The sequence below is a fragment of the Erpetoichthys calabaricus genome, chromosome 5, assembly GCF_900747795.2.
Source record: "Erpetoichthys calabaricus chromosome 5, fErpCal1.3, whole genome shotgun sequence".
NCBI classification, from domain to species: Eukaryota; Metazoa; Chordata; class Cladistia; order Polypteriformes; family Polypteridae; genus Erpetoichthys; species Erpetoichthys calabaricus.
The window spans coordinates 211,371,522-211,478,960 of NC_041398.2; the positions used below are offsets into that span (position 1 = coordinate 211,371,522).

The following is a 107,439-nucleotide window of genomic DNA, read 5'->3' on the forward strand; positions in this document are numbered from 1 at the left end:
GGAAGGAAGAGCCTGCTCAAAGAAGTTGTCGATGTCAGTGGTCATGAGAATTTATAATCCTCAATCACACCGCTTCACTTACTGTTGGGATTCCACATGGCAAGCTGTGTGCAGGACAATGAAGGACAACAGAAAGTTGCACCACTTTGGATGGACAATTGGTGAAACAGGGGAGGGACTGACTCAACCATCCACCCATGGTTGAGCCAGTCTTGGTCAGGACCTCACCTCTGACCCGACTGCCATGGGTGGCCCTACTCCCGATGGCATCACTCAAGGGCTCATTGATCACATAAACCATTCCACCATGTTAAGGCACCAACTCGGTGGAGGGTCATACAGCATATAATGTTTACAAATACAAATTGTGTATAATTTTATATACATTGTGGCGTGTAGGGGTCACACAGCTCCCCAAACCCAACACAGACACACGTTTTTTTATATTTTCTTCATGGGAAATGCTTTCAGCCATTTCTCACCTGCTCAGCACAGTATAGCAAGCAAAGTAAATAAATAGCAAATACAGCACTTTGCCTTCTCTCTCTCTCTCTCTCTCCCTTTCTCCTTCTGCCTCCACTCCTTCTGACGATGGCTTCTGGAGTAGTGGTGGTGGGCTCCTTTTATGCAGCACCCAGGAGCATTGCCGGTGGCCCATTAGTATGATCCGGAAATACTTCCGGGTAAGGCGGAAATCCAGCATAGTAGAGCTCTGCAGCCCCTGCAGCACCCATAGAACTCTGCCAAACTCCATCTTCCAAGGAGCCCTGGCAACCCCGGGGGGCTGTCATCTATTGCTCCAGGAGAGATAATGCCCTGAGCCCACTCTCACCACCGGTCCTTACACTATAGAGGCACTTTGTATGGGTAAGGGCGCCTGCCATCCCCACAACATACAACATATGTTACATGCTATGTATTTTTGTGTGTCTCTTTTGTTGGTATTGTTTTACTGCCAAGTGTTTTGGGGGAGAATTTCATTGTACTAAGTAAACATTACAATGAACTTGAATTTGTTGAAGAGGTTGATTAAGTATCACCAACAAACCTAACCTGCATATATTTCAGAATGTGGGAGAAAAACCAGACTACCCATAGTTAAACCCAATGGCAAAAAAGTAAAAAACTCCACATTGACAAGAGAGATTTGAACCCAGGATGCTGGAGCCATGAAGCAGCAGAGCTTTCCATCGAGTAAATCAAAATAGTCTCAACAGTGTTTGTCTTTTGCTATGTTTGACAGTGCCTTCTCAAATAACGACTACCATGGAAATTTATATTGTAAACAATGAAGTGCAAGGCATTCAATTCTTTTTATTTTAAAGGAGTAGTTAATTTTATATTTTTGATTTAAATTTTTACCATTCATCTTTTATCACACTCTTATTGTCATGAATTAGGCACTTTTTTAAACATCCTGAGACCCTTTACTTTAATTTCATTACTTTCTTTACAGAATTTACGAATGATTCTGTGGTCTCACCTATCATTATCACTTATGAATTTTAAGCAGGAAATCACAAGACTGGGGGCAAGGTAGCAGGACTTAACCCTGGACAGGGCATTGGGAATGTGTGCCAAGAAAACATTCAGTGCACCACCACTGAAAGTCTATGCTTTTGACAAAACAGAGGTGGGATCCATGAATCTGTGCTCTTTATGTCAAATTCACAACACATCACCTCACAGTAGATCTCAAGACAGATCACAGTCTTGGTGATTAGGAGCCACTGTGCTCTCCTCATTTACTTCTTACATAAAAGAAGTGCAACCCTGGAAGGTCTTGGATTCTCTCAAATGATTTATACTGTGAGGCTACCAGTACAGGGCGGCACGGTGGCGCAGTGGGTAGCGCTGCTGCCTCGCAGTTGGGAGATCTGGAGACCCGGGTTCGCTTCCCGGGTCCTCCCTGCGTGGAGTTTGCATGTTCTCCCCGTGTCTGCGTGGGTTTCCTCCGGGTGCTCCGGTTTCCTCCCACAGTCCAAAGACATGCAGGTTAGGTGGATTGGTGATTCTAAATTGGCCCTAGTGTGTGCTTGGTGTGTGGGTGTGTTTGTGTGTGCCCTGCGGTGGGTTGGCACCCTGCCCAGGATTGGTTCCCTGCCTTGTGCCCTGTGTTGGCTGGGATTGGCTCCAGCAGACCCCCGTGACCCTGTGTTCGGATTCAGCGGGTTGGAAAATGGATGGATGGATGGCTACCAGTACACCTGACAGCATTGTCATCTGTCAAAAGTGTTGCCCATATACTGCTGGTTGCACTTTCAACAGATGTGAAGACCTGGATTTCAGTGGTACAAAATAAACAGATCTCCTTTTAGTAGCCATTGAACCATTGAAGGGTTAGTTTCTTATGACAGCTCCACAGTTGTATAAAGCTTCTGAAATGGGCAGCACATTCCCGTTAGTCCCAGGTATGGACTGTGTGCTGCTCTACCAGGAACTCTGCTTCTGCCAGTACCCATTCCCCTGCTGTCAAAATTCAATCTGGTGGCTCTGTGGCTTCTTGCCAGATATTCACAGCCCTTGTCCGTCACTCACTCTTTTTCTTTCAATAGATGGTCAGGCACCCTTGGCTTCTAAAAAGTGGAGTTATCTCAAGCTGACCTGCTTTTCCCACCAAAACTGAACGTGAAGACTGCAACCTGCTTTCTGCCATCTGTACAGCCTCTGTCTTACACAACACTTTAATTACTAGCCAGGGATTACATCACAGCCCTTATTAATAAAGATTCCAGTAACAACTGGGAAGTTAACAGTATTATAAAATATAGTATAAAAATAACACAAACAGCTTTTAAAGAAAAATAAACTTTACTTTTTCAGAAATAACAAGAACAAACAGATCACATGCAATAAACTTTTTGAAATATAACATCAATATATACAGTATATATTTAAAAGTGTGGCAAACTTAATGATGTAAAGAGTTGAGCTACAAATAAAACACCTTAAGAAAACATTTTATATACTTCATATATATATATATATATATATATATATATATATATATATATATATATATAATGTTACTGCCATATCCACTGTCTATCACAGAGATTCCTTCCTTAGAAAAGTCCCACACAGGTAACATTCTAAAGCTGGGAGACAACAGTTTACTGTGTAAATGAAGTTTACAATATAAAGCAGTCTGGTTATGGCTCTTCTTCTGCCATTTCTTCATCTGGACAACAGTAATACTCGACAAAACAGATTTGTCCATCATCATTTCTAATCATGTACTGCAAAGAAAGAAATCCACGATTATCTGTTCTGACTGATACTTTACAGGAAAGAGCCAATGCTTTTGTAGAAGGCTTCAGCAGAGAAATTTTATATCTGCAATGATAGTCATATGAAAAATTAATCAAAAGAATAAACATATCATATTGTAAGTGACTAGAAATATATAATGAGTACTGGCCTGTTTGTCTGAGTCTGGGTGCACTGAAATATCTCCATCATATCAGAATCCTTAGGATAGTCACAATGAGTACTTCCAGAGTTCCCAAATGTTGACAATCTGTATTGTTAACCAAGATAAATAAACAAATAAATACACACAAATGTTATGATGGAATTAGCTATCTAATCATTACAAAATGAATGCACATATTTTCTAGATTAATGCCAATCCCACTTACTACATTTTAATGTTTAGAGTTAAAAGAGTATTCAGTATTGTATTTTATGTGTGGGTAATTATAATTGTGCAATTTCTAAGAGTGATCATTGAAGTTCACACCTGTCATAGCATTTTCAAAAGCTTACAAAAAATAAACCATTCATCCATCCATTTTCCAACCCGCTGAATCCAAACACAGGGTCACGGGGGTCTGCTGGAGCCAATCCCAGCCAACACAGGGCACAAGGCAGGAACCAATCCCGGGCAGGGTGCCAACCCACCGCAGGACACACACAAACACACCCACACACCAAGCACACACTAGGGCCAATTTAGAATCGCCAATCCACCTAACCTGCATGTCTTTGGCCTGTGGGAGGAAACCGGAGTGCCCGGAGGAAACCCACGCAGACATGGGGAGAACATGCAAACTCCACGCAGGGAGGACCCAGGAAGCAAACCCGGGTCCCCAGGTCTCCCAACTGCGAGGCAGCAGCGCTACCCACTGCGCCACCGTGCCGCCCAAAAAATAAACACTCATGATTAATCTCACAGCTCCAATTGGCTAAGGCTGCATCCAGTGGGGTTTCCAGCTTCCGTGTAAATTCTAACTACAGACAGCTTAGGCTGACTAGTGAGCTTAAATTGGTCCTGTGTATGTGAGTGTGGTGTTTAATGGACTAGCACCCCAGGCACTGTGAATATACTCATTAATTTTTGGCAATGTAGTTTGTTTGACACTGACAGGAGAATTGTGGTGTATACTGTGCATATATATATATATATATATATATATATATGTCTCATTATTAGGTTTTGCAGTTATGTTGCACATCTTTCTTAAGAATATTTGTAATTATTGTATAGCATTTTGAGCTCATAGGTAGTGGAGAGCTTGATAAGAAAACATAGATCATTTCGTCATGTTGGAAGTGTGCAATTGCAAATAGAAAATTTAAGTCTGAAAGTGAAAAAGTGTGATCTTAGTTGCTGATCATAAAAGAAATGACACTTAAGCCAGCTACTATGATATATGACTTATTATTTATATGATACTCTTCTACAGCACTGGATTGCTTTTATATTGCTAATGGCAACATGAAAATTAACCTTACTGAACTTCCTTACAAGCCAATACTATACATGGAATACTCACCTGAAAAAAGGTTTATCAGGAGACATTGTGATTTGCATAACTTCACTGGTCATGTCTAGCTCAGAGAAAGCCTCCCGAAGACTATCAGATTGCAGGATTACTTTGTTAACAACATTGGTGCTGCAAAAATCAAAGTCCAGTGTCTCTTCTGGTTCTTGGGTTTTTATTTTGCACACTGTTACCACTCCACCTTCTTCCAAAAATAACGTGAGAGGAAAACCATAACCACTGTAGCACATCCTCAGAGCTGTTGTCATTCCTATTGGTGAAACAGAAGTGAATACTGAGAATGCAGCTCTGCATCAAATATAACATAATAATGGACAATAGAAATGTGTATTTATTTTAAGTGCTTATTCATGTATCTATGGTAATGTGATGAAAATACAGAAGAATGTTCAAAATACCAATAATTTCAAAAATTGAGACAACAATACACAGGTTTTTATTCTGGACATTAATGGTGTTGTTCTTGCCTGAACAGACTGCAACAAACTGCAAGGACAACATGTATCCTTTAGTGAACTGAAGCACATGAAGAATTCAGGTGTCTAAAGAAAGGTGCTAACACCACTGTGGCAGCATCATTACAAATATAAAGACGGTTAACGATAATGTTGTTTAAAATAATAGAGGAACAGTTTATAAGCACGTTAAAAAATCATGCATGTATAGAAGCTCTAAAATATATATGCCTGAACAGCTATCACAGAATATATTAGAGTCTAAGTAAAATATGTTTCATAATTAAAAAAAATATTTTTTGTGAAATCAAATTGGATCCAAAGACTTACATTTTAAGGTGTCAAGTATTGGTAGATTAACAAAACAAAATGTTTTGATGTGAAACAGATATTTAGTTGGTTCATTCTAGTTAACCTGGAATCCAAGCAGTACTCAAAGCTGGTCCCAGTGAACTGTTGTGGAAGCAGTTTTTCATTTATTAATCACAAGCCAGTTACATCCTTGAATTCAAGTCACACTTAATTACATTACTTATTTCATCTGTCATTACAAACTGTGTAATTCATTTTTGCAAGAGGTATATCACCAGCAGCAGTTTTGTGTAACTATTCTTGAGTAGGATAAGTAAGTAGAGAACATCAATGGATCAATTGACATCTATTTAAGTGGAGAAGACTGGCGAGCTTTGTTGGGCTGAATGGACTGTTTTTGTCTAAAATTTTCAATTGTTCTAATACAAAAAGATAATGAAAAAAATTCATTAATTTTTCACTGTAAGAATTGAAAAGAACATAATTGTGGTTAAATATTTTAGAAAAATATACAGATTATTCTAAAAAACATCTAGAATTACAGATTAAGCGTAGAAGCAATAAATCCATTTGAGACACATGTCCAATCACAGACAGTAACTAGTCACCAGTTACAATACTGGTTGAAATAAAAACTAATAGAGACAGTGGTAATGTAAACCCAAGTTTGGAAAACTCTGATTTATAACATTTATTTTAGAATATTATGTGACCAATACCTTTCAAGAAGTGTTTAGTCCATTACAAGGATGTCAACAGCAAAATAAAATCATGTGTTTATTATACACACTTACCTGGGACAGCGCTGCTTCCAAAAATACTCAAGCAGTCTAAAAGAACAGTCATGTTAACACGAAACATAACAGAATCTTCCTTGATTATGAATTCCTGGAAAATATCTGCCTGAAAAATAAACACCCCATCCATAATTTATATCAGCAATCATATTACAAACAAGAAAGTTGACAAACTGGCATCAGGAACAGCAAACCAAGCACAGATTCATACTATAGAAAGTTTCATTTGGCTTTTACAGAAGTAGAACAGCTATTTTGTTTCAAAGATATTTTTTACTTATATTTACCCACTGCAAGAACAATTTCATTTTTCACACATACCCAAAGCCTGCCTCTGATAAAACAGTATAATATCTTACCATAACACCAATTTTAAATGCATTTAAAATTAAAATTCTATCAATACGATATATGTCTGCTAATAAACTGATACTGACTACTGCATCAAGATTCTGTAAGAAAAAGGCATAAAATGACACTAAAGAGTACATTCTACAGATACGCAGAACATACAAAAGTGTTTACAAGTGTTACATATAGAAATAATCATTTTGTCATTATATGGGCATATTTGTAAAGAAGTAAAATTGACCAGTTTAGTATACAGTATTTGCATATTAGTATACGTAATGTCCATAATTAAAAAATTGTGTAAAGAAAATGACCCCTTTTGTGTTAACGAATAATCTAAAATAATTATGGTTTTCATTTTTTTCAAATGAAAACTGGTATGCATGCAGCCAGTATAAATGGCCCTGATGTTGCCCTTTAAATACCACTCCTCTGGCTTCTGTGGTCTTGGCAACATTTCAGGATTTGACCATCAATTTTCATTTCATGTCTTTTGCTATCACTTCCATTCAAATTGTCTTCTCCACCTCTGTACAGACCAGCAGCAGTCACATCATACATCCTGAAGAGTTCTGAGAGAATGGTTTTGATATAACTGCCATTCCTGGTTACAGGCCACCTGCAGTTTACCTACCACGTACAAATAGAAAGTAAATGATGCTCTGATCTTCCACAGACCTTATACCCAATTGAATAAAACTGGCAGTATGGCTAGGATCTTGCTCTTTAATTTCTTCACTGTTTTATCACTGTGAAGCTCTTCCATATAAGAAACAAGCTCAAGAAAACACATGTTGATACCCCTGTGCGTCCTTCATCACGGACTTCTTGACTAAAAGAAGACAATCTATAAGGTTCCTTGATTGTGTATCAAAGAGAGTTTGTCATCAACAACAATCCCATGGAAGTGGCTTGCTTCACTTTTTTTCCCCACTATTAAATTTATGGTATCTAGATACATTCTCAAATTATTCTTGCATTGTTGGCTACATCAACATCAGAGATGGGGAAGAATAAAGAAAGGACTCTTGTCATATGATGCAGGGAGAACTACCTGGAAATGAAAATTACCAAGGCAAAGGAGTTGGTGGTGTGTTAGGATGCCCCTTAGACCAGTTTCCATAATACAGGTAACAGGTATGTGTAGGTGGTGCATCTGAACTGTGGCCTGGATTGGATGGATGATTTAGACATGCCACACAAAAATGGCAAAGGTAGGCTCTTCTTTTTGAGAATAATCAAGTCTTTTTCTTCTTTTTTTTAATTTACAGTATAACAGACTTGCTTGGGATGTTCTACTAATCCATAGTTGCCAGTGTACTGTTCTACATGACCGTCTACTTAGGGAGTAACAACAGCTCAAATAAACTAATCTGGAAGCCAGCTGCATTACAAGACTGATCCTGGACATAATGGAGGCAGTACTAAAAAGAAAGGATAATGGCAAACTCTGAGATCACTTTGTCTAATTCCTAGTGGATGAGAATACCCACTGTGTACTCTGGGCTATATGCAGCTCAAACATTATGTCATTCATCATCAGAGTACTGGAGGTAAAAGTTTAATGTCTTTTGTGACATAAGCCTCTCATTGGTACCTTTTGGATGAACAAAGAACTTGTGTTTAGATTACTTGTAAATCACATTCAAAAACTGCCCTTAAAAAAACATGTAATTTTTCTAAATTATTAAACCACTTACTTGAATAAAAGCATTGGCTTGTAAACACTTGGAATCTTCAACAGTAACCTTGATTCCATTTGAAGTGGCCAAAAAAGTGGCATGATCCTTAAACTGGATGGCCTTCAGGATGTTGGAGATGTTTCTAACATTGTCCAGACTGGCTATAAGGACATACTGTTCGTCCCCTGCTTCTGCTTGAGATGACAATGGCATAGCAATCTATTCCTGATTGGGAGAGCCCAACGACACCGCCAGAAAATCTGTTAAAAGAACGTTCAGGGATTACAACGCCACGAAAACTATAATATATAAAATATTTACAAAATATGAAGGATTAAACATGAAGGTGCTTATCTAAGTATATCTGAAACAATGCTGTACTGCGCCTTTATCGGATTTCAAACAAGAATTTTACAAGTTAGTTCATGTTTTTTTCCATAGTGGTTGCTAATGCGTGTAGCTTTTACTTTAAGAACAGCTTACACATAATACAGTTGACAGCAAGGCAGACCACCCGTCTTCGTTTAGTTAGTACTCAAATATCAAAGTCATTTGTACAGCATAATGTTTCAACAAGTCCTTTTGTTCGTTCAACTCTGAACATAATAAACAGACAAATACAATCAATTTCTGAGCTTCAGCATTAGTATGGCGCTGCTAAGGATAAGCAGATTTGAAAATGGATGGATGGAAAATGCAACTATTGGCTCGCGGGGCGTCAGTGTCCATCCCTGCAGCATCGGACGTAAGCGCAACATCCAGAACTAGAAAGTAAATATACTGCAACACATATTTGACAGTGGCGATTCATCAATGGCTCGTACATTTTTTAAAGGAACACTACCAAATGCTACCAAATAGCGACGAAGTCAAATATAATAACTGTATCCTATGAAAACATGTCTTGATTAGATTTTGAATTAAGGACTTCAAACGTCGCCGCCACTTACAATTTTTAACTTTCCCACGGACTTGTCACATGATAAGCACTTCCTGGGTCATCTCAGTGATGACGTACGAATTGTAACCGCTGCGCACACCACGCTTTTGGCGGTTTCTTTTAGCAGTCGTTTGACAATGTGTGATAAGCAGCAGAATTACAACACGGATGGTGAGAATCTATCTATCTATCTATCTATCTATCTATCTATCTATCTATCTATCTATCTATCTATCTTCCTGCAAGTTTTTACATTATGTGGTGCATTACTGCCATCTTCTGTAGTGGAGGTGGTAATCCTTCTATTCTGACCATATTGAAAATTAAAATACTCATATATTGTATTACTTCTCTTTTATAGTTCTTCGTAATATATTATCTATGTACTCTATGAAATTACTTCATTTTCCCCACTCTGGTGTAGACCCTTAAAATGTCATGTTAAGGCTATTGTATACCAAAATATGTAAAAATGTAGGTAATGTACACATTTTCTAAGGTGGATGGAATCCGTTTTAGGAACAAAGAAAACTGGGTGTTAGCAGATTTACAAATTTACAAACACTACTTTCTAACACGTTATGACTTAACAAGATAATTAACATTGTAAGTGTAAATGTGTGTGTGTGTGTGTGTATATATATATATGTGTGTGTGTGTGTGTGTGTGTGTGTACAGTATATGTATGTACATAGTGATGGAGAGCCGGGATTCTTACCTGGCTGGGATGCCTGCGTAATGGAAGGACCAGGGAATGGAATTTGCACTGGACACTATCTCCCCCAGGATGACAGAGGGCAGCCCCCTAACTGACGGTGGTGCCACCAGGTTGGAATATGGAACCTTAACACTCTCAGGGCCCATGGCTGAGCCTTCTTCTGCAGGGCTGCCGCCACACCCAGAAGCACAGGCAGAAAGAGATTGTGGAACACCTGGAGCAGTTCTGGGTGCTGTAGAAAAGGGGCCGTCTCACTCCATTTGAGGAGCTAGAGTCAGGAGGAAGAGGGACGAAGCATGCCAGTGGAGGACAGGAGCCAGAAAGGAGAAAGAGAAAAGAAAATGCTGTGTGCTGTTCATTGTACTGTGCTTTTGGGGTGGGGATGAGGAACGAAAGACAAGCATTTCCCCTTGAAAATAAAACCTGTGTGTTAAAAAGACATGTGCCTCTGTCTGTTGTGTTGGGTGTTTGGGCAGCTGTGCGCCCCCTGGTGGTTCACAATATAATAATATAATACTCCTTATTACAATGTTTTAGAAAGACAAAGCTTTGCCAGCACTTATTCATACTGAATCAGTTTAGAGTCAGCGTAACTTGTACGTAATTTTGTAAAGCTGAAAATCAGAATTACCTGAGCAATGTTTAGAGACCACTGGAAAAAATATGAAAACTCAACACAGACGGTAATTAGGCAATGATTGTAGTCCTATATTTGTAAAATGGCACACCTTACTACTGCTCTGCCATGAATAAATGCTATATTTTTGAACAATATCCAATTGTCCTGATAGACATTTTGCATTTATTTTTTCTTGGGTTTTATCTAATCGCTAAACATTTTTTTTTCTGGAGTTCTATTATCCAGACAATAAGATTCTAAAATGTATACTCTGTTTGGAGCTTTTATTTAAAAATTAATAATTTTAATATCAGTTTCAAATGCAATTTTGTTTTGGTCTTGAGGACCGTCATTTTGAGAAGTTTGCATCACCTGTTGCACAGTAATACTTTCCGTGATGTACCAGGACTGTACAATGGTAACATCATTGACACAGCTATAAAGGATACCTCCTAACTCCTCCAAGCTGAGATTTTGATAGCCATTACGTGCACTTCTTTTTGTGACTTCTGCCATCACAATTTAGCTTTGATTTTTTGACTTTGATTTTTGGTTTGAATGTCTTGTTTTGAAGCTATCCTCTTTTGACCTACTCTTGTTTCTGACCATGTTTTTTCTCCTGGTCCTCCCTTATAAAAACGCTTACTGACACTGCTTTTCTTTTACAGAAATTATTTGTAATACATAGATGATGTTTTATAATATGTTTGAACTAAAATGGTATTAAATAAATGAGTTGACCTTTTGTTTGTGCACACAGTAATGTTTATGAACTTTTTATTTCATCTAGTTGAATTACAGTAATCAGAAAATTGTGACATTTTTTAAAGACAGGAAGGTAGTGTAGCGGTAGTACTGGTGCCTTGTAACCAGGAGACTGGGATTCAAGTCTTGGATGTTTCCTCTTTGTTGTCTGCATGGCCATCTTGTGTCCACATGGGTTTCCTTGGGTTACTTGAGTTTTCTCCCACAGTTCACATACATGCAGTTTAGGTAGATTGGCAAGGCTAAAAATTGGCTTCTGATATGTTTTCACCTTGCAATTGGGTGGCACCTTCCAATTTTCCTGTAACCCTGCTCTGGATAATTTGGGTTGGAAGATGGATGGATGGAACCATTATATATGGAAATTACGGAATGAAAAAGGTCTATTTTTTAACTAATAATTTTACCAATAGTATTAGTGTGGTTTGTGGCTTTAACATTAACAGCACATTAGGTAAAGTTCACCATTAAATACGGCCAATATGTGTATCCAGTGTAGAACCGAGCTAACTACAGATCACATATCACTGGAGCCTATCCAGTCAGCATCAGGTACAAAGGTGGACCAAATCATGGAAAAAGATGCCATCCCATCCATAATATAAATTCTCATTCATATGTACCCTTTAAAAATGTTAACAAACTTGATTTTTTTCTAACAAAAGTTTTTATTTTGATCAATTAAAACATATTATATGCTGCCTTTGGCTGGTTAACAATTTATAAAACAAATATATTAATTTATGCAGTGATCCTAATTACCTGTTCAAGCATATAATAATTTATAAAACAGATGTATTAATCTATGCAATGATCCTAATTACCTGTTCAAATTATGTCTGTCCTAAGTGTACACCTGCTCAAGATTTAAAAATGTACATTATTCATTCTCAATTCCGCTCAATCCAACTCAAGGTTTTGCAGACCTAGCCTAATTAACTTAGATTAGTGCACCCATTCACCTCAAGGCCCATAACCACACACACAACCACTCTTACAGACTCAATATAGAACAGCCAATTCACCTAACATGAACATCCTTGAGATAACCAAAGTACCTAGAGAAAAATCCAGGCAGACTCTACACAGACCATGGACAGATGTGGGATTAGAACCCTTTAGGCTGGATCTGTGAGACCACTGTGCCATGCTACATAAATATTTTTCTTAATAGAAAGAAAATCAGATTATTAAAAATGACTTGTTACTGTAAGTTCTATAGCACATTCACAGTAAAAACTGTTAAGATGTGGTCAGATTTTAAAGGAATTCATAACCAGATGGGCTAAGCATGCTTTGAAGTATTTTCTTGAGTCTTCAAACACATTTTACGGTAAGGTCACTAAGGTTCCAGGTTATTTGATATTTTCTGATTCATTTTTCTGTTATTTGCAATAATAACTGGTGACCTATGGAAAAAGGAAACAAAAACAGTATGTAAGTAAATTTCCTTTGGAAAAAAAATCTAAGCAAAAATTAAAAACATCTGAGTAAAAGAATTTGATAATTATAATTTGAGAAAATACAAGACAACAATTTTAAATCTGCTTAATCCAATTCAGGGATGTAGAGCCCTGGCAGCACGGAATGTAAGACAATGACCAACCCTGGAGAAGGCACTAGTTCATCACGTTGGGCCCAACTCAGTCAGACCTACACAGACAGATCTTGAATTACCAATTAATGTAACCTGCATATCTTTGGAGATGTTGGAGGAAAGCTGCAGTACCATGGAAAAATGACACACAGACACGCAGAGAATAAGTAAACTCCAAACAGACAATGGCTGGGAGTGTGATGTGAGCACTGGATGCTGGATCCATAAGGCAGCCGCAATACACACTGTGCCTTCACAAAATACAATATAACCATAAAAAACAAAGCATCAGATAGGAAGTTAATTTTGATATAAATGAGGTATTTACTGTATTGTCTTACAGTGTTCAGTGCATTTATCTGTATTGCAAAACTAAAATATTAATATGCTCAGTATGTAATGTATAAAAGGAGGCATGAGCTAACACATAAAAAAACCCCACTTCATTCAAGCAGCTTGTGAGCAATTCATTATTGTATTACATTATTATTCTTTATTGTATTAAAACCTCATTTGTTCTGTAAACAGCATTTTGATGACACAGGTTTTGGAAAGTTTTATTGTAAAATAAAGATTAAATTAGTAATATGCAAAGGTAGGAATTTTTGAAAGTATACAGTATGTATATGTTCCTATACATATAAAATGTAATTCATTTCTTCATTAACAAACTCAATTATCCCAATACAGGGTTATAGATGGTGAGAGGATTGGGCATAAGGCAGAAACACAAGGTTCAATCACTCACACACATCAGGCCAGTCTAGAGTCACTAATTGATCTTGTTTGTATGTCTTTGTGATGCAACCAGAATACCTACAGAAAGCTCATACAGACACAAAGAAAATATGCAAACTCCACACAGATACCTATGTGATATGAACTAAAGAATCTGGACATTTGAGGCAGTAAAATTACTGTGCTACACTATTCCCCCCATTTGTAATTTATAATTTACATAATAATCTCAAACCTCTCTAATGCAGTTTGGGTTTGTGGGAGACTAGAACCTGACCTGGTGAGTAAATAGTGAATGATGTGGTTAAGACAATGGATTATAAACCTTAAGGCTGCCAATTCAGTATCTGACTATGACTCATTGTGTGTTCCTGAGTGTGTCATTTAACCAGCCCACATTCCAACTGTAAAACATTTACATTAATAATTATACTGAATCTTAAATTCATCAAAATGTTGGATAAAGGCAGGAACAGACCAAGAACAGAAAACCTTGTCCTTTGCAGTCTAAACTCATGCACCCACCCATATTCAAACTCATATGGAGCTAACTTAGAACCACCAGTTAACTTAATTTGCAAGTCTTTGGGATACAAGAGGAAAGTTGATTTACATCCATGTGTAAGCTATACGCCATTTAAAGTCTGCCAAAAGAGCAACTCCTAGTGAGCAATAAAATTGCCCATGGATTCAACAATTCCAAATAGCTGGTTTTATTTAAACAAAGCAAAAAGTAGAGATTAATGTAGGAAGAAAACATTGTTTTCAACCAAATAAACCAGAAAATATTATCTATCACTACCACAGTACCAATTTCATAATTATTTCTGGAGACAGGGGTATCTTATAATATTCTTGTGTTCCTAGTTCAGGGTATCCTTGGGTGGAAATACCGCATTCTGAGTTGCTTATTATTAATTTCTCCTATTAAAAGTACAGGAATCCATAGCATCTAGCCTGCCTTCCGGTGATGTCAGTAGGAAGCTACCAATTCTTTCTCAGTAGGCTTACAGAACTGTCTGGGGGATTCTTGTTGTCTTTGCCTACTTACTCTTTCTGTCTCCTACTCCTAAGGGCAAACTTTGCATAGAGAGAGTATATTTGCTTTAGAGAAGCTCTCCAGCTGCCAGTGTTGGTTTGTCTCTACCTCTCTCTTTAGAGAATCCCTGCAGGCCTATAACAAGCTAATGGTTCTTTGCCCATTGTACCTTTTTAACATATTATTTCTTTCTACTGTTAACATATTTATATTAAACTCAAACAATATACATGTAACATGTAGATGTTGTGAGGAAATGTGATTCATTAGGAAACGCTTAGATTCTCTACTCACTTTTGAAGCATATCTAACATTTCCTGTGTTTGTTTAGTTTTTCTGTGCTGACTCCCAAATAGTATTGTCTGAATTTCAAGGCACTGAAAGAAAAAACATGTATCAGTTATACAAATGACCAGAATACATAGGTACACAACAGGCATTAATGTCTTGCTGTCTGTTCACAAATAAATGTATAAATATGGAAGTAAAGGATTTTACAGATAAAGTTGCTCTGTTTCCCTTTGTGTCTTCACGGTTTTAAAGGTAAAAATCCTTATAATGGCAGTGACTTAGATTTGTGGTTTAAAATTTTCAGATAATCTTCAGATTCCTTGAACCAACAAATACAGTACATACAAAAGACATCTCTGACAGTGTCTTAGCAAGACAGGACCTAGAAGTCAGTGAAAGGAAAAACATGTTTGAAGTTGCAAATGTCTGGAAACTTTTACTAATCAGGAGTCTGCAATGTAAATAGTTAATCTTCTATTCACTATCAAATGTACTTAATGCAGTTCAGAAACCAAACCTTGATGGGATGAAAGTCCATTTACTGCTACAACTACACTCATTCATACAGGGGCAAATCATACTTCAGCTGATGAATGTAATATGTATATCTTTATAATGAAATCAGAAAGTGCAGACATATTTGAACTAGGCGGAGTGGTGGCTCTGAGGCTAAGGATCTGCGCTGGTATCCAGAAGGTTGCCGGTTCGAATCCCCGTCACTGCCAAAAAGAGATCCTTCTCTGCTGGGCCCTTGAGCAAGACCCTTAACCTGTAATTGCTCCAGGGGCGCTGTACAATGGCTGACCCTGCGCTCTAACCCCAAGGGGTATGCGAAAACTAACAAATTTCTAATACGAGAAATCGTATAAGATGAAATAAAAAACAAACAAATAAATGAACAAACTCAGTCTCATAATGCCAAACTATGCGACTCTTCAATTCCACCCGGGGGGTAAATGTTAACATATACAAAGTTATTGTGTTTTTTTTTTTTCACCTGCATTATTATCATTCTTTAATTTAATATTATTTATTGTATCAGTATGCTGCTGCTGGAAAATGTGAATTTCCCATTGGGATTAGTAAAGTATCTATCTATCTATCTATCTATCTATCTATCTATCTATCTATCTATCTATCTATCTATCTATCTATCTATCTATCTACAGTGGTGTGAAAAACTATTTGCCCCCTTCCTGATTTCTTATTCTTTTGCATGTTTGTCACACAAAATGTTTCTGATCATCAGACACATTTAACCATTAGTCAAATATAACACAAGTAAACACAAAATGCAGTTTTTAAATGATGGTTTTTATTATTTAGGGAGAAAAAAAATCCAAACTTACATGGCCCTGTGTGAAAAAGTAATTGCCCCCTTGTTAAAAAAAAAACCTAACTGTGGTGTATCACACCTGAGTTCAATTTCCGTAGCCACCCCCAGGCCTGATTACTGCCACACCTGTTTCAATCAAGAAATCACTTAAATAGGAGCTGCCTGACACAGAGAAGTAGACCAAAAGCACCTCAAAAGCTAGACATCATGCCAAGATCCAAAGAAATTCAGGAACAAATGAGAACAGAAGTAATTGAGATCTATCAGTCTGGTAAAGGTTATAAAGCTATTTCTAAAGCTTTGGGACTCCAGCGAACCACAGTGAGAGCCATTATCCACAAATGGCAAAAACATGGAACAGTGGTGAACCTTCCCAGGAGTGGCCGGCCGACCAAAATTACCCCAAGAGCGCAGAGACGACTCATCCGAGAGGTCACAAAAGACCCCAGGACAACGTCTAAAGAACTGCAGGCCTCACTTGCCTCAATTAAGGTCAGTGTTCACGACTCCACCATAAGAAAGAGACCGGGCAAAAATGGCCTGCATGGCAGATGTCCAAGACGCAAACCACTGTTAAGCGAAAAGAACATTAGGGCTCGTCTCAATTTTGCTAAGAAACATCTCAATGATTGCCAAGACTTTTGGGAAAATACCTTGTGGACTGATGAGACAAAAGTTGAACTTTTTGGAAGGCAAATGTCCCGTTACATCTGGCGTAAAAGGAACACAGCATTTCAGAAAAAGAACATCATACCAACAGTAAAATATGGTGGTGGTAGTGTGATGGTCTGGGGTTGTTTTGCTGCTTCAGGACCTGGAAGGCTTGCTGTGATAGATGGAACCATGAATTCTACTGTCTACCAAAAAATCCTGAAGGAGAATGTCCGGCCATCTGTTCGTCAACTCAAGCTGAAGCGATCTTGGGTGCTGCAACAGGACAATGACCCAAAACACACCAGCAAATCCACCTCTGAATGGCTGAAGAAAAACAAAATGAAGACTTTGGAGTGGCCTAGTCAAAGTCCTGACCTGAATCCAATTGAGATGCTATGGCATGACCTTAAAAAGGCGGTTCATGCTAGAAAACTCTCAAATAAAGCTGAATTACAACAATTTTGCAAAGATGAGTGGGCCAAAATTCCTCCAGAGCGCTGTAATAGACTCATTGCAAGTTATCGCAAAAGCTTGATTGCAGTTATTGCTGCTAAGGGTGGCCGAACCAGTTATTAGGTTCAGGGGGCAATTACTTTTTCACACAGGGCCATGTAGGTTTGGATTTTTTTTTCTCCCTAAATAATAAAAAACACCATTTACAAACTGCATTTTGTGTTTACTTGTGTTATATTTGACTAATGGTTAAATGTGTTTGATGATCAGAAACATTTTGTGTGACAAACATGCAAAAGAATAAGAAATCAGGAAGGGGGCAAATAGTTTTTCACACCACTGTATCTATCTATCTATCTATCTATCTATCTATCTATCTAATCATGACCATGCTGCCTGAATGCTATCCTTTTTCTATCAAATATTTTTTACTGTTACCACCCTTATATAATCACTACAATGTGACACATAGATAGGGTCTGTGATAAAATTAACACTCACCATTACAGGACTAAGTCCATTAATCAAACCTGTGGTATGTTTGGAATTGGGAGGAAACTGAAGCACCTGGATACAACTTGGTAAATATGGGAAAAACTTGTAAACTTCATACAGTCTGTGACCGACTCAGGAGTTGGAAAAATATTTCTAGATCTGTCTGTCAACAGTTATAACGAGAGCTCCACTGTGTTACACCTTTTGCTACTTGTCTCTATTTACCGGTAAAGAAATCAGAAAATACTCACATAAATGGAAGTGAGCATACTGGAATAAGAGGGATTGTAGCATCCCATTCTTACCTTTGAGAGCAGTTTATAAGCCTTCTTCATGTCCCCATCTGTAAGGACGATGCTAGCCATGACATTGTAGGTTTCAGCCACTGACTCACTGTAATCCCCAAATGCTTCTATTCTGAAACTCAAGGTACTATTGAGGAGGTCATATGACTCCTGTTTAACAACAAACAATTTAATTTAGATTTATAGATAGCATTAAAAACATACTAAACTTATTTTTCATCTTTAACTTAAATTTTGTCCTTACTATGTACTGTCCTGTTTATTCAATGTAAAGCATATTATGAAAGTGTTTACCACACTAAAATTGTTAAATTCATCCATCTGTCCATTTCCTGTACCTGTTCTGTCTCATTCAAAGTTCTTGGATGGGAACAGTATCAGGCACAATGAGGGCACAAACCAGCCACTGGGCAGTGTAATCACATGCATACCCACATTCACTTCTCTTTAGGCAACCTGGAGTCCCTCATTAGTGTAAAACACAAATATTTGGGTTGTGGAAAGAAAACCATGGCACAAGTAGAAAAATTTACACAAACATGGGGAGAATATACAAACTTCATATCAACAGTGATCCAAGCAAGAGTCGAAACCCAGTCTCCTAAACTATTAAGTATTATCTATAACCACTGTGCCATCATTATGCTGATTACTCAATTCAATTGAAGTAAATTGAACAAAACCTATACCAAAATATCACTTACGTAATATCACTTACTGTAAGTAAACAGTTTTAAAGTTTGCTTACTTATAATTAACCATAGGTGTAACACAATGGTGCAGTGAGCTACAATAGTGCCTCACATATCCAGCATCCTGGGGGTAAATCTCATGCCCAGTCATTGTACACGCGGAGTTTCCACCTTCTCCCCCATCAAGTTGTTTTTTTTTTTTCTGGGCACACCAGTTTTCCTCCCTCACTCCCACAGATGTGCATGCTAGGTTAAAATTGATTCCAAATTAGTCCAGAGTGGATGTGAAAGTGGTGATGAATCCCTGAAATGGATTGTTTTCTGTGTTGTGTCCAGTGCTGATGAGATAGACTGCAGGCTTCTGTAACTCTGAATTGATTAAATGGATTAGAAAATGTCATGTGATGTAATTAGCTACAATAAATTCTGCAGTTTTAATAATACTGAACTAGATTTACTTTCTTATTATTTCTATTTTATTTAGATGGGAGTGTTTTAGATCCTATCTTTATATTCTCTGTTGGAAAAAGCCAGAGACGATCAACTGTCATTAGATAATCTGCAGAACATACCAATAAGAACAACAGGATATTGAGCAGCAAGAACAGTATGATATTTGAATGATAACCAATTGTAAAAGCATATTCTGAACATTAACAAAGATTCCAACTGTCTGGTTTATTAAGTTTGTATACCACTCCTCACTGACTATAGACAGTGCTAACACATTTATAACTAATACAATGACAGGAGAATATAAATAACTAGTCATTTAGCCCGTTACAATAACGGGCACTAGAACAGTAGTGCATAAACATTAGTAGGAACAGTCTATATTAAATGGCAAGGGACTCTGACCTCATTCTTTTTGTTGGTAGTATTTTTCTTTCTTTCAGCCTTTCTTTTGTTGATGTTTACTTGCTGAGCTGACCGTTCTTCGTGGGCTGCCGCCGTGTATTGTGTGTCTTTAATTTTCTGTGACAGTAATACCGTCTTGTACGGCTCTATTCAATAAGGGCGCGCACAAAAAGGCGAGCTTCAAAAGGACGACCTCAATTGAGCGCGGCGAATAAAGGCGTTCGTAGATAATTTAGTTCAAATGGCTCTGGAATATGTGAAGAGCAACAAAGGTGCAGATCTTTATTTACGCGCGCCTTTAATCGCTGTGCCCAATTGAGGTCGCCCTTTTGAGGCTTGCCTTTTTGTGCGCGCCCATATTGAAGGATACCATCTTGTACGTCCGCTGGCTTGTACGTCCGTAATATACCTTTAATGTTCTCTGGTGGTAACACAGGCGTGCGCGTCAGTAATATGCCTTTAATCTCCTCTGACAGTAATACTGGCTTGTATGTGGCTGTAATATGCGTCACTGTATTGTGTACCTTTAATTTCCTCTCGCAGTAATACTGGTTTGTATTTCCGTAAAACGCCTGTAACGTTCTCCGACAGTAATATCGCACATCGCACCGTGCCCTGCGCATACGCACTTCACAAGAAGACACCCACATACGGACACCTGGACACACATAGAGATTTTATATATATATAGATTGAAACAGTCACGTAGAGACATAATCAGTTTAAATTGTTACAGATTTATGGTGGTCTTTCATACTTTCTCACACAGTTTTCATGAATATCTAAGAAGCTACATTGCACATAAAGTACAGAATGTGCAAACTATACACAGACTATATACACTAGGCTATATACTGGACCCAGGTCCTTAGGCAATTATATAATGCTGCCATCAGGAAATGTAAAATAGGTTGCTGAAATAAGTGTGTATATCATTACCTGTGACCTTCCAGTTTGAATCAACCAGTTGCTGAATTCATCCACTGGTTTAAATGCTTCTGGATTTTCCTCCCCAAATGCAGCCTGATATTTATTTATACTTTCATTAAAGTACTTTTCTGCAAATTCTAAAAAGAAAACAAATAATCCATGTAGGCCATATTACTTTTCTAATTAAAATGCTGTTCTACAATGAACAAAAAGCCTACATATAGGCTTTTAATTTGTTTCTTTCTTGGCTATACTCAGTTGCCACATCATTTGGTACTCCTATCTATTCATCTAGTATTGGGCAAAACAAACTCGCCCCCCCAAACCTTAACAACCTTAATTCTTTCAATCATAAAGTTAACAATTTGCTAGAGGCATTCCTTAGGACTTTTAATCTGTGTTGACTCAAACATCACATTTCCTGCAGATTTTTAGGCCACATATTTATGCTACGAACCTCATCTCAAAGGTGCTCTATTGGATTGAAATCTGAGGACTACGAAAAGGCTGGACAGATTTATGTTTCTTACACCAAATTCTGACCCTATCATGTACATGTCACATTAAAAGCTGAGATTCCTTACAGCAGGCAACAATTTTCCATATCTGTTTTTCAAGTCTGATGATCATGTACCCACTGAGTAGCTGTCCTCATTTTTTGGCTCATAACTGAGAACAGCTCTTTTGCTGCTATAGCCCAGTACTTTATAAAGTCATACATGTTGTGTATTTACAGATGCTCATCTGCATACAACTGTTGTAAAGTGATGTTATTTTTGTATATTGTGCTGCTCATTCTGCTATTTGATCTCTCATTAACAAGGCATTTTTACCTTCAGAACATTGAAACTTTTTTTTATCATTAAATTCTCTGTCTGTGGTGGGCTGGCCCCCTGCCCAGGGTTTGTTCCTGCCTTGCACCCTGTGTTGGCTGGGATTGGCTCCAGCAGACCCCCGTGACCCTGTGTTAGGATATAGTTGGGTTGGATAATGAATGGATGGATGGATGAATGGATAAATTCTCTGTAAACATCTAGAGAATGTTGTGTGTGAAATTCCACCTATAACAGCTGTTTCTGAGACACTAGATCCACCATTTCGAATAAACTCTCTTACCACAAGTAACATCCTTTAGAACACTGGTTCAACATGGTTACGGTATTTTCCAATATGTGTGTAATCTCAAGACACAGATCAACACTTGATAACTTTTTTAGTTTGAAAAATGGACATACTTAGTAAGTGTGTATCCTTTAACCCTATTTTAAGCTGCTATAACTGACAGTATTTTTAAAACTTTATAAAGAATGCTTCACTTTAGAATTCAATTTTATGTGGCAAATACCTATATGCCTTGATTGTTAAAAAATAAATTACTTTAAAAATGCCAAATTTACCTTTAAACATATCTCTAAATCATTTATATACTGTATAGTACATCTTAAAATATTTGCAGATATCTTTAGAGTTTTAGATATTTCAAAATTTTTTAGATGCATTCACATGTAATACAAAACAGCACCTACTGTTAATGGCATAGCAGTTATGCTGGGAGAGAGTGGATGGGCTTCAGACTCAAAGGGCCACATTACCAGACTTCCATAAAACCAGCCACAAAAATATATATTTTTTCTATTTTCAAAAATGAAGTATTTACTATAAATTTTTCATTTTTGAAAATAGAAAAAATATTTTTTTGTATTTTTAGGCTTAACAAAGTGGTGTGGCACATCAAGTGATGTTACAGACAGGTGAACGCAATAATAGTGAACCAATGTACAGTGATCCCTTGCTATATCGCGCTTCGCCTTTCGCAGCTTCACTCTATCGCGGATTTTATATCTAAGCATATTTAAATATATATTGCGGATTTTTTGCTGGTTCGCGGATTTCTGAGGACAATGGGTCTTTTAATTTCTGGTACATGCTTCCTCAGTTGGTTTGCCCAGTTGATTTCATACAAGGGACGCTATTGGCAGATGGCTGAGAAGCTACCCAACTTACTTTTCTTTCTCACTCTCTTGCGCTGACTATCTGTGATCCTGATGTAGGGGGTGTGAGCAGGGGGGCTGTTCGCACACCTAGACGATACGGACGCTCGTCTAAAAATGCTGAAAGGTTATCTTCACGTTGCTACCTTCTGTGTGCAGCTTTTAAGTATGCTGCACGGTGCTTCGCATACTTAAAAGCTCAAAGGGCACGTATTGATTTTTGACTTTGTTTTTCTGTCTCTCTCTCTCTCTCTCTCTCTCTGCTCCTGACGGAGGGGGTGTGAGCTGCCGCCTTCAACAGCTTTCTACCGGCGGTGCTTCGCATACTTAAAAACAAACAGCCCTATTGATTTGTTTGCATTCCTCTCTGTTTCCTTTGAAGAGGAAGATATGTTTGCATTCTTTTAATTGTGAGACAGAACTGTCATCTCTGTCTTGTCATGGAGCACAGTTTAAACTTTTGAAAAAGAGACAAATGTTTGTTTGCAGTGTTTAAATAACGTTCCTGTCTCTCTACAACCTCCTGTGTTTCTGCGCAAATCTGTGACCCAAGCATGACAATATAAAAATAACCATATAAACATATGGTTTCTACTTCGCGGATTTTCTTATTTCGCGGGTGGCTCTGGAACGCAACCCCCGCGATGGAGGAGGGATTACTGTACAGCAGATAAGTGTACATCAGGTGAAGGATCTAGCTGCAGCCCTCCATATGTCCGTGATTCAGATCTATTGAACAGCCAATCGAATTGCACATTTATGTCAAATCATTTACATGCTAGAAAATATGAGAAAGGTGTGGCTATGGCTCACAGCACTACACAACAGTGTTGGTACATGAGAGACAATTGTACTACATGACATACATACCACAAGAAACATCTATCTGACAACTGACATTATTCATAAATTAGATAAATCTTCCACAACACTAATCTTAATCATAGCGTAGGAATGTTTTATGAGAACAAAGCACAATATATGCCTTCAAAATATGTGGTTTAGGAAAGACACAAATGACTGTGTGTAACATCACAGACATATGAGGCAAAGTCGGCTAAACGTCATAGTATGAGTTGCATTTGATTGGCCATTCAATGGAGCAAAGCTCCAGAGGTCTGCAGCTAGATTCTATTGGTCCAGATCTGTTTACCTTTCTTGTAATTAATGACATTTTTTAATATACATTAAATTATACTTTTTCATATATTAATTGTATTTCATAATATTGTATACTTAGAAGTTGAAGAAATGAACAGAAAATATTACAGATTTAGTAACAGTTGGACTGCTTAGACTTTTGGCAGCTCTAAATTTGCCCTGCATGAGTAAGTGTGTCCTACAATGGGAACTGATGTTTGGAGGAAAGGCTTTAGCTCCCTGCAACACTGTAGTGGAAAAACAAATATCAGAAAATGGAAAAAATTAAACATGTACCCAATTTTCATTGGAAAAAGAGAATATGATTTTAATTAATGCTGTCAATGCAAGACTGTCAATAAATGATCTCAGAAGTCAGCACATTAAATTAGGAATAGATTACCATTGTATTTTAACTTTTTAGTGGCAGCATAGCTTTTTGCCAGAAGTAGTGCAGCATTGGCAGCCTCCTCACTATCATCTGTATTGTTGGCCACAGTTATTGAATAAGCCTTTAACAAAAAGAAAATGAAACAGCAAGTTGTCATAGAAATTAATAATCAGATATCCAGCCCTTATTTTCAACAAACCAATTTTCAAAGCACATGTGATCAAAAATGAAGTATCACATTATTGACAAAGCATCAGATATGCATACAAAAAGAGACAGACAATTACTATTCTTATTTTTCATGGAAAATAAAAAGAGGACTTACAGTGAACATAAAGAATGATAATCACAAATAGAAAAAAACAACAGTACAATTTTTTACCATTTCATACATTGCAATTCTAGATATTTGTATTAAAAAATCTGGCACTGCTAAATATGATCTTAGTAAAAAATGTGATTATGAAGAGTTATAATAATAACATAAGCAGAATAGACTAAACATACTTCTGGAATTCAAAATATAATCATGCTTTAGATGTAACTGTTCAGTTACTTTGCTCACAGCCATTAGAATATTACAGATTGTTTCCCTATACATACTCTGCAGGTGTATGTAGGGAAGGTATTGCAATGGAGTCTAAATTTCAACTTTCAGTTTTCAACAATTGTATACATTTTACATACATGCCTAAATATAATTTGATTATTTTTAGAATGATTAATAGAAAGAAATTATGATAATAAAATGTCTTTTAATCATATTACATGACCAAGACTTTAAAATCTTTTACTGCAAACTATTCTTTGAAACCTGATTACAAAGATCTTATTGTCAGATTAAAAAAATATTAGAGATTCTTACACAAGAAAACCAATCCTTAGTTCTCTCCTGCACAGTTTGAATTACCCAGTCTGTAAATGTCAATTTTCATTTTGGTATGCATACATCACTTTTAAAAACTACATAAATTGCACCTACCCTTCAGTTGATCAGTAAAGTTGATAATTATGCTCCTAGGTGATTAAAAATACCATGTTAACTGGAAGCTTGTGATACTTAAAATAATTAATAAGGGGCAGTAAGCACTTCAATATGCACATTCAAGGTAATTTTATTTTACAGAGCAATTATAAAATTGACTCTTGATATCACGAAACTGAAAGTGATAAATGGTGTTCTCTTATGAATTTTTCAAATAGGATTTCTTTGAACAGTTACTTATGACTTCTCGGTTTAGAGAATATTTTCCCTGCTTACTGTGGTTGAGCAATGCCCGGGTTGGCTAATTTTATGTCATTTTAAAATAAAGAAATTTACAATTTGCAGCCTGAATTAAGAATTAAGTGTAGAGTAAGAGAGAGAGAGAGAGAGAGAGAGAGAGGGTCTCCATGTAATTGGAATCTTCAGATGAATTTGTTATAGTGTACCCCAACTTGTATAGCTGTGACCTTTGACTGGCAGTATATATACAGAGGATGTAAATGTGATTTACTTCATCCTGTACAGGCTGCAGCAGGCTTTGCCAGTGTATAAGGTCCTGGTAGTAGCAGACAATGCAGGCTGGGGAAGAGCCTGTGATCACAATAGTGATTTTTATTGACATAAACCTCCCTATCAGTGTTCTGTTAGCTTGAACGAGGGAGGCAACAAGCAATGGCTAATTAGCAGGAATAAATGAATGCCTTGGGAGTAAAGTAAAACGAGACAGAGCAGGCAGTAACCTGGAGGAAGTGTGAATTCCCTTTTATTCAGTTAGCATAATCAGTCCCTGGACAAAGCATATCCTCACCCATTGCTTTTGTGTCCTTCCATGCTTGGGCAACTCTGTTCCTATATGAGTTTGTACAAATGTATCAGCAAAATTAACTACTGCAAGTCACAGAACATATGAGGACATCACCTTGGGATTTACATACTGTGCGATATTTTTCAGCTGCAGTACTGATAGTATATATATTTCTATTAATAACAGACAAACATTACTGAAAATGCATTTATGCTCTGTTGTGTTTAGTGACTCATTATCAAAGGTGATTCTAATAATTAGCTACAGTATATTATTTATTGATAAACAGGCAGGGCTTCATTATAAATTCTACACCAAATAATCTTTCAAATAAGGCAATAAAATTGTAATTACTTGTAGCAGATGCTCTACAGCCTCCTCATGACGTGCTCTCATCTGTTCAGCTTTTCCCATTTCCTGATATATGATGATTAGCTCTAGACTGTCTTCTCCTTTACAGGCTTTCACATATGTTGCAGCTTTTTCAAAGAATGTAATGGCAGAAGCTGGCTTGTTCTGCAGAATGGCGACTCTGTGGGTATATATAAAAGTAAGCTACAATGAGATTAAGAGAAAACAGAAGACTTGTACTTCTAAACAGAGGTCAGGAAGAATAGCAGGAAGAACAAACAAAAATACACCTTAAGTAAGATCCATGTTCATTTCATGATTTGTCAAGACCAATCCCCTATTAGACTGCTACAGATTTACAGTGTTATAGCAAGACTGACAGATAGATAGATTTGGGCCTAAATAAATAATTTGATCTAGCCAGCAGATGAGTAAAAGGAATACCATGCAATAAATATACATGTTATATTTCAGCCAGGGCTCAAATCCTTGTGTTATGTCTTCTTTGTCAATTGTCTATGCATGTATGCCTTGGTTGCAGGTGGTTCCCCAGGAGATGGGGCCATCAGCCCTATAATGGTGTAGTCAATCCACAGTTCCTTAGGGTTCATTTGAATGAGCTTGTGAGTTGGAGAATGCTGCTTTAGATTTTGCTGTGGTTTGTGATTTACTTGAATATTTTCACCATTTGACTCTGTTTTTTGGCATCACCTTAGATTTTATACTGGGACATGGTTTGTATTGGATTGCCTTTATTGTGTCAGGCAACACTTTTTGCCATTTTATGCCCCTAAAAGCTTACTTTTCTTCAAGAGTAGTTTTAGCTAAAATAAATCTTTTGTTTTAATAAAGATACTTTGTTTGCCTTGGAAGGTTTTTGTGACTTTGTGCTTGGGAACTCAACAAGAATCACAACAATAAGCATGAAAATGTGTTTCTACGGAATTAATATTCATGGAAATAGATGATAAAAAAGCAAAACAATTAACCTTCCCAGTGACAGATTGACATCTTTTTCTGTGATCATTATTGGCAGATGTTGCATTCCTCTAAGACTTTGCAGCTCATCTAAAATGTTTTCAGCTTTAAGCAGATTTTGATGAGCTTCTCTGACAGTGTTTTAGTCAAGGTTGAAACAAAATCAAACTAAACAGTATTAGTATCAAAGAAAATGTTTTCACACAAAAAGTTAACAATAATAATGAGTGTATTGTATCTAAATAGTTCAACTGATAGCACAGTTGAACTGTATCCTATTCATTGCTGTTGCAAAAAGTGAATTATATTAAGATCAAATGCCAAAACACAACAAATACCACAAAATATACTATTTCTTTACATGATGATATACTGTGCCATTTGAATGATTATTGAAAAAATATAGTAATTAAAATGGATTTATCTATGTTCAATGAAGACTATTAGCTAACACTGTTACAATAGAAGTTTTAATGGCTTGCTACAGAGTACCTGTTAATCATGTTTTGCTATGTAACACAAACAAAATCTTTGTTAAGTTCTTGTTACATAGTAGTATGTGGTTAACAGTTGCATTCTATTTTAAAGTATTATTATTGCTTGATGACCCTTAATAACACAAATCAATGCATTTGTTAAGGTCTTGTTACATAGTAGTGCCTTAATAAAGGAGCTTATCTGGTGCTTCACAATCAAGAGTATGGGGCATTGGAGGAAAAGCTTAAAAATGTACTAAATACATCAGTTTCTCAAGCAAAGACAGTATTGATCTATGCCTCCTGTGTTTTCGAAAACATATTTGTGACAACAAAACAGATCTGCAAACAATAATTTTCTGGCATACTCCTGGTACTATTTTTCTCGTGGTAAGGATATGTTTTCTATTCACTTTTGCAAATTCTCATGTAACTCTAAGTAAACCAAACAAAACCAACCACGTGGCTGAAAAAATTTACTATGATTTGGTGTGTTAGGATAAACCCCCCATAGTGGTCAAACGTTTTTGCAAAGGAAGTCTAAGTGCTTAGCTATCGCACAGGGTTGGTCTTCTTTTAAAATGACTCAATTTTATAGTACTGGTACTTTGTTCAAAAATAACATGTATAAACTTTTGCAATGTGTGTGTAACAGCAGCTTACAGATGAATACTAAACAACTGTCTTGGCTTGAAAAATTAACAGATTTGGCACATTTTTAAACTTTTCCTCTATGCCCTATAGATTACACTGTTAAGCGCCAGTGTGGGCAAGATATTTGATTTAATTTACAGAAAGTGGTTAACTTTAGAATGCAATTTTGCGTGGCACATTTGTATGTAGCATGTTTGTTAAGAAATAACTTTGACATGAAAAATACCAAACATTTATCCTTTAATATAGTCACCTAGGCCGCACTGTCCAAAATTTTTAAAGTATTTTTTCTAAGACTTTGCTCACAAGCATTTAATCAACTCAGGATGAAAAGTGAATCCATCACACAACATAATAAAATACTGTTGAATATAGTTACACTTATCCTTACTGAGTTTATTTAAAGTCCATGCATGTCTGTAGGATATGGGATAAACCCAGAGGATACTGTACTAAATCAAATGCTTTACAATAATGTATTAAAAAGGATATCTTTTCTGTAGTAAGTAAGCTGTACCAAGACTATAATAGGTAGTTAAGAGTGCTTCCAGTACTTTCCCTTTTTCTGTCTGAGATTCAGGCAGGTGAACTCCTGTCAGCATAATATTTCGGGCAGACTCTGCATGCTGCTTTGCCTGAAAGTGAAGTCCTACAAAACAAACATTAGCAAGGTCAATATGATTGCTTCACTTAACAAACGATACAGTACAACTACTGTATGTGTATAAATATACAGTATGAATATATGATATGCATACATACATATGTGTTAACATCACTGTGGCAGACTAACACATACCGTACTGCAGCCAGAAGTGAAATAGCACTCTTTTTTTATTAGGCCATTGTCACAGGTGGCTGGGGGGACCACAGGTACAGAGCTTTGAAGCTCAACCCTGTAGGGGCCCGTGGTCACCGCCAGGGGGCGCCCCAATGCCTTGGGAGCCCTGGACCTCAGCACTTCTGCCACACCCGGAAGTGCTGGGGGGGAAGAGGATTGGGGACACCCGGAGTGCTTCCAGGTATGCACCCGGCACTTCCGCCACACTGGGGAGTGCCGGTGGAAGATTGCCGGGAGGCACCTGGAGCACATCCGGGTGATTATAAAAGGGGCCACCTCCCTTCATTCAGGACTTGAGTCAGGTGGAAGACGGACAAGGTCTGGGAGGAGGCAAAGCGGCAGCCTGAAGAAAAGAAGGCATTGTGTGTTTTTGGCCAGGACTTTGGGGACTTGGGGACTGAGGAGCACTTATTTGTAAATATGCACTTTGTAAATAAACGTGTGTGGGGTGACTTTAATGTGTCTGCCTGTCTGTGTCCAGGGCATGTTCCACACCATATATATATTGTGGTAGTTTAGCCTTGGCACAGACAGACACGGACACAATGTTCCAAAAACACACACTTTTAATTACAATAAAAGTCCTGTACACAAGACAGATCCCCTTTCTTCCTGTCCTTTTCTCTCCCTTCCGGACTTCTCCTGCCACCTTTCCACCTCTCCTTCCAAGCGTTGCCTTCTTCCTCCCGACTCGGCTCTCTCACTTGAGGGAGGCGGCCTCTTTTATAATCACCCGGACATGCTCCAGGTGCTCTCCGATGAACCTCTGGCGGCACTTCCTGGTGTGGCGGAAGTGTCACATGAGCACCCAGAAGCACTCTGGGTGTCCCTGGAATTCCTTCCCCCGAGCACCTCCGGGTGTGGTGGAAGTGCTGGCCTCCAGGGCTCCACAACTGTCCGGGCTCCCCGGCAGGGGCCCTCCTGTGGTCCAGGGGAGGTATTGTCCCTCTCCCGGTCCTGGCCGTCCACCACAATATCTCTCTCTCTCTCTCTCTCTCTCTCTCTCTCTCTCTCTCTCTCTCTCTCTCTCTCTCTCTCTCTCTCTCTCTCTCTCTATATATATATATATATATATATACATATATATATATTATATATAATATATAAAATCCTAAGCCTGAAAGTGCAATGATTTTGTGCAATTATTTTATGTCACGTTTTTTGTCACACTTTAAATCAGGATTATTTTAAATCCTACATATACATGTTTGGTATCATTCTTTTCAAAATTTATCGAACTTTAATGTTATGTTGTTAGATTTTCAGATTCTTACTCCGTTTTTAAATTCTAAATTAAAATATCAAGAAAGTCATGGGGAGGCCTACTAGGCTGCAACTGGGGGTGGGGCGCTGAAGGCGCCAAGGGGGCTTGTAACATATCTTTAAATATTAATAGTTAATGTTCACTATACAGTAAACAGAAATTTGGTAACAACTGAAAAAACATAAAAAGGAAATATACTTCTGACTGTGAAACATTTTATAATTTAAGGCAAACAAAAAGAAATTTCACAAGAAACTAGCAACAGAATTTTCTTCAAAGAATGTTGTTAACATAAATTTATATTTCTGTAACTTTGTTTACATTTAAGCAATTTAATTCATTGCTACAATACAGTTTATTTTAATATGTGTGTTAATGTATAAATATATTGAGGAGCTCGGCCGTATCAAGTTCCATATGGTCACTGAAAGTAAGACTCACTCATGTGCTCTAAAATAGCACTACCATGACTCTGTAAAGAGACAATCCTGGCAATATTTATGAAGGTATACAGGCACTGTAGAAACACACTAGCACCGGTGATAAAATGGTGCCTTATCATATCACACCACACTTAGACAAATACCAAGAAGCTAAAATGTTAGCAAAATAAATAAATAAAGTAATTGTCACAGGGAGAAGTAAAGGTACAAATAAACAGTAAAAACAATTTTTCTGCCTCTCTGGGCTTGCCTAAGTGGTTGCTATACCACTGTTAATGTGGTGGGTTGTCCCATTTCATCACCTCAGTAACACACCAAAGCACTCTGCTTCTCACTCTGTTCTTGACTCTGCTCTTGATTCACCTCTACTAGTCAGGGAGCTTCAAACCACATCCAAATCACATCTTGTGTCAGGGTAGCTTTACATTTTTTTCTGCAGATACCTGGCTAAAACTCCCTCTAAATAAGATCCAGGGCTCCATGCAAATAACTGCTTCGTTACCTAGTGTCATGAAGGAATTTTATATCCTTCCACCCACCTCTCTCATTCTTGTTCTGGTTCTCCTATTACATTCCTGTGGCATGCAGCACATACAGAAGACATTTACTCTCTAGTCTCTCATGAACTCAAGCACTGGCATGAGCAGAACCTCTCCTACTCTAGAGTGTGGTTTCCTCTCTTGCCGTACAGTATATCTCTTTCTCACATGCCTTTGTTTTCCTAAGAAGCAATCTAGGCATATGATGATTTAGAGGTGCTTTCAGTGCCTGTCTAAAGATACAACAGATACAAAGATACAAGTTGGAGAGCTATGACCTGGACAATGCTGTGATAGCTCACAATTTCAGCTCTGTAAATTTTAGCGTAGTGGTAGTGCTACTGTATTGCAGTAAGGAGATCATGGCTTTGCGTTCTGGATCCTCCCTGTGTGGTAGTGCTTTGACTAGTGAGAAAAGTCCTATAGATATGTAATTAATTTTTATCATTATTGTAGCAAACAGCCTAAAACCAAGACCCACCTGGATAAGAGCAGTGATTGAGATAATTGTAGCTTGCAGGTTTATTTGGCCTCCCCTATGTTAACTTCACTAACTCATCTAACAGCAATAATATAACACAATGATAGAATTATTTTGGGATTGTCTAATAATTTTAGAGCGTGCTCAGAAACCAAGAATGGTGGAAGAAGAAGAGAATTGCAATGAGATAGCTAAAAAGATTGATGTTGCAGCCAGATTGGAGAGAATAATTCTACTGCAATGGAGACATATTACAGTCAGTTATACTGTGCAATATCAAAACTTTAAACTACTTCTTAGAAAGCAGCATTATGATGCCAACAAACAAAAATATCTAGTAGGTAAATGTGTAATAATTCAACTTCAGTTCTACATTTTATCACAAATCAGGCACTTCCCCCATGAAAATTCTTTCTCTGGGAGAGATGACTAGATAGGTGAGTACTAACTCTGTAAATGCACTTTTTCCATGGGTGAGACCTTAAAACATATTCTAATTAGAATACTGATGCAATGTCTTGGGCTCTCAACTTCACAGCATATTCCACTCCGTCTGTTAGGGTGAAGATTGGGAGTTGGTGCATTAAGGCAACAGGTAATGTCAGCATTGAACATCAGCCTTCTTAAGGTATCCCCTTTCTCTCCACAATGTGTGTCGTCATGATTTTGTATTCCAAAATTAGTTTTATTTATATAATGTAGTCATTAACAAAACTATTAATGCTTGACTTCTGGGGTGATCACTTTATTTGGAAGTGACAAACTATTCAGGCTGCCCTTTAACAAGTTAGCATACTACTTTTCTCAGATTTTCAGTTGTAGCCTTTATGTACATAATTCTTAAGAAAATCTTAGTGTGTGGCAGTTACTATGAGTTGTGTATTGTTAAGACTGTCACGGACTCTTGTCATGGCACTTTTAACAGCCCATACTACTCTCTGGAACACACTGTTACAAAATGAAGTGGGCTTGATTTTCTCATAGCAATTCACAAGTAATGTGAGAAGATTGCTGCATTTGTGAGAGTTAACAGCAAGTGAGCACTCAGCCAGAAGTACAATGCATACAATGCTCTTGAAGAGTGAAGAAAAATGGCAGTTGCAAGGAAAGAAGGAAACTGGTTGTTTTCTACTGTGCAAATGAAGGTGAGGCTCGCTAAACTTTGGAGTCAGCACAGATGTCTGTTCAGTGATTGCTGTTTGTTGTACCATAACAGAGTACAAAAGGGAAAAAAACTGCAGCATTTTCCACATGGATTGGTTTCCAAAGTATATGAACAATACAGGGTTACTGTAATGAAAAGTTATTAGGGAATTGTGTCATACTGACTAACACTAATTCTACTCTTACTATTACTACTACTACTAATAATTTTTCTCAAGTACAAAAAAAGGTACCAGAATATAAATCATATATTACCTTGCAGCAAATATCCAAAAGCAAGTTTTGCAATAGCCTCAGCAAATCGCCAGTGTCCATCGCCATAAACAAGTCTGGAGAGAGCTACACAGCGTATAAGTTCCCTCATGGCCTTTGAAATCTTAACAAATAGAAAATAAACTCCATTACATATTTGAAAAATAATAATAACCAAACAAGTATTAAATAATGGAAGCCTAAATATATGCAGTTTTTGTCTTTATGAAGAAGGATATACAGTATGTCACATAAATCTTTCATTCAAGTAAAATGAACTAGTAAAGGTATGTTCAAAACAGGTATAACTGCATTCGTACTGGGTGACATGGTGAACTTTGGTAAGCTCTACTGCCTTACAGATCAAGGGTGCTGGGTACAAATACCCAACCAGTAATTCTCTGTGTAGAGTTTGCAAATCCTCCTTATTTCCATTTGCTTGCAGTTGCCTGTCAGGCTGATTGGTGTTCCTTAATTGTCCCTGTGTCTGTGTTTGTATGAGTGAGCTTTGTCCAGTCCTGATTCATGCTTTGAAGCCATTGCCGCTGGGATAAACTCTCACCCCCATGACCCTGAAATCTATTAAGAAACTGAGTGAGTTACAATATGTAATGTTCCGTTAGGTATTTGTATGTTATGTTATCCAATTATCTGGTGGCAAATGACAAAATAAATACAAAAGAGACAGATATAGATTGACTTGATCAATAGACATAACATAACACCTTTTATTCCTATTGGGTAACCATTGTACCAACACAGTATAACCCTGCAAACTAGAAGAACATAACATTCTCAGACCCACTTAATCCAGTTCTCGGTCACAGGTAGCTAGAGTCTCCCCTGGCAGCATTGTGTACAAGGCTAGAACCACCTTTAAGCAGGGTGCTATTCTATTGTAGGGCCCACAAATACATACACCAACACTCTGACTCACATACAGTAGTTTAACTTCAAATTTCCCCAAATACACATTTTTTTATGGATGTCTGAGAAATATCAGAATACATGGTGGAAAATCCACAAAAACATGGAGATAATGTGCAAACTCCACATAGGCAAAGACCAGAGTCAGAATTTGAACCCAAGTCCCTGGATCAGTAGGGCAGGAGCACTAATCCTGTGCCACTATGCATTTCCCTCAAAAAACCTGGGATGAGACAAGACTTTTTAGCCTGGGAACAGACGAGACTTTTTCAGAGAGATACTTTCAAGTCCTGCAAGACAAGACTTTGTGCCAAGAGATTTAACCATGCCCAGGGCCGGAAATAAAAGACAAAGACTAGATGACAAAATAGAACGTCATAAAGAGGTTCCAAAACATTGGCGCAGTACACATGCAGAGCAGGTTAGAGATAATGAAAGCACTAAAATTCAAAAGTCTCAAAAAAGTAGTAAAGATCGCATTAGCGCAAAGAAATGGAAATTATTACTCTGTGAAATAACGGAACAGCAAAAAGAGATTGAATATATTGTTCAGATTTAAACTAAGTTGGAGACTTGTAGATTGTCTAATTCGTGTTGCCATCAGGGAAAAGTAGTGTTTCTTCCCAATGAAGAGGCGTATCAGCAAGAATTAAAAGATTTGTTGTTTGGTAAAAGTGAAATCCACATACATGAGCGGCAGAGACGTGAAATGGATGGCGTGTAGCGCAGGCCGGGGGGTTGGCGAGCAAAGCCCCCTAGTAATTATAAAAATAAAAATTACATATAGTAAACAACACACTGTAATGATTCTGCCTAGTGCGTTCAAAAATGCAAAATAACACATTGTATTTAAGTTCAATACTTATTCAGCAACCATTTTGGTGTTGTAATTATAACTGAGGAACAATTATAAAGGACAGCTTTGAAAAACACTCTACTGTATTTTGGGTACCTTGGTATAGTCAAAGAGGACAACAACACTAATTTAACAATTTACACATTGAATATATTTACAAACTAGGGAAACATTTAGGCGAGCAACAGGAAGAGGCTGAAAAAAAGTATAATCAGTTCCATCCAAGTCTGACTACAGTAAGCTCATCCTGGGTTACATCCTGAAATCTGACATTAAAGTGAGAATGTTGATGGCAGTATTATATCATTGATAAGCACTACTGATATGTAAAGAAGAAACAACATCAAGACATAAATACAATCCAACTTAAAAAAAATCTTGCAAGTTTAAATACCTTGTTATTTGCAATCAGATCCTCTGATTGTGCCTGAGCTGTGAGAAGTTTGTCTTCAGGGGTGGAAAGGATACCTCGCTGCTTTTTTGTCTCAGCTCCAACCAGTGATTCACTCCTTGCTGATCTGCTCTGTACAGTGGACCTATCTGTGTCTGTGATGTCTTCTAGTGTATGATTGTTGTTTTCCACAACCCTGGAATTTGTTTTAAAAATTATATTCTAAAGGAAATTCAGGAATCACTCCTTACATTACATGCACACTTTTTTTCACCATGCTTGCTAAATATAGTCATACAAAAAGAATACTGGGAAACATATACCATGTTTAAGCATGTTGCAGTGAAACTATTTGGGCAGCCCAAGAGAAACAATCCATCCTTAATTTAGGTTGGGCTTATTACAAATTACAATTCCAGTCTGTTTCTGCCTGCAATAAACTACATAGGAAATCCACCACCAACACACCTTCCCTCTTTGGTAATTTGTCTAGCATAACTTTAGTGGTGTAGCCTAGAAATCAACTGGTTGCATATTTAAATTTCTTTCCCATATTTATTTAGTGTGCAATTTGAAACAAGAAACTTAATTTGCCTGTGCTTGTGTATTTTTGTGGCCAGCATAGTGTATACAATGATTTATTTAATTTGTGGATGGGTAGATGCCTTCTGGGTTTTCTGTTTTCTGGATGTTACTTCACTTTCTCCCCCCCCCCCCCAAGTCTAAATGTTTGCTGTTATGTTGACTGTCAACACTAAATTGACAGCGCACAAATGCATGTCTGTACACTGCATTAAAAAAGGGGCTATCAAGGATTGTCCCCACCTTGTTTATTACAGCTAGACTGTGAGGATTAACAGCCAGCTGGGTTTTTTAGAATGCTTCTTACAATGAAGATGTAGGTATACAATATACAAAATCTGCTTGTATTACATTTCCATTTTTATGACAACTGAAAACGCTTCACCACATATACTGTACTTACTGATTTTCAAAACAGTCTTCAATGTCCATGAAGCTTGTGGGAATTGTGATGGGGGCTCTCTTCATGGCTATGGACAAGTTGTCAACCAACTGTAAATAGAATCTGCAGCACTTTCTGTTCAGACATAAATACATACACATCTAGAAATTAGATAGATAGAGAAAACTTCTCCCATGTCTCACTTCAGTGGGGGTAGTTGAAAGAAGAATAACCCTTATCCCATTACTTGCTTATTGTTTTCCCCTTGGTTAGACTACTTCCTATGGAAACCCAGAAATACACAATAGAAAAAAACTACATTGATTTCAGAATGTATTCAGACCCCTTCACCTTCTGCACACTTTATTGTGTTGTAGATTTAATTTCAGACAGATAAATTTGCCATTTGTGCCCATGAATCTAAACTCAATAAGCAGTAATGACAAAGTGAAAACATGTTTTCAGAAAGATTTGCAGATTTATTAAAAATCAAAAACTGAAATCTCTCATTCATTTAAGTATTCAGACCGTTAATTCGGGACCTAGTTGATGCCCTTTTGGCAGCAAATACAGCTTCAAGTCTTGTTGTGTAAGTCTCTAGAAGCTTTGCACATCTGGATTTGGGCAGCATATCCCATTCTTCCTCACTGCTCCTCTAAAGCTCTGTTAGATTTGATGGGAGGCATGTATAAAATGCCATCTTCAGATCACTCTATTGATGTTCTTTGGGGTTTAAGTTTAGGCTTTGGTTGGACCACTCAAGGACAGTCTAAGACGCTAGTCCAGCATTGTCTTGGCTCTATGCTACAGGTCATTCTAGTGCTGAAAGGTGAACCATCGCCTCAGTTGGAAGTGACATGAACTCTGATGCATGCATACTTCAAGAGCCTCTCTGTATTTGTCTGCTTTTATGCTTCCCTCAATTCTGACCAGTCTCCCTGTCCCTGCCACTGAGAAGAACCCCAATGACATGATGCTGTCACCACCATGCTTCATTATATGGATATTAGGCAGCTGACGGTCAATGCCTGATCTTCATCAGCCATAGTTTTTGGAGTTTTGCCAAAACAGTTGAATTTTTTGTCTAATCAGATGATAGAATCGTTTTCCTTATGCTCTCATATCATATGCCTTTCAATCAAAACTGTCTTCCATTTAGCCACTCTACTATAAATGCTTGATTGATGGGAGTGTGGCCGGGATAGTCATTCTTCCCTCCGGTTCTCCCATTTCAGCAGAGAACTTCTGAAGCTCTATTAGAGTGCCAGGTTCTTGCCTGGCTTCTCAGTTTGGCCAACTTCAGGAACAGTCCTGATGGTTCCAAACATTTTCCATTTCATAATTATCATTTCCTGTCTGTTCCTGAGAACACTCAAAGCTTTAGAAATGGTTGTATATGTATATACTCTGATACTTTTTATTATTATAAAAATACACATTATTTAAACAGTACAAAATACAAAGTACCAAGAAACTTTTTCTTCTTAAAATTTCCCACCACTTACATTATCACTCACAAAAGAATTATCACTGCTATTATAACATATCCTTTTCTATTACTAAGTATAACAAAAACATTTTTTTGAAAAACATACATTTTCCCATACTCTCTTGATATAACTCAAATAATTATTTTACCAAAATATATGACCAACATCCTGATCTATGACTGGACATAATTTTATTGCATGTTCGATTGAGCGTTCCTTGAACTTCATGGCTTGGTTTTTGTTCTGACATGCAGTGTGATCTGTGGGACCTTACGATGTAAAAAAACTGTCAGCATTTCACACAAATCAACTGTAATTTATCATAATAAAATATTGAAATGAAAAATGTTTTGTGTAATCATAGCAAGCTAAGACATTTTCTGTCTTACTGTAAAATTGTATTTGGACAGGTCCACATTGCATTGTGGGGCATTTTCAGCTTGTGCATTTTCATACTTTCTCTTATATGTCTGGTAAGATGACAGCTAAAAATGACACTGATGGAAACTTGTCTGATATTGCACAAACATTAGAAAGTTTTCAGTCACACAGAGAACCAGAGACACAAGGTGCAAGTGACCAAATAGTGGTTAGGTGAACAAGACAAAGACTTTAGGCACCTTCAAAAATCAACTTGATATAAATTTTGGGGAAAATAGATGAATACACTTTAAAAACAAAATCCTGAAAACATACACTACATTAACTGTATATTTTCACAGTCAAAAATGGCAATAAACTAAAGGCTCAAAACAATTAATTTAAATAGATAAATCCACATAAAGTTGCTTGAAGTAATGTTTCAGCTATCAATACCAATTAATTGTTTCAAAGTGCTAACACTATTTTTATGACTAATTGTTGTATTGCTGTAAAGTCACAATGGCACAGAAAAAAAAAATTGGATAAAGTTAATCTATTTGCATAAGGAGCGTCCCCTTTTCAGCAGCACTGTAAATTGTTCCTGATGACCCCCACACCTTTGCACTGTGAAAAAGAAAAACTTAAGAGATGGCTAGCAAACTAATTTTTCTGTGTTTGCTGAAGGTCTTTTTGTGGTTATGGAAGCTGATTTATGGTGTTTTTTTCCTTCGATAAACTGGCGAACACCCTACATCACAAACGCATTCTTTCCTTTTCCAACAGGCAACATGAAATAACTGTTAAACACTGGCAGTGTATCAATTGAAAACAATTCTAGTATTTTATGTTTGATGGCAAAATGATTAGTAGCTGAGTTGCTGGTAGTTTAACTGTTAGGATGCAGACATGTTTTTACATCTTTTAACTAAAATTGTTTTAGTACTGTACAATGAATAACTGGTTCTTGAATCGCAGTACTATAACAGTTAACATCTACAAATTCAGGAAATTACTGTAATTCAACAGCACTTTACTGTGAAATCACTCACTGTATATTATTGTACTTATGTTGCAATTAACTGTATTCTAATACAGCAAAATACTGTGAAAGTAATGTCAAGTAATTGCCAGTAATTTACTATAAATTTACAGTCAAATTTTTAATTGTGGGGTGTATGCCTTTCTAAAGGATGAGCAAACAATTCATTTTGTTTCAAGCAAACTCCATTCAAGTTCTATACACAGCTCAATTAGAATCAAAGAAAACAGAATGCACTTGACCACAATTTGGGATGCGACGGTTAAAGGTATAAAAACGTACACAAATGAGCGATTTGATTTTTTTGATTTAAAAAAATTTGCAAACACTTTTGAAAACATGTTTTCACTTTGTTATTATGGGTTATTGAGTGTAGATTAATTGGCAAAAGTGGCAAATTTATCAATTTAAAATTAAAACTACCACACAATAAATTGTGCAGAAAGTGAGGGGTCTGAATATTTTAACTGAATCCACTGTATGTCGCACTAAACCAATTACTTTACGTATGCCCTATATAAGAAGACATCACAAACGCAAAGGCATTTATTTCACTTTGATATCAAATAGTTTGGCTGCTAACTCTAGTCGATGGCGCTCCCTGGACTTTTGGCTCTTCAGCGAATATCTTCACGGAAAAAAGTACAGTGCAGTAAAACGTACGCTATTTTCGACTAACATACATGCGTTTCTGCCTATTCTTTGTTGTTATCAATACCTTTTTTGTTATCAGTTGTGTTTAACCTACCTATATATTATCAGACAGTAAAGGGTCGATGAGTAAACGAGTAAAAGAAAAAACACATACAAAACCAAGACTTTCTTTGGCTTACCTTATTAGTAAACAATGTCAGAGATGGAGCTCAACGTGAACGCCCGGGGACGGAAAACACAGGCAGTGTTTGAATCCCTGTGGGACAAGTTACTAAAGTCATGAGGGCGAGAGAGTCTGCAGTCGTTTCTGCCATGCACTCGAGTCGTTGGTTACCGTGAGACTGGCAATGACACCAAGTTGCCTTCCACTCCCAGCACTTGCGAAGCCAGCCTGCTCCGCAGTTCTTCCTGCAGACGCTGGACACGTCGCCATAGCAACGACTGCCTAGTCAGAGCGCCGACTCGAGACCAAGGCCAGAAATCTACGTTCATACACGTGCAATACAACATTAGGAAAACAAAATGAATATTACGCGGTAAACACATCGAATTTATTTGGAAGATTACTCTCTTTTTTCGAATCAATGAAACAGATAGACGTGTTATTTTTTTCCTTGAAGAGTTTCAAAGGAGAGCGGGATGCCTCAAAGTTAAGGTCTGTGATGAGAAATATGTAGCTGAGGCCAGAGCTGACAAGTGAGTTCAGTCAATACCTTATGGTTATTGTACTTAAGGCGTTTATTTTTTTGTTAATCAGTTTTTATTTTACAACATGAGACGATAAAGAAATGTTGGATAAAGGAGTGATAAATTCACTCACTTTCTGAGAAGGATGTTTTATAATGTCCCTGGAAGTGCTCAGTCCCTCAAACTCGATAGTGTTTGTATTTGGAATTTGGACACAATAGATGCATATGCATATTGCCTATTGTTTTGTATGTTTTAGAGTAATTAGTGTCAGTGAACTACCGGTATGTGGTTAATACTTTGCCTGTGGTGCCTTACTCTGCCATGCCAAGCAGGATTTAGCTAGCTCAATGATGGATTGATACTTTTTCTCTTGTAAGTATGTCAAAGTTTCTGTCCTTAGTATGTCCTTAATGACTGCTTGCTTTAGCCACACTAGTTAGTAGCAGACTTGGCCTTTGTATGGCCCCCATTTTAGCTGGCACTAAAACTGCTCTTTTGAGTGATGGAATGCCAGCTCATACTGCTGCTTACTCAGTAATGAAGTCATCCCTAGGTTGATGCAACGTGTCAGCACCATTGTAGTATTATAAACCATCCGTTTTAGTTTTTTGCTGTTTTATTCACTGTAAGCAGGTGTGCATCCTTAAATCACCACTCCGCCACTGGGTGTTTTATTTTTCTAGTTTCTGTTTTAATTAGTCATGCATTGTATGTTTTTGGGTAGTTTGTCCTCTTTATTTTTTATTTATTCTGCCTTTATTTGCATTATTCCACAATTTTTAAATAGTGATGTCTTATTTTGAATAGAAATGTAAATTGGAGGTGGCTGTGCATTCGATTTATAGTTTTTCATAAGATTTTTATTTGGACTATAAGCAGTTTACAGTTGCATTCTGTAAATATCACAGTATAAACAGCTATTTAAATAAAATCATACTAAATGCTTTTTAAACTAGTTACTAACTTATTGGCATTCAACGTACAGTTAGGTCCATAAATACAGTATATGGACAGAGACAACTTTTTTCTAATTTTAGTTCTGTACATTACCACAATGAATTTTAAATGAAGCAACTCAGATGCAGTTGAAGTGCAGACTTTCAGCTTTAATTCAGTGGGGTGAATGAAACGATTGCATAAAAATGTGAGGCAACTAAAGCATTCTTTTAACACAATGCCTTCATTTCAGGGGTTCAAAAGTAATTGGACAAATTAAATAACTGGAAATAAAATGTTCATTTCTAATACTTGGTTGAAAACCCTTTGCTGGCAATGACAGCCTGAAGTCTTGAACTCATGGACATCACCAGATGCTGGGTTTCCTCCTTTTTAAGGCTCTGCCAGGCCTGTACTGCAGTGGCTTTCAGTTGCTGTTTGTTTGTGGGCCTTTCTGTCTGAAGTTTAGTCTTCAACAAGTGAAATGCATGCTCAATTGGGTTAAGATCAGGTGTCTGACTTGGCCATTCAAGAATTTCCCACTTCTTTGCTTTAATAAACTCCTGGGTTGCTTTGGCTGTATGTTTTGGGTCATTGTCCATCTGTATCATGAAACGCCGCCCAATCAATTTGACTGCATTTAGCTGGATTTGAGCAGACAGTATGTCTCTGAACACCTCAGAATTCATTCGGCTGCTTCTGTCCTGTGTCACATCATCAATAAACACTAGTGTCCCAGTGCCACTGGCAGCCATACACGCCCAAGCCATCACACTGCCTCCACCGTGTTTTACAGATGATGTGGTATGCTTTGGATAATGAGCTGTTCCACGCCTCCTCCATACTTTTTCTTGCCATCATTCTGGTAGAGGATGATCTTGGTTTCATCTGTCCAAAGAATGTTTTTCCAGAACTGTGCTGGCTTTTTTAGATGTTCTTTAGCAAAGTCCAATCTAGCCTTTCTATTCTTGAGGCTTATGAGTGGCTTGCACCTTGCAGTGCACCCTCTGTATTTACTTTCATGCAGCTTTCTCTTTATGGTAGACTTGGATATTGATACGCCTACCCCTTGGAGAGTGTTGTTCACTTGGTTGGCTGTTGTGAAGGGGTTTCTCTTCACCATGGAAATGATTCTGCGATCATTCACCACTGTTGTCTTTCGTGGATGTCCAGGTCTTTTTGCGTTGCTGAGTTCACCAGTGCTTGCTTTCTTTCTCAGGATGTACCAAACTGTAGATTTTGGCACTCGTAATATTGTAGCAATTTCTCAGATGGGTTTTTTCTGTTTTCGCAGCTTAAGGATAGCTTTCACCTGCATGGAGAGCTCCTTTGACCGCATGTTGTCTGTTCACAGCAAAATCTTCCACATGCAAGCACCACACCTCAAATCAACTCCAGGCCTTTTATCTGCTTAATTGATAATGACATCACAACGGACTTGCCCACAACTGCCCATGATATAGCCTTTGAGTCAATTGTCCAATTACTTTTGAACCCCTGAAATGAAGAGATTGTGTTAAAAAAATGCTTTAGTTGCCTCACATTTTTATGCAATCGTTTTGTTCACCCCACTGAATTAAAGCTGAAAGTCTGCACTTCAACTGCATCGGAGTTGTTTCATTTCAAATTCATTGTGGAAATGTACAGAACCAAAATTAGAAAAAAGTTGTCTCTGTCCAAATATTTATGGACCTAACTGTATAAGAATCAGACATGATGTAAAGTATAATGGCATACGTATGCACTGTATATACAGTGCATCCAGAAAGTATTCACAGTGCATCACTGTTTACACATTTTGTTATGTTACAGCTTTATTCCAAAATGGATTAAATTCATTTTTTTCCTCAGAATTCTACACACAACACTCCATAATGATAATGTGAAAAAAGTTTAGTTGAGGTTTTTGCAAATTTATTAAAAATAAAAAAATTGAGAAAGCACATGTACATAAGTATTCACAGCCTTTGCCATGAAGCTCAAAATTGAGTTCAGGTGCATCATGTTTCCCCTGATCATCCTTGAGATGTTTCTGCAGCTTAATTGGAGTCCACCTTTGGTAAATTCAGTTGATTGGACATGATTTGGAAAGGCACACACCTGTCTATATAAGGTCCCACAGTTGGCAGTTCATGTCAGAGCACAAACCAAGCATGAATTCAAAGGAATTGTCTGTAGACTTCCGAGACAGGATTGTCTCGAAGCACAAATCTGGGGAAGGTTACAGAAAAATTTCTGCTGCTTTGAAGGTCCCAGTGAGCACAGTGGCCTCCATCATCCGTACGTGGAAGAAGTTCGAAACCACCAGGACTCTTCCTAGAGCTGGCCAGCCATCTAAACTGAGCGATCGGGGGAGAAGAGCCTTAGTCAGGGAGGTGACCAAGAACCCGATGGTCACTCTGTCAGAGCTCCACAGGTCCTCTGCGGAGAGAGGAGAGCCTTCCAGAAGGACAACCATCTCTGCAGCAATCCACCAATCAGGCCTGTATGGTAGAGTGGCCAGACGGAAGCCACTCCTTAGTAAAAGGCACCTGGCAGCCCACCTGGAGTTTGCCAAAAGGCACCTGAAGGACTCTCAGACCATGAGAGAAAATTCTCTGGTCTGATGAGACAAAGATTGAACTGTTTGGTGTGAATGACAGGCGTCACGTTTGGAGGAAACCAGGCACCGCTCATCACCAGGCCAATACCATCCCTACAGTGAAGCATGTTGGTGGCAGCATCATGCTGTGGGGATGTTTTTCAGTGGCAGGAACTGGGAGACTAGTCAGGATAAAGGGAAAGATGACTGCAGCAATGTACAGAGACATCCTGGATGAAAACCTGCTCCAGAGCGCTCTTGACCTCAGACTGGGGCGACGGTTCATCTTTCAGCAGGACAACGACCCTAAGCACACGGCCAAGATATCAAAGGAGTGGCTTCAGGACAACTCTGTGAATGTCCTTGGGTGCCCCAGCCAGAGCCCAGTCTTGAATCCGATTGAACATCTCTGGAGAGATCTTAAAATGGCTGTGCACCAACGCTTCCCATCCAACCTGATGGAGCTTGAGAGGTGCTGCAAAGAGGAATGGGCGAAACTGGCCAAGGATAGGTGTGCCAAGCTTGTGGCATCATATTCAAAAAGACTTGAGGCTGTAATTGCTGCCAAAGGTGCATCGACAAAGTATTGAGCAAAGGCTGTGAATACTTATGTACATGTGATTTCTCAGTTCTTTTATTTTTAATAAATATGCAAAAACTTCAAGTAAACTTTTTTCACATTGTCATTATGGGGTGTTGTGTCTAGAATTCTGAGGAAACAAATGAATTTAATCCATTTTGGAATAAGGCTGTAACATAACAAAATGTGGAAAAAGTGATGCGCTGTGAATACTTTCCGGATGCACTGTATGTGCTCATGAAATGCAGTGCAGTATTAACAACTCACCCACATGTTTCTGCCAGTTCTCTCTTTTACTGCGTTTTGTTTTTATTTGTTGGACTTCTGTGATGACTCTTCCCTACTCATTTTTGCCTGATGACATTACGTGGCTCTAGTGTAATTGGTAGATGTCATATTTTTTCTCTTTCCTTTCACTAACATGTTTTTTTTTGCCAGTGAGAATAATTATAACATACATTACATGTGATGAAGAATTATTCCTTATGTTTTTCCAGTGTTAAAACCACCAATACAGATTTAGCATGTTCTTCATGCATTTACATTTTGTATCTGCTTTATAGCTGTATGTATATTATATTATTTATAATTTGTTGATGGTTCAAATTTTTCTTCATTATACATTCAAGTTTATTTTAATATGTACACAGTACAATGAGATCCTAGATTGCTGTATGTTCTACATAATATGGAACAGTAATATAACACAGACAGACAATGAAAACAGTACCATAATTTAATTACAATATTACACAATATAATTAAGAAAAAACGCTTCTGGTACACTTAATGCGTTTTTAGTACAAAAAGCAGTGTAATAGCCTTATGGTATGGAGATAAAAACTGTCCCAAACTCTAGAAGTGGGAGTTAATTTTAATGTATTATTTTTCTGAATGGAGGAGGAAGAAAAATTACTATGTAAGATGGCTGATGATAATCCTACTTGCATCATGTGTTACATACATTTTGTGGAAAAGGGAACTGTGTCAGTAATATGTTGAGCTGACTTCATTGCCCTCTGTAGTGCTTTGTAGTCCTGAGCTGAGCAGGTGCTGCACCACAATGGCATACAGTAAATGAGTATGGATTCCTTTTTGCACAGGAAGAAGTTGGTGAGATGTTTCAGCTTTCTTCAGAACATCTGAGGAAGTAGAGGTGTTGGTGAAAAGGCCTGATGGTAACCAGAATGGGTTTTGCCAACTTTATCTGTTTTTTTTTGTCCCTTTATCTTTCTTATCTGTCATCATTGAGGGTGTCTCTAGGCGCACAGTTGGCGAACTCCGGTCCTCAAGGGCCGCAGTGGCTGCATGTTTTCATTCTAACCATCTTCTTCATTAGTGAGCCGTTTTTACTGCTAATTAACTTCTTTTGCTTTAGTTTTAATTAACTTGACTCAGGCCCCTTAGTTGTCTCTTTTTCCTTAATTAGTAGCCAAACAATAATGAGACATCAAACAAGCCACCATATGACAGAAAAAAACAGAAAAATCAACACATGTGCAAATGTCTGCTGTGGCAGAATGAGAACAGCAACAAGCCATTGAATTAAATAACAAGCTTAATTAACATTTCTGTTTGGCTACCATTTAATGAAGAAACAAATCAATTCAGAGGACTGAATCCTTAAAAAAAGGGCTATTGAAATGAAGGGAAAAGGAGTTAATTAGCAGTGAAAACTACTTACTGATTAGGAAAAGGGTTAGAATGAAAACTTGTAGCCACTGCGGCCTTCCAGGCCCGGAGTTTGACACCCCTGTTAGGGAAATGAATACTGCTGCCCATTTCTGCCTCATCTTTATCAAATTAGTTGTACAGTATATTATATGAGGCCATGTATATTATATGTATTTGATCTATGGCATTTTACAACTTATTTATTTAACTATTACCATGTACAGTATGTCGTGAATTATTTATAATCTTTGACAATAACGCTTCTACAGATATGAGCTAGCTGATTACCACATTTTCTGAGGTTTACACTATTTTTTAAATGTCCAGTTATGTATATTTCTAACACTTAACTACTGTTTACTGCTTTGGTCAGTCAAATTTCCTTAAAGGTATATTTTTGGCTTGGTGTTGCTGCACCAGTGTATAAAGTATGTCTCACTTAACCAGCATTCTTCTTGTAAGGTTTTTGAAATGAGGATAAAGAGCTTGAAGATGAAACTGCAAAATATGACTATGCATCTTTCACAGCTTATGATATATGAATAATCAATCTGCATATTTCTACTCCTCCCTTTTATTTCTGCAAAAAATGGATACCACCATCTCACCAATTGTTCCATATTAAAAAAAGTTAAATAATATTAGATCTTTCCTTGATTTAAAAATAAAATTTAAAGGGTAAACTTACAAATGTCAAAATATTTAAACTTTATACATTTTAACAAGCTTTTTTAAAACTGTCAAATTTATAGGCACAACAACTGATTTTGCAAACATTAAACATTTCCGAACTTGCTTATTTCATTATAGGTTCACTGGTAGCTAGAGCTTTAGTATTAGATATAAATCCATGTCATCTCTGGATGGAGCACTATTCCATTATTAGGGAACATTCATTCACACACTCACACTCATTTAGAGTCACATATTAACCTGAAATGCACATCTTTTGAATCTAGAAGGAGCAAGAATATATAAAGAAAATGTAGAGAAAAGGCAAACTCCACACTGACATAGACAGGGACGGCACCACATCATCATTCTGTGCACTTAATTATGAGCAGACAAAGGTGCAAATGTCTATGTGGTCTAAAGAGTAACATGCATTTGTAGAGCTTTCATCAGGAATTTTTTACATACCGTAACACAGCCAAACTACTGAGTTCCTAATTTTCTCTTTATTTTTCACATGAAATTAATTTTGTCTACTCTTTAGAGCAGCCCATTTATTCTTATTTATACCTATATGGTTCATCTTTAGGCAAGTAGTTTAATAGAAAATATATTTCAGAGCTGTAAAATGTTAATTCATATACCTTCTTTTTGGACCTACTTTTACCACTACTGGATGGTAAGTATCTAGAGCCTATACCGCTAACATTTTGCACAAATCAGGAATCAATTCAGGATGTGATAGAAGTCCATCTCTGGGTATAAAGTAAGATAACAAAGGCTAAACAAATAAGTTCAGGGTAAAAAAAAAATCCATACCCTTTTCATACAATAAAATACACAAGTATTTAATATTTTCCTGAAAAGCAAAACAATCCATGCTGAACAGTTTAAGATTAGCACAATATATGTAGAAAGAAGAAAATATTACCAAGCATGTTCAGTTAAGCTAGAAGTCCATTTAACTGATTTGTGCTAAACGTGTGGCAAAAAGTAATACAAGCCACTTCACTGGTACAAGTACTCCAGCATCAAGTTTGACAGCCATGTCATTTGATGTTATTTGTCTGAATTGTCATCACTGGAATGTTGGCTATAGTCATGCTCTTCATTTTCATCATATTCATGGTAGCTAACCAAATATTCCACCTCTGGGCAATGAATTCCTAATGAATCTTGCAGCTCTTGCTCTTTTCGTCTCTCTTGCAGGTTATCGATCACCTCAAAGATAATTGACATGGACCAGACAGGGGTTGGATACCAGGCAAGGACAGCTCCATCCTTTCCAACTGTCAACATGGTAAAGTACTCCTTGCTGATCTTAAAATGCTCTCTGATGCCTTTCACAGCTTCTGGAGTTAGAAATTCATACTCTGTTTGACTCTTACCTATTAAAAATCCATAATGAAAGTTAGAGTGATGAAATTAGATAATACAGCATTGTTTAGGAATACAATATTAAGTCCATCCATTCATCCATGCATTTACTTATGCTTCTTAATCTAGTCCAGCAGTACCAGAGCCTAGCAGGAGTCAAGCCAGAACAGAGGACCAGTCTATCGCATGGTAATCCATATCACATACACACACTTTCTTAACCAAACTATATCACATACTCTCTTGCCTAAAGTATATCATACATGCTGTCATACACTCAGATCAAGGCAATTGTATATAACAGATTCATCTTAGATGCATATTTTTGGGATTATTGGGGGATAGTAGTATCCAGAGAAAAATCCCAGACAGAGAGAAAACATGCAAAACTTCATATAAATAATGACTTGGCTGGGATCCAAACTTAGTCTCTTGTAGCTGTTAGGCAGCATTGTTAACCACTCTACCACCATGCTCCATGTAGTTCTTTAAGTAGTACCCAAGCAGAAATATATATTAGCAAATATGAGTAGTATTTTTCCTTGTAGATTTGATTATAAATTGATACAATTGTATTTTTGTGCTTTAATTTAATATAATAAATAGTCTTGCACAACTGTAATAGAAGCTTAGTGAAAAAAAACGATGCCTACCATTTAGTGGAAATAGTTCAAGAGTTCCTGAACTTTCCGCCCCAACTCCCACTAACTTCAGTAATGCAAAATGTCGAATTCCTGCAAAGTTATAATTCATAATTAAAAACTGGAAACAATTATCAAAAGTTAATTGATTATCTGCCAGAATATTTTCATGCAATATCCAAATGTATTGATATATAAAAAAATAACCTGAATTTGCTCATTGGTCACTTCTCTATTTAATCAGTAGCAGACTACACAGACTAACAAAACTATAGAAAATAAAAACAGTGAGCATCCACAGGGCAGTAAACTCACCAAGGTTACATGTCTGGCCATTCATTGCTGTTATTTGCTGTTGAAACGAGTAGTCTTCACCCATGGAAGATGAAATTATCAAAAGTCTTCTTTTTGAATTAAATCTAAAAATACATAAAAATATATAGATTTTTACTACAAACTACTAAAAGACTTTAAATACTGCTGCATGCCAAGCTCTTTTGGCCTAATTGTTTTTAATATTAATGTGCACCAAAGATAGTAAAACATTCTTAAACCTGCTTAATCCAATTCAGGATTGTAGTGGTGCATAATGTATTCCAGCAGCATAAGGCACAAAGTATACTGGCAAAAACACTCACACTCACATGGGACCAATTCTGAATTGCCGATTAACAGAATAAGGATGTCTTTGGAATGTGGGAAGTACACTGGAGTAGCTGAAGAAAAACATGTTGACATGGAGAGCTTGTGCAAAGTTTACACAGACAGAGACAGAGCACAGGATTCAAACCCATGACAGTGGATCTGTGAGACAGCACAGCTAATTTTTGTGCCACCTTGCTGTCCTGCTTCAGAAATATTTACAGCAATTTTAATAAAGGATTTTAGTTTTATAAGTCTTTTCCTTCTTTATGTTCCTACACCAAATCATGTAAAGACAAATTTGCTTAGGCTGAGTTAATGAAAGATGAGGTTCTACTGTACTGCATACCAGTACTTATCAAGGTGCATTGTTCTTTGTCAGTATTATTTGGACAAGGGGGTCACATTACAATAGTATTATTATAGCAAAATGGCAGACTACATTGGTATAATGACCCTATTACAATGTGATATCTTTCCCTAGTTCACAGCTGCTTCTGCATTTCGTTAAGGATTTAAATATAATTTTATTTTAACTAGTTAAACCAGGGTTTATCTGAAATATCACAGTAGTTACAATTTTACATAATAAGTTGTTTTTTTGTCATGGTTTTGTCACAGTCTTTGCGTGCACTTTAATTTTATGCATTTACAGTATGTATAGAAGCATTAGAGGATATTTTATGAACCAGAATCATAAATTAAACCTTTGTGTTTTTGTGGTTCCCAATTTAGAGCTGTAGCATACTTTTATTACTTTTTTCCTTGAAGCACTTTAATCCTATACAGAACACGTGGTATGCAAAAATGGTAAGAAATATATTAGGCAAGCTGATTTGTGTTTTCTATTAAGTAAAATTAATTTCTGTATTTTGATACATTCTTGTTTATTATGGTGTCAGAGGGTGGCTACATTTTATGTGTTGATTGAGCATGGAGATAAGAGTTTTACTGTACTCTGTACACATAATAGTACTACTACTACTACTACTACTACTATTAATGTGCTTTAATTTTTAATATACAGTTTTTAATTTTTTTTTGTATTGCTTATAAGGAGCTGCACAGTTCTTAGTAATTATACAGTACAAGAAGCCAAACAAATAAATGAAATTATCCAGAAAATGCTAGTATAAAACCAGTATAGATTTTAGTTAATTTCTAAAAAATATTACAGCCTTTATTCAATGAAGCCAATTAGTTTTTATATTGGCAACCAGTGGACTATACAATAAAGTGTTTCTCTTAATTATTTTTGGTATGTATGCAATACTTTATTGGTTTATATTGTCAGATATTTGTAGCATATGCTTTGAAGTTACATAATTACAATGGATGATCAGGTCTCTATAACTCCTGTAAATTAACAGTCACTAACAGTTGCATCCCAAGGCTTCAGGACAGATAGAGTACTGTTAGAAAATCTTAATTGTCTTGCATGTTTAATAAGCCACTGTGTAAGCAAGTTTGTGTCATGTTTATGTAAGTTTTCTTCAAGAGCAGTTTGATTTTTTTCACAATTGAAAGAATTACAGTTGCATATTATGTTTATGTTTGATATGTAATGGACCACACTACTTTGATCAGATTTTTGCATTGCACCTAATATATTCAGAACAGACCCCATGGCCGGATCTATAAAGGGACAGGGTTGGGCAATGCCCACCCACATTTAGGCTCTGATTGCCCAATTGGTTAACTATATTCTGCACCATTTGAAAATGCCAATCACATTTATTTCCTCTGTTCTTGTCACAGTTTCTTAATTTCTGATTTGCTGACTGAACAGAATAAATAACTGTGCTGCCTTGACCCTCCAACATAATTTTGCGGAGTATTTGTGAGTGCTTGTTATTTGGAGGAGAATATTTGTACATTCTTAAGGTTTTTTTTTTGTTAAAATTTCTGTTATTGTTGCTGTAGATTGTTTTAGTGTTGGGTTGAATAAGAATATTTACTTTAAGTTTTAATGTTATTGTTATCTTGGTAACTCAAGAGGACAATATTTAACATTTAAGTTTTAAAAATTACACATTTACAAAAGTTGATATTAGCGCTCAGTTTAAATAAAATTACCTGGTCCCCTTATAGAAGCCATAAACACCATGTAACGATTTTTGGTTCCCAAATCGGAGATTGTTACTAGCAATTCGGGCACCACCACTATTAGCTCTAACATCCAGGCTTTGGGACCAATGCCTTCAGATCAAGTGAGCAGTTGAAGCAGTAATGTTACACCTTCCTTGCCCATTTTGCACCAACACAGCGCAGGTAGTGGTGTAGTTCTTGCAGTTGAAAATTATCTAAGTGATCTGAATATTAGCAAATCATCCCAGGCAACACTAAAGTTTATCTTAAACGAATGTTTACTCAGATGTCTTGTGTGTTTTATCCGAGCTGGTACTAATCACAGCTTTGGTTGGAATACTCAAACGAGATGCATGCTTTTGTTTCCCCTGTCAGAACTTGTTTTCTGGCATGACTGACAGAAATGTGGTATTTGCCAAGACAGGATATACGGATTGGTAAGCTGTGCTGGAAAAGGAAAGGGGATACCAAAAGCATGCATCTAGTCAATGCCATTTAAATGCAGCAAAGAAATGATTAGAAATGAAATACAGAGAAAATACTGGTGAAACTATATCATGTTTTTTGGGAGATACACAGCTCAAAAAAATTCAATACTACATTAAAAGCATAGGGGAAGTAGTGTTTTTCCTCTGTATGAATGAGCTTTCTTTTCATGTGAGCACTGAATCCATCCAGTCTCTCACAAGTAATGATGAAGACATCTCTGCCAGTCTTTTTATTAATTAATTTGAATACACATTGTCTAAGGATTCCAAACTAGATGAAATAGCAAAAAGCATTCCCCAAAATGCAAAGTATGTATCAAAAAATATACTAAACGAGATTATTGACACTCTTGCTTGTTTAGTTTTACATGAAGTGAAAAAGAAATATGAAAAGGCAGATATTTCTGGATTCTGTATCAAAAGTGATAGGACTCAAGATAGATGTAACATAGAGAATCTATCAATAGCGATATAGTTTGTATGCAACTCTTTTCCAAAGGAACATTTAATTGGTTTGCTGGACTCAGCTGAGCTAGATAATGAATATATAACCACAGAAATAATCAGACACCTGTGCACTGAGGGTCACAATCCTGATAATGTATCCTGCCAATGTTATGGGGCATCAGTCGTGAGTGGGGATAAGGGTGGAGTGCGGGCATTGTTGCAACAGAAGCTTGGAAGACACATTTCATATGTGCACTGCTATAACTATCAACTGCACTTAGCAGTGGTTCATGCAGTTCATGGGGAGCCATGTGCAAAAAACATCTATGACCTCTCTGGGTCACTTCAATCTTGTTTTCATCATTATTATGTAGCCTGGAATTATACAGTGCATCCAGAAAGTATTCACAGCGCATCACTTTTTCCACATTTTGTTATGTTACAGCCTTATTCCAAAATGGATTAATTCATTTTTTTCCTCAGAATTCTATACACAACACCCCATAATGACAACGTGAAAAAAGTTTGAGATTTTTGCAAATTTAATAAAAATAAAAAAATTGAGAAAGCACATGTACATAAGTATTCACAGCCTTTGCCATGAAGCTCAAAATTGAGCTCAGGTGCATCCTGTTTCCCCTGATCATCCTTGAGATGTTTCTGCAGTTAATTGGAGTCCACCTGTGGTAAATTCAGTTGATTAAACATGATTTGGAAAGGCACACACCTGTCTATATAAGGTCCCACAGTTGACAGTTCATGTCAGAGCACAAACCAAGCATGAAGTCAAAGGAATTGTCTGTAGACCTCTGAGACAGGATTGTCTCGAGGCACAAATCTGGGGAAGGTTACAGAAAAATTTCTGCTAATTTGAAGGTCCCAATGAGCACAGTGGCCTCCATTATCCGTAAGTGGAAGAAGTTCGAAACCACCAGGACTCTTCCTAGAGCTGGCCGGCCATCTAAACTGAGCGATCGGGGGAGAAGGACCTTAGTCAGGGAGGTGACCAAGAACCTGATGGTCACTCTGTCAGAGCTCCAGAGGTCCTCTGTGGAGAGAGGAGAACCTTCTCTGCAGCAATCCACCAATCAGGCCTGTATGGTAGAGTGGCCAGACGGAAGCCACTCTTTAGTAAAAGGCACATGGCAGCCCACCTGGAGTTTGCCAAAAGGCACCTGAAGGACTCTCAGACCATGAGAAAGAAAATTCTCTGGTCTGATGAGACAAAGATTGAACTCTTTGGTGTGAATGCCAGGCGTCGCATTTGGAGGAAACCAGGCACCGCTCATCACCAGGCCAATACCATCCCTACAGTGACGCATGGTGGTGGCAGCATCATGCTGTGGGGATGTTCTTCAGCGGCAGGGACTGGGAGACTAGTCAGGATAAAGGGAAAGATGACTGCAGCAATGTACAGAGACATCCTGGATGAAAACCAGCTCCAGAGCGCTCTTGACCTCAGACTGGGGTGACGGTTCATCTTTCAGCAGGACAACGACCCTAAGCACACAGCCAAGATATCAAAGGAGTGGCTTCAGGACAATTCTGTGAATGTCCTTGAGTGGCCCAGCCAGAGCCCAGACTTGAATCCGATTGAACATCTCTGGAGAGATCTTAAAATGGCTGTGCACCGACGCAGCAGAAATGTTTCTGTAACCTTCCCCAGATTTGTGCCTCGAGACAATCCTGTCTCGGAGATCTACAGACAATTCCTTTGACTTCATGCTTGGTTTGTGATCTGACATGAACTGTCAACTGTGGGACCTTTATATAGACAGGTGTGTGCCTTTCCAAATCATGTCCAATCAACTGAATTTACCACAGGTGGACTCCAGTTAAGCTGCAGAAACATCTCAAGGATGATCAGGGGAAACAGGATGCACCTGAGCTCAATTTTGAGCTTCATGGCAAAGGCTGTGAATACTTATGTACATGTGCTTTCTCAATTTTTTTATTTTTAATAAATTTGTAAAAACCTCAAGTAAACTTTTTTCACGTTGTCATTATGGGGTGTTGTGTGTAGAATTTTGAGGAAAAAAAATGAATTTAATCCATTTTGGATTAAGGCTGTAACGTAACAAAATGTGGAAAAAGTGATGCGCTGTATCCTGTTTATGGTTGTAGTCTATGTGGAGTTTTCAGCTTCTTCCTGTATCTGTGTTTTCCTTTGCTGCCAAAATACACTTTGGCCCCACAAACCTGAACCAAATTCAGCATGTTTTTTACCATGTTATAGCATAGTGTAATGAAAAAAAGGTATTTCTCCTTTACCCAGGATTCTCTGTTTGACTCCTTCAAACAATTACTATTTCTATTTTTCTCCCTTTCATGAACTGTATATAAAATGCATCTTAACTATACAAGTACAGTTTGTGACTTAAATTAGTCTTATAAATTTTCTGCTTTAATTTTAGGCAGCCTTACTAATTGCATATTGGAAACAGATAGTGAGATGAGAAAAAATGTGTAAAGATAATACTAGGAAAATGTTAAAATTGCTTTAAACTTGTATAAGTTTTAAATAATGAATTCTTATGTTTAAATATGTCCTACTCCATGTGTCCACTTGCAGCGCGGTGGCACAGTGGTTATAACCTGGTTGCTGTCTATGTTGTTTGTATGGTCTCCCAATTTATGCATTAGTTTCTCTTGTACTCCGATTTTCCACCCACATTCCAAACATCTTTGTCAAATTAATTAGCGAATCTAAATTCACCTAGTGTCAGCAAGTGTAGTAATGATAAGTTGGCACACTATTCAGCGGTAATTCCTGGGTTGTGTCCAGTGGCGCTGTGATAAGCTTCAGCCTCTTGCTAACCTAAACTGGATTTAAATGGGTTTGACATCGTTCTGATATATATTTTTCACTTTGTTAAAATTACACTTCTCTGTCTTTTTGTTGTGGTATGTATTGTTTTGAAAAAGGGTCTAAGCAAATTTAATCAGTTCAGTATTCTAACTGTAGAAAACATGAAACAGACATTAGGATAATTGAAGTTGAACAGATTAATCTGGAAAAGATTATTTGCTTCAAGCATCAAAATAGGCAACACAAGAGAATATTCTTTGTTCAGATTAACTGAAGCTTGAAAGAATAATTGCAGTAATTTCCTTCTCTAAGGTGAAATGAACAGGGGAAGCTATTCTGGTATTTATTACAGAATGAACAAATCAATCAAACTATTTACATTTTAGTGAAGAAACCATTTTCAATTTTTGCAGATGATTGTAGGAGGTGAACAGGCGTCCCAGACGGGAAGGAAGACAGCTTCTTACCCGGACAGGAGGTCAAAACAGAAGCACAGATATGTTGCCCAGCTGGACTAATATGTGCCTTGGACCAGCAGAAGCCAGGAGTTGGGAGCAGTTCCATCCTGCATATGGCAGGTGGCAGTGGTTATTGTGTGGCAGCCCAGTTGGGACACCCACAGGGGTACTTAGGAGTTAGAGTCCAGAAGCACAACCCTGTTGGGGTCCCAGGATGCCAGTAGACGGTGCTGTCAGGGGAGGCCCTCTCTACTCCCTTCTGTCTGGCCCTGAAGTGATCCCAGGAAGACACAGTGTGGTACCGGAAGTATTTTTGGGTCCGGCTTAAAAAGAAACCCACCATCTCACATCATAGAGTCAGATTCTGGAGGCAGGAGGCAAACTCAAAGGAGGAGCAAAAGGAGAGGAGAGAGAGAGAGACATGTTTGATTAACTGTTGCTTATTTGGTGGCTTGTTCATAATAAATTACTTTATTTTTATACAGGAGTTTGTAGAGTACTGTTGTGTCTGTGGTTTGGCGCACAGGGGCGCCTGTGTGGTCATAATCCAATTTGTAACTCTAAACAAAGAAAGTCAATCAAATAAATTAAAAAAAACTATGGACAGTTATTTCATCCACCCATATACCCATTCTGCAAACCTACTTCTTTCATTACAGGGTTGTGGACCATTTGAGTTTATTGTGGTAACAGGCACAATCAGAAACCAGCCATGGACAGGATATCAGTCTGTTGCAGGGCATACTCACACATGGATAACAGAGTCACTAGTTAACATAACCTGCTTGCTTTTAGGACATGAAGGGGGGAATTAGAGTGCTCGAAGAAAACACACATGGATATGGAGAATGTGTGCCAGTGCCACACAAGTAGTGATTACACAAGGAATCCAACTTTTGACCCTGGAGGCAGTAGCACATACCACTGCACCACACTACAACAGCTTCATTGGACTGAAGAAAATATGTTCACTAAGATATCTTGGGAGGCTTCAAAAGTTACAGTGTACTATTGTGTCATTTTCAAGTAATGGAAATGATTTTCTGAATGTTTGAGTGTTGAATTAGTCCAAAATAAAATATTCCATACTAATTTGATCTATAATTTTTCTGTTCCATAAAAGTTTTAAACTTTAGTCTGCTCTTATACTGTATGACGGATAACCTGTACCATGATCCTGTTAATTTATGGGATGTTTTTAACTAACAAATAAGTAAAAGTACTATACGTACATTTTCAGTGCATTCTTAATTATTACTACCTTGGAACTGACTAATTAAACTTAACTTTGATTTAATTCTGACTGTAATCATATGGTCATGTGTGCACAATTTAGCAGAGTATTTATTTTTAAAATATTCTTTGTCATACCTGGCCAAACCTGCTCTGAATCGGGAGGTAGCCTGAAGCCAGGACTGCCTTAACAGCATCATAGGCACTCAGGCAAAGTAGAGTGCTGGAGCCCCTGCTTTGATAGCAAATCAGAAACACAGGCATCTGAAACATCATGGGCACCTATGCTCCTGGGGCCTAGTCCAGTGCCCATTGTGCTCATACGTTAAGAAGGCCATACGAGGCTACAGGAATTGGTACCAGGATAGAAAAGTTTATTCAAGCTCCATCATTAAAAGAAAATATTAAAAAAGAAAATGTTTTATTTTTCCCAGGTTTACTGCAGATATCTCCTCTTCCAACCAAACATTTCATGAACTTTTACCTTGAGAGAAAGCGGCTTGTAATGGCATTGCTGTCTGGCTTATTGCAAGATGTCTGCTCCTTTTTTTCAGTTGCGGTCTCAGTTGCTCTTGATGGGAAAGAATCGATTTGTTTCAATAATACCTTTAGTGCAACTGGTTCCTTAAAAGAATGCTGGAAAACAGTAAGGGAAAAACAGCATAAATGGCAGATCAAATAGAGAATTATCTTACTTTTGGCAGCATTGGCACTGTGGAGCAGTCTGAACTTATGTGGACTGAATTGGTTTATGCTAAATAAGTGAAATTGGCATTATGGTTTACATAATTCTGTTTGCTTTGTATATTATTGTTATGCTCCTTTGGCCCAAGTCCTAGATTTTCTGTCAAAAAAACATTTAAAGTAAAAGAAACACACAACAGGAAATATCTAATTTTAGTGGTTTTGATTTTTTATTTAAGCCTTACTCTAACCAGGTGATCCAGGTAACATCTCATTTTTAGGAGAGGCCTGGAAGTCTTGCCTCTGATTATTAAAATTGTGATGTCATTGAAAGCCCAATGTTGCTGTAAGATCATATATGATCCAAAAACTAAGGTAAGATTTTTTCTGTCTCTCTTTTCTATTGTATCATGGCACAAAAGTAAACTTGTTTTTGTCCTACAGGTGTAGAGCGTTTGAAGTAATGGAAAGAGGTATGCTAGTCATCTTCCCTCATGGAGAAGGACTCTAGTCATTTTTCCTAGATCTTCCTTCTGGTTTCTGTAAGGTTTAATTTCTATTTAAACCTGTAGGAAATACCAATCTAATTGGTTGAACGTTAGATGGAATGCTTGTCAATCAAAAGTATGTGCCATTCAGTTAAGCCCGATATCAATTCATCCATCCATTATCAAACACACTTAATCTAATTCAGGGCCACTAGACCCAATGCCTGTTCCCGTGGTATCAGGTGCAAGACAAAAAGAACCTACCTGAGAACACAGCAGATTGTGGGCTGTTTTAAAAAACAGTTAAAACAGTTACCTTTCTATTTAGGAAAGCATATTAACAAAATTGCCTCTAATTATTGTTTTATCTTTGTTTTTATCTTGTTGTTTTTTTGTTTAATTTTTTTATGTAGCACTTTGAGGTGTACTACAAATGTAAAGTGCCTTATAAATAAAATTAATTATTATTATTATTATTAAAAAGCAGATAGGGAGCCAGTCCATCACATGGCATGTTCATAAAAACTCACAACTGGTAAATTCAGAGCTTCTAGTTACCCTGCTACATAGAGATGGGTCTCATTCTGTCTGATTTGTGTAATGGAATTATTCCTTGTACTGTTTGCTGTTTAAGGTCTGAAAAGAAATGTGCCTAATGTGTACGTGTTCACCACATGGTCAGAATGCAGTCAATGTTTAATTTTTCAGAACTTAGAAGCCTTACTATTCTCATAAATCTAAATGCATAAAATGCTTCTTAAAAGCTTGCTGCAAAAGGTGCAAGACAATGATATAAATGAATAGTCATCCTGCAGAGGTGAACATAAATTTAATAATTGTCATGTGCTTCTTTAACTCTTTCTTATGATTCAAATAAAACTTCAATTAAATGTACAGGTTAGACAACATGGTGTTTGATTCATAGCTCAGTCACTGTTTGTGTAGACTACAGTTTACACATTTTGCCCTCGTCTGTCTGGGTACTCTACTTTTGTCCCATATCCCAATGCATGTATTTCAGAATCATTTTGGCAGCTTTAAACTAACCTTGGTTAAATGAGTATGAATTAGTGTTCCTCATAACAAACTGTTTTTGCGTTGTAGTAATGCTGCCTCAATATACTTCAGCCCCAAGAAACTGTGTGATGAAAGAACCAAATTTACAAAGATGAAGGATACATAGTTTTATCTATCAATATTTATGAAGGCCTTATTATTTAATACAATTCCAGTTCAAAAAGATTTTGATGAAAGACATCAGATGGTCACCATTAAGAAGCAGTCCAGATTATACGTTGTTATCTACAATGTGTTGTTTTTAAAGAGAGCAACATTGCCGTTTTAAAATCGTTTATTCAACCCTATATGCGTGAGCTGTATTGTGCCTGAAAAGCTACATCTAACAACACCTTAACTTTTTTGATAAAATAGGTGAAGCCCACATTTTGATGTCTACCATTTCTCAATATGAAATTAGATTTGGTCTTATTAACAAAATTTGAACAGTGCTTTTTATTAAACAATAATGATTTTAAGCTTTGTATTTTTCCCAACTTCAAATTAAAATTTAATTTGAAATACTTGCATTACACCCATCAATCCATTAAACCATTCTCTTATCCTGCTTTTGTCCTTAAAATATCCCAGGGAGCCAGAATGTACACTGGCAACTTTTAAGCACAAGACTAGAAAAGAGCTCTGGATGGTGTTGTATCGATTAGTACATAAAGAAATCTCCAAGTTGTAATTTCCAAATACCTTTGTTATTACAGCAAAATCTCCCATCTCACACTGTCCCTCTAGGAACTCTTCTCCCATCCCTCTCCCAGCTCTTTATATATCATTTTTGTACAGTGCCACCTACTGTCCAAAATTAATAACATTAATAACACAACATAACAGATGGGACACCAGTCCATCACAGGGCAAACACACTCTGTCTTAGTTTTACTAGTTAAGGTAAACTGTAAGACTTAATGAGGTAAGAAGAAACCAGAGTACCCAGGGAAAACTCACTAGGACATTGAATACGCCCATAACCTACAACTTTCACACTCAGGTCTCTGGACCTGTTAGACAACAGGGCTAACACTGCACCACTGTCAACCAACACAACACAACATCCAAAGTGTTTCTATATGTCTGGACCGCACTCTAAAAAAAGGCTTTGAATTATAAGTGGACATTGTATTGTGTGACTTGTTCATTCAATAAAGTGAGATATGGAAAATATAAAAGTTAGATGTGTAAATGGTAGCTTACTGGTGGGTTTCCCTATAGAAAAAACAAGCCAAGGTAATAAAAATGTCCACACCTTTAATGAGGTGTTAATATCCATCAATAGCATGAAAAATTTGTTAGGAATCATTCCATGTTCTCTGAGAAGCTGCATAGTCTGATACTTATCAATTGACTTGGAGAGGTCAGCGCCAATAGAGTCATCATCACCTAAAAAAAAAAAAAAAAAAAAGATTTGTACCAAAATCTTAATCTGTTGTTTTGTTATAATGAGAAGTCAAGCAAAATTACAGCTTTTATTGGCTTGTGTAAGCTTTCAAGGCAACTCAGGCCCCTTTTTCATGCAAGATGTATTTCAGCCTAAGATAAACTACAAAAGAAGCTATCTGCCAGATTAATGAAAAAGTATAAAGTTTAATAATATGTAAATGAAAGAAGAATGCCTATGGAACATAACACAGATGTGTTCACCAAAGAAACAAGAAAGTGTAATTCACAGGCCTGAATATGGTCTTCTAACAAAAGCTTGGGTTGCTGCTGGAAGAGGTGTTGTTGAGGCCAGCAGGGGGCATTTCCCCTATGATTTGAATGTGGATCCCAATGCCCCAGTGCAGTGACGTGGACACTGTTCTGTAAAAATGGTGCCCTCCTTCAGATGAGACGTAATGCTGAAGTCCTGACTCTCTGTGGTCATAAAGGATCCTTGGGAATCCTTTATAAAGAGCAGGGTGCATCCCAATGTCCAGGATAAATTGCCCTACATGGCCTAGTCATTCTGGCACCCTAACCATTCCTGCCGCTAATTGGCTCTCTCTCTCACAATTTCACTACCTAACACTTAATGTGTGGTGAGCGTACTGGTACCAAAATGTCTGCCGTTGCATCAACTAGGTGGATGCTACACATTAGTGGTGATTGAAGTGGCACTATGAAAAAGTGCTCCAAGTAGTGAGGAAAGTGCTATATAAATATAAAGAATTATTATTATTGTCATTCAGTAATAATTGTTTGATCTCCATTAATCTATATACTGTCTGTTTTGTGCTTTCTCTTTCGAGATTAATTCTCCTGGCCATTTGCCTTTCACATGCAGTAACGATAATAATCTTTTCAATTTGGCCATTTGTGCCGTTGACAACCAGTTCCTGTTGTGCAGAGAGGCTTTGAGATTGTGAGGAAGGCTTACACTAAATGGTAAAAAAATTAAAAAAGCATTTATGGGGAAGCAGCAATAACAGGTGTTGTGTCGTGTTGGAATTTTGAGCTTTTTGGCTTTCTATTGTAGTAATTACACTTGCTTTATTACAAAATCACAAACCCAATCACAGGGAATACACAATTCAGTGTATTTCTTAGTGCTGGTTCCAAGCCCAGATAAATTAGGGTTGGGGGGTCACATGAGAAACGGCATCTGGTGTAAAATTGTGCCAGATCAATATGCGGACCATACCGAATTGGTTGAGGTCTGGGTTAACAACGACCGCCACCAGTACTGTTAACCAACAGGGTGCTAGCGGAAATCGAGCTACTGTTGGCCAAAGAAGGAGAAGAAGAGGTGGGAGACATGTCTGGAGGCATGTCTATTCGACTGTTGAGTTTGGAGTTAGGAAGCAGCTGGGAAGGAATCACAGCTCTGCTTGACAATAGATACAACAGCAGCAAATTATTATCCTATGAAAAGGCTACATTGTGGGACAGGGAAAAAGTAATAGTTTGAGCTAACAGAAGACAGCAGTAAATGGCTACCATAGGCCATTACAGTGATCCATCAGAGGACCACATCTAGGGAGTTCAAAGAGAGGCAATTGTGTAGACAAAAGAGTATGTATTTTTTTACCATTAAAAAAGTCATGCATTGTTTTGTTTTTAAATCTGGGCCCTAAACAGTACATGAACATTTTAAAGAAATTAGATTTTATATAAGAGATGTCACAGGAGGTTGGGGGTGGTACCCAGCCGGGACACCCAGGAGGACCGGAGGAGGGCTTACGTCTCCCCCAGACCACGTGGGGGCGACCACACTGGTGGCTTTGGGGACCACGGGAACAGAGCTTTGAAGCTCAACCCTATAGGGGCCCGTGGTCACCGCCAGGGGGCACCCCAATGCCAATGGAGCCCTGGCCCTCAGCACTTCCGCCACACCCGGAAGTGCTGGGGGGAAGAAGACCAGGGACACCCGGTGTGCTTCTGGGTGCGCAGCTGGTACTTCCGCCACACTGGGAAGTGCCGGCTGAGGCTAATCAGGAGGCACCTGGAGCACATCCAGGTGTGTATAAAAGGGGCCGCCTCCCTCCATTCGATGGCTGGAGTCTTGTGGAAGAGGACAGAGCTCGGAAGAGAGGAGAGGAGAGGAGAGGAGGCAGACCAGAAGAGAGACACAGTGTAAGGGCCTGGACTTGTGGGTGATTGGTGCTGCGGCACTGGGTTGTGTGCTTCACTGTGTAAATATTGTGTAAATAAACGTGTGTGGGTTAAAATCAATCATGTCTACCTGTCTGTGTCCAGGCTGTATCCCACAGTGAATAAGGCCATCTGGCAATGAAAAAATATTTTCTTGTCTTTTTCTATGCTATCTTGTCCTTTCAAAAAATATAACATAAAAATAACATGGTGGTGCAGTGGTTGGTGCAACTGCCTTGATTTGGTGGCAAGCCAGCATTTATCCGTTCTCCTAATTTTCAGAGATGTGCATTATTAGTTGAATCAGTGTGCCTAGTATGAAAGACTTAGAATGCAAATGCACATGTGAACTACAATTGACAGGTGTCACGTTCAATGTTCATTTCCATCTTGGGTTATATGTTGCCACAATAAGATTCTGGTTCTGAGTAAACTTGTCATGAAAAAAGTAAGAGAAAAAAAATAAATGAAAGGAATGATGGTGAAAAGCATCACTTTACCAATATTTTTCAATTTTTGGTTATAGATTTCTAAACTTTCTTATTTTCACTTCAAACTATAGACTTGATCAGCAGAGTTCTCTTTGTCTTCTCTACCGTACACATTGTTGTTTTAATACATTTTAAAGGATTTCATTTACATGACATTTTTAGAATTAAGCTTTAGTGCCCTTAAAATACAAACATCTGAATCTTTCTGAAAGTTTGTTTCAGACACTGTTTTTTGAGAAGCACTAAAGCTAACTTTCATTACAGGATAATAGACAGATCAGCAATATTTCTAACAACTTTTGGGAAAAAATGAATTTATACAATGTAAAATGGATAGCATGGTAGCTCAGTGTTTAGTACTGCAGATTCAGAGCTTCACGGTCCTGGGTTTGATTCCTGGACTAGTAATATTCGGTCTGGAGTTTGTTACTATATTTGGGTTCTTTCATTTTCCTCACAGAACTGTAAAAACCTGGTGTTTATTGAACTGGTGTTATGAGAAGGAATTGGTAGATGGCTGAGATAGTGTTCCCTATGATGTACTGGCAACCTTTTAAGAGCTAGTTCCTGGTGCTGTCACATAATCCTAAAATTGTATGAAATGCCTTCATCAAAAAGATGGAAGGATGGACAACATTTATATATTCTTAAATGCCTTAACAACCTTTTAGGTTTTTCTGTAAGTAGAAACCCAGTAATTGAAAGCAGACAGAATTTCTATTTATAGGTAATGCATTAGGAAATATTTAAATTTTTGGGAATATTTCAAATCCCACAAATGTTTTTTATAAACTTGAGAACATATGGAGAACACACATACAGTCAAAAAATGGAAAACAAAACAACTCTTATAATAAACAAATGTTAATCAGCAGACTTTTCAAACTGCATTTGATTAACCCATTTATTTTGAGTAAAAAGTCATCCACATCTGATACAACTAGGTAGAATAAACTTGGAGTTACTGTCAGCTGCACTTTTGCATTTTCACAAAGTGAAATTCTCACTTATTAACTAATTCTTTATTGCTGTCTTCTTCTCCACACTGGCTCTCATGGTACAGGATACATTTTATTTTCTTTTTGTAGATATATTTTCATCCCTCCTTGTATTTGTATTATGATCAGCTTCATTTGAGGCATTTCTTTCATATCTGGCAGTTAAGGTTTTTAAATTATTAAAAATCACTGACCACTGTCACAACACACTGTTAGAAGAGCAGGGCTTATAGTGGTGTCTTTAAGAGCTGCTCATCTCTGCTACTTGAGTATTATGACTGCATAACAATACTGTTTTCAATTTTAATTTCACTCTGAGCACTTGTCTCCCCAGAAAAGCATTTACCACAGGTTTACTAGACTGTGCCATAGGACAACATTCAGAATCCACATGAATCTGTGGCGCAACACATAAGCAGTGGCATTGTTACCCAGGGGAGTGATAACAATCAGCGTCATTCTCGATTGATAAACTGCTCATTTACAGTGGTTTTAGAATACGTGCTAATGCCTAGTCATTCATTCTGTTTGCATGTTTTCATGTTAATTGGACCAATGATTCTGGTGCAACTGTTTTTTTTTGTTTTGTTTTTTTTATAACTGAGCAGTGTCTAGAATTGCTGTTTCATGGAGCCAGCATCTTGGATTTGAATACTACACACATTTGTTGTCTGTTGGAGTTTGTATATTCTCGCTGTGCCTGCACAGGTTTTCCTCCCATATCCTCACCTTTCCAAAGACATGCATGTTAGGATCATTGCTAATTCCAAATTGGTCCTGTGAGAGTGTGAACATGAGTGTGGGTGTAGTTGTGTGCAAGACTGTTCCCAGAAATTGACTGGTTTCCTACCCAGGCTTGGTTCCTGCTTTGCTTCTAGAACTGTCTGGATGGCATATTGCCTTCCACAAACCTAAACTGAATTAAAACATAGGGGATGAATAATTGGATCAATAGAGAGATTTGACCCCAAATGTTTGCAACCTTTTCTATTCTTCATCAAACCTAACGGGAAGGGACTACAGCTTAATAAGAGGTGAATGTGAAATGTCATTTTTGTTACTGTGGTACAGAAGAATAATCCATTTCCCAGCTCATGCATTGCTCTTAAAATAACTTACTGTGGTGATGTCTGTTTGAAGCAACAGGCTGTTATTAAGCATTGTTAGTCAAAGGGCATTATAAATTGTGGGTTCTGAGAACGGACATGTGTTACTCTGGCCAGCCAACGACAGCAGTCACTCCAGCATTGCTTAGATGTGTTGTCCAACTCGTCCAAGAAGACCGATAGATTATGAACATAAACCTTGAACCTACTGTCAGTATCCAAGAGTAGTGTAAGCAATGTCATTGCTGCCTTAGGACAATCGTTTTCAGTTTTCAGTCCTAGGGTACCCCGGTGGCTGCAGATTTTTGTCCCAACTCACTTCTTCTCTTAATAACAACACTTATTTCTATAGCATGTTTTCAAACAAAGAAGGTAGCTCAAAGTGCTTTACACAATGTCAGAGATAGTTGCAAGAAAACAAATACAAAAAATGGATAAAATAATGATAAAGAACAATAAATAAATAAATAGAACTGGTACCTTAATTAAGCAAGCTGTTTCTTTGTTTTTACAACCATCTGGAAATTACAATCTGGTTTTGCTATATTTTTACTGAATGAAGCAGGAATGCAGTATATAACCACACAATATGTGTTAGACGGGTTAGATGAGTTCATTCGTTTTCTGTTGAAATATTTTTAAAAATTTTAATGTTCTGGTTATTTAGACAATTATATACTAAAAAGCACAGAAGTAGGTAGCACTGAAGTATCTGATCCTTTTTAGAGTCATTTGTGCTGGTGTCTACCTTTCTCAGTATTAATTGTCTGTATACAAATAAAATTAAGAAAGAAAATTTCCAACAAAAAAGCAGGCATTTAATGGTACAGAAAAAAATGAGTTTGTCTCAGTTTCCTGTAAGTGTAAATTTGACACTACTGCAGTTTTCTAAATGCAAAATAAAAGGAAAAAACAGGTCAGCTAATTAAACAATTAAATCAATTAAACAATGACTGACTGAGAAACTTAGAACAAAAACCTGCAGCCACAGGGGGCCTTGGAGACTGCATGTTGAGAACCCCTAAAACTTAGGATATTCAAAAGTTTGTGGATATTGGGTTCCATAAAGCCTAACTGTCAATCACAAAACTGGGTGGAAACACATATGTTCAGATCTGCTCTCCTATTAAGAGACTGAGGGTGAAAGCTTTTCAGCATGAATCATCATGAGGGGTGAAACGTGGATCCATCACTTTCAACCAGAGACCAAAAGGCAATCAATGAACTGATACTATCCAAAGGTAATTGCTTAAGGTAACCCTTTTTGGATGAAAGGTTATGGCCACTGTTTTGTGATATTCAGTTATAGATAATTTTACTAAACTTTATACCACTTTTTGATCATTAACTCAAATCTGTACATTGAAACGTTTAAAAGGTTCCCGAAGTGTTTAAGGAGAGTTCAGATGAGATGTTGCTAAAGTCCTTATTCGGCACAACAATGAACATTCACACCTCCTCCTCCTCCTCCTCCTTTGGCTGCTCCTGTTAGGGGTTGCCACAGCAGATTATCAATTTGCATATCTTACGTTCCTCTGCATCTTGCTTTGTCACACCCACCACCTGCATGTCCCCTCTCAGCACAACCATAAACCTCCTCTTAGGCCTTCCTCTTTTCCTCTTGCCTGGCAGCTCCATTCCTAACATCTTTCTCCCAATAGACCCAGTATCTCTCCTCTGCACATATCCAAACCAATGCAATCTCACCTCTCTGGCTTTGTCTCCAGACCGTCAAACCTGAGCGGGTTCTCTAATGTACTTGTTCCTAATTCTTTCCATCCTTGTCACACCCAGTACAAATCTTAACATCTTTAAAACTCTGCCACCTCCAACTCCGTCTCCTGTCTTTTTGTCAGTGCCACCATCTCCAACCCAAATAGCATAGCTGGTCTCACTAGCACCTTGTAGACCTTCCATTTTGCTGGTACCTTTCTATGACAAATCAATTCTGACACTCTTCTCCACCCATTCCACCCTGTCGGCACTTTCATCTTCACTTCTCTTCCACACTTCCCGTGACAGTGTACAGTTGATCTGAAGTATTTAGTCTCATCCACCTTCATCAACTCTACTCCCTGCATCCTCACCATTCCTCTGACCTCCCTCACTCCTCTCCTCTCTAGAGCATATCTCCACCTCTCTGGGAGTCATTCACACCTCCTAATCCACTCTAAAGCCCATATTTGGTTTCCTCAGATTTCCTCTTCTTTCAAACCCTCACAAATACCATCCCTATAAAAACATTTGGAAGTTGTGACAAAGCTATTGAAGTAGTGGGTTTGAGTGCAGCATTCTGAAGATCTGAGTAGAGGATGTGTGTTCTTGTGTCCAGCTGGTGCAAGGCTATTGGTGTTGATGGAGATTATGTAGAAAAATGAAAATGAGAACCAAAGTTTAACTCCTACTCTTAAAAAAATTTTTTACTTATATCACACAAGCCTTGCTAAGTCAATGAAATACCTGGAGATTATTATGGGGTGTCACACATGTAGGGGGATGTTTTATGGACCAAGCAAAGGTAATTCCACACCAGGCCAGGGGGTGGTGGGTTGCACTAAACCTTCTCCTGTTATTTCTACAGACCAGCCGTGGGAAAACCTATCTGATTCAGAGTTGGTGATGTCGCTTCCGGCACTCAGCATGACGTCACTTCCAGTTCCGGCGCCCAGAAGAGTATCACTTGTGGTTCCAGCACCCAGAAGAATGTCACTTTCAGTGCACAGACTGATGTCAGAAGAACATCACTTCCGGTCTGATCCCTTAAAGCCGCCATCTTTGCAAACCCTCGGCAGTTCTGTTTTGGACTCAGTATTGTGAACATCTCTGTGCTATTCAAAAGCCTTTTGCAGCAAGGAATATTATACGGGTGGCTGCCCCAAACCTTTTTAAGTGTGTCGAGTCTGTTCATTATTACAGTGGCATAGCCGGAGTCGGGAGGAGAAAGACGAAGCTTGGCAGGAGAGGAGAGGAGTAGAGGCGGAACAAATACGAAGAGTGAAGGAAAGAAGGGACTGAGTTTGGGCGGATTGGAGCACTGTATTGTGTGCAGGACACTTTTGTAAATAAACTGTGTTTTTGGACATTCAGCATCTGTCTGTTTGTGCCTGGGGGCTGTCTTATCACAGGGGATTGAAAAATACAGGGAAATAATAATAATAAAAAAAAAGGTGTGGTCAGGCAAAGCAGAAGTTAGAATCATGAGATCCAAACAAAACCAGGACTGCCAAAAAAAGAAGGGACAAGATGACACTTGAGATTCTAAGATGAAGCAAATGTACAGTAGAAACCAAAAACAAAATCCTACCACTAGGGCCCACTTGGGAAATAAGCTAACTGATGATAAAGATTCTATTGAAGTTATTTTATCCATTGAGGCATAACATGTAGTGCAAATGCTGACATAGTCATATACTAATGTTATGTCACTGGTGTGATGAATTAGGTCATGTGATTTGAAAAACAGCATACAAACAAAAAAAAACGAAATGTTCACAAAAATCAACATTTAAAATACAAAGCAAAACATGAAAATAACACCAGAAATAGATTTCTGACATTTTAAAACTGAAGAATAAGCAGGAAAATGCATGTAAAACAAAAGAAACCCTAACAGCCCCCATCTGTACCTTGTCAAGTTAATGGCTAAATAGTTATAGGCATCCAAACCCTCAACTCTCCCTCTTCCAACAAATAAGAAGTCATGATAAACACAGTCAAATGCAAAGAAAGGACACTAAACAGACAGCCGTCAGAGATCATAAGTTAACGTGCAGCTGAATTGAGCGGTGTGCCTTTTATGCCAGTTCTTTCAGGTTTGCTGCTGGAAAAAACACACACATATATGGGTAGAACATATAAAGAGATTTGCCTTTGAATTGGAGTACAGTGTCTGGTGTTGTGAGTCAATGTCTTTAATGTCTTTCTCCAACATAGCACTACATGATAACATTATAACCTTTATGATTGTTGAATGCTAGTATGGAGTTATGGAAACTATGTATGAAAAAAATCATTTCAAATTCCTTACTTCCCAAATTGTGCATGATTCTATGGCTGTTTTCATTTATAAGGGAAACAAGAAATAAATATTTTAACAGGTAATTTCCAAATTAAGACAGTCCATGCGTATGTGTATTATTGACAATGCACAAAATGCTGTTGTGCCATTAATTAATAACTGTCTGTCACACTCACATTAACATGAAAAACCCTCAGTTCTGTTGGTACAAGAAGAGTTATAACACAAAGAATTAAAATGAGGGGAAATTCTAAATTTAATTTAGGTTATATACAAGAACTACAAAAAAATAAACAACTTATAGATTATTAGGTTTTCTCTGTTGCATATTTTTGACTCTATGGAACAGAAATAATGCATAAAATGAAATATGAATGTTTAATTGAAACACCAGCTAACAAGAAATCCAGCAGCTGCAGGTTTGAGAAAATAGTTTTCTAGGTTTTTACTTTCCCACATAGTTTTATCATGTACTATCTAGCTATCAAATGAAATGTTTACTTTAATAGTTAATAATTTTTATTCTTTCCTTGGCCTTTTTAACTGGATTTTTTTCTCATCCTATTATTTTTCTGATTCCATATATTCCTATTCAGGGAGCCAAAGCCAACTCTGAACAGTTGCACATCATGTAAACCAGACCAACTCGGAGTCACCAATAGACCTAAAATGTGCATTTTTGGCATGTAGGCAGAAAAATGGAGCACCTTGAGAAAAATACAAGCAAACTCAGGGAGAAAGTACCAGCTTCACACAGACAGGGACCAAGCCAGGACTTGATTCCAGAACTCTGGAGCCGTGAGCCACCCCTTTTAAATCTCAGTAATGTCAGTAAATTTTAAAATTATGCATTAGAATATATCAAGCATTGCTGGCACTATGTTATGTAAAATAGTACAAATGTAGATTTCCATGCCCGAGTCAAAATGAAAGTCATAAAACATTCACAATTACATTCCAAATAAATATGTATTGTGTACTTGACCACTCTCATATCAATATTAATTCATGAATTTAATACTTTTTTAGAATGAGCAGTGACTGTGTCTGATATATTTCTCTCTCGTATACATGCCATTGTCAGATCAGTATGAGATGACATGCATTTGTGAATTTGTAACATTTATGACCCTGATTATACTGGTAATATTTTTCTTGCTACATACCCTGCTGGTAGTGGTCTACTTTCAAAGTATTATTGCTGTCAGATCCAAGAAGGGTAAAAATTGTGATTTTCCTTTGGGCTAGTTCGCAGTTATCTTCCAAAATAGCATCTCTTTGTTGAATATAATAAGGGTTCTCAGGACTGGGAGACGTGATGACCTGCAGAAACAGTCAAAACAGTTTTATTAAGAGCCATGAGTTATAATAAAATATCTTTTCAATTAAGTTAGTTCAACATTTTAGTGTTCAACAACTATTAACATGTTAAAGTCAATACCCATTGCTGCTATCTGAGGCCTTGCACTTGTAGAACCTTCTTTATCACACACTGTAACTCCCCAAGTCAACCCTTCCATCCACCAAGCTTCCCTGACTTAACTGTTTCAACCATCTGCTTAAGGGTGAGCCCGATATCTGTGCTATGCACCTGTTAGGCTCTCAAAACAACCTAGTTGATGCTGGTTGCCTGTAATCCTGCATGACAGCTAAGATCATATGAAGCCAATCATTCTGTCTGATTGGAGGCCTCTATAGCTGGCAGCTATGTTGGATATTATTATACTCAACATTAAAAAGTAAACTGAACACAGAACCTTTCTCCTTGACTTTTGAGTATTCAACCAGCTTAATCTCTGTACTTGAGCTGCCACTGGCTACACATGGAGTCTTAATCAGAAGGCCTGAGCTCTCCCATTTCAGTCATTCATAAGATTAGCTAAAGACCAATAGGTAACATAAGGCAAAGTTAAAAAGAATGTTGAATTCCTGTCAGTTTTCCATGCCCACTTTTTCTATTACCATGAAAAGCAGGAATCAACCCCAGATGGGATACTAGAACACTAAAAGACACCTTCATTCATGCACTTATTTTAGAGTTGCTGTATCTTCAACAGGAGACACACATTGCCTAGGAATAAACATTCAAAGTATAAATAAATCCCTTACCAGAATACTCCATACAGAAATGGTATTTGTTTTATATGTTACTTACAGCCTTGAGACAAGAAGACATTTTTAATCTTTTGAATGTTTTGTTTTCATTCAGAGTGGAGAGAGCAAATTTTCTAATATAATAAAGGTTGATTGTGACCAATGCTGGACAACAGCAAAGAGAATTACGTCCATGAAAAAATCTCACATTACTCATGTTGTGTAATTCACATTTCATGTCATCCAGTCGTATGCTCACAACATCCCTAACACATACAAAATATTGTTAAATAACTCATTTCCACAAAATACTCCTTTTAATGAAAATTGAAGTGCCTAGATGTACATCTGAATTGAAGACCCACCCCTCCACCTCATTCACTGGTTAAGTGTCAAACCCGGCAGCAGTTTATTCATTGGCTTACTTTGAGCTTTATGTGATATCCACAAAAGGTGTGCACTGAGAAACATGTCAAACTAAAGATTTCAAATTAAAGAAAACCATTTAAAAACATGTATGAGAATGAGAATATGCCTCATACTCCGAGATGCTTTAATAAGCATGAGCTCTGTTTACCTATGCAGTTCAACAGACTGCCACTAAATAATCCCAAGGTACTCCAGTTGTGGATATTAATAAAAACTAGCGCTACGTGCTAGCCACTTTACGGATCGGCCGCTCACATATGGGGTGCGGTTGTACAATTTAAACAGATTGTTATTTTCATGGGAATTGTTACATATGCATAATAGAACTAACTATTTTACATTACAGTGAGTAATTAACCATAGTAAAAAATAGTAAAATATAAATTGAAAGAAAATGTTTCATGTTGCGGTAGAGGTATTCGTTATGTTATATGTTTTCATTCTGTTTGGCTTTGAAGTTAACAAGCAAATACTTTTTAAACTTACACTTTTACTGTAAAACTTGTGATTTACAGTAAAATGTGATGTTGTTAGATTTTCAGATACTTATTATGTTTTTAAATTATAAACTAAAAATATCAAGAACTCACATCCTGTGAGACAAGACTTAACCAAGAGTGCCAAGAGATTGAACCACGCCCAGGGCCACAAATAAAAGACAAAGAGTAGGACAGCTGCTGTACAGGCTTTTAAATGTTCAAAGTGATGCGCGAAATGCAGATCATGCGGCACGACAGCAGCAGCAAGCCAGCAGCTGATAAAGCAAAGAGGAGGTAAAAAAAAAAAAAAAAAAAATATTTGTTTCCCATTGTACCACCGTCTAAGAGGGGGTTTCAGAGGAGCGACCAAAACTCCTTGGGGTGCGTTCAACCCCCCTCTTCACAATGCGAGCAGCACACTGGACGCAACTGGGAGTTGGGTGCCAAAGGCGCCAATGGGGCTGGCCCCCCTAGCTCTTCAATAAGATTTGGACATAATAAGTCTTCTTTTATTGGGAACTTAAAGTGAGGAAAACATAAAAATTTATGAGAGCTGAGAGCGCAGGAACTGTATCTGACAAAAGCATTCACACGAATGAGAGGTGAGAGGACCATGGGCGTGGTTAAAAATGGTTGAGAGGAGGGCAGAACTTGAATAAATCTCTTGACAATAGTCTCGTGTCGCGGGACTTGAAAAAATCTCTTGGCAATAGTCTTGTCTCAAGATTTTCTTTTATAATTGAGAGATATGACGGGAGGTGTGACTACAATTGAAATGCTTGTTTGTTTAAAGGCAACTTCCATTTGTATTCATGAGAGCATTTTCTGGAGGTGGTTTATTTAACAATTTTTTTTTAAAAATGCGTAATAATAATAATAAATAACAATAATACATTTTATTTATATAGCACCTTTCCCATGTTCAAGGTGCTTTTTTAAACAGCAGGGTATATGTAAAATTGGTACATCAGTAATGCTGTAGCCAAAGTGCTTTACATTAAAACATACAATGAAACATAAATAAAATAAATAGAAAAGTACAATGAAATTAAATACAGCCAGCGGTGAGTTAAAGAAAAGAAAGAAGATGACTGAGAGTAGGGAACCGTCAGTATCAGTGAAGGTCACTGAAAGCTTGAGAATAGAAATGGGTCTAGTTTTAAACAGTTCAACTGAAACAAATAACATTATTTGTGACATAACACAAATTATCCTGAGAGGTGAACTGAAAGAAGGGTCGGAATGTTAGGTTAAGTTAAAAGCCTTCCTGAACATCCATCCATCCATCCATTTTCCAACCCGCTGAATCCAAACAAGGTCACGGGGGTCTGCTGGAGCCAATCCCAGCCAACACAGGGCACAAGGCAGGGAACCAATCCTGGGCAGGGTGCCAACCCACCGCAGGACACACACAAACACACCCACACACCAAGCACACACTAGGGCCAATTTAGAATCGCCAATCCACCTAACCTGCATGTCTTTGGATTGTGGGAGGAAACCAGAGCGCCCGGAGGAAACCCACGCAGACACGGGGAGAACATGCAAACTCCACGCAGGGAGGACCCGGGAATCGAACCCAGGTCCCCAGGTCTCCCAACTGCGAGGCAGCAGCGCTACCCACTGCGCCACCGTGCCGCCCCCTTCCTGAACAGATGAGGTTTAAGTTGTTTTTGAAAAGAAGGAATGGAATCATCTTATATGATTAATTTAGAGAAGTCAAAGTTTGGGTGCTATACAGCTGAAAGCTCTGTCACCCATAGAGTGAAGGTTAGTGTAGGGCACAACAAGATTCCCAGAATCAGAGGACCTTCAGTGGGGAAATAGTAATAATAATTCTTTACGTTTATATAGTGCTTTTCTCGCTACTCAAAGTGCTCTCCACACAGGGAGGACCCAGGAAGCCTACCCACAATCTCTTTACTGCAAAGCAGCAGTGCTAACACTGACATTAATCCAAAAAATATGTCAAAAAAGGAAAAATGCACTTAACTTACTTTTTCATTTTCAACTTAAACTCCTACATGAATATAGCAGTAAGGATGCCATTGAACAGGAATCTGCAATGAATTTCTTCCCTCTTAGGAGAGTAGGGAATGTTTGTCCCAGACATTGAAAGCACAAAGATGGCTGTTTGCCTGTCTGTTGAGAAGCATCATGTTTCCTAAGGCTATTGTGTTTGCTTTTAACTGGCAGGTACAAACAGACTTAAAAGGTTTTGATCAGCAGAAAGAGAATTTATTTGTTTTGGAATAATGAAAATGGATCATCAAAAACAGGCACTGGTCAAATACATATACAGTAAGACAGGGGGAAATGTTCATTAAAATGTAAATGTATTCCAAAAATGCAACTATTGCTAAGTGATCCAGTGTTTGTTTGGCAGTTTGTGGGCCTACCTTTTATAACAATGGCATGATGACACCATCATGCCAAGTGCCTAGAAACAGACATTTTTGCAATCAACAGTATGGTGGCACTTATGCAGATAATGCATACAATGACAGTACCAAAATGTCATGAAAATAACACTCAAAGTTAATAACAAAAGTAACAGTGATGACTCAAAAAATAAAATGAGCCAGAATATTACTTATTGATATTGTAACAAAGGCATGCCAGCTATTTTTATAACCTAATGATAGCTCTGTTATACTAGTGAACTAGCCAAAAGGTTGGAAATTGTAATTAGGAGAAGAGACGTAGTTAAAACCAAATAAAGGGGATTGTGAACCGAGAAATCAACTACACCATTATCAAGCCCAAAACGCAAGGTGAAAATCAAAGTCGAAAAGGACTGACAAGGATCAAAAAACTGAATGATTCAAAATGATTTCAAAAAAAGCACTAGGCAAAAAATTTAATTTGGAATCCATCAGCTTGGATAGGGACGTGACTTTTAACCTCAATGAGTAATTGGATGAGGTTTGAGACCTCCAAAGATATTCCCCAAGAGATGTAAGGGCAGCCCTTGGAACCAGAAAACAAAAAAGAACCAGACGCACTTTTACAATATGGCAGTGGCAAACGTAAAAAGAAACAATGAAACTAAATTAGGGCTTAATTACAAAATCTAACAGTAGATTCTTAATCTAGAGTCCTCCAAACACCCATAAAGAAGCCAATGGAAAAGTTTTTAATAAAAGGTCCAATATAACAAGTTCTTTATTTCAAAAGTAGACCGGTCAGGTGCAAGTACCTTAATTAAATAATACTTCATAAATTGACTGTAAATTAGATGAATAGGACTTACAAACTTGTTCAGCTGAATGGCCAGAACTCGTCAAAATCGTTCAAATGTTTGAAAATGCTAATATAACAAGAATGTCCAGGTGCTGAACAGCCATTTAAATTACATGTATATATAACAGGACTTCTAAAGTGGAAACTCCGAGAAAGTTTTGGCTGCAGGTCACAGCATTATACAACAGTGTCGCTACCCGAGAGGAAGTCCTTTTACATGACACACCCACTGCAAGACACACCCACTTGACAGTTGTCATTGCTCATGATTAAGATGACACTCTCACAACCCTAATTTAAACCACAGTGTACTGAGGTTTTACAAGAATTAAGCATGTGGTACTCTTTGAAATGGGCATGTTAAAAAATACATCACTGATGTATAATTCAGAGGCTGCTAAAAGTCATTACAGTTAAGTCCATAAATATTTGGACAGAGACAACTTTTTTCTAATTTTGGTTCTGTACATTACCACAATGAATTTTAAGTGAAACAACTCAGATGCAGTTGAAGTGCAGACTTTCAGCTTTAATTCAGTGGGGTGAACAAAACGATTGCATAAAAATGTGAGGCAACTAAAGCATTTTTTTTTTAACATAATCCCTTCATTTCAGGGGCTCAAATGTAATTGGACAATTGACTCAAAGGCTATTTCATGGGCAGATCATTGTCACATCATCAAATATTTATGGACCTAACTGTAGATGTGTGTAGTTTGATTGGTTTCTCCACGGAGCAGAGCTCTCAAGGTGCGCAGCTAGAGCCTATTGAATCTAACACTCGTTTACCATCTCTCTGCTGGGCATGAGCAGCGAAGTGACAATCTTATGTGGACAGCAGGGGGCGCTCCAGCTTCCCAAACACCTGACACAAAGGCTTGGCCACAAGTATTAAATGAATAAGAGGATTTTATTTCAGGGAATTCTTTCTCTGAAGTGTTTCCCACAGCACAGTCACAGTACAAAGCAGCACCAATAAAGTACAATACCGCAACTCTTTGTTTCCTTCCTCTCTCTCTCTCTCTGTCACTGGCTCCTCCACTTCTCCTTGCAAGCTTCGTCCACCTTCCTTCTGACTTTGACTCACCAGAACTGAGGCAGTCAGCTTCTTTTATAAGAACTCGGAAGTATTTCTGGTGTCCCCAACAACTGGCCTGGAACTGATGGGAATCCAACAAATTAGGGCTCTTCAGTTCCCGCAGTACCCCCTGGTGGCACCCACAGAACCCAATAGGGCTGAGCTAAAGAACTCCATGTCCCATGATGACCGCTGCAACTCAGGTGGGCTGCCATCTGGTGTAATGGTGGAGGCAGTGCCCTAAAGAAGCTGCCTTCCCCCATCCATCCATCTCATGGGCATCTTGGCCGGGTAAGGATGCCAGCCTTCCCTTACACCTACTTCCTCTTTGCAAATATAAGCAGCCGTAATGAACTTTAAAATACTCTTCTGCAATTCTCAAACTTAAAATTCTATAATTAAGTATAAAACCCCTCCTTCCTCTATTCTTTCTGTTTAACCTCTAGTTAACCATGTTCTGCTCACATACGTCATATAATATCGAATTCTTATGCAGTTAAAATACCATAATATTTGGTTTTGTTGCTATTATAAACTAAACAATTTCTGTATATGTGAGTACGCAGAGCAGAATTTACAACAGATTCATAAATGATTCAGACTCCTTCACTTTTTTCACATTTTGCCGTTTTGCAGTCTTTTGCTAAAAATCATTCATATTTATTTTTACCTAACATCAAGCAACACTCAATAGCACAGAATGAAAAAGTGAAAACACAATTTAAGAAAATTTGCAAAATTATTAAAAGTAAAAAACTGAAAAATCTCATTGACACAAGTAGTTAGACCCTCTGCTATGACACTTGAAATCTGACTCAGATGCAACCCATTCTATTGATCATCGAGATGTTTCTGCAACTTCTTTTGGGTCCACCTGTGGGCAGAAAGGTACACACCTGTCTATAGAAGACCCCAAAGTTTTTAATGCGAATCAGAGCAAAAGCCTAGCCCTGAGGTGGACGAAATTGCCTGCAGAGTTTAGAAATGGGATAATGCAAGTGGCGCTACTGCTTTGCAGTAAGGAGATTGTGGGTTCACTTTCTGGGTCCTCCCTGCGTGGAGAGTGCTTTGAGTAGTGAGAATTATAATTATTGTGTTGAGGAACAGATTTGGGGAAGGCTATGAAATTCCTGCAGCACTGAAGGTTCCCAACAGCACAGTGACTTCCAAACTTCTTAAATGAATGAAGAGAAGAATGTCTGAAAATCCACAAATCCTGGTGTGCAGAGCTTGTTGCATCATACCTAAAAAGATACCAGGCTGCAATGACTGACGAAGGAGCTTCAACTAAGTGCTGAGTAAAAGGTCTGAATACTTGTGTCAATGTGATAGTTTAGTTTGTTGTATTTTAATACTTTTGCAAAACTTTGTAAAATCCTGTCTTTGCTTTGGTGTATTGAGTTTTGTTTGATGTGGGTAAAAATTAATTTAAATGATTTTAGCAGAAGGCTGTAACAAAGAAAAATGTGAAAAAAAGTAAATGGGTTTGAATACTTTCTGAATCCACTGTATATGTTGTCACACACACGCACCTAGGGCTGGTGCGAGGTAAAGCGATGTCGCTGGGGGGCGAGAGATGGCACTGTAACTAACTTCCTTTTCTCCTCCATCCACAGCTCTGAAAGGGGGCACCAGGAAGATGGTTTACTGGGGGGGACGGGGTTGCCAACTGGGATCCTGAGCTGTTTCGTTGTGTGGTGGGTGCGGCAACGTGCTGCACCAGTGCATGCTCCCCAACTTGACTTGACTATGCTAAATCTAAAGAAAAGTGCTGTGCGCTTTGCTTAGGAAGCAAAGAATACCAGGCAGTACCTAGGACAGTGAGAAATGCCAGGTAACCTCAGGGATGATACATGAGGATGCACACTCATACTTAAACTAGACAACTTTAGAAAAGCCAATCAATGAAGGTTCAAACTCCCCACAAAAGTCACCCAAGTACTATTTGACTTGACTTGATAAAATTTAACTGAACCTGCTGTTTTATCATTCTATTCATCAATCAAACTATAAAGTTCAATTAAAAATTCTGAAGTTCTTTTATTATTATGATATATATTTGATGATATTGGACAGAAGTTAAAAATATTAAATCTGGTGAATCCCAATGAAGACTTTAGTTAGAGACTAAATGGTAATACGGGTTTGAACACATATGCAATAAAACATCCTTTTCAACTTGCTCACCGATACAGATTGTTTCCTATTAAGATAAAAAATGACTTCCTGCCATCATTCCATTTTTAGAATTAGTGATGCATGCCATGGTGGCTTAGTGGGTAATTCGGTTGCCTCACAGCTCCAAAGAGTCTGAACCCTGGCCTGCTATTAGTTTTGGTGCAGTTGGCACATTCTCCCCACGTGTTTTTCTGTGTGTACACTGATTTTGTTCACAGCTCCCAAAGATATGTCTGTTAGGTTAAATGAAAACCCAAAACTGGTCCCCTGTAAGTGATGGTGAGTGAGGGAGTGACTGTGCCCTGTGATGAACTGGCATCCTGTCAAAGCACAGATCCACAGATCCTGGGACTTTTCTCTGGCTCCTGTCGCTTTAGATAAAATGTTGCAGTTCAGTACTAAGGCATCTATAAAAACAACACTGGAGAAAAATTAAACACTATGCTATTACAGGCAAAAACGTAGTAATCTGTATTCTTACCAAGTAATTTGCATTACTAAGCATTCACTTAGGCTGTCAACTGACATTTTTAATGATAAATCCGACTTACCAAAATCCTCCGTTTACTGCAGCAGGGCTCAAGAAAGTCCAGCATGCCTTTGACTTCACTTGCTCGTTGAGACTTCTTTTTACCTTTTTTTCCTTTTTTCTTGCCTTTTCCTTTGTTTCGTTTTTCCGATTCTGATTTTCTGTTTTGATCCGACTTTGCCAGTTCTGCATCTTTGTCCATGCTAGATTTAGCTTTTGATATTTTATGGTCTCCATTTGGCTCATGTTTTTTTGGATTTTTGTCCTTCAGGGTGTTTGGTGCTTTGGTCACAGTCGTCAGGACGGTGGGAATTGCTTGGATAGCAGGCCTTGGCTGCTTCTGCTTTTTGTGGCTTCTTTCTGGGGTTCCATTTGCCTGTGATGAGCTGCTTTTCTCTGGTTGTTGAAGAGACCTTGTGTGGTGAACTTCAACTTCAGTTTCATTAGTAGAATTAAGCAGCAGCATTCCCGAGTTAATTCTCCAATTTGACGATTCAGCTGACGTGTTCTTTTCTCTGATGGAGATCTTGTTTTGTTGGCTTTCAGGGATGTCTACAAGGGTATTATTAGCCAGTGCAGACTGAGCTTGAGAGTTGTCTGTTTGAAGGTTAACAAAAGGATTCCCTCTTACCTGTGGCAGTTTACCTACTGGGCTTGCCATAGTTGGGCGTCGCTTAATAACAAACCTGGATTTCCCTCTTAAAATATCTTGAACTTTAGTTTTAAGTGCCTCTTTATTCTTCCGTTTCCTTTGGACTTTGTAACCAGACGATCTTTCTTCATCGGTTGGTGTCCCACCAACTTTAACTTTTCTCTTCGAGAGACGCTGGCCTTTATGAGAGGCAGCATTGGATGTCTTACATTTTACCACCGATCCTCGTCTTGTTAGTTTTTCCACTTTTCTTAGAGGTAATTGGTCAATGATTTCTAGCACTGCTTCAATTCTCACAGGGTAAGGGAATCGTTCACCTACTTGCAAATTTTTCTTTAAAATTAACATGCCAAAATTTCCTTCCTCGAAGGACAAATAATGCATCAGTTTAGTTACTGTATCCTGATCAATTATTTCTTCCTTCACATCCCCTTTGCTGCTTATGTTTCTAAGTTTACCTTCCATCATTGCATTGTGAATCAGAGTAACAAGAAGTGTGTCTCTTTCGGCAAGTTTGCAGTTAAATTCCTCACTCTGCATATCTTCAATATGTTTTTCCATCATTTTAAAATATTGATCAGTATAAGAAGGAGCTGTGATAACCCAGAGGCGGTATTTTCCGGCAGACTTTGACAAGAAATCAAAATCTTTTACAATGGAAGGCACCGTTACATTTAAAGATTTGCCAGGCTGTATCTGACTATCCATGGAATGTTTTTTATTCCCTGCTTTCAAAGGTGCCCGTAATTTGTCCATTGAAATCCTCTGTCTGCTGTATGATTTTTCTGATGAAGTATAGACGATATTGCAAATGGCAAGCAGAAGCAGGAAAAGACATTCCAGTAAACAATGCATCCTAAATTGTTTCAAATGTGATAAAAGGCTAAAAAACTATGAAACAAAGACTCCCAGACAGATCTGTATAATCGAGAAGCCAGCTAACATTCACAGTAGTTCCTCCTATGGTCTCAGCTTGAAACGTAAGATCTGGATCCTATTAAATTGTGCTTTTGTTTCAGGAAACTCCTGGATCCTTCTAGCTTCAAAGTGGATGTACTCATTTTAGAATCAATAACACTCCGCAAAGCTTGCAACATGTGGACATTCTTCAGGGCTCCGCTGCAGTGTCAGCTCTTAGCCAGGGAAAAAAAGAATGAAATACAAGAAACACACTGAAAGTGAAATATGAAACTTGTGTGTCCCTAGCCCTCCCAAGAATGTAGCAACATACAATTTCAGACAAAAAGGAGGTTAAACTACTTGGGCAGAAGGTAAGACTAATTTATCACAAATTGTTTCTTTACATTAAAAAATATTACATAGAATATATCCATATAAGACATGCTTTCAATTACACACACATTAGTAAAAAAAAAAAAAAATTAATACGACTTCAGAGCGGTTGACTGTCAGAGTGCCGTTTGAGTGACTGACAAGACATAATTATGGATTCCAGCTTTGCACCCAATATTGGAGACACTCTGAAATTGGATAAAATGGGTTTGAAAAAGAATGGATGGAAATTATTGTTTTGTACACTTGCTTCATAAGTTCCCCATACATTTGTATATAAAAACAAGCCACATTCACATGTAAAATATATGTGGAGCTGAAAGTTTAATTTAAACTGACACATATCATAAGTATATTTTATATTATATAGCATACAGGTGTATAAGAATAGTTTTAACAATAAAACAATGATTTAGGTGAGTCACAAGTGCCAGACATCTTGAACATAAATATTGAAATGACTTCCAGGAGGATTCCAAGACATGTCTGTAAAGTTAATAAATATATACTTTACTGTAATCTATACTATTTGTAAGGCAGAAAAAGATCAATCTTTGGCCTACTTAGCATAACAACATGGAAATTCACACAGAAACTTTAGAAGCTGGTTGGTGTTTAACGGATAACAAATGTCATGTATTACTGAAGAAGGAGGAGCTAAATGCGGTTTAAGTATTTCTTTGATGGCCATCTGTTTTTTATTACTTGTTTTAACCTGGCCTTGATCAGTGAAGCTTAAAAGGAACTCTCTGCTTGAAAGCCATTGACATCTGAAAGCAAAACAGTAAAAACCATCTTAAAAAGATAATACCTCAGAGCAAACTGTATTACAGTATGAAGGTACAGTAGCTACAAGAACTGCACATAAAATCAGTGCCCTCTTCAAAAATTAAGAAAGGCGAAAACACACAAGTGGTTTAAAGAACACATCCAGATTAAATAGTTTATCATTATTATTTTTGCTCTTGATACCAAAATTAGTTTCAGGTCCTTGTTGTAACTTTAAACAGATTTCTGTAACTCCGAGGACCTGGCTGCCAACAGTGCCTCGATATCCTGAACAGTCTTCGATATTTGTGTTAGAACTTCTTTTACGTCACTCCCTTCTGGTTGCTGTAATGAACCAGCATTTTTATGAATGTTTTCATTCGATTTAGAAGCAGGCTTATCTTTGAAAGAGGCCTTCCCTAAGAGTCCACTGTTTTCTGTAATATCTATGTTTATGTTAAAGGGAACAACTGAATAATGAATTTATTTATTAAGCATTTACAGACAACTTTATTATAAAAAATTTAAAAAAAAGGAGATATCTTATGATACACCACGATTGGACAGTATATTACCCTTATCGTTTTACTTGACCTTTTTTAAATTGTTACAGCAGCAAGCTCGTCTAAAAAAATTTTTTGTACATTATCATAGTGCAGTACCTTTTTCTTTTTTATTCATTTTGGAAGTAGTAAAAGGTCCAGTCTTAGCATCTTTGAAAAAAAAAAAAAAAAAAATAGTATTTTGAAAAAGTTATATTAAACAACACCCTTTGTGTACAACGGGCATTCAATAACTTATCTACCTCAGCAGGAAAGAGTGTTCAAAAAGTGTGTTTTATTTTTCAATATAGTCCCACTGATAGCTCCATACACTTCATCCACTTTTCCTGCAATGACTAAGTGGTGGCTCTGAGGCTAAGGATCTGTGCTGGTATTCAGAAGGTTGCCAGTTCGAATCCCCATCACTGCCAAAAAGAGATCCTACTCTGCTGGGCCCTTGAGCAAGACCCTTAACCTGTAATTGCTCCAGGGGTGCTGTACAATGGTGGACCCTGTGCTCTGACCCCAAGGGGTATGCAAAAACTAACAAATTCCTAATACAAGAAATTGTATAAGGCAAAATAAAGAACAAAAAAAAAAAAAATCTTCTGTTTGACCTTCAAACCAGGACGTCACAGCTGTCCACAGAGAGATTTCTTCAAAACTCGGAACAGGAAATAAATCTGAAGGAGCCAGGTCAGGTCTGTAGGGTGAATGGTTTAGCCCACATTCTCGGATGGCAGCTTGACATTGATGTGACATGTGAACTGGCGCATTGTCGTGAAGAAGCTTACTTGATTCACATGAGGACTCAACTGACATCCTGTCTCTTGGAATGTCAGACTTGCACTGAGCCACAACTGTGCGTGAATCACCTTGAGACTTGTCACAACATACCCAGACTTGTTTCAATATGTTTGCTACTTTCTTTCATACTCTGGTAGATAAATTATTGAACACTCCCCGTAGTTTACACAACTGTGATATCATACAAGTGTATAGTACTCTTTGTGAGCAAAATCTATACAATTTAACTATTGTTTCAAAGATAATTGGATATTGACTTTAATTCCTTTATCTCTAAAATAATCCTCAAAAAGGCAATTATGGTGGCTCCCCAGGCAAAGTTACAATATCTTTGCATATGTATCTATGCTTGTACATTGAGAATTGGTAACCTAAGAAAGAATAGCTAAAAAGTGAGAATAGCAGAAAACCCTGTGTGTCTGTATACAAATTTTTTATTTTTGCATGATTAGCTATTAAGTGGACAATTCCTTTGCACAGGGGTGTTGTAAAAGGCATCCTTCTGTGAATGGGAAATTGTGTTGTATTAGTAATCACATCAATGAAGAAATAAAAAGGATACAAATGAACCTCCTTAGTTTCTCCAGTTCTTGTAAAGCAGTCCTAAAAATGATATAAAAAAACTGATTAAAATATTTTTAAGGACAAAGTCAATTCTGTCATAAGATGGCTTAAAAAGATTATAAAATGTATTAAAATGTTCTTTTAGAAATGGAAAATGAAGCAAAGAACTCTATGTAATAAGCTGCTTTTATTATTTCATTGCTCCAGAGGTTGATCCCAGTAACAGGAATTCCTGGACACCGAAGGACACACATGCACTTTTGAATCAGTGAGTGCCCAGACTGAACCCAGACCTCTACAGTTATGATGCTACAGTACTAATCACTGTGCTACTCAAGTAACTAGCATCATTTACATGCTCCGAAATATTAAAAGGACCTTCAGTATTTTCTGCATTCTTTTTCAGTTCAGTTACATAGAAGAGTTTACTTTTGTGACTTTGCAAAAATCTAAAAATCAAAATATTGCTAATTTTAAAATGTAAAAAAATTAATTACTTTTATATGAAAAGATAATTACCAACTAATAACAGCATGTCAATTCACATTCTTACTATATATAAAAAGGTTACTTAATGTACTCCCCCCACAGAGAACCAGTATTGAATGCTGCATAGACAACAAAATGGCAAAAAAAAATTTTAAATGCAAGGAGAAATTCCAAGAAGCAAAACATTAAGCCAGGTTGAGAGGTTTACATTATTAATAAAAAGGTATCCACATGCATATACACTAGGAACTATACCATAAAAATATTTTTGGTATGGGAAAGTAAAAAAACAAGGCAGGAGTTTAATTTCAACAATGGAAATTTGAACATTTTATTTTGTTTGTTATTTTTTTCTACTTGCCTTCCTCTAAATGGTGTCAAAGCACAGCTCAAAACTTAAACAAAAACAGTGTACAGTTACTTTCCTATATAGGCTATTGAGTTCCATACTCTTCTTTGCATCTTTTTCATACTGGTCTAAACACCATTTCCCTGTTCATTCAGGAGGTTCAAATGGTCTCAGATAATGCATAGATTTAAAAAAAAAATTCTTTTTTAATATGTACAATTATACATTTTTCTGAAATTGTATCTATTAATTAAAACTGCAAAAAATCATTTAACCAATGGCTATTAAATTGCTGTTTAATACAGACATGAGCAAAAAGGCACCTAATTGAAGAGACAGAATAAATGAAGAAAACGTTTCTGTGAAGCTAGCTAGCCACATAAGGAACCACTGACAATTCTGAAAACATTTTTATTAACCATAAAGTAATGAAGACTATGTTTGGATATTTTTTTTCTACTTGAGGAATATATTACTATATTTAAAAGATAATTATATTCAATGGAACCTTTAGAGATATATTTAAACTGACTGCAAGAGTCACCATAGTACCTTCTAGTCAATACTGGAGAATCAAGCACTACCAGCTGTTGTTGGTCTTCACACAATTTCAAGTTACACCTTCCTTCCACAGGCTGGTGGTCCTCTAGGGAATGCTGAATTACTGTTTCAGTGTACTAAGAAATAATTACAAAGGTTAGAAGCACATCCAAGCCCACATGGGGTCTACATATGCAGTTTCAATTAACACAGTTTACTGCCAACTGCCAGAAGCTGATGGTTTGTTAACAAAAACGTATAAAATGGTTTTTGTTACTCTATTTTTTAATACATATATTAAATAATGGTTCACATGACTTTGAAAAGAGAAAAAGTGGGATAAAAAAATGAATGCTATAAAAACACTTGTCAAATTAAACAACAATTGTTTTGCACAAATATCTAGACAATTTATAATACCCATTTCCTTCATTTATAGATTACAAATTCTCATGATAAAAAAAAAAAATGAAACAAGATCACAAGGAAGAATACAGTGCTCTAGTTAAGAATAAAGGCTTGTAACACACCTAGTAGGAGCTGAAATTACTTTTAACCATGAATTAGACAATTTAATGGAATAGACTTTAGATTTTGCTATAGAAACAAAGTGTTTTTAATTTGTGGAAATATCAAATTACACCAGGGAATGCAAATATATTGAAATCTAGCAAACTAAACACAGGAAACTTCGCATATTATAAAGACATTTATGTATTGTTCTGCTGTTGTCTTCCATAACTTTAAATTAGCATAATACACACTTTTTCTCTTAATCTTTACTATTTTTATACACATATTCATACCATGTCAATAAAGTTGGAGTTCCGTAACTTTATTAATATTGTATGATCTAACGGCTTAATCTTTCAATTAATATCAACTACTTTATATAACTTTACTGAGACTTACTTATCCTAAAACAAATGGAAAGGGCCTAATGTACTTGGTTACTTCAGAGAAGCACTGAAGATAGTGTGCAATACAGTCCAGTATACAAAGCCTAATTATGGGGCAACAGATGTAAAACAACAAGATAGACCATTTAAAATGTTTCTCTCAAAGAGGCACCTACATTTTTGTTATTATTTATATACATAATTTGGGACAAGGAACCAAAACTAATCCTTTTACAAATAGCTGGATCACTGCATCCAGCAACAGAAATATCAGGTATGTGACTTATTTATTGTTATGAAATACAAGGTGTATTTTTGGAGAAATACTTATAAAAGTAAAGTGAACTTACCATATGAGATTTAATATTTGACTCACATTGGTCGATGGTTTCTAGCCAATAAAATGCAATACAAATGTATATTTTTTAACTCTTCAATTTTAAAATTAACAACCATTGACTCAAAAATCCACTGACGTCAACTTTCAGAGTCAGATTTGCAAAATATATGCAGCAACAACAGTTTCAATAAACATTAGAAATATTTGTCTGAATAGATTTAGATTTAAAAATAGTGCACCAGGAGCACTGGAAGAGAATTAAAAAGCACACAATTATTCTCTACACTTTTTTCTCAGTTGAATAAGTGCACTAGTTCTTGTTGCACCCTCACTTTTACAATATACTAAGTTCAAGGAATTAGGCAATATCGAAATCTCTCAAATTGTTCAGACTTAGAACATTAAAAAAATGGGACAGACAACAACTGAAAAGAATTTACAGCATTAGAAAAATGAAGGGGGGGAAGGGGGGCAGAAAAACATGTTGCTCTGTTTCACAAAATAATTGTGTAGCTGTTGTAGCCTACATAATGTGCTGTTTTTACCTGTATCAATGAAGTGAATTCAATTTTCTGTACTACAGTATAAAATACTAATTCAACAGGGTTACTAAAGTAAAATGATGTACAGTTAGGTCCATAAATATTTGGACAGAGACAACTTTTTTCTAATTTTGGTTCTGTACATTACCACAATGAATTTTAAATGAAACAACTCAGATGCAGTTGAAGTGCAGACTTTCAGCTTTAAATTCAGTGGGGTGAACAAAACGATTGCATAAAAATGTGAGGCAACTAAAGCATTTTTTTTTTTTTATGTATAAACACAATCCCTTCATTTCAGGGGCTCAAAAATAATTGAACAAATTAAATAACTGGAAATAAAATGTTCATTTCTAATACTTGGTTGAAAACCCTTTGCTGGCAATGACAGCCTGAAGTCTTGAACTCATGGACATCACCAGATGCAGGGTTTCCTCCTTTTTAATGCTCTGCCAGGCCTTTACTGCAGCGGCTTTCAGTTGCTGTTTGTTTGTGGGCCTCTGTCTGAAGTTTAGTCTTCAACAAGTGAAATGCATGCTCAATTGGGTTAAGATCAGGTGACTGACTTGGCCATTCAAGAATTTTCCACTTCTTTGCTTTAATAAACTCCTGGGTTGCTTTGGTTGTATGTTTTGGGTCATTGTCCATCTGTATCATGAAACGCCGCCCAATCAATTTGACTGCATTTACTGTAGCTGGATTTGAGCAGACAGTACGTCTCTGAACACCTCAAAATTCATTTGACTGCTTCTGTCCTGTGTCACATCATCAATAAACACTAGTGTCCCAGTGCCACTGGCAGCCATGCACGCCCAAGCCATCACACTGCCTCCTCCGTGTTTTACAGATAATGTTGTATGCTTTGGATAATGAGCTGTTCCACGCCTTCTCCATACTTTTTTCTTGCCGTCATTCTGGTAGAGGTTGATCTTGGTTTCATCTGTTCAAAGAATGTTTTTCCAGAACTGTGCTGGCTTTTTTAGATGTTCTTTAGCAAAGTCCAATCTAGCCTTTCTATTCTTGAGGCTTATGAGTGGCTTGCACCTTGCAGTACACCCTCTGTATTTACTTTCATGCAGTCTTCTCTTTATGGTAGACTTGGATATCGATACGCCTACCCCCCGGTGAGTGTTGTTCACTTGGTTGGCTGTTGTGAAGGGGTTTCTCTTCACCATGGAAATGATTCTGCGATCATCCACCACTGTTGTCTTCTGTGGATGTCCAGGTGCCTCAAGTATAACGCCGTGCGTAGAACTCACACTATAACATGGCGTAAGCACAAAAGCGGGAATGTGTGTACGCATAGAAAAATCCAGATGCAAGAATCTGTGCATACGCAAACTTTCACGTTCTTCCACTACATAAATCCTGATCAGCGTGAAAAGTAAAAGTAATGCACGTGCACGCGCCTTCTGTCCCGCCCCAACTCCTCCCAGAATTATGCCGCTTTGAATATGCAAATCGATATAAATAGCCTTCTGTGAAAAGACAATGGGAAAAGCACGGGGGGAAATATAAGAATTTCCGTGAATACCAAGTGGAGGCAAAGGAAAAATGTACTATTTGTTGGTTTAAACTGTGGTATAATCAACAAAAGAAAGTTGATCGAGTGACATAGTGTCGGAGAAACTCGAAAGCTCAAGTTCACAAAGTTGCACAGTGCCTGAAATAAAAAAGAAGTTGTCACATATCAAAGTCGGCGTGAAAAGGCGACTGGTAGCGGACCGTCTGAGTGTCATATGAAAGCTTATTAGGGTACAGAGAAAAAAAATTGGCACACAGTGGGAAAAAAGCACGAAATGTCAACTTTAATCTCGAAATTTCCACTTCAATCATGTAGTTTATTTTGTCATTAAAGTAGAACATCATAAACTTCATCTTAAAATCGTTTACTTTACTAGTTTCTCAAATCCCATCGTAACTAAAGTAGCACGTTAAAGTGCTTTGTTCTGTGTTTGATCTTCTATGTGCTCTGTGTGTGTGAATCACTACGTGCTTCCGTTCTTTCTCTTTCTCCGAAAGGACACAGAATCCATTACATTCGTGATATTACAGCTCTCTGAATAATTAAAATACTGAGATGTATACGTGATATCTTTTTCATGATGATAGGAATGAAAGCATGTTATTAAAACATGGGAACACGGTGGCGCAGTGATTGTTCATATCTCACGCAAGAGGCTTGCTGCGCCATGCGCGACCTTCTCTTTCAAATGTACTAACCTCCAATTCCTGTCTTTACTTTTCTTTCTCCAAATACCCAATCGCCACACAATCAGCTCTGTAATAGACGTTAAGCCATCTGTAAGCTTAGAACGCTGATTCTTCAACACTTTTAAGGAACATTGAAATATCTTCGTAGCACATGTTTAATTATTCTATCCGTCTATCCTTCCAGTGTCACGTCAGCACCAGCAATAATACAGCGCAAGGCAGGAGCTATCTGTGAACTAGCTAGCGCTGCGGCACTGTGTCCTCACATGTTTAATTATTAACAATACTGATTATTTAAATGAAGTTAAAGTTTTATCTGTATACTGTAAGCAATATATTTTGCTGCATTTCATCTTAAAAATGATATCGTCATCATACGCGCTTTATAAAGGTGCGCAGGTTGTGCAATATTAACTGTAGTGCAAGTTTACAGTGGGGTAATTGTACTTATAAGTACAAACAGTTCTACAAGGAGCACTTGATTGAGTGCGTTTATAGTTCTTGGGATGAAACGGTTTCTGAAACGTGAGGTCCGTACAGGAAAGACTGACGCGTTTTGCCGTGGCTGAGGTAGTATGTGCTTGAAACTGTATACCGATAATTCTCTTTCCGATCAGCTGCTGCTGTGATTCCCCATTCAGATACAGTGATATAAATACTCTGAGTGGTGCAGTGAGAGTAATATAGAAAAAGATGATCCGCTGTGGCAACCCTTAACGGGAGCAGCTGAAAGAAGAACAAGATGCAGTGAGAGTAACAACGCTAAAGCAGTTATGGTATTTGGAATACTATGGCTATTCCCTGGACCATTATATTGCTGCAGGTTAATTACAATCAGATGCATTACACTAATAAACAATATGCAGTTAATTTCAGTGTATTTATAAAGCCGCGTCAGGAATGTGGGTCTAAGAAAAAGGGTAACCACACAGGAACAGCAGCACTGCTTTGACGCTGGGTGCCGCCAGTCTGCAAAACCGAGCGGAGAAATTGCATACGCCAGGGTATGAGGTACCGTGGAAATGTGCGTGGCCTTATGCCAAGTTTAGGTTTTATACATTGCGATTTGAGCGTGGAAATGTTCATACGCAACATTTCTGTGCGTACGCACCGTTTATACATGAGGCCCCAGGTCTCTTTGCATTGCTGAGTTCACCAGTGCTTTCTTTCTTTCTCAGGATATACCAAACTGTAGATTTTGCCACTCATAATATTGTAGCAATTTCTCGGATGGGTTTTTTCTGTTTTCGTAGCTTAAGGATGGCTTCTTTCACCTGCATGGAGAGCTCCTTTGACTGCATGTTGTCTGTTCACAGCAAAATCTTCCACATGCAAGCACCACACCTCAAATCAACTCCAGGCCTTTTATCTGCTTAATTGATAATGACATAACGACGGACTTGCCCACACCTGCCCATGAAATAGCCTTTGAGTCAATTGCCAATTACTTTTGAACCCCTGAAATGAAGGGATTGTGTTAAAGAAATGCTTTAGTTGCCGCACATTTTTATGCAATCATTTTGTTCAACCCACTGAATTGAAGCTGAAAGTCTGCACTTCAATTGCATCTGAGTTGTTTCATTTAAAATTCATTGTGGTAATGTACAGAACCAAAATTAGAAAAAAGTTTCTCTGTCCAAATATTTATGAACCTAACTGTACTTACAGAAGAGTACAATATCCCCTTAGTTCTGCCTAAGGCTGCTTTAGAGATAAATTTCCCAAACCCATCAAAGATCTTCTTAATATTATTCTTTCATGATTGGACAGTGTATGAAAACATGCTTTATGTTAACAGGAACCACCATCCTCAGGAAAACAATTTGCACATTGCTATTATCTAAGTTTATATTACAAGATAAATATATCACTTAATAGACCATGTATTTTTTTCCTTAAATCAAAGAATTAGTCATCTCCTGTATTGATTGAGGAAATTATGTTTGAGCATAAGAAGGCTACTGTGACAGATTGGGGAAAAAAAACTGCTGAAATGTAACTTAAAGTCACATAGTAAAAATAAATATGTAGACTATGTATAAGAGTATGTATTAAAACCAGCAAAGGAAATATGTAATCTGGAGATAAAGTCATCCGTTTTCTTGAATACTAAGCTAGTACCTAAAATTTTGGAAACTGTAAAAATAAAAGTATTTTTACATATGTTATTGACTTACTCTATTCCAGCAACATAAGTGGTTTTGTAAGCTGTTAGAATACCTCATCTGATGAAAGCACTGTAGGATTCTGGTGAAATATTAAGGGAAAAAGTAAACACATTTTTTATACAAGATCATAAGAATGATCTAGAAATAAAAGCAAATTAACTACTGTATTTTAAATAGCAAATATAAATATTAAAATAAAAGTAATATTACTCCTGCTTTTATCCAGGCGATTTCAAATTTATGACAGTCTTTAAATAGTTAACAAGAGAGTTCATGTTACTATTGATAAACTGATAAAAGTCAAAATTTAAGACAACATGGTCAGAATGATTGTACAGTAAATCAAACCAATAATAGAGCATATAAGTTGTAGCATATACTTTGAGAGGGTTACTTAATTTATTTTTTGTCAAGAATGGGAACAAAATTCAAATAAGGTACATTTACAGGAAAATTCCACATATACTATTAATTAGCACACCTATGTAATTTCATTACAGTACTTACAACCATTATTAAAAGGTATTTTTGCAACATAATTGCTTCTTAGATTATTCAAAATGTGTTAATATGAATTTGTTACTTTATGTCCTTTGCTATTATTTAAAATCCTCAATCTGGTCACAAAACTATTTTCAATATTTTTATTGTTTAAATCAAACTGCTTCTTTAAGCAGCGGTCAACTCTGCCATCTTATGTATTCAGCATCCCATATTCAAACGGTGTGCCCAGATTCCCCTTGTGTTTGTGTCGGATTTCCTCCCAAACCGTCAAAGACATGCAGTTAAGTAATGTTGTAATTCATAATTAGTTAGTGTTGGTATGTGTAGGAGTGGACTCTGTGATGGACTAGTGCCCTATACAGTGCCGTCTCTTTGCCTTATGTAGTATGCTGCCAGGGTAGGCTTTATCCACCATGACCTTGTATTGGATTATGTGGGTTTAAGAATATAATGTTAAAATAAAACCTCTGTATTATTAGGTGTAATATCACATAGTCACTTTACCTTAAAAGTGACTTAAAATTATGTTTGTGGCCACTTTTCATTACAATACTATAGATGTTTCACATAAAACTGTGAGTGACATATGGATCTGGCATTATATAGAATAATTTCATGGTTACTTTTTTCAATATGGAGCAAAAAGTGACTTGTAAAGAATGACTCAGTGTATGGAAAATTGAAGAGAATTTTTATTTTTGGTTTTATTGGTCAGGGAAACTTGGAAGGTGTTCGTTTACCTGTTTATTGGATGCACATATGCAAGTTTTTTGTTGTTTTTAGTACTGTGTGTGTTCTATGTTGGCAGAGGACTGCAAATGAACAATTCCATGGATTGCATTTTCTGTATTTTATTTTAATTTGGGACATGTGGTGGCTTAAGTTTGAATGCAAGCTTAGTTTTTGTACTTGACACAATGTCACAGGCCAATAGCAACAACTACCCTAATGATTATTAAATTTTATTTACCCAATGTAGTTGGTTACCCACATATTCTCTTTGTTGCACTTCTAAATTTCTTGATATCGGAACTCTTTTGCATGAATTTATGCCTTTCTTGGCTTTCTTAGTGGTGTCATCCATCTACTGCGGTCACTGACACTGATCACCTCTTTTTCCACATATACTAGAATGACTACTGCTGGACCTGCACTTTCCTTTGTATCTATTGTCAATGTGCTCTTGTAAATTTTTATATCATTTACAATAGATTCAACTTTATTCCCTATGGTGCGGCTACATGTCACACATTTCTGTTTATGAATTGGAAGCAGTTAAATTGATACAATGACAACCTACTGATATCTAGATGATCATTGTTTTATTCACATTACATATTTTATTCATTATTAAAATTAGATTTGTTTTACTTCCAAAATAAATAAATAAATAAATAAATAGTCAAAATATGTATTCTAACCTGTATGCATAGGAGATTATTGATCGTATAGAGTAAGTCTGTCCAGGAACATCAGGAGGAAGATAATTTATAGCATACATCTTCTCAACTCTCTAAAATGGTGAAAAACAAATTATACAGTATAACAATAAACACAAATGGGAGCAATCTCATTATATACACAAGTCAAAGTAAATATCATGAGAATAAGATGCTGATATCTACTTAAGTACAGTATTTAAGAAAACAATTTATTGCGTTGACAATCTTATTTTTGTGCGGCACAATGGTAGTACTGCGATTGGTACTGCTGCATTGCAGCTGTAGTGCCCAGGTTTGAAATCTTTGGACAGGCACTGCTATGTAGACCTTTCACATTCTCCCCATCTACATATGGGCTTTGTTTTGTGTACATCTTTAAAATATTAAAGATGCACAGCTTTAAATTGACCTATTGAGGGTGTGAGAGTGTGTACCATGGTTGGTTTCCGTCTCCTACCAAGTACTACAAGGAAGAGTTTGAGCCACCAGTGACCCTACACTGAATTAAGAAGGTTTGGGAAACTGTATAAATGTTCTTACATTTAATGTATAGTAGTATACTATAGAACAGTGATTCTCAACCTGTAGTATGCATACCATAAGGAATTCTGGGAACACGTGCACACCCACACAAACAAAAGTCAAGAGCAGGAATCATGAACACAGGCAAAGAGATGCTGCTGCAGATGCAGCTACATCTTAGGAAACAAAAAAACTGCTACATTTTCAAGACAAAAAAAAGCTTTTATTAACACTTTTATCCATTCAAACATTTATGGAAGCGACTCGGGAATGGGGGAAAAAAAAAAACCCAAAAAAACACACACACACTATTCATGCTTGCTTTGAAAGTACAATAACTAACCAACTATTAGTTGCAGACGTTTTGACTTGCAGTGTCACATATTTGAAGGAGGAAATTAAAATGATGGCAAGATTAATTGCCTTTTAATACAGAACCATTTTTTTTTTTGCTCAGAAAAAAAAATAGAGGCTTCTCATTTTTCCTCTGACAGTAACTAATATAGTTACAGTTGTGCATCGAGCCACCCATTTTATAACTAGCTCATACAGTTCTGGATCGTTGGGAAAGTGTGCCTATCCTGGCTGCACTAGGAATAAGGCAGGAACTGTTGTATGAGGTGTCACACTCACACAAGTCTATTTACAATGGTGACGGAATGAGCTGCTCCAGGTTTATTCCAAAATAAAATCTATTTAGGTTGTATTTTAAAATGACCATTTTGACCAGACATTTGGGAGTTTTATTGTTCATAAAGCTATGAAGCATGAAGGAAATCTCTAATGTTATGATAAATAACAAACAAACTGAAGTGCACAATCACAGGGGAACTCAGTTTGAGAGGGTGGTAAAACCAAATATTTAATTTCTGAAAACAAATCAGCATACACACTAGTGTTCCTTTTTTGTGCTTTTGAAATTAAACTAATGTACATTAATATCAACTAAAATTTGACAAACTTGGTGAATGCACACGACACACACACATATATACATATGAGATATGGGAGCAAATGGGACTTAGCCTCCAGTTGTGAGTAATTTTTGCTGTCCTATTCATTGGCAAAGTCTGATCATTTGTACGAGGCAGCTTGAAACCAACAGAACTAATGCGGTTTTACAGGAATTTAGAAATAATTCTAAATTGATCATTTCAATTTAGTAATAATAAATAACAACAACATTTTAATTAAAAATTACCAATCTACAATGATTATATCATAGTTTATAAACCCTATAATGAAAACTTCCAAAGCCAATAAAATGCCCCCCAATTTGTTGTTACCCTTCCACAAATTGGCTGAGAACCACTTGATCTCACGGAGATTGCACAGGTGGTGCACCAGCTGAGGGTAGGGAAGGCTGCAGTCATCTTTGGTACCCGGAGTGAATTTCTCCAGGCTGTCCTCCTTGCATTGCAAGCAATCTTTACTCCATTTAGGACTGGAAAACAGGACTTGGCATCCCTATCTCGAAAGGGAAAGGTGATCACGGCAACTACAGAGGGGGTAACACTGCTGTCGGTGCCAGGTAAGGTCCTTGCTAGGATCATCCTTAGTACGATCTGTGATCACTTGCTCACCTACCAGTGACCAGAGCAGTCTGGTTTTACGCCTAAGAGGGCTACCATTGACGGCATTCTGGCATGGAGGGTTCTCATGACGTGCAAATCCAAAAATCTGCAAAGGTTCTTTACAGCTTTTGTTAATTTTCATAAAGTGTTCGACTCAGTTGATTGAGTTGTCCTGTGGGACATCCTGAAACTTCATGGGATCCCCTCAAAGTTGCTGGATATCATGGCTAGCCTGTACACTGGTATGGCAAGTGCTGTGCAGAGTGAAGGCAGAAGCTCTGCGCTTTTTCCATTTGATTCTGGGGTTTGTCAGGGGTGTATGCTTGCTCCTACTCTGTTCAATGTTTGCATGGACTGGGTATTTGGCAAGGTTGTGGGGTCCAGCGGCTGTGAGGCATTTGTGGGTAAAGAAATATTCAATGATCTTGACTTTACCGATGATGCTGCGATGTCAATGGAGAGGTTTGCCAAGAGGTTTACTTACCTCGGCAGTGACATTCATGTCTCTGGCGACTCTTCCAATGAGGTCAGTAGATGGATTGGGAGGGCATGGGGGATCATGAGGTCGCTGGAAAGGGGTGTGTGGCGCTACCGATATCTTTGCAAAAGGGCAAAGGTCCAAGCCTTTAGAGTCCTGGTGCTTCCCGTTTGCTATATGGTTGTGAGACTGGGACGCTATCCAGTGACCGGAGACAAAGACTGGACTTCTTCAGTACTACGTCTCTTTGGAGTATACTTGGGTACCACTGGTTTGACTTTGTGTCGAATAAGCAGTTTCTCATGGAGTCCCGAATGAGGCACATTACCTGCCTTGTGAGGGAGCATTAGTTACGGCACTACGGTCATGTGGCATGATTCCCTGAGGGTGATCCGGATCGCAGGATCCCCATTGTTAAGGACCCAAGTGGCTGTACCAGGCCAAGGGCACACTCACATAAACACATGGATGTGGCAGATAGAGGTTCATTTCCAAGGAGTGGGACTGGGCCACGTATCTGCCTGGGGGTTGCCAGGATCCCGAGCAGTTTCGTTGTATGGTGGGTGCAGCAACACACTTTACCTGTGCATGTTTCCCAATATGAACTGACACCCATGAAATTCAAACTCTGAACTGTGTGTGTATAAATATTATTTAAAAGTATAGAAATGTTAGGAATAAAAATTATAAATCCTATCAAATCACTGTTTTTCATGCATTAAAAAAATAAATTAAAAACATTAGATGTGCATAATTAAAATTAAATACACATGCACAAAAATGTAATCTATTGTTCAAGCTTGTTAGGAGTAGGGGCCATAAAGAAATATCATCTTTAGTTTTACCTAATAAAAGTTCAGTTTAAAACTGGAAGAAAAATTATGTCACTTCAAAACATTTCACATCCAAGAGGTGATGCACCAAGAAAAAATACTGAGAACCCCTGCTATGAAGTATAAATCAATGTAAACAATGAAAATCATGCATATGTAGTTTTATAAACAACATATTAATGCAAACAGGTTTTTATAAATTGTCAAATCTACCTGATTTAGCCCATTTTTTTCCATGTAATGTATGAAATACTTTGCAAAATCTCCTTGTGACCTGATAACAGATCCATCTCCAGGGTATATTTCAATAGTACTGGTAGCACCTTCAATTAGCCTGAAGAAGAAAAACACAGACAAAGTAAGTTGTTTATCAAAGGGCTAAAATGAAAGTTTACATCTTCAAGTAATAAATATTAAATAAACATCACATAAAATGAACAGAATTGTTCTTTATTTTATTCAGAGCAGTCACATCCCTAAAAGGGTATATACAATTTTATTATAAAATGTTAAAAGTTTGTCTCTCTATTAGATCCTGAAGATCTTTCTTAGGCTTGCTGTAATCAATAGCTTTGTCAAAGACAGTGAACCAGGGCCTCAATTGTTCTACTGAATATCTCATTAGAACCTTTGGAATACGTTGTCAATTTCAGTATGAACTAGTTGACTTCTCACTCTGCAATAAGCCAGATGGCTGGTTTGTTGTACATGTTACACTTTGTGTAGAGACGAGTGGAGAATAAATTATTTTAAGTATATCTCCTCAATCAATTTACAACTGCGGCTTTAACCAATAAACAATGATTGTCATCTACAGTGCTTTCAGTGTTATATTGGTTGTTATTTGCTACCTACAGCCACAATCTTCTGTACCATTCTACACAAACACAAATGTTACTAGCAACTGTGAATGTAAACATATAAACAAACAACTTGGAAAGAGATGCATGGTGAAAGAAAGAAAGTACTCTGCTGCTTTCAGCTATAAATATAATTACTTTATCTTCACAGTAAGCAGACATATTACAACATGAATGCGATACATTCAGTACAATATAATCTAACTATGGCTGAGATTCACTATACAGTGCATCCGGAAAGTATTCACAACGCATCACTTTTTCCACATTTTGTTATGTTACAGCCTTATTCCAAAATGGATTAAATTCATTTTTTCCTCAGAATTCTACACACAACACCCCATAATGACAACGTGAAAAAAGTTTTGAGATTTTTGTAAATTTATTAAAAATAAAAAAATTGAGAAAGCACATGTACATAAGTATTCACAGCCTTTGCCATGAAGCATCCTGTTTCCCCTGATCATCCTTGAGATGTTTCTGCAGCTTAATTGGAGTCCACCTGTGGTAAATTCAGTTGATTGGACATGATTTGGAAAGGTACACACCTGTCTATATAAGGTCCCACAGTTGACAGTTCATGTCAGAGAACAAACCAAGCATGAAGTTAAAGGAATTCTATGTAGACCTCTGAGACAGGATTGTCTCGAGGCACAATTCTGGGGAAGGTTGCAGAAAAATTTCTGCTGCTTTGAAGGTCCCAATGAGCACAGTGGCCTCCATCATCCGTAAGTGGAAGAAGTTCGAAACCACCAGGACTCTTTCTAGAGCTGGCCAGCCATCTAAACTGAGCGATCGGGGGAGAAGGGCCTTAGTCAGGGAGGTGACCAAGAACCCGATGGTCACTCTGTCAGAGCTCCAGAGGTCCTCTGTGAAGAAAGGGGAAGATTCCAGAAGGACAACCATCTCTGCAGCAATCCACCAATCAGGCCTGTATGGTAGAGTGGCCAGACGGAAGCCACTCCTTAGTAAAAGGCACATGGCAGCCCGCCTGGAGTTTGCCAAAAGGCACCTGAAGGACTCTCAGACCATGAGAAAGAAAATTCTCTGGTCTGATGAGACAAAGATTGAACTCTTTGGTGTGAATGCCAGGTGTCACGTTTGGAGGAAACCTGGCACCATCCCTACAGTGAAGCATGGTGGTGGCAGTATCAGGCTGTGGGGATGTTTTTCAGCGGCAGGAACTGGGAGACTAATCAGGATAAAGGGAAAGATGACTGCAGCAATGTACAGAGACATCCTGGATGAAAACCTGATCCAGAGCGCTCTTGACCTCAGACTGGGGCGACAGTTCATCTTTCAGCAGGACAGCGACCCTAAGCACACAGCCAAGATATCAAAGGAGTGGCTTCAGGACAACTCTGTGAATGTCCTTGAGTGGCCCAGCCAGAGCCCAGACTTGAATCCGATTGAACATCTCTGGAGAGATCTTAAAATGGCTGTGCACTGTCGCTTCCCATCCAACCTGATGGAGCTTGAGAGGTGCTGCAAAGAGGAATGGGCGAAACTGGCCAAGGATAGGTGTGCCAAGCTTGTCGCATCATATTCAAAAAGACTTGAGGCTGTAATTGCTGCCAAAGGTGCATCGACAAAGTATTGAGCAAAGGCTGTGAATACTTATGTACATGTGATTTCTCAGTTTTTTTTATTTTTAATAAATTTGCAAAAACCTCAAGTAAACTTTTTTCACATTGTCATTATGGGGTGTTGTGTGTAGAATTCTCAGTAAGAAAATTAATTTAATCCATTTTGAAATAAGGCTGTAACATAACAAAATGTGGAAAAAGTGATGCGCTGTGAATACTTTCCGGATGCACTGTAGATGACAGTTTTTTTTTTTGTTTTTTTGTGTGTTCACCCCTTAGATGTTTTCACATTTTATTATACAATATTAAAATCAGAGTGGAATTCATTTGACCTTCATTAATAGAAAAAGTCTTTAATGTCAAAATTAAAGCAGATTTCTGTAAAGTGGTATAAATTAATTTGAAATATAAAATACAAAATGACTAATTTCATAAATATTCACCTCTACAAGTCAGTGTATAGTAGATGTACCTTGGAAAGCTAGGACAGCCTGAAGTCTGTGTTCACAAATGTATGACCGCTGTAACTCCCCCAACCCCATCCCCCACCCCCTAATCTTCCTTGCAGAACTGCCCAGTTTGTGTCAGGCTGCATAGGGATAATGAGTGAACAGCCTTTCTTAAGTCCATCCGCAAATCTTGAGTTGAATTGAGATCTGCACCCTGACTCAGCCATTCCAGGACGTTAACATTGTTGTCCTTAAAACATTCCTACATAGCTTGGTCTTTGATGCTTTTTATTTGCTGTCTTGCTAGAAAACAAATTCCCTCCCAAGGCGCGAGTTTCTTGCAGACTACATCACACTTTTCTCCAGGATTTTCCTGTATTTTGCTGCATTCATTAATCCTTCCAGGGCCTCCTGTAGAGAAGCCTCCCCACAGCATGATGCTGCCACTGTCATGCTTTATGATGGAGATGTGTTTTTGATAATATGCAGTGTTTGGCTTAGGACAAACATGAGGTTTAGTTCAATGGTCAGACTATAACTAAACTGGTATAACTAACTAGATTATAACTAACTGGTAAAATACCCACGCAACTGTTCTCGTCTCTTCAATCTCAGCTACTGTAGTTTGTAACTCTTTCAGTCCTATCATAGGTCTCATTGACACTCACTAATACAAATCAATTTGTAAATGCACAGGAAGAGCATGCAAACACTGCCTCACACTGCCAGTTCTGCACTTCTACTCTGCCTAAACTAAACTTCAACCCGATTAAAACAAAATGTATGCCTATAATGTTACTTCTTGTCACTTAATGCATGGTCAGTTTTTCTCTCGCTACATCACTGAAGCATTGCATCATCATACCAGCAGCAGCACACAATCTTTCTGAAAAACAATACAAGCTTCAGTATAGTGAAAGAATTTGAGCGATCGTAAATGTAACTTTTCAGTGATTATTGTTTAGCTGTAACGATTGGGAAGAAATAACTTTGGCTTGAAAAATACTGAACTTATCCTTTAATAATGATTACAGTATTCATATTTTCTCCAGTGAAATGGTTCTCATTTACACTTGCTTGCAGCTTCCTAGTTTTTAGGATTGGCTTCTTGTTCTTAACTAAAACATGAGCTAAAGTGAAAAACCGATTTTGTAAACATTTTGTTTGGAAAATATTTAATTTATGAATAGCATTTCTTACCGATAAACAACTCCCTGACACAAGACTATTTTAATAAGTTCTGCACGTTGCCATTGCTCTATATGTTCATCTTCTGGTGAAATGAAGTCCTTAAAAACCCATCTGTATAACAAACACATTTAAAAAAAATATATCCAAAATGAGATCACAATTAAGGTTTCCCCAAAAAGGCATTACATAGTGATTGATATATCATATATATTTTCTGAAATATCATCATATCTTTCACAATCTACATATTCCAAAGCATATTTATTTCAAAATGCATTAAATTAACTGATTGCGCTACACATCACAAAATCGCTCTGTTAATAATTAAGGAATCACTTACACACACACACAAAAAAAAAAAACTCATGACTGCACAAGTCTAAACAATCTGAGTAATTTATATCAGTAAAAATGTTTTCCAGCAACAACAAGCAAAAGTAATTTTAGGTGTTTGTCCACCTACTATGACCAATGTGATGTTTCCTGGCAAAACTGCCTAAACTGGAGTTTTTGGGGTAAGGGTGAACCAAGTTTGTCAAGTTTTACCAAAGATATTCTACTGGATCACTGAAAGTTCTTTAGTCACTCTAGTTAAGCAATCATTGTTCAAACAAAAAAGATTAATTACTTTTTCAGTAAAGCTATAAAATTGTAGAAAACAGTATTTTTATAAATAAACCAGTTTTTTTTTTTTTTTAAAAACATTCAATATCCAAGGTAATACTAACCTGTGGAGGTGTGGATCAGGACAGTTGAGTGGCAGTGCCTCAGGAGGAAGGCTTACTTGAGCATCTGATTCTTCATCATTTGATACAAGAGAACAGACATGTTTGCATTCTTCCGTTTCCTTTAATACCTGGTTTTCAGTCCCACCTAACTGATTGGGTGTATGGCAGTTACTAAAACTGAGAGCTAATGATAAAGGATACTTCCAGATTGCCGGAAAAGACAACACAGAATGGTGCTGAATCACCCACGTAAATACTTGTCTGTCTTTGAAAGGTTTCAGTTGTTTATAGTTTTCCTCATTATTTTTTTTGGATATATTGTGATCTGCATCTTTTGATTTTTTTTGGGTGATTTTCTTTTGACACAATTTGGTAGACATTTCTTGGCTTAGTTTGTGTACTGGAGGATGTGAAGGACCAGTTACTGTATCATATGTTGCATTAGTGTTTTCGCTGCAGGTACAGAGGTATTTGACTGAAAACTCCAGTTTAGAAGGAGAAAGGTACAAGAATGCATTGTCATCACAGGAGCACACCTTCACTTCACCACTGTTAGTAAATGCAATTCTATTAGCTTTATTTCTTGACCATTTTACCTCTGGAATGTCTTTCATATGTTGCTGCAGAAAATGTAATACAAGAATGTTTATTAATGACAGTGCAATGTCAGAGCCTGAAATATCAAATGAAATGTAAATGGGTCAAAAAACAGCTTGCTTTCATTATTTAGGCAAACTTACCACTTTATTATGTGGATCAATAAGATTATGTGGGAGATAGGGTTTAGCAGAAAATCTGTTTCTGAAATCTAATGCCTGGATCAACAAGTTCTGTAAGCAAGAAAGAAAAAGTGTACTTAATTAGCAAGTGAACATAATAATAACAACAACAATACATTTTATTTATTTATATACCGCATTTCCCATGCTCAAGGTTCTTTGTGAAAAAAGGTATTTTTTGTGCAGATCATTAGAATGACCAAGGAAGATATAGCACTTAAAAGCTTTTAGAATGATAATGAGTTATGGTATAGGCATAAACACAATAAGTATGTGGCTAAAATTTCCATGGACAAAAAAGGTGGTAATTAACCAGATGCTGCAAAAATTATAATTCCATAAAGTGTGCATGTTAATTAAGCAATATATAAATTAACCTTGTCCTGTGGTGGGTTGGCACCCTGCCCAGGATTGTTTCCTGCCTTGTGCCCTGTGTTGGCTGGGATTGGCTCCAGCAGACCCCCCGTGACCCATTAGCATCACTGTTTTTAAATTATGACCCCATTTTTAAATCACTATTTAAAGGTTATGCAAAGTGTAACTGAATATAATGTGTTATACTGCACATAGAATAATACTAGCTGTGTTACTCAGCTTCGCCAGGGATATTTCGTAAGGCAGTGGGACTTCGTTACACCCGATTAACCAACAGCACTGTATCAGAATTACTAAGTGCTTAGTTGTTGTTTTAAAAAAAGGGGGGGGGGGGGGTTAATACTATTGGCAAGTAGTCTGTTGTAGTGGTAAAGGCTGAAGAGACACTTACAGTACTGGCATTTTAGATACATAATCTTTATATTTTTGCTGTTTGTGCAGTCCATTTGATCACTAGAACCTCATTGTTTATATGTTAAATATAGAACTGCAACTGCCCATTATCACCAGCCAACACATCCAGCATGATATAACCAGGAATAACTACATAAGTACAACAAGGAAAGGTTCACAGAGGCATTGAAAAAGGTGTCTATTTGGGAGAGAAAAAAAAAACAAAAAAAAAACAAAACACTGAGGCCACTGACCACCTCTGGCCAGCATTTTCCTGGCTAATGTGAAGTCACTGGATAATGGACTAGATCATACTATAGGAAGACTGGATTCACAAAGCTGGAACTGCTGCATCTTCCGTTCAGCCAATTCCAGTAGCACTTTGCACAAACATGGTCAGTCCATCTCAAGACCTCCTCATGAATGCATCCATACAATTTGGACTAATTTTCTCCAGATACTCCAAGTTTCCTCCACCATCCAAAAATGTGAAAACTACACATTTAAGAAAATGAGATAAAACAAAAATATTTGAAAAATATAATCCTGTGCTTGAGCGCATTATATCTGAACTGAGAACTTATAAACAAGAAGGGATGCTTTGGGTTACTACTGCCATTCTTCAAGGACCTAATTAGCTAATTGTATACAAATACATAAAATATAAAAAAATTGATTGCTTTGCAGAAATTACAACTAAAGATTCTTACCCAATTAATCCAAATTAGGGTTGTATAGCGCTAAACACTACCTATACAATTTATTTTTGTATAGCCCAAAAATCACACAAGAAGTGCCACAATGGGCTTTAACAGGCCCTGCCTCTTGACAGCCCCCCAGCCTTAACTCTCTAGGAAGACAAGGAAAAACTCCCAAAAGGAGTTTAGGCAGCACTTTTTGCTTAAACTGTAAAGGTGTAAAGTCTGTACCAGCAGTGCTTCAGTCATAATTCAAACCATGAGGTGTGTGGCAACAGCATTAACTGCCTCACTACAATGTCACCTGCTGGCGAGTGTGTGCTAGAAAAAGCAGTCAACCAATAGGATGTGAAAGTGGATACAGCAAATATTTAAGTATCATCCAGCTCATAGGATCCTCATTGTTGGGGACTGAGTGGCTGGACCAGTCCAAGGGGTCGCCCACATAACACCTGGCTGCGGCAGATAGAGGGTCATTTTTGGAGGGTGGGACTGGACCACGTGTCTGCCAGGGGGGTTGCCAACTGGGATCCCAAGTTGTTTCGTCGTGTGGTGGGTGCTGCAATGCACTGTACCAGTGCATGCTCCTCAACTTGACTTGACTATGCTAAATCTAAAAAAAAAGTGCTGTGCGCTTTGCTTAGGCAGCAAAGAATACCAGGCAGTACCTAGGACAGTGAGAAATGCCAGGTAACCTCAGGGATAATACATGAGGATGCACACTCATACTTAAACTAGACAACTTTAGAAAAGCCAATCAATGAAGGTGCAAACTCCCCACAAAAGTCACCCAAGTACTATTTGGTGGCAATACTCCCGGCCATACCACCTGGTCTCCTGCTAATAAAAACAATTTTAAATCAAGTATGCCTTTTGATTACCCTGTGATTACTGGTAACAAACTGTGTCCGCTGACAAATTCTTTCCATGGGCTGTAAAACATGTGCCGATGGAGGCAATGCCTTCTCAAGTAGAAATTCAGAACCACATGGCGATAACTGCAGACGTGATCCATCTAAATACTGCACTTCAACCGAGTCATCTTTATAAAGCACCATTGAACTAACAGCAGCCATTACTGAATGTGGATTTTAGAACATTCTGGTATGACCCTAGAAAAGAAAAACAGATTTTATTTACAATTAGAACTTTTGAAAGGGTATTTACAAACAACAACAAATTCAATGCAGAACTACTGGCAATTGGTAATGACCTGATCATTTTACTGGGCAAGCATGAGGGGGAAAAAAAATTGAAAGATGAATAGGGAACGCGACCGAGTTAATAAGCCGAGTAGTATACTTTAGATTTTATTAGCTACAGAGCGTCAGTTTTATTTACATTAGTATACAGTAGTGTTGAAATACTATCAGGTTACGTGACTTGTTGGTGCCATGGTAAGGAATGAATCTGATGAGCTTGTACCTTAAGGTCCAGTGCTCGGACAAAGTGAGTGCAAAAGATGGATAATCAATAAATATTCAAAGAAAACTGAAGAATCTCCAATTCCTTCTTTTAGTAAAATAATAAATGTAGAGTTTATAATAGTTTTGTAAAATTATAAAATGCCACATTCCTACATGCCATTCATGTTGTATTATTTTTATTTCATTTATAAATAACCACAAATTAAATATATAAAAAATAAAATTTTTCTAGTCACTGAACATATGTTATGCACGTATCCTTCACAAATCTTATTTACCTCGCTAGGCTTAACACACGAAACACTAAAAGATTTTGCCATTTCCTATCAGAACGACAGCTGCATTAATATCTATAGCATTGTTTCACTTACTTGATGACGTGTCATACCGATTAGAAAAAAAATACATAAATATGCACTTTGAAATCAGGAAACTTTAGTTAGTGTATACATTTGCAACAGGACGGGGTTTTTCAATTTAACGGAGTTCGATCGAAATGCGAAATGACCCGCTGTTAGTATGGTGCTTCCCACGTTAGTGGATAATTTCATAATGATTTATTACAAGCACTAAAAATGAAACTGATCTCCACGAATAAAGTATCACTAGCAGAAAGATCACGATAAGCAAAAAATCGTTAGAACAAGACAACAATACCTTGCAGACTTAAAATTATTACTTACAAGTCAAAACATTTTATATCTGCAAGCTCAACTTATACTTTTCTTGCTCAATAACCCCTGAGTCTATCCACACACATTGTGTTCACCGCCTAACGTTGGTGGAAATAACAGCATTTCCTGATGTTTAAATGTTACCACCGACGACAAAGAAGCATAGTCCTCTGTGATTGGCTAATCGTCTCCTGGCACCCAACAAAACCATATATCATTCGTTAGTGGTAATATACTGTCACTCCGGTTGTCAAGTAGCGTCGCCTGATGACAACTTCATGAAAAAGAGAAGCGCTTGTTTTAATTTTTGTGTTATCAAACGAGGTAAACGGTTGCGTGATTTAGTCTTTGTTTGAATCTACAGTATTATTTTTACTTTGTCTTATGCTTAGACGTCACATTCACATATTCTTTTTGATAATTAAGCCTACTGTAAAAAGCACGTTATGGATAATAATCTTTCACTCATTGTCTGAAACTGCTTAGTCCAATACGAGGGCACGAGGAGGTTAATTATATTTTTTTCTCTTTTTTTAAATAATTTGTATTGACATAATGTTCAGTTAACGGAGTACATGCTTTCCGTTAAGAAAAGGCTAATAAATATGAACAAACAGAAAAGAAAATATATGCATGTATAGGGGGTACATTATAATTCTAACGAACATAAAATAAATGGAGATTTAAATAAACTGAATTAAAGAATTTACAATAATTTATATTTTTTTCTTTAGCTT

The 107,439-nt window shown here is 37.4% G+C and overlaps 4 protein-coding genes and 1 long non-coding RNA gene across 7 annotated transcripts; 1 reads left to right on the top strand and 4 right to left on the bottom strand.

The window, feature by feature from the left end:
- Nucleotides 1-3,108: 3,108 nt before the first annotated feature.
- On the bottom strand, nt 3,109-9,471 carry rad1 (RAD1 homolog (S. pombe)). Of its 2 annotated transcripts, none has more exons than XM_028802480.2 (6): nt 9,335-9,471; nt 8,403-8,644; nt 6,349-6,457; nt 4,779-5,037; nt 3,422-3,520; nt 3,109-3,336 (listed from the first exon to the last, which is right to left on the bottom strand). In XM_028802480.2, exons 2-6 carry the CDS (start codon nt 8,595-8,597, stop codon nt 3,153-3,155), a joined length of 846 nt encoding a protein of 281 aa, XP_028658313.1. In that variant the 5' UTR covers nt 8,598-8,644; nt 9,335-9,471; the 3' UTR covers nt 3,109-3,152. The 2 variants fall into 2 exon arrangements, with proteins under 2 accessions (XP_028658313.1, XP_051784237.1); XM_051928277.1 differs by lacking the exon at nt 9,335-9,471 and adding an exon at nt 9,209-9,311.
- Nucleotides 9,472-12,201: 2,730 nt separating this feature from the next.
- LOC114652225 (tetratricopeptide repeat protein 23-like) lies at nt 12,202-40,672 on the bottom strand. Of its 2 annotated transcripts, XM_051928276.1 has the most exons (12): nt 40,433-40,671; nt 36,729-36,842; nt 35,747-35,939; nt 33,573-33,693; nt 29,078-29,234; nt 27,467-27,592; nt 26,481-26,658; nt 24,349-24,457; nt 20,824-20,951; nt 18,335-18,484; nt 15,095-15,177; nt 12,202-12,835 (listed from the first exon to the last, which is right to left on the bottom strand). In XM_051928276.1, the coding sequence occupies exons 2-12, from the start codon at nt 36,791-36,793 to the stop codon at nt 12,769-12,771; spliced, it is 1,377 nt and encodes a 458-aa protein (XP_051784236.1). In that variant the 5' UTR covers nt 36,794-36,842; nt 40,433-40,671; the 3' UTR covers nt 12,202-12,768. The 2 variants fall into 2 exon arrangements, with proteins under 2 accessions (XP_051784236.1, XP_028658317.2); XM_028802484.2 differs by lacking the exon at nt 35,747-35,939 and having other exon boundaries at nt 40,433-40,672.
- A 5,298-nt stretch (nt 40,673-45,970) lies between these two features.
- On the top strand, nt 45,971-58,685 carry LOC127527945 (uncharacterized). Its single transcript, XR_007935131.1, has 3 exons — nt 45,971-46,218; nt 48,596-48,686; nt 58,535-58,685. It is a non-coding gene; the product is annotated as an uncharacterized LOC127527945 (long non-coding RNA).
- On the bottom strand, nt 47,874-81,802 carry ccdc80l2 (coiled-coil domain containing 80 like 2). The gene is made up of 7 exons (XM_028802477.2): nt 80,045-81,802; nt 71,159-71,315; nt 61,056-61,189; nt 58,054-58,205; nt 49,720-49,823; nt 49,417-49,497; nt 47,874-48,774 (listed from the first exon to the last, which is right to left on the bottom strand). Exons 1-7 carry the CDS (start codon nt 81,527-81,529, stop codon nt 48,446-48,448), a joined length of 2,442 nt encoding a protein of 813 aa, XP_028658310.1. The 5' UTR covers nt 81,530-81,802; the 3' UTR covers nt 47,874-48,445.
- A 470-nt stretch (nt 81,803-82,272) lies between these two features.
- c5h5orf34 (chromosome 5 C5orf34 homolog) lies at nt 82,273-106,837 on the bottom strand. Its single transcript, XM_028802478.2, has 11 exons — nt 106,712-106,837; nt 105,483-105,713; nt 103,097-103,186; nt 102,357-102,976; nt 101,638-101,739; nt 97,756-97,876; nt 94,115-94,206; nt 92,199-92,268; nt 86,039-86,163; nt 84,647-84,687; nt 82,273-83,181 (listed from the first exon to the last, which is right to left on the bottom strand). The coding sequence occupies exons 2-11, from the start codon at nt 105,675-105,677 to the stop codon at nt 82,970-82,972; spliced, it is 1,668 nt and encodes a 555-aa protein (XP_028658311.1). The 5' UTR covers nt 105,678-105,713; nt 106,712-106,837; the 3' UTR covers nt 82,273-82,969.
- Between the last annotated feature and the right edge of the window lie 602 nt (nt 106,838-107,439).

Bases quoted from the DNA above. Each gene is read 5' to 3' on its own strand.
- rad1 (XM_028802480.2), bottom strand. From the start codon at position 8,597: ATGCCATTGTCATCTCAAGCAGAAGCAGGGGACGAACAGTATGTCCTT. The intron at 6,458-8,402 runs GTAAGTGGTTTA...TTTATTTTTCAG, and splicing joins AAGCCAATGCTTTTATTCAA to GCAGATATTTTCCAGGAATT. The intron at 3,337-3,421 runs GCCAGTACTCAT...CTATCATTGCAG, and splicing joins ACCCAGACTCAGACAAACAG to ATATAAAATTTCTCTGCTGA.
- LOC114652225 (XM_051928276.1), bottom strand. From the start codon at position 36,793: ATGAAGAGAGCCCCCATCACAATTCCCACAAGCTTCATGGACATTGAA. The intron at 29,235-33,572 runs GTAATATATGAT...TTTGTTTTGTAG, and splicing joins TTTTGGATATTTGCTGCAAG to GACTTCACTTTCAGGCAAAG. The intron at 26,659-27,466 runs GTTAATTGTTTT...ATATACCCACAG, and splicing joins GTCAATCTGTCACTGGGAAG to AGTCGCCATTCTGCAGAACA.
- ccdc80l2 (XM_028802477.2), bottom strand. From the start codon at position 81,529: ATGCATTGTTTACTGGAATGTCTTTTCCTGCTTCTGCTTGCCATTTGC. The intron at 61,190-71,158 runs GTATGTAGCAAG...TTTTTTTTTTAG, and splicing joins AGTAGACCACTACCAGCAGG to GTGATGATGACTCTATTGGC. The intron at 48,775-49,416 runs GTAGGCATCGTT...GATTTTTAATAG, and splicing joins TGAACTATTTCCACTAAATG to GTAAGAGTCAAACAGAGTAT.
- c5h5orf34 (XM_028802478.2), bottom strand. From the start codon at position 105,677: ATGGCTGCTGTTAGTTCAATGGTGCTTTATAAAGATGACTCGGTTGAA. The intron at 102,977-103,096 runs GTAAGTTTGCCT...CATTTTCTGCAG, and splicing joins TTGATCCACATAATAAAGTG to CAACATATGAAAGACATTCC. The intron at 84,688-86,038 runs GTACTATGGTGA...TATCATTTTTAG, and splicing joins TCTCCAGTATTGACTAGAAG to GACTGCTTTACAAGAACTGG.